The 144,179-nt window shown below is 41.6% G+C and overlaps 1 protein-coding gene, 1 long non-coding RNA gene and 1 pseudogene across 2 annotated transcripts; 1 reads left to right on the top strand and 2 right to left on the bottom strand.

Annotated features, from left to right (window-relative positions):
* Positions 1-39,447: 39,447 nt before the first annotated feature.
* On the bottom strand, positions 39,448-41,215 carry LOC145819922 (uncharacterized). The gene is made up of 3 exons (XM_082913945.1): positions 41,076-41,215; positions 40,639-40,982; positions 39,448-39,764 (listed from the first exon to the last, which is right to left on the bottom strand). Coding segments are annotated over exons 1-3 (462 nt in total). The 5' UTR covers positions 41,193-41,215; the 3' UTR covers positions 39,448-39,763.
* A 97-nt stretch (positions 41,216-41,312) lies between these two features.
* LOC114274991 (uncharacterized) lies at positions 41,313-43,422 on the bottom strand. Its single transcript, XR_014360694.1, has 3 exons — positions 43,078-43,422; positions 41,528-41,780; positions 41,313-41,373 (listed from the first exon to the last, which is right to left on the bottom strand). It is a non-coding gene; the product is annotated as an uncharacterized LOC114274991 (long non-coding RNA).
* A 25,505-nt stretch (positions 43,423-68,927) lies between these two features.
* LOC114285726 (3-ketoacyl-CoA synthase 4-like) lies at positions 68,928-138,603 on the top strand (annotated as a pseudogene).
* Positions 138,604-144,179: the final 5,576 nt, after the last annotated feature.

The following is a 144,179-nucleotide window of genomic DNA, read 5'->3' as shown; positions in this document are numbered from 1 at the left end:
ATCGTTGGATCATTACCACGGGCTCTAGGGAACAAGAAATTCTTAATTGTTGTAATAGATTGTTTTACAAAATGGGTCAAAGTAGAGGCATTAACACATATTCGAGATATCACGACCCAAACCCGCCCCTAAAAGTTTGGTCCATGACCAGCTTGTACTTAGGCCTCAAACCAAAATTCCAAAATAATATCTATTCAAATACAGGGCCTTAAACAGAAACAGAAACAAAAATAAGATCAGAACGTCCATTGAGCAGTGCTTAAATGCCAGGATCTTAAACATTACATCATATGTACAAATGTCACATACACAGTTCATGTAAATACAGTTCAAGTCAGATAGGTATAGACAAAAGTTTACAACCCCAAATTTACATATGAACCTAATGTGTCACGAAAGCCATCATAGCCTGAACAAAACTAAGCTTGGTAAATTATACTATGTCTTAACACAGAGACACTTCCTGGGTGGCTTGGCAGAGAGGCGGACCTCGCTATAACTCTAGTGTTGATTCTCGACGGCTCACCTACATATATATAAAATAAAAGGGTGAGCTAATACCCAATGAGTAATATTAAAGTAAAGAGGTTAATGAATGATGTCCTTAATATTAGGAAAACATATTACACAATTCTGAAACATATCTTAAATCATTTCAAAAGAACATTTATCGTATCATAAGCCATGCCTTTTCAAATGGAATGCATATTTGAACTATTACAAAACATTTTACGTGGTATGTGGTATGCTCACTTATACAAAAGGTTAGAAGCACATTTCGAAATAGGACATCCATTGATGCATATAAAATAACACATCATAACATGAGTTATATAGTGATGTAAAAACATTTGTATTCATATCATATCTTCTGAATGACCTCGGGTCCACGGATAACAAAATGGCCTTAGGCCCAATCATATATCAAAACGACCTTAGGTCCAAACGTATCATATCGTATCACTGTATCTGATCATGGAGTAGATGGAACATCGACATGCCTCCACCTCTCCTTGGGCCCAATTCATGTATGTATGGACCCAAGAGGTGACTCGTACGGAGTCTAGAGGTGACTCCCACTGTAGCACTTAGTTCCATACAACACTTTGTTCCATAGTAAAAGGCAATAGGTCTTAAAGGCCGAACAATCATGCCATAGCATAAACGAAATGGATAAGCGGAACGACCTTGGACCCACCATATCATATTACAAATCATTCACATTGCTTGTTCATAACTTATTTCACATTTCTTGGAAACTTGTGCATTTAGATAAAATGTAACATTTAAAGAATCATGTCATACATAAATCGAGATAGATAGTGAAAAACATATCTTTACTATATTATTACTCACAGTGATGGGCTCTTGGTAGTAGTTAGATGATGTCCTTGTCTTGACCTACAACTATAATCATATAACACAACATATGAATATAATCGATCCCTTTCTTTGCTCTTTAATCAAATAGTTGGAAGAAGAAATGGTATAAAATCGGTAGACAGGAAGTGAACAACCTTCACTAATTTGAGCATATCTATTAGTGTACTTAGAATTTAGATGTGAAACCACACCATTGGAAGCTAGACTTTCGGGGCTTGAATTTAGGCTCAAGAATCACTTAAAATGGAGTTCGAATGAGAGAAATATGCTTATCCGAAGTTGAGCTGAAACAGGGGTGCCCCGCACCTACGGGAAACAGGGCCGCACATACAGGAATTGAGCCGCACGTGTAGGAAAAGGTGCTTTTATTTCAGAATCAATTTTAGTGCTGGAAGTGGACTGCCGCACGTGCGGGAAGCCCCGCCGCACGAGCGGCTCTAGGCAAAATCTTCTGTTCGAAATTCTTGTTTGCTCTAACGCTTGTTTTTTCCATTTTCTAAGCTTGGTTTCAACTCTAATCACCCAAAAACATGTAAAATTACCCCACAACATGATAAACTAACATCATTAAAGTGTAATTTCATCTCAAACGATCAATCTTTGCCTCAAGTTCAAGATCAATGCTTCATCTTTCACAATCTTGAAAGTTTCCAAAACACAACCCACAAACACACTTGATCCTTGCATAATCTTGTTCTATGGACAATCTAGAGTTCGTTTCATATGTTATTCACAAGATTGAACTCTAATCATAAACAAAATCAAAAGGACCTAAGTTCTAATTTTTTAAATTTAGCTCAATTAAATACATAACACAAAAACCTAACCCAAATGGGTTTCAAATCTTCCAATCTCATTATGTTTTCATGAAATTGATGAATTAATCATAAGGATTCAAGATAGATTTCCATACCTTAGTTCAATCTTTTCTTTTCTCTTAACTCTCTTCAATTTTCCTAAGCTTTCATGGTTGATCTTCTTCATTTCTCTTAAATCTTTTCAATTTGTGCTCAAATCCCATGAATGTTGAGCTCTCTCTCTTAGAAAAGCTTCCTCTCTCCTTTGCTCTCTCTCTCTCTCTCTCTCTCACGGTTCTCTCCCTCTCCCTCAGATATTTTTGAACTCAAAGTGATGAGTTCAACTCATATATATATATATATATAAGCTTATCATAATTAGGGAGAGCCAAACGCACCCTTACGAATCGTACGAAATCAAATTTCAATTAAACTTCCCAGATAACTCTAAAAATCATGCTAATCATAACTATGTACTATGTTCTGGTTTGTGAAGCCTCTAAGGCCTTCAATTTCGCAGTGCAAAGTTAACCACCCAAACAAACCTTAACGAATCAGACGAAATGAATTTCCAATTAACTTTCACAAATGGCTCTAAAAATTCCCATTAACATATCCATGTACTCAATTTTGATTTTTGAACCCATAAAGGTCGGCAATTTCAATTTCAAGGTCGTAATTCAATAGATAATTCCTCAATTCAAATAGATATAATTAAATTAAAACACATTAACCCATAATTAAGTAGAGATAATTTCTGATACGCATTTTGGGGGTTATAAACACATTAACCCATAATTAAGTAGAGATAATTTATGATACGCATTTTGGGGGTTATAAACACATTAACCCATAATTAAGTAGAGATAATTTCTGATACGCATTTTGGGGTCGTTACACGAGATGTCGATGTTAAGCATTTTGTATGGAAGAATATCATAACACGATTCAGTATACCAAGAGCACTTGTCTCAGACAATGGCACCCAATTCGATTGTGGCATCTGTCGGGAATTATGTAACACGTATGGTATCCGACCCTACTTTTCCTCGCCGGCATATCCACAAAGCAACGATCAGGCAGAGGCCTCCAATAAAGTGATCTTGGACGACATCAAGAAAATGTTAGAAAACACTAAAGGCAGGTGGGTCGAAGAATTGCCCAGTGTGTTGTAGGCTCATCGCACTACTTCAAAGCGATCTACTGGGGAAACACCGTTCACTTTGTGCTTTGGAACCCAGGCAATTATCCCCGTGGAGATCGGCCTACCCACGATGAAATCCAAGGTTTTTGACATGGGTCGTAATGACATGGTGTTGGCCTTAGACCTGACTCTGATTGAAGAATGTCGAGATCGTGCTCTTACGTGCATGGCGCAGTATCAGCAACAGCTCGCTAAATCATATAACCAGTGTGTACAGCTGCGTCGTTATACACCTGGAGAATTGATCCTCAAGAAAGTGCCTCCTGCTACTAAGAATTTGGCATACAGTAAATTAGGCCCCAACTGGGACGACACTTATCAGATTGATTCAATTGCCGGAACAGGGGCGTATTTGCTTTCAGACATGCACGGCAGAAGTTTCCACGCTCCTGGAATTCCACACGCCTGCGTAAATTCTATCATTAAGCCAACTTGTACGGCTTGTTAGTTTGTTGATAATTTGTGCTACTGAGTTAACGCGTACACATCTACGAATTCGTGGGGCACTTCGTGGATATCACGATTGGCCAATAAAAAAGACTCCAAATTTGGAGCGCCCATCGTGGATATCACATATGGGCCAAAAAAGACTCTGAATTCAGAGTGCCTTTCGTGGATATCATGTATGGGCCGAATAAGCCTTCGAATTCGGAGTGCCCTTCGTGGATATCACAATTGGCAAATAAAAAAGACTCTGAATTCAGAGCACCCTTCGTGGATATGACATATGGGCCGAAAAAGATTTCGAATTCGGAGTGCCCTTTGTGGATATCACGTATGGGCCGAATAAGACTCCAAATTTGAAGCGCCCTTCGTGGATATCACATATGGGCCAAAAAAGACTCCAAATTTGGAGCACCCTTCGTGGATATCATGTATGGACCGAAAAAGACTCCAAATTCGGAGCGCTCTTCGTGGATATCACGTATGGGCCGAATAAGCCTCCGAATTCGGAGCGCCCTTTGTGATCATGATTGGCCAGTAAAAAGACTTTGAATTCAGAGTTCCCTTCGTGAACAACCATGAACTGTTGAATAATCCTTTGAATTCAGAAGGCCCTTTGTATTTGGCAATGGAATGGCATGAAACAACATACATAGCATTGTAAGCTTTTGACCACCGATACAAATGAATAAAGCAAATATTTATTTATTTGCTTTAAACAAATGAATTCGGAAATAGATACAAATGAATTCGGAAGAAAATATTTACTTATTGGAATTCGGAAGTAGATATGAACATTAAACAAATGAATAAAGCAAATATTTATTTATTTCACCACCGGTACAAATACATAGCATTGGACGAATTCAAAATTACAAATAATATATTTCTTAATATCTATATCTTTTCCGTTTCGGCATCCTTTTCGTCATCAATTTTTTCAACGTCGCAAGGTTCGAAGGAAAACTTGTAATTTTGAAACAGTGGTGACGCCAAATCAACGCCCATGGCTCGTAAGGCCCTAACCCAACTGTGCTTGAAGTCGCAGTTCTCGTATCGACAGACGTCTTCCGCTAATTTTTCCTTTTTCTTTTCAATGCCGATTTTTTGGCCATCAAAAAAGCCTTTTTCATAGGCTTGAGTTGTCACGACCCAAACTCGCCCCTATAGGTTTAGCGTTGTAACCGGCTAGTAATCCTTGGATTACCAACGGCCTCTAAATAGAATAAAGTATAATTAAGGGCTGTGGAAGCAAATATACAAAATACACAAAATACAACGCCTATCGAGCTGTGCAGACATATATGGGACACAATAATTTTAAAGTTCATGAACATACATGTGACGTCACAAAGATACAATAATTACATGTCATTCCATGTACAAATAACCAAAAACCTGATCATAAACCAAAAGAAAACAAAGTTTTAAACATTTAGAAAGAAAACAAAGTTTTAAACATTTAGAAAGACATGGCCACACGACTTGACTTGATTCGGAACCTCCTCGAGAGGTGCAAAGGGTGGCTGACAAAACGGAATTTTAGGCCATCAACTCTAGGCTTGGTCACGTGCCTGATCACCTACATACATAATATAAATAGTGAGCGCGAGCCTAGTGAATAATAACAAAGTAAAGGGTTTTAATGAATATTGTCCATAACAGTTACAGAAAACAGAATTCAGTAGTTAACAGAAATAGACTCATAATCATGTTCAGAAATTAGAGTTCATAACAGAAACAAATTCAGATTCATACTTATAGTCGGAATTTGTAGTTAATCATACATGGTACATTCATTAGCACTAGCAGAAACAGTTAACCCATAAAAGGTCAGTCATGAAGGCATACAGTTGACCCATAAAGGGACGGTCATGAAGGCATACAGTTGACCCATAAAGGGACGACCATAAAGGCATACAGTTGACTCACGTGCATGGAGACGGTACAGTTGGCTCATGAGACGTACAGTTGGCCTATAAATGGGACGTATACGTAAGGATCCATAATAGTTGGCTCATGAGACGTACAATTAACCCATAATTGGGACGTAACAGAATAGATAACAGGTGTCATCTGAAGCTAAGAATGCCACGAATACATTTTAAAAACATTGGATAACCATTCATTCATACAGAAACTAATATTTCAGAAACAGATCATCTTATATCATTCAGAAAATACTTATGATTGAACATAGCTTTACATAGTTATTACTTACAATTAACAGATGGTTCTCAAGTAATAGACAGTACAGGCAAATCAGGCGTCTTGTGGCTCGTGACCTATACAGTTACAGAACGAACATATACTGAATTACACATCCGGAAACATTAATTTAATCCCTTCTTATCTTGGTGTATTTCTACTTCTTATCCTTATTATTATGTCTTAACTATGGCCTAGGAATGCCTAGGATGTAATGAGGATGCCAAAAATGCACTTGGAAACACTTTATAAAATTTTCTAATTCCCGCTTGAGCGCGACTTCCTTCACTCGAGCGGACATGCAAAATGTGAGGGAACGCTCAAGTGCAACTTCCTCTGCTCGAGCGTTCTGCAAACTTTGAAAAAGTACTGGTTATGCAATTTTCATGCTCGACGAATGCTCAATGGTCGCTCGAGCTTGAGACTCATGCCCCTGCTTGAGTGCAACTATTGCCGCTCGAGCGGTCTGTAAAAACATGACACTTCTGGGAGCATGTATTTCACGCTTGAGTGAACTTCTGGTCGCTTGATCGGAGATGCAATAACAAAGGTGGCTGCTCAAGCGCATAATCTCACGCTCGAGCAGAAGTGCAGAATCTGGAATTTTCAGATTGCACTCACAAGCTCCAAACTCGAATTCAAAGCCATTAAACTCAACCTTTGAGCCCCAAAACTTGAGAAAACAAGTCTAAACTTGGAAAACATAAATAATTGAAGGTTATTTCATGAAATTAGGGCCTAAAAGCATGTCAATTGTGTAAAATTCAACTTGAAATGTAAAAACATGCTATGAACATGACATGCATGTATTCATTTGAACTCATAGCTTCCAAAACATGATCAAATAAGGTCCAATGGTAAGAAGTGTTATGAATTCTTCAAACCATGCTAGAATTACAACATGCATGAGAGGAAATCTTTGAAAACAACTTCAATTTGCTATGAAATATGCATGCATGCATGATTTGAGTTACAATTCTATAATCCTAGTTCCTTCTTATGTTAGTTCACCTCCTTTTACTTGAATTCTTACAAAAACTAACTCAATTACACAACTAAGGGTTGAATTTCTTACCTTAGATGCTCAACTATGGTCTCTCTAGAGTTATTGGTTGAAATTCCGAGCCAAATCTCCAAATTTTCAAGTAACTCCTATATTGAAGCCACTCTCCTCTTAGTCTCTCTCTCTACATGTTGAACTCAATCAAGAGGAAATATGAGTGCAAAAAGTGTATATGAGGTGTTGAGGTGGCCTTATATAGGCTTGGCTAACGGCCTAATTAATTTGTTGATCAACTAATCAATTGGGCATTAATTATTCTAATTTAATCGTTCCGAATCAAATTTCAATTAAACCTACCACAAAATTCTATAAATCCCAAAAACACATAAATCAAGTCAATTTCTGAATCGGATGCCGATAAGGTCTTCATTTCGCAAACCAAAACGAAAATATAAACAGATCTTTCTACGTTAAACAGATATAAACACAAATAATGCAACATATAACGTAGAATTTCACTTTAATTACTTATTAGGCATAATTAAACATGTATTAACGTTAATCATGGGTTGGGGTTATTACACGAGTCCTTATAGTCTCTTTGGCAAACATGTTTGCCGTCTCTCTATCGGCCATAGCATGGTCCTGTAGGTGCTTGTTAACTCTGTTTGTGACAACTGGATTTGCGACACATGCAAACTGCGCCTCAGTTGCCTTGGCCTTTTTTAGCTCGCGCTTGGTTTTTTCCATAGGGTGCTCCACATCTCGAATGCGCCCCTCCTTTTGCTCAAGCTCTCTTTTCGCCGTGCGCAGGCACATGCCGATTTCGTATGTGCTGTAAAGTCCTTGGAACGACCCATGTATACCTTTCCTAAAAATTTCGTAATCACCACGGCCGACGAGCGACTATTGCACCTCTAGCATAAATATTTTCCGCACAAACTCCACCGCCACATTGGGGTCACAGACGATTGAATCCGCTTCGGTCATTGGTTTGTTCCCAATAAAGATCGAAAAGCTCAACGGGCGCAGAGGTCTACTCGGCTCATTTCGTGTAGCGGTATGACCCTTTGAGCCCCCTCGTTGCTGTACCCCATCCCTGGGGGACTTCGTTACTTCACTTCTTTTGGGGGACCTGCTCCGACGTCTCTCTCTCTCCTCTGCTGTCACGTTCCCTGTTCTTTGAGCTTTGCCTCCAGCAACGCGATGCATTTCAACGTCCAGCTCAGACAAACTTCTTCATTCTCCTTTACTATTGAAGAATAATCTCTGAGACATCTATGGTTACAACCACCGTCAATAGTTAAGTTTCTGCTCGTCCTTAAATTATCGACTCCCATTTTCGTCATCTACGCTAGATCTGTTCCACAATGCTTGGGACCTCTTAAATACTAGATCCCTCATTCATCAATTACAGACGCAACATTTCCAATGCGCCCTGTAGCTAACCCCACGTCTGTAGTAGGGTTTGAAACATGTCCAAATTGGCACAAGCCATATGTTTTATTTGGCTTTGGAACGACATGTCCAAATGGGGGGCAAGGGCAAATATACCATTATACTTGGCATATGATGTTATAGCCGAATTACAATACATTACCCCACTTGGCCAATCGAGTTTAGCATTGAGCCGTATATTTTATTCAACAGAATGTTACGTTGCAAGCTGTATGTTTTATTCGGCTCTTAAATGACGTCCAAATTGGCACAAGCCATATATTTTATTCGGCTTTGGAACGACATGTCCAAATGGGGCAAGGGCAAATACATTACCCCACTTGGCTAGATGAGTTTAGCATTGGGCCGTATATTTAATTCGGAAGATTATGTTATAGCCAAATGTTGCATGGGTTGGCCATTAATTTTAATTAATTTAACGCCGAATTGTGCTACATTGCCTTACATTGTCTTGGCCATTAATTTTAATTAATTTATCGTCGAATTGCATTGCATTGCCCTACTTAGCTATTAATTAGCACGTGTAGAAAAGAGACAAAAAGGCTATTTTCATTAATAAATTGAGTACAAACAATCGTCATTTTACTCATGAAAACTACCTTATAATTGACTTGTAAACAAAATAAGCAAAAATCTACAAAAACTACATACAGAAAATACCAAACATGAAGCAAAATTACATTAACACTACTTATTCTTCAGGGTCAGACTCCAACGGCTCAACCTCTAGCTGCTCATATGGAATTGGCTGCTCTAATGTCACATTAGCAGCAGCCAGGGCATTAAGCTAGCCATGTTTGAAGCCTTGATTTTCAAACTTGGGTACTTCCTCCACATTTTTCCAAGGCCGCGTTTTCTCCAGCGTCAAATGCCTTAGAAATGTCGGAGTCGGCGATTTCTTTTGTCTTCTTCGATTCCTCCAAATCGGCCTGTAGTTTTGCAATCACCTCTTTGACCAACTTGAGCGCATCATTACTCACGTTCGCCCTCTCTTCAACGGCCATCCTAAGTAGATCGAAGCATTTGGCCTTCTCTTCCTTAGCACTGGCCCTCGCTCACTCTTTCTTGCTTTGGATTCAAGCTCTAAGAGACGCCACCGCCAATTCGGCCAACGCCTCTTTACCCTTACCCTTTTCGGTTTCGATTTCGGCTTTAAGTAAGCTGATTTGATCGATGGTGTCATAGTGACGATGGCTGATTTTTGTAATTCTGCTCGTTGCCTGAAACAAAACATTGGTAAGATAGTCGACATAAAAAAAAAACAAAATATTTTTTAAGTGTCAATTACATACCAATATCGCTGACTGAACGACTAGTGCTATCGACACCATATCCGACTTTGCACGGAACGTAGCCTTGTCAATTGACAAGGAAATCAATGAGGCCACGTTTAGGGCCACGTTGGGGTCCTTCAAAGCCGACATATCAGCAGAAACCAGCACGTTCTTTATTCTAGGTTGTATAATAAATGATGCTGCCAAATCTTGCAACTCTTCTATGTGTGGTCATTTATCAGTTAAGTTTTCAGAAGAATTGGCCTTGATCTCGGCGGGGCATTTCTCTTCCCTTTGTTTGGCCACCAGGCTGTCCGATTGTTCAATGACTGATTCTGCCACAATAATTTGCTCCATTTCCTCAACAGGAGCAAGTGGAGAAGACTCAGTCCCAACAGGAGCTGGTGGAGAAGACTCAGCCCCAACAGGAGCAGGTGGTAGGGGTTTAGATCTGGCGACTTCGGCCCGCCTTCGGTCTGCCATCTTCTCAGTGTTTTTTTTTCTGGCTATTTGTGCGAGCGATTCCTCAGCCATGTTTTCAGGATCTGTGTTGGAAAGGTCTCCTAGGTCGGTGAAAATATCATCTTCTAACGATGTGTCAACTAGACCTGAAGTGGATGGGAGGTTGAAGCCGACTTCCTCAAAGGCCAAACTAAGAGTCGCGTCAACTATCCTCCCCTAAATGACCCTCAGAACCATCCAAGTTCGACTGATTCGGCTATTCAATGACATGTTTAGCGACCTGTTCAGCGACCTGCTCTGAATTCGAAACTTCAAGACCAATGTCCTTAAGGCTCTTGAAGTTTGGGAAAATGAGTGTCATAAGCTGTTGTTCGCCCTTGGGAATCAGAATGTGATCTGCAGCCAAAAAAGTAGCGTATGCTGGTTCATATCACAATGGCACGTGGGCAGCCCGCCCTTGCTTTTGGAGGTTTGGACAGCCAAAGAATTGGAGCGCGATTTTGACTTGCTCAAGCATAGCTTCGTCGGCCGAAATAAGTACTTTCTTTAAATCGTTATCTACACAATTGAAATGGTAAGTACATAGAATCTAAGCCGAATAAACGTATAAGAAATATGCAAAGAAATGGGTTTGTACGGCCATCTGGTTCGCCTTTTTGTTTAGGCACAGGATCTAGGTGATCTTCGCCTTCGCCAAATTCCCAATTGCCTCAGACGACGACCATGACGTCGTTAACATGCTTATCAGAGCTGGCAAGCATAGTCACCAGATACTGATTAGTGTCCTTGGCCATGAGAAAGTAGCGTCCCTACCGACCAGAAGATTTCTCCAAGGCATAACAATGCCGAATAGCAGGGATTCGCAGATTAATCCTAAGTCGGTGATTTAATTCTATTATGCCCATTATGATTCGGTAAAAGTTTATGTTTGGCTGTGAAGGGAGTAGGCCCTAATAGCGAAGAACAGCCCTCAAAAATGGGTAAGGAGGAAACGGACTCCACCCTCAGCGATTGACAAGGGGGGAAAAATGGTCGTGCTCGCATCAATCCTCTCCATTTCAACTACGCTGTCCACCACGAGTGATAGATGGACGTCATCTGGAATCAAAAAATAACGTCGAAAGGCGGAGACACGGTCCGCAGAAAGAAAAGCTTTCAAATGTTTTGCCATTTGAATCAGAATAGAATATACGCTAAATTAAAAATAAACAAGAAAATGGGAGCTGAAATGAGGAAGAAATGCAAAGAAGAGAAGAACTTACACATTAGAGAGAGGACAGTGGGGAGTAGATGGAAATCGCAGAGGTCATGAAGTGAATGAGAGGTGCTATGACATAACCAAAAAGCCTTGCATATTCAAAAAATATTCAAAAGGGCAGCACGGTTTCATATCATATTAAATGAGCAACGCGTTAGTGGGGCGAGAAGTTATAATGATTCTAAATTGTGGTCATTCTGACACTTCAATATTAGAAGGAGTGCGAGCACCGTATTTTTGACTTCCCATACATAAAACTGAACGTGCCGACTAATTGGAGTTAGTTGGATGCTTGGGGGGCAATTGTGGAGGCTGAATAAAGTTAATCAAGGAAGACCAATAAATTTGATCGACATCAGGCCAAAGTCAATTCGGCCTCGACCAAGGGCACATAAAGCCGAATATATGAATCGGCCATATAAGGAGCCAAGTAGAAACCAACACACAACTAGAAGGCCGAGTAAGCAACCATGTGCGAGATTAAGAGTGGGCCCGACCCTAGGGTCCAGAGGTAGTATAAAAAGAGGGACGTCAACCAAAAAGAGGTATGTGAGAATAGATGATATAACTTGAAATAGAAGTAAACTAGAGAGGAGACTGACTTGTCTGTCGGAGTGCTAATTCCGGCACCCTTGACCGGAATGTTCATTGTTTTTTTAGGCAACGATTAAAGGATCAGGAATGTTTGACTGAATTCTGGAGTATTTCCAAATCACTTCTCCACAATTGGCGCCGTCTGTGGGAATACTCAAGTACATTCATAGCAGGTGTAATATATAATCCCTCGCTCGTTGCTGACGATGTTACACCAAGAGATGATGTTACTCCACGAAACATGCTTGGACCGGAGAATATTGCTTTGAGAAAGGCTTTGAACTTCGACTCAATAGCTCGAACCTCACCCTCAACCTCAATGTAGGAGACTATGCAAACGATCATGGATCAAGCGAAATGAAATAAACAACGCCTAGAAGATATGGCGGCTGATAACAACTGCTTACGTAAAGAATTGGCCTTGGTGGTAGCCAAATCCCAACAGGCTGCATGCCTTGACTGGGGTCAATCACTAGGAAATAAGGATGATCGACGATGTCGACTTCGGAAACATGGTAATGGCAGTGACTCTGACTCACCATCCTAAGAGCCCAGAAAGAAGAGACAAGTCGATGTATCTAGCTTATCCGAAGGGAGTCTGCAAGTAAGGCACAAGCGAGGGAAAGAAAGTGATGATTCAGATGAGGAAGATAGGCATGACTCTTTCGTATAACGCATCGCAAGAGCTGTGCTGCCTAAAAAGTTCAAAGCATCGACGTTCACCCTGTATGACGGAAAATTAGATCCCATTAACCATATTCGTCATTATAAATAAGCGATGACGTTGCATGCTGATGACGAAGCCCTCATGTGTCGAATGTTTCCAAGTAGCCAGGGACCGTTGGCCGTCAAATGATACTATAAACTGGAGCCGGCGTCAATAAAAAGCTTTCACCAAATCCAAAAATCATTTAAGGCAAGATTCATTACCAAGGAAGTTCAGCCAAAGCAAATGCAAATTAAACTAGAAGAGACCCTCTATGAGTATTCGGTGCGATATTGGGAATGTTTCAACCTAGTGGATAATGCCTGCAATGATTCCACGACCATTACCGCCTTTAAGATGGGATTACATCCTGATAGTCCTCTATGTAGTTCATTGACCAGACGGCCCCCCAAAATAGTTTGGGCGTTAATGAAAAAAGTCAAAGAATATTGTAAGGTTGAAGACGATTCCTAGTGGGTCAAAGCTGGACAGAAAGCTGTTAAGTCGGCTCCATCTAGTCTTGTTCAGCCGATAAGCGTCGTGCCATCATGGAGTCCCAAACAAAAGAATCGGGCTAAACGAGACAAAATGGGTGATGCGCGCCGTTCAAGAGATCATTGTTCACACCAATCAAATGAACAATATCAAGTGGATAGCAGGAGCACAAGATGTTTGGACAAGAAGTACACAGAATTGGCAGAGCCGATCAACAAGATCATATCGAAAGTCCAACACCTTTCGTTCTTTAAATGGCCGTCCAAAATAATGGGTCCTCCTGATACAAGACATAGAAGAAGGGTATACCGACTCTGCAGTGACATTGCTAGATCGGTTCAAAATGCCGCATATCGATAGATTTGACGGCTCCGAAGACCCCATGGTTTATCTTCGGCTATTTTCAGACATGTTGCGGCCGATGGGCCTGACCAGATTGTAGAAGCTCTCACTCTTTGGCCGGACCATGTCAGGAATAGCAGCCATATGGTATGCGAAACTGGAGGATTCTAGTAAGCAGAACTGGGATGACCGAGGCCTTTATTGTTTAGTACTCATACAACACACAAATCGAGGTCATAACTCGTGATCTTGAAGCAACGCGCCAAGAGCCGAATGAGGGCTTTTTAGAGTTTGTAACAAAGTGAAGGGCTAAAGCTTCAATGATGACTGCAAGGCCTTTCAAGAAAGATCAGATAAGGATGGTAGTTCGCAATCTGCATGGGAAGTTGTTGCAGGAGATGATCGTCCTACCCTTTTACCGAACTCCATGAGATGATGGTTCAGATTGAAGACACCAAGAAACAAGGGCAGATTACTAATGAGAAAGAGCAGGCAAAGAGGCCTTTTGTGCGTAGTTCCAATACAACCACCAGTGGTAGCACAGCTGCGTGGCCGTCGGATGTAAGCGTTGTCACCACCACAACCAAGACCGCCAATCGCTTTGCCAACACAACTCCATAAACTTTAGCCAACCTTGCCTGATCCCAGAGGACCTTTACCCAACTTTACATGCCTTTATCTCAAGCCATGAAGGTCTTGATAAAAAAAGGGGCACCTCAAACCATTAGAGCCTCGCCCATTACCTGATCCTCTTCCACTGAAACATAACCCAGCAAAGTACTGTGCATTTCACCAGCAGCACGGTCACGATACCGACCAATGCTTCAGATTATGTCATGAGATTCAAGACATCATTGACAACAAAATGATTGCACCACCCCAAAAAGAAAATGTCATTACAAACCCTCTCTTAGCCCATAATCAAGTTCCTCTACCACAGAACCTAAACCTAATCCATATACTAGCCATCCCCTACGACCCCAGCATATATATTACCACTTTTCACCCACCAACACCGATGGTGTTCATCCTTGAAAGCACAGATTTGTGCATGATAGGCGCATCCCCACTTCAACCTAAACCTGTGGTGATGACAATTGTAGTAGGAGGGAGGCTGGCAATAAAGAAGAGTATGAGTCTGTTGCCTGAGTGCTCTAAGGACTTGTCTGAGGGAGAGTATGATTCAAGCTGCTACATTGTGCCGATTGATCAAGCCAAGCCAGAAGTGGTATTGCCAACTGTAGTGGAGGTCAATGTGGTTAGGGAGGACGACACGATCCAAGGGTTAGATAATTTGGCATAACTCGAGGAGGATCTCGACAACCTGCAGTTCTTCGATAAACAAGATCAAAGGGATGTGCAGATTGATTAGTTCGATTTGAATGGATTAACCGACAACTTTGGGTGGTTAAGTGATGAACCGGACAATGAGGATGGAACTGAGACAAAATCAGAGGAAAATAAAACAGGAATTGCTATAGTGGCCAGAATAGCTGATGAAAAGGGAAAACTGCTGGTGAACCCTAACTTGGAAAATTCAGCTCGGGAACTAGGCGCTGTGTGCACTGTGGACACAGAACAGGAAGCTGCACTGAAGCAGTTTGCATAAGAGAGGGTTGAAGATAACCAGGAAGCTGTAATGGCCGAAAACCCTACGGGGAACACTTGTGATGTGAAAGAGATCCAAGCAGAGTCAGACAACTGTTTGTCGACTGCCGGAGGTGTATGGTGGGAGAATGATGATCTACGCTTGGCTCACACTGACGAAGATTGGGGTGAGTGCCTTCCAGACGACACGTGGTATGCGGAAGAGATAGATCACACGACGAGAAGTGGGAAGACCAATCCCATTTTTCAAGGCTACATTGTTACATTGTCCATTGACACTACCCATTTTTCAAGGCTCTGCTCACAACAAACCCCTGTACATATCTGTTGAGTGCAGTGAAAAATGGGTACCGGTGGTGTTGGTCGACACCAGTTCAACTATTAATGTTTGTCCTTCCCGCACAGCTTATGCCATCGGCCTGAGACCAGCTCAACAGGATGTCAAGTTTCATGTTCCCTCCAGTAAATATTGCAATACCCTCATAGGAAAGGAGTGGCGATTATTTTCGGGAATTCATCCATTCACTTGCCGCCAGAGGCAACTACACCAGTGTTGGAGATCACTTATGGTGATGAGGATGTATTGATTTCAGGGGTCACTCGGGTTGAGGCCCGAGTAGTACAGACCATCTTGGCAGCAGATGAGTGCATGTTTTCAGTGCCTAGTCTGTTTATTTCATGAACAAACTGCAACATGTGCCAAGAATGGGACTTGGAAGAAGTGACTGGAAAGGTGTTGCCGCACTGACAGACATGATGCACAATCCACATGCCTTTGGTCTGGGATATGTATCCACCAAAGAGGACTGGATCAGGAAAAGAGAAGGGACGATAGGCAGAGGCAGAGGCTGAGCTAGAGCTAAGCAGGCCGAGAAACGCTATGAGCTTATCCATAAGCCAATTTGAGGAACGCTGAATGACCGATTCGTTTGGGAGGGAGAAGATTTCCCCTTTTGCGGCTTTTCTGAGCCCTGGATAAATTCCACGAAACAACATGTTCCTGGGTTCAAAATCTTCTTCGACTTGCTGCTGCAAGATAGTGATGCCGAGGAAAAGACTAAACCAAGTGCTGAAGCTGAAAAGAGCATTGAAAGTGACTCGGACAATAGCGAGCTTGGAGTAGGGACAGCACTGTCATGCCTCCTTATAGATCCTCCAGCTAACGTAGAGAACTTGGGGGATAACCTTACCATCTCTATGATCGGGGACCAACTTGGTGTGAACCTATCCATTTTGGATGCATCTAAAGCACCATCTCTTGCCTGGCAGGTGGAGGAGGGCTACCTATCTAGTTCCCAGTCGGGTGATGAGCCAGAATCTAATTCCACAGAGTTTGTGGAGTCAGAATCAGATTTCGGTTCTTTTGAGTCCAAGTCTGGTATTCCTGGGGGTGATAACTCGGATGACAAGGTCTTGTCTAGGTCCTCTTTTCCTTTTACTTTTGAGTTGGTTGTAACCAAGGAGCTGGATCTCATGAATGAGAACGCTTTCGATCCTGATTATTTTTCTGTGCTGCTTGTTTATTGCATTGACCAAGATTTTTAGAATTTCAATGAAAATGATGAGGAAAGAATTCCTCTGGTTTTGAAAAACTTGATTAATCGATAGGAGGAGAGGTTTGCAAAACCCTGAGCTGATGAAATCATTGCTATTAATGAGGGTACTGAGAAGGATCCGTTTCTGGTCCAGATCGGATCCACGTTGTCTTCAGAGGAGTGGGAGCGCTTAGTCGCTTTATTAAAAGATTTCAAAGAAGTTTTCACATGGTCCTACAAAGACATGCCTGGAATTGATCCTGAGATTGTACAGCATAGGATCCCTCTTAACCCTGAGGCCCAACCTGTCAAGTAGAAGTTGTGAAGAATCCGTCTGGATTAGGTGTAGAAGATCAAGGAAAAGGTCACCAAGTAGATCGAGGCAGGTTTCTTGTTAGTATCTGAATATCCGACTTAGTGGGCCAACATTGTCCTAGTGTCGAAAAATGATGGTAGAATCCGGGTGTGTGTAGACTTCTGGGATTTGAACAAAGCCAGTTCAAAGGACAACTTTCCTCTGCCGCATATTGATGAGTTAGTGGACTTCACTGCGGGCCATGCATTACTATCCTTTATGACGAGTTTTCTGGGTATAACCAAATTCTGTTGGCACTCGAGGGCAGAGAGAAAACTACATTTACTATGCCGTGCGGTACCTACTGCGATCGGGTTATGCCATTTGGGCTGAAGAATGTCGGGGCTACCTATCAGAGGGCTGCGACCACTATTCTGCATGATATGATCCACAAAGAGGTCGAGGTGTACGTGGATGACATGATTGTCAAGTCCAAAGAAAGAGAGGGCCACTACACTTCCTTTAAGAAATTCTTTCAAGGATTAGAGAATGAAGATTGAGGTTGAATTCGTAGAAGTGCACCTTCGACGTAACAGCAGGGAAAATGTTGGGATTTTTTTATCAAACACAGGGGCATCGAAGTAGATCCTTCTAAAATTAAGGTCATCCTAGAAATGCCACCACCAGGGATTGAAAAGGAGGTGTGAGGCTTTCTGGGTAAAGTGCAATTCATAAGATGGTTTATTTCTAAATTAACCTTAACTTGTGAACCAATATTTGGTCTCCTGAAGAAAGAGAAGAAATTTTGATGGGATGATCGATGTCAATTCGCCTTTGAGTAGATTAAGTAGCACCTCTAGAATCCGCCGGTAAGGCTACCAGGAAGTTGAGGCACTACTTGTTAGCTCACTCCATAATCCTAGTTTCTAGATTAGATTCCATCAAATATCTCCTTGAGAAACCAACGCTTACGGGTAGGCTAGCCCGTTGGTTGCTTCTCCTCTCCGAATTTGATCTCAAGTATGTTACCCGCAAGTCGGTTAAGGGGACAGCTGTGGCAGAGTTTCTAGCAGATCACCCAGTAGAAGGGGATGAGGTGGTGGAATACTTGTTCCCAAATAAAGCCATTCTGCAAGTTGAGGAGGGGACTTGGAGAATGTACTTTGACTGAGCATCCAATCAGTAAGGTTACGGGATAGGTGTGTTACTGATAGCACCCGATGACTCCTATATACTTTTAGCCTTTAAACTCTGGTTTAAGGTGTCTAATAATAAAGCAGAATATGAAGTGTGTATCGCTGGTTTAGAAGTCTCCCTAGAACTAGGGACAAATAGATTAGATGTCAATGGGGACTCGAACTTAGTTGTTTCTCAAGCAAATGGAGACTGGAAAGTCAAAGGAGAAAATGAAGGTTTATCACCAGACCCTGGACGTTCTGATTCCTAGGTTTGAAAAGCTGACTTTCACACATCTACTGAGAGAGAACAACAGGTTTGCTGATGCTTTAGCAACTCTATCCTCTATGGTAGACATCCCACTTGGAGTCCAGATGCGTCCGATTATCATTGAGCAGAAATACACGCTGGCGTATGAAACTATCACCGCGATAGATGAAGTGCAAGACAAAAACCCTTGGTAATACGATATTTGGAATTTCTTGGAAAATGAGATTTATCTACCAGGGGCAAATGCCAAAGACAAACGAGGAATACAGCGAATAGTCGTCTAATTTATTATCTGCAGAGGTAAACTATATAAGAGAGGTCATTTGGGACTGCACAAGTTGTGTGTCAAAGAAGAGGAATCGAAGCGCCTGATGGAGGCCATCCATGGAGGAGAGTGCGAAGTGAACATGAACGGAGTGGCGTTAGCACGGAAGATTCTCAGCCAAGGTTACTACGGGTCCATTATGGAGGAGGATTGTATTGGTTTTGTTCGGCGATGCCACAAATGCAAAATTTGTGCCAATCGTATGAATATTCCGCCGTCAAAACTGTACAACATGACTTCGCCATGGCCTTTCTCGGTCTGGGGAATCGATGTCATCGGCGCAGTCACACCAAAAGGGTCGAATGGGCATGAATACATCTTGGTGGCAATATCACTTTACAAAGTGGGTGGAAGCTCAGTCCAATGCAGTGTTGAAAGCATCGCATGTGGCCAAGTTCATCAAAAACAACATCATTTGCTGATATGGAGTCCCAAACGAGATCATATCTGATAATGGCTCCCACTTTGAGAAAAAGGTGATAGACTTGTTGGAGAAATATAATGTGGCTTTCCATAAGTCATCTACATAAAAGCCGCAAACCAATGGAGCTGTTGAAGCCGCCAACAACAACATCAAGAATATCTTGTAGAAGATGGTTGAGACCTACAGGGACTGGCTAGATAAATTGCCATTCGTACTCTGGGGCTATAGAATTTCAATCCCGACGTCTACAGGGGCAACTCCGTATTCTGTTGTCTACGGGATGAAGGTTGTTTTGCCAATTGAAATAGAAGTCCCATCACTGCGAGTTATGACTGAGTGTCAGATAGCAGAGGTAGATTGGCAACAGAGCAGATTCGAAGAGTTAATGCTGTTTGACAAGAGAAAGCTGAAGGCATTGTATCATGTTCAGGGCTACCAGCGCAAAATTGCTAGGGCTTTTAACAAGAAAGTTAAGTCCAGAAATCTTGAAGAGGGGGACATGGTACTGAAAGACAACCGCGCTCCTATTCATGACCCTAGGGGCAAGTTCAAACCCAATTAGACTGGTCCTTACATCATCAAAACTATTTGGTCGGGTGAAGCTATCATTCTCATGGACTTGGATGGCTTGGAATTTTCACAACATATCAACATGGACAAGTTGAAGAAATATTATCCCTAAGAGGCTCGCTAGGCCGAAAACCTGGAAGGGTGACCTAGGTAAAAGTTAGAGCATGAAAAATTAGAAATAAAGAAAAACTAAGTTCGCAAGGTTGAAAACCCTAAAGGGTGACTTTGGTAAAAGTTAGAGCGCAAAAGGAAAGAGTAAATACTCGAGTGAACCTAAACCAAACTACATAAGGCCTGATTCCCATCTTTGGGATACGTAGGCAACTTCATTCTAAAGTTCGGCCGTAATCACCTCCAACTCAACTGTCTAGTCCATTTGTTTGATCAGGTCATCTGTGTCTGTTCATTATCCAAGAGTTCGGTTGTGATCTTTTCTCTAATAGAAGAGCTGGGTACAATGTTGAGCAGTGGTGTTCAATCAAGGGGCAATTTGTGATCTTTTGATTCGGGGTTGTACATCTTGAGGATTGATTCCGTCCGTGTCAAGTGGTGATCCTTTTCGAAAATGGTTTTGGAAAGTTTTAATTGTTCAAATTTTACCTTTACAACTTAGACCATTTTTGGACCAAAAGGAAAATTTCCAATGCTCACAACTTTAATTTCATTGATTTCAACCTAAAGTTCTCCAACTCTCTAATACAAATCAAAGTTGCTTTTATTACATCAAAAAAACTTGAAAAGAAAGGTCAAAGCAATAAAGTAGGGACATAGATGAGTTAGGTGCTCCTGCATCCTCCGCTCGTGCTTGTGGAAGCTTCTGAAGCCAAAGTGGGCCCTATTTGCGCTTCATCCTTGAGCCAAGCCAAGCATTCGCCAGAAAAGGCGCAGCTGAAACTAGGGGCAGGGGGCCAGAAGCTCTCTCATTCTCCAAGTAGTGAGGTGCCTATCCAAGTGTGAACCACGAATGGGGAATGAAATCGAGTACTCTACCCCCTCTGCTGGGCAGGTCTAGTAATGCCCAAACTGACGTCTAAACTGGAAAGGGAAATAAAACACGCAATGCGTGAGGCCGATCAATTGTATGCCAAGTTGTCGAGCCATGCTGTAACTCATCTCGGTCAAGTTAAGCCAAGGGCATCACCAACCGATGTCAGCAGCTGACCTATTGCATATCCAGTTGCACCACCATCCCTCATTCGGGAAATCCACTAGTCGGTGGTGGAAGAAATAACCTCGAGTTGAGTACTCAGGGCAATAATCCACTACCTTCAGCTTATTCATAAGCCACACCTGGAGAGGGATGAAAGAAAAGAGAGAGTAAGAGAGAGTAAAGAATAGAGAGATGTATATTGAGAGAAAAGTGAGAAAAAGGCTTTGAGAGAAAAATAGAGCATGAGTGCTGAGTGATGCAAGAAACACATACGAGCAAGGGTGGGAAACAATACCTGAAGAAGTAGTGGACTCCCCGCGAATCTGGTAGTATCTTGCCGATGAAAGTCATCTAAGCCCATCAAAGTCTCGGCCACTACCAAACAATTGCAACTCTTGCCTTCTTTCAAACCTTGGGCCACTTTGATCAACCGAATGTTGAACCTGCCAAAGCTAGGGGCAAAATGGAAATGAGCAAGCATACACAAGTAGAGGGCATGTTGCCCAAAACCCCGCCAGAGAATGTCGCTTTTGTCACCGATATCAGAAAATTGATGAATCAAACTGGGAATGTCTAGCTCTCTATTGTGGGCTAGAGATCGAGCCTCGTGCAGAGTGGGCCGACACATTCATCCCAAAGCTTGGGCGTGGCCAAAACGGGGTTGAGGCATGATTTCTTCATCGCGCTGGGTTTCCATTAATGCCTGAAATTCTTCAACTGTCGGGCATATTTCTTGTCCCTCGAAGCTAAAGACGTGTGTAACTGGGTTATGACATCAGGTCGCGGCATGAAGGAATGAAAAACAAAGCGGAGTACGGTTTAACGAAAAAAATGCATTTATGCCGAAACCCCAAAAATTTTCCTTTTCTGTGTCGTCTAAAGTCGCTATCTAATCCGAGAGCTTTTTGCCAAAAAAATGGCTCCATTTGTGGAAGAAATTAGAGCTAAAATGAAGTTCTGGAGAAGAATTCACAGAGCTGAACCTTTTGTAGAAGATAAGCCTGTGAGTGGAAGCCAGCTGTCAGCAATCTGGCGATTCTCGCATTTGTGGCCAGTAGGTGGCCGGCAGGCCACTCTCTATGGTTGGCAAGCTCTATCTCTGGCTGGTGGCCTTCATTTCAGGCCTGCTGTCCACCTTTGTGTTGAGCAGTGCTGGAAGCTTGTGTTTCATCTTAATCTTTGAGTACTTTAAGGTCACTTTTTGAGTCTTTTTGGTTTTAGCAAGTTTTTTTATTTGTATTTAAGTTGTTTTTGCTTTGTTCATCGAGTTGTATTTTGTCTTTGGTATTTCGGTTGTTGGTCGATTCATTACCCGATTAAGAACGTTGTTTCAATTAAGCATGTACTTGGCCAATTCGATTACATGTCCATTTCATGCAAATATGGTGCTCATGATGCAAAAATAACAACACTTTTTATATAAAAAAAATGCGAGGTTTTATGCCGATCATGGTTTTTACAAAAGAGGAGTACGAGTTTTAAAAGCAAAACAAAACCTATCTGAAGTTATACATGTGTTAAATGCTACTAAACAAAAAGAAACTAAGCAAAAGTACAAAACATCAACGCCAGTCGCCTCAGGCCCGAGAGGCCCTCTTCGTTCTCTTCCTCGGAGGAGAAAACTGTAGAGCACTATCTCCATCAGCTCCGCTGTTTGAATTAGCCTTTGAACCTGAGTTGGTATCATCTTCACTCTCTGCCTTAGAGTCCGCAGCGTCGTTACCTCCGCTCTCAGATCTTGAGTCAGCACCATCGTCTCCACTCTTGGATGACTTAGAATGCCAACTCAATGCCTCCTCAGAGTCACTGGTCTCAACATTGTCATCACTCAAGATAGGCTCTGGAGGACTACTTTGGCCTCGGCTACCCCTATCTCTGTCTCTCCTACCTGTTACTGGAGAAGGTGCTACCGGTGCTGCTACTGTTGCTGCCGTCGGAGCCATCGGTACAGATGGGATCTGAAAAAGACAATTGTCAACATATCAATTACATTGTGTGTATCAGATATAGGCATAATGTGAGTGGTATGTAGAAATTAGTGTGGATGCAATGTGCCAATGTAGTGTATCAGTGCAGTTTGGGAAAGATTTCAATTGAAATGCTAGTGTATCAATGTAAAGATGATAGCATAAAGTGTAAACTGATGAAATTACCTAGATACCATGGGAACTGAGCAGCGTCTCCCTCCTCTGCACCATGCCCATCAAGGAGGCTATCAACTCGAGACAGCTCCCCGTGTACTTTATAGATGCTTGCAAATGTATTTGAATGATCAGTGTTCGCAATAAACATATTTGAAATGAAATATGGGGTGCCAATCGAAAAGTATAGTCCATACCTGGGTCAAACCCCGAACTCCGACAAGCTCGTACCCAGCCTCTGTAGGCTTAATCAGGATCTGATAAACAACCCCAATATGCTGCCAGCATGTGAGTGCGATAGGAAGCTCTGGCCAACGAGTGTTCTGCCCCGCCGGGGGAGCCCCTCTAACACGGGCCTTAGTTGCCCTAGTCACCTCTCTCGCTGCAAAAGCCCTCGCCCCCTCACCTCTATGAGCACCTATCAGAGGTGGCATGAGGTGGGTCTGGATGAATGTTACATAGTCACCCTCTGCTCTGAAGTAATTAGCAACCATGCCCACCATGAAATGAGTAACTGCATCAATGGATAGACTGTCTGCTGATCTCATAGACTCCGGAGGTGGCATCAGAACGACCGAGATCCGGTAAGCCCATAGTCTGGTGAACAACCACTCACTCAGGAACCAGGCCCGGTAGAATGGGCCCTCAAGTAGGATCCGAAAACGAGAAGCGGCCCAGGCCCCTACGTACTGGTCTCGCTCTCTAGCCGACATCATGACCCAAGGCTCCCACATGATCTGCAAATGAAGAGTGTATAGATTGTTAGTTGCTGTCAGTTACTAAAATGTGAATCACAACAGTTGTAAAGCAAAAATGACTGTGTTTTGGGTTACCTCATGGGCGGCCACTATGTCAAAATAATGGCAGAAGAAGGTGAAGGACTCGCAGCTCCGACGTTGACACCTGCCATTATACCGCCTCGAGTAGAGAACTGTCAAGGGATGGGCTCTGGGGTAAGAGCTTGAAAATATGCATAAACCCATAGCTGCAAGGAAAATGCAGCGATATGTGATCATCAAAGCATGAACAGATATAGAAAGTAAAAAGCAAAAAGCACAAGGTATGAATAGATGCAGAAAGTGCAAAGCAGGAAGCATAGGTATTGAACATATATAAAGCAGAAAATGTAAAGTGCAAAGAGGAGATTGAAATGCATACCTCCTAGGCTAGCTCTCCCCTCAGGTGGGAGGTAGAGCTCATATAGCCATACAGGGTGGCGAGGCTAGCTCCGTCCCAGTCATAGAAGCATACCTGGGGAAGGGTCACCAGGGCACTCAATAGATATAAGCCCACGGTGTTCCACCTGTTTGAAAACATGGTGGTACCGAGGACAAACATCAGGAAGCCTATAGCATACCGCTTCATCTGCTCTAATGTATTGGGCTCGCTCCCTTGAAATTGCTTGGTGAACCAACTATATCTGACCATAGCTGGCCGGTACAAGGGTGGGCGTGCTCCTAACAGCTTGATCCAGGCCGCCTTCCACTCCCCCATGTCGCTGTCAAAAAGGATCAGATCACCCCCTACTTCTAAGCCTGTGATCATGGCGAAGTTATAGGGAGTCATCGTCATCTCCCCAGCAGTAGAGAAGTGGAAAGAGTTGGTGGTGTCCCACCACCTCTCCACTAGTGCTCCTAGAACAGGACGGCTCGCAATGACCCGTGTCAGGCCGTAGTAGAAAAGGCTGAAGCCGGTCTCATCCACAATGTCATGGACTCCAGCAGGGAGCTCGTCATACCAATTTCTCACTCTCGTAGGTCCGTACCCTCTGTAGGCACGAGACTCTCCCTGTGGCAAAGAACAGATGAATCAGATGAAAGGCAGTGATAAAAGTACAGTCGGATGGAAGGCAGTGCAAGAAATGAAATCAAAGAAAAGCCGGAATGCATGAGAACATAATTTATACCTCAGTGGCGCTGGCTAAAAGGTGGGAGGCCGGCTCCCTCAACAAGAGGTCCACTAGTGCACCGCGAGCAAAGTGGCTGAAGCACCTAATGCCTGCGGGTGGCAATATGTGTGTCCGAGGATGATATCTCGCTGAATCAAAAGGCCGTACCCTCAATGGCATTAGCTCTGGTTCAACCTCAGACTCAAACTGCTCCTCGAGGTCGGCCTCAATACCCTGTGTCGCCTCGCCAACTTCGGTAACGATCGGCTCCTATGCCTCGGCAATAGGTGGTAATGCAGGTGGAACCTCGAGAGGAGCTCCGTCGTGTGGAATATCATCTACCATCTGGAAAATCGGTGAAAAGTAGGTGAAAGGTGAAGAAAAATGGAGAAAATAGGGTAAACTTGGAAAAAGTCAATCCTATGAGAGAGAAACTAGGAGAAAATGTCAAGGCCCGGGAAAGTTCACGAAACCCGAGAGAAACTCGAGTAGAACAAGCCTAAAGTGGGGGAAATCCAAGAAAAAGCATCGAAAACAAATTTAGATTGGCTCAAAGTGAAGAGAATCAAGAGGGTTTTACGAAAAAAGTTAATGTGAGGCGTTAAAAAATGCATCAAAAGTGCAAATCTCTAGAGGAGGAGCATCTAGAGAGAGAGAGGGAAGATTTTCGGGCCTAGGGCTGTGTGGAAATAAAGTGTTGTGGTCTATACTTAAAGACCCGAGGCAAAAGGACCAAAATGCCCCGAATCTGCCATCAATGGTCGGCTGGTGGTCGGCAAGGCTTTTTGATGGTCGGCCGGTGGCCAGCAGCCTCCCCCTGTGGACGAGAAGTGGCCAGTGGCCTTCCTCTATGTCCTGATGCTATTTTGTGTCTTTGTTCCCAAGAAGTGTAGAGAAGGTTCATTGTTGGGTTCAGATTGTTTCTAAGAGAGCTCAAAACTGTGTTTTGGCAGACGATATTCATCACTTGTCAACATGAACGAGGTGTATCCTTTTGAACATATTGCAATTCCACCGAGAGGTAACTCGGAGGTGCCACCGAGTATTATTTTATTCGATTTATGCTTTCGTTCTTTTCCGTCGCATAGAATGTGCATCTATCGCACTTGTGCACTTTGTGCATCTATTGCACTTGTTCACTTTGTGCATCTATTGCACTTGTACACTTTGTGCATCTATCGCACTTGTTCACTTTGTGCATCTATTGCACTTGTACGTTTTGTGTATCTATCACACTTGTTCACTTTGTGCATCTATCACACTTGTACTTTTTGTGCATATATCACACTTGTTCACTTTGTGTATCTATCACACTTGTACTTTTTGTGCATCTATCGCACTTGTTCACTTTGTGCATCTATCGCATGCGTTCACTTTATGCATCTATCATACACCCCTCTGTTTTTTCTCGAGGCACGTGAAACGTGAGCCCGAGTGGTTTTTTTGTATCTCAAGACACGTGAAGCACGGCCTTGGGCGTGTTTTATCTCGGGTTGCGTGAAACGTGGGCCGAAGCAGTTTTCTTATATCTCAGGACTAGTGAAGCGTGGCCTTAGGCGTATTTTATCTTGAGACACGAGAAACGCGAGCCCGAGTGATTTCTTTTTATCTCGGGACACGTAAAACGTGACCCCGAGCGAGTTCTCTGGTTCTCGGGATGCGTGACACACAGGCCCGAGCGGTTTTTCTTGTATCTCAGGACGCGTGAAACGCGGTCTTGGGCGTGTTTCATCTTGAAACGCGTGAAATGCGAGCCCAAGTGGGTTTTATGGTTCTCGAGATGTGTGAAATGTGACCCGAGTGGTTTTAATTCTTCAGTTTCTTGGGACGTGTGAAACACGACCCCAACCAATTTTCGTTCCTCAGTTTCTCAGAACGCGCAAGGCGCAACCTTGAGCGGTCTTTTCTTTCCTTGTCTCTTGTTTTGGCATGGTTAGAGTGTGGTTTTTTTATCTTTTTGCATGAAGCCTGTTATGGTTTTAAGCTTGGAGCTGCTCATTCATATGTTGTTATCTTGCGTATCACATTTGTACTTGCTCATTGCGTTATTGCTTATTGCATCATTTCGTATGATCATGAGTTTTCAAAATAGTCAGCTATGGGTAGTGTGTGAGTCCAACTTTCAAAGTTTTCTTCATGCATATCATTTGGATCTTACCCCAGAACTACCCTGGTTTGATTCCTTGCAAGGAGATACGTAGGTAGCTTGCGGGTGCAACCATTTTTATTTTTATCTTGATTGTTTGTCTAAGTTGTACAGCCTTGTCAAAATGGGTCGTCTCCAAACTTTGGCATTCACTCATTTCATTTCATAACTCCAGGTTTTGTCAAAGAGAGACAACTGTAAACACCCCATTTTTTATGGCCATTATGACTTGGACATCATCGCTTGCACACTCGATGATGAGCCTATATGCTTGTCAAGTGCTCGAAGTCCTCAGCGGAATGCCGCAACTTTGAGCCTTTCAAGTCGTGCACCCCTGTTCCCTTTGTTTTTGGACGAAACCCTGAGCTTTTCAAGCTTGCAACCCTTGGTGCCTTGCCGGCCACCTTTTTGGGCTGTTGGCCATCACTCTTGGTTTCCGGCCATCAATGTGGCCTACCGGCCACTAGTGATGGCCGGCCTGCCACCAATGTCTTTTGCAGATATTTTGTGACAGCTGTGCCAGCTGTTTGCACAGATACATGCATCTGCTCCCACGTGTAGGGCTGGATACTCTTGAGAGAAATTCATATTTTCTATGTATAAAGGGCCTCCCTCTCATGTTTGAAGGTTAGAAAAATTTTGGAGCAAAAATTTTCCTTTCTCTCTACAATTCTCTCTCTCTCTCTCTCTCTCTCTCTCTCTCTCTTCCAAGTTTCTACACTCTTGCCTACATAATCCTTAACCTTTGCCTATATATCCTTAACCAAACCTCTCCATACTTGAGCTGAGGTATCCTAGAGCCTTGTTTGAGCTCTTGAGGGTGTGTTTGTCTTGGATTATTGCTTGAAATTAGCTTTTCCCTTCAAAAGTATAAGGCTTTGCCTCTTTACTTGCTTTAGCTACCCTTTTTCTTGTTATTGTCAAACTATTTTTGGGTTGTAAAACCTCTGTATTTTTAGGCTGAAACTTGGGTTTTAAGGCCATTAAAGGTTTAGGGGTGGTTCACTCTTCTTTATACCTTGCTTTGAAGGCCTTTTCCCTTGTGTTTCCCATCATTTTACAATCTATTTTTAATCATTTAAACACTAATTTTCAGAGTTATTTCAGTGGCCAAAATCATGTTTTGAAGTCCAAAATTGGAAAGGTTAGCCTCCCCTCTTTGTGTCTTGCTTGCTAGCCTAGCTTGTGCTACGTTTTAGCTTATTAATCTAGCTATTTTTGTTTTAATTCCAGCATGTTTTAAGACTGTTTTTAGATTGTTTTAGCGCTTTTTTTGGTTTATAGCTGCATTTGAGCTTTGTTTTGTATGCTTATAGTGTAATTGTCCTAATGAGTTTGGTGTTCTAGGCCTTTGACACCATCTTGTTTGAAATGATTGCATTTGTTTATGTCTTTCCATATTTGGGATCACTTTTAGTCATCTCTGCAATCTCCCTCCTTTCTTAGCTTTTGTTTTTCTTTGAAAGTGGTTCAAACTACTTGTTTGTTTGAGCATGAGATTGAGATGTCATGCTTAATAGTTTAATCCCTTAGGGGGTTCACTACCAACGGTATGATGTCTCTTTCATGCCCAAAACAACACTTGGTTTGAGCCTTTTTTTTATTAGAGGACTTAAACTCACCTTTTGGGCTCAATGAATTAAAGAATGGTTGGTAATTAAAATGAAGCAATAAAATTGGGACTAAAATGATGTAAGATGAAGAATTTGGTTTTGTGTTCAATCGGACGTTAATTGAACACATGGAAGCTTGAGGCATTTCATACTCATTAGTGATGAAGTGGTTCAAGTCTCCAAGGTCACCACTTCCCTTGATCAATTCATGAAAAGGAGGAGGTTTGTTTCTTGTTTTGTTGCATTTATTGAAATTGTAAACTTTGATTCATAAGCCATCATGCAATGAAATTGCTTGAATTGATGGTTTGTGGACCAAGTTTACTACTTCTTTGATTTGTTCAAGATAAGAGGGGTGAATTGTGCAAACAAACCCCTGAGAATACCCTGTGCACGCTCTGTTTGTTCCCTATTGTAGCCAGATGGACTGTGCAGCAGTGGCCGACATGCCACTTTCTATGGCCGTCAGGCCACCTTTGATGGTTGGTCGGCCATCACTGGTGGCCGGCAGGCCCTCACTCCTGGCCAATCGGCCACCAATGCAAAATTCAGTAGCGTGTTTTTTGAGCAGAGCAGAGCCATTCTAGAAGTGGACAAAGGTGTAAGTGTTCTACTATGCAACAAAGACCTTCTGGAAGCAAAACAATGGCTTTTCGGGTGGAAACCAAGCACGTGCATGAGCATTCCTCGCATATCTAGCTTATTTAGTTTAGATATTTGTTGTAATTAATTAGTTGTAGCTAGTTAATTTTGTAAAATGTTATAATTAATTAGTTAGCTAACTAGTTGTTCAGTTTCGCCTTGTAATTATTTAAGTTAGCTAGAATAGTTAATTAATTCGGTTTGTAATAATTAGTTAAGGAGTTTAGCTATTTATTCATTTGTTTTGTAATAATTACTTAATTATCTTAGCTTTAGCTAGTTAGCTACTTAGTTTATTTGGACTCTCCTTCGTGAGAGCGTAATGTTGTAATAATGTGTATGTCTTCCAACCCGATGTTTTTTTTCCTTTTATTTACTAGCTTATGATGGTTAGTTTTAGAGACATCATGTTTTGTTTAGCATACGCCATGTTTGCATCCATTTGTATTGCTTGCATCGGGGCTCAGTTCATCATTCTAACTTGCATTGTTAGTTTAATACTTCTTTGAAAACGTGCTTAGATCACATGTTATCAAATTGATTCATATGCCATATTAGTAGCCGAGTCTATTAGTTGCAATTTTGCATCCGTTGCATTAGTCATATTGCATAGTTAGGAGTCATGCATTTTTCTAACTCATTTTTCTTTTGGCTTGGATAACTAGGTGAGCCTTTACTCGCTTTATCATATAGCATGAGTGTGATAGTTGCCATGTTTAGCATGCTTGCCATAAGGCTAAGTGCTTAAATGATAATTGCTTGAATGCCTGTGGATGAAGGCTTATTGCTTGAATTGGAATAATTTGAGTAATGTTCATATGCGATCGCTTTTTCAAGTGGTACATATTTCGAAACAATTTTAAAAAACAAACATGAATCAAGTGTTCCAATTCTTGCAAGTTAGTCTATACTTGTGTGTGCGCATCACATAGTAATGCTAGCCTAAGAAACCGAAACAAGAGCAGATAATGTACATAAGATTCAAATCATGATTAGTATAGGCCGACCTTTAATCGGGTGAGCGGGGGTGCTCATTTTCTATTCCTGGACGGTTTGCCGGAGGCTTGCCTGAAAAGTTTGTCAAACGGCTTGCCAGTCATGGGCTCTGCCACGATGGGAACACAACCTTTGGATTTGGACCATCACTGCACCGTTTGATCCTCCTTTCAATTCTCAGTGTTAGGTGTAAGAGGTATATTAGGTAGTCTTGCTGAGGTACCCTTCTGACCATTTGGCCTAGTTGCATATCGAAAAGCCATAGAGACTGTTCCAAACTAGGACATAATGCTTACCTGAATACAGGATTGCGTAAAACCGCTTTGTTTGAATAGTGAACCCTAGCTCCTGACGAAACTAGGACAGGGTAACCTTACCCCCTGATAGGGGTGTTTTGGCTCTCATTTAATTGGTATGTGCTTTACAGTGAAACTGTACAGGAATGTGCGTATCAGTTGCAAGTTTTGGTATCCGTTTTGGGGGCAAAATTCATTGTTGGGTGCAGTCCTACAACTTTGGTTACATCTGTATGTTGTTAACATTTGAGTTGAGGTGCTGTATGGTCTTTTATTATTGCTTTCTTTTTACTTTATTTCTTTTGCTAGGTAGTATAACACCATAGCTTCAGAAAGATTGGATATCCCCCAAGTGCTCTGGACCCATGTCAGAAGGCTTTACAAAGCCGGAGATCTTGTTAGGGGACAGCCCGTGTTTACTTCACTTCCACTAGTTACCAGACGGAGGAGAGTCAGGCAGAATTCACAGGTTTAGTTTCTACAACAGTCACCCCTTAATTCACCTGTATCCAGTCAGGCTCAGGGACGGTCTTCTACATCTAGTCCAGCACGAGAGCACTCATCTATTCCAATGGCACAGTATCCCCCAATCAGTATGGAGGAATTGATTTATCATCTCCAGCAAGCAGTTGAAACCTTACAGCAAGACACTGCTCATCAGGTCGAGGTCACAACACGTCAGGCTGAGGTAATAAATAGGCTGCAACAACAACAACCACAGCTGGTAGCGGCTTCTGCATCTCATGCACCTCCTACAGGTATCCCAACACCCGGAGCGACTACCCATACTGCTAATGTCCAAGAGAATCAGGGGAATCCAGCAGAGTCGATCCCACAACAAGACTGCAAAGCACCTGTGTATCAAACTATGGCTCCATTTGAGTTTGAGGCTAACCCAACTATGCTTATGGTCAACAAGCTGGAGAAGCTATTCAAGGGAGCACAAGGTGTTAACTCCATTCTTGACATAGAAGACTGGTATACTAACTCAGCAAAGACATTTCAGATCGGTTCAAAATGCTACATCTCGATAGATTCAACAGCTCCGGAGACCCCATGGTTCATCTTCAACTATTTTTAGACATTTTGTGGCCGATGGGCCAGACCAGAGTGCAAAAGCTCTCAGTCTTTGGCCGGACCATGTCAGGAATAGTAGCCATATGGTATGCGAAATTGGAGGATTCTGTTAAGCAGAACTAGGAGGAAATGGCCGAGGCCTTCATTGCTCAATACTCGTACAACACGTAAATTGAGGTCACAACTCGTGATCATAAAGCAACGTACCAAGAGCCGAATGAGGGATTTTCAGAGTTTGTAATGAGATAGAGGGCTAAAGCTTCAATGATGACTACAAGGCCTTCCGAGAAAGATCAGACAAAGATGGTAAATCTGCAAGAGAAGTTGTTGCAAAAGATGATCGTCCTACCCTTGTTTACATTTACCGAACTCCATGAGATGGGGGTTCAGATTAACGACACCATGAAACAAGAATGGATTACTAATGAGAAAGAGCAGGCAAATGGGCCTTTTGTGCGCAGATCCAATACAACCACCAATGGTAGCATAGCTGTGCGGCCATCGGATGTAAGCATTATCACCACCACAACCAAGACTGCCAATCCCTTTGCCAACACAAATCCACAAACTTTAGCCAACCCTGCCCGATCCCAGAGGACCTTTACCCAACTCTACATGCCTTTATCTCAAGCCATGAAGGTGTTGATCAAAAAATGGCACCTCAAACCATTAGAGCCTCGCCCATTACCTGATCCTTTTCCACCAAAACACAACCCAGCAAAGTACTGCGCATTTCACTAGCAACACGGTCATGATACCAACCAATGCTTCAAATTACGTCATGAGATTCAAGACCTCATTGACAACAAGGTGATTGCACCACCCCAAAAAGCAAATGTCACTACAAATCCTCTCCCAGCCTACAATCAAGTTCCTCCACCTCGGAACCTAAACCTAATCCATACACTGGCCATCCTCTACGACCCCAGCGTATATATTACCCCTTCCCAGCAACCAAGACCTACAGTGTTCATCCCTGAAAGCATAGATTTATGCATGATGGACGCGTCCCAAATTCAACCTAAACCTGTAGTGATGGCAATTGCAGTAGGAGGGAGGCTAGCCTAGGAGGAGAGTACGAGTCCGTTGCTTGAGTGCTCTGAAGACTTGTCTGAGGGAGAGTATGATCCAAGCTGCTACATTAAGCTGATTGATCAAGCCAAGCCAGAAGTGATATTGCCAACTGTAGTGGAGGTCAATGTGGCTAGAGAGGATGGCCCAAGCCAAGGGTCAGATGATTTGGCGGAACTCGAGGAGGATCTCAAAAACCTACAGTTCTTCCATAAACAAGATCAAGGGGATGTGCAGATTGACTGGTTCAATTTGAATGGATCAACCCACAACTCTGGGTGGTTGAGTGATGAACCAAACAGAGGGGACGGAACTGAAACAAAATTAGAGGAAAAAAAAGCAAGAATTGCTGTAGTGGCTGGAATGGCCGCTGAAAAGGAAAAACTGCAGGAAAAACCCCGGCTTTGAAAATTCAACTCAAGAATTGGGTGCTGTGAGCACTGCGGACATAGAACAGGAAGCTGCGCTGAAGCAGTTTGCACAAGAGAGGGTTGAAGATAACCAAGAAGCTGTAATGGCCCAACACCCAGCAGGGAACACTTGTGATGTGAAAGAGATCCAAACGGAGCCGGACAACTATTTGTTGGCTGCCAGAGGTATATGGTGGAAGGATGACGTTCTACATCTGGCTCACACCGACTAAGACTGGGGTGAGTGCCTTCCAAATGACACGTGGTACGCGGAAGAGATAGATCACATGACAAGAAGTGTGCAGTATTTTAAGCCACCACACTGAGATCAAGCTGAAGTATCTGGGAAATATAGGGAGGTTGAGAAACAGAAAGAGAAGTAGCCAGAAGAAGGGGCAGTGTAGCCAACATCTCAATCTGGGGTCTTCTTATGGCCTCCTGGGTACATCGACAGGCTGTATTACTAGCAATGGACAAAGCTAAATTGTCCATTGACACTACCCCTGAACAGCTTGTGGGATTGGTCTTCCCAGGTGGTGCCGTGTGAACCTAAACTTTTTTGACAAAGAACTGCAGCTGGGAGGCTCAGCTCACAACAAACCCCTGTATATATCTGTTGAGTGCAGAGAAAAATAGGCACCAGTGGTGTTGGTCGACACCAGTTTAGCTACCAATGTCTGTCCTTTTCGCACAGCTTATGCCATCAGCCTTAGACCAGTAGACTTTGTGCCCACTACCCAAGCAATTTGGGCATATGATAATGCAAGCAGGGAGGTCATGGACACAGTGCAAATCAGAGTCTAGGTAGGCCCAGCTCAGTAGGATGTTGAGTTCCATGTCCTGAATGTGCCAGCCACTTTCAACTTACTACTAGGGAGACCCTGGTTGCATCTTGTGAAAGCAGTCTCCTCTACCCTCCACCAAATGTTGAAATACCCTCACAGAAAGGAGTGGCGATTATTTTCAGGAATTCATCCATTCACCTACCGCTAGAGGTAACTACCCCAGTGTTGGAGATCACTCATGGCAAGGAGGATGTATTCCTCTCAGGGTTCACTTTGTCTGAGGCCTGAGTGATGCAGACCATCTTGGCAGCAGATGAGGGCATGTATGTCAACGCCCAGTTTGTTTATTTCATGAACAAACTACAACATGTGCCAGGAATGGGACTTGGAAGAAATGGTCGGAAAGGCATCGCCGCACAGAAAGATATGCCACACAATCTACAGGCCTTTGGTTTAGGATATGTACCCACCAAAGAGGACTGGATCAGGAAAAGGGAAGAGATGACAAACAGAGCTTAAGCCAAAGCCAGAACCAAGTAGGCCAGGAAACGCTATGAGCTTATCCACAGGCCAATCCAGGGAAAGCTGAATGGCTGCTTCGTTCAGGAGGGAGAAGATTTCCCTTTTTGCTGCTTTCCCGAGCCCTGGATGAATTCCACGAAGTAGAGTGTTCCTGGGTTCAAAATCTTCTTTGAATTGCAACTGCAAGATAGTGATGCCGAGGAAAAGGCTGAACCAAGTGCTGAAGTTGAAAAGAGCATGGAAAGTGACTCGGACAATAGCGAGCTTCGAGTAGGGACAACACTGGCATGTCTCCTTACAGATCCTCCAGCTAACTCATAGAACATGGTGGATAACCTTACCATCTTCATGATTGGAGACTAACTAGGTGTGAACCCATCCAGCAGCATTTTGGATGCATCTGAAGCACCATCTCTTATCTGGCAGCTGAAGGAGGTCTACCAATCTAGTTCCTAATCGAGTGATGAGCCAAAATCTGATTTCACAGAGTCTATGGAGTCAAAATCAGATTTCAATTCTTCTGAGTCTAAGTCTGGTATTCCTGGAGGTGATAACCTGGATGCCAAGGTCTTGTCTAGGTCCTCTTTTTCTTTTGCTTTTGAGTCAGTTATAATCGAGGAGCTGGATCTTATGAATGAGAACGTTTCCGATTCTGTGTATTTCTCTGTGCCGCTTGTTTATTGCATTGACCAAGATTTTCAGAATTTCAATGAAAACAATAAGGAAGGAATTCAACTGGTTTTGAAAAACTTGATTAATTGATAGAAGGAGAGGTTTGCAAAACACTACGTTGATGAAATCATTGCTATTAATGTGGGTACTGAGAAGGATCCATGTCTGGTCCAAATCGGGTCCATGTTGTCTTCGAAAGAGTGTGAGCGTTTAGTCGCTTTATCAAAAGATTTCAAAGATGTTTTCACGTGGTTCTACGAAGACACGCCTGGAATCGATCATGCGATTGTATAGCATCGGATCCCTCTTCACACCGAGGCCCGACCTGTCAAGTAGAAGTCATGAAGAATCTGTCCGGATTGGGCGTTGATGATCAAGGAAGAGGTCACCAAGCAGATCAAGGCATGTTTCTTGTTAGTATCTGAATATCCAACTTGGTTGGCCAACATCGTCCCAGTGCTGAAAAAATATAGTAAAATCCGAGTGTGTGTAGACTTTTGGGATTTGAACGAAGCCAGTTTAAAGGATGACTTTCCTCTACTGCACATTAATATGTTAGTGGATTTCACTGCAGGCCATGCATTGCTATCCTTTATGGACGAATTTTCTGGGTATACGCGTGGATAGAGAGAAAACTATATTTACTATGTCGTTGGGTACCTACTGCTATCGGGTTATGCCGTTTGGGTTGAAGAATGCCAAGGCTTCCTATCAGTGGCCTGCGACCACTATTCTGCATGATATGATCCACAAAGAGGTCGAGGTGTACGTAGATGACATGATTGTCAAGTCCAAAGAAAGAGAGGGCCACTACACCGCCTTAAAGAAATTCTTTCAACGGATCAGAGAATACAGATTGAGGTTGAATCCACAGAAGTGCACCTTCGGTGTAACAGTAGGAAAATGCTGGGCTTTTATATCACATAGAGGGGCATCGAAGTAAATCCTTCCAAAATTAAGGCCATCCTTGAAATGCCACCACCAATGATTGAAAAGGAGGTGTGAGGCTTTCTAGGTAAAATGTAATTCATAAGACGGTTTATTTCCAAATTAACCTTGACTTGTGAACCATTATTTGGTCTCCTGAAGAAAGGGAAGAAATTCTGACGGGATGATTGATGTCAATTCACCTTTGAGCGGATTAAGCAGTACCTCCAGAATCCGTCGGTATTGTCACCACCAGAGCCGGGAAAGCCTTTGATTCTATACTTGTGAATGACAGACACAACTATGGGATATATTCTTGCTCAGGAATCTGAAGATAGGGTGGAGAAAGCCATCTACTACTTGAGTAAGAAAATGCTGGATTATGAAACCCGTTACACTCTGTTGGAGAGAGCTTGTCTAGCCTTGGTATGGGCTACTAGGAAGTTGAGGCACTACTTGTTAGCTCACTCCATAATCCTGGTTTTGAGATTAGATCCCATCAAATATATTTTTAAGAAACCAGCGCTTACGGGTAGGCTAGCCTATTGGTTGTTTCTCCTCTCCGAATTTGATCACAAGTATGTTACCCGAAAGTCGGTCAAAGGGAGAGCTGTAGCGGAGTTCCTGGTAGATCACCTAATAGAGTGGGATAAGTTAGGGGAATACTTGTTCCTAGATAAAGCCATTCTGCAAGTTGAGGTGGAGACTTGGACAATGTACTTTGACGGAGCGTCCAATAAGTACAGTAATGGGATAGATGTGTCGCTGATAGCACCCGACGACTCCCACATACCTTTAGCCTTCAAACTCCCATTCAATGTGTCTGATAATGAAGCAGAATATGAAGCGTGTATCGCTGGTTTAAAAGCCGCCCTGGAACTAGGGGCAAAAAGATTGGATGTCATCGAGGACTCGAACTTAGTTGTTTCTCAAGCAAATGGAGACTAGAAAGTCAAAGAAGAAAAGATGAAGGTTTATCACCAGACCCTGGACGTTCTGATTCCTAGGTTTAAAAGGTTGACTTTCACGCATCTACGGAGAGAGAACACCAGGTTTGCTGATGCTTTAGCAACTCTATCATCTATGGTAGACATCTCACTTGGAGTCCAGATGCGTCTGATTATCATTGAGCAGAAATACACACCGGCGTATGAAACTATCGCCGTAATAGATGAAGCACAAGACAAAAACCCTTGGTACTGTATAAGAGAGGTCATCTAGGACTTCTTGGAAAAGGAGATTTATCCACTATGGGCAAATGCCAAAGACAAACAAGGAATACGGTGAATAGCCGTCCAATTTATTATCTGTGGAGGTAAACTGTATAAGAGAGGTCATCTGGGATTGCACAAGTTGTGTGTCGAAGAAGAGGAATCAAAGTGTCTAATGGAGGCCATCCATGGAGGAGAGTGCGGAGCGCACATGAACGGAGTGATATTAGCCTGGAAGATTCTCCGGCAAGATTACTACTGGTCCGCTATGGAGGAGGATTGTATTGGTTTTGTTCAGCGATTCCAGAAATGCCAAATTCACGCCAATCATATGAATATCCTGCCGTCAAAATTGTACAACATGACTTCACCATGGCCTTTCTCAGTCTGGGGAATCGATGTCATCAGTGCAATCACACCAAAAGGGTCGAATGGGCATGAATAAAACTTAGTGGCAATTGATTTCTTTACAAAGCAGGTGGAAGCTCAGTCCTATGCAGTGTTGAAAGCACCGCATGTGGCCAAGTTCCTCAAAAATAACATTATTTGCCGATATGGAGTCCCAAACGAGATCATATCAGATAATGGCTCCCACTTCAAGAAAGAGGTGATAGGCTTGTTGGAGAAATATAGTGTGGCTTTCCATAAGTCATCTACATATAGGCCGTAAACAGATGGAGCTGTTCAGGCCGCCAACAAGAACATCAAGAATATCTTGTAGAATATGGTTGAGACCTACAAGGACTAGCTAGATAAATTGCCATTTGCACTCTGGGTTCAATCCGGACATCTACATGGGCAATTTTCTCTTGTCTACGGGATCGAGGCTATTTTGCCAATTGAAATAGAAGTCTCGTCGCTGCAAGTTATGACTGATTGTTAGATAGCAGATGTGGACTGGCAATAGAGCAGATTCGAAGAGTTGATGCCATTTGATGAGAGAAGGCTGAAGGCATTGTATCTTGTTCAGGGCTACCAGCGCAAAAATTGTTAGGGCTTTTAACAAGAAAGTTAAGTCCTAGAATCTCAAAGAGGGGGACATGGTACTGAAAGACAACTGAGCTTGCATTCAGGACCTTAGGGACAAGTTCATACTCAATTGGACTAGTCCTTACATCATCAAAACTATCTGGTCGAGTGGAGCTGTCAATCTCATGGACCTAGATGGCCTGGAATTTTCATAATAGATCAACAACGACAAGTTGAAGAAATACTATGCCTTAGAGGCTCACTAGGTCAAAAAAACGAAAGGGCGACCTAGGCAAAAGTTAGAGCATGAAAAATTAGAAATAAAGAAAAACTGAGCTCGCAAGGTTGAAAGCCGTAAAGGGCGACTTTGGCAAAGTTTAGAGTGCAAAAGGAGAGAGTTAATCACTACAAGAAATCAGCTTTTTAGGGACAAATTTATTTTGTCCCTAAAAGTGTAATATTTGTTGGGAAAAACTTTAGCCAACCAATTTCCTCCGTCGCGAAGTTTGTCCCAAATGGCCCGTCCAGAAAAGTCAAAAAATGACTTTTAGAGACAAAATTTTGCATTTGTCACTATAAATAGACTTTTAGAGACAAAAATAGGTGGTTGCAAAAAGTTTTGATTTTGAGACAACCAAAATTTGTCTCTAAAAGTCTATTTAGAGTCCAAGGCAACAGTGGTAGTTATGGAGACAAAGAAACTAATTTCTGCGACAACACAAATTGGTGTCTAAAAGTTTTAATGTTTGCGACAACACAAATTGGTGGCTAAAAGTTTTAATTTTTTGGAACAAATGGTAGTGGTCCGTAAAAGTTTTAGTTTTTTAGGACAAAGGGAAATGGTGGTTAAAAGTTCTAATTTTTGGGATAAATAAAAATAGTGGCTAAAAGCTTATTAAATATTTTTTGAGACAACTAAAATTGGTCTCTAAAAGTTTGATAATTGTTTTTTTTTTTTTTTGATTTTGTAACAATTATTCTAAAAATACTAATTTGAACATCAACTTATATTCCTTTCTTGATTTCTCAACAACCAAATAGAAAATATATATCACCAAACCATCCACTCATCTCCAAATTAAAATTCAACTACACACAAAAAAAAAAAAAAAAAAATGCTCATCGCATTCAATAACAAACAAATACCATGCTCTAATTCATTAGTACGTAATATCTTGATTGTATATATGACAGAGATTTCAAAAGTATCATTTCCAATTTATAAGGCTAGTGTTATAAGCATTGTTTATAGCATTCAACTGTTCGATGAACAGATTGTTATTAGAATTATATCTACCTACATAACAAAACAACTCAACTCAACTCATCGCATCTTCTTCTCAATGGTTTCGTTAAAATGGCATTCAAAATCTAGCAGAGAGCTCCCAAGCTTTAAATCGACGCAAGCTTGCAGGACCTGCATAGAATAGGCCAAACTCTCAAATAGATTACCAATTAAAAATTATCCAATAATAGATTAATTTAATAAATTACAATTTAATGTGCCGATTGTAGTATCTGAAGTTCAATTACAAACATTACTCCAGTGAAAACAATTCCTTGTAGAACAGTAAGTAAAAGGAATAACTCCTATGAAAAGTGTAATTATGCAAATATATATATAGACAAAAAGGAGAATATTGTTCTAAATCGCCTGCCACACTCCCACGTGAGATACATGTGGGCCTCACACAAATGCACCCCACTGTTTGTCTCTCATGTGATACGTTCTTCAAAAAAATTCTGTCTACTTATAAAAATTCTAAAGAGTAATGCCAGAGACCTCTAAAAAATAGTCCCTAAATTTACCCCTAAGGTGGTATAAATCAGGTCCACAGCTGGTATACATGCAGCAAGTTGTGATGAGTTCAAAACTAATCCTCAAAAATTGTCTTCGCCCACTCATTATTATGTAATCCATTTCCTTCAGAGAGAAAGAGTTCAAAACTAGTCCTCCCCCTTGCTCATAAATTAATGTAATCTTATCTTATAAAATCACTCTAGAAAGTTAATACTCACAATTTTCTAGAAAAGTGAATGTATAGTCCTTTCCTCTTATTTTCTACAAAAGATCAAAAACTCAGTTCAGATTTAACACAAACAATCAAAAGGGACCCAGATCAGGTGCTGCTGCCTTGAAGAAAACAATTCAGAAGATACTAAAAGCACAATGATGTATAACCTGTACTAGCATATACATGTAATCCAATCATATCAATATCCTAAGATTCATCAGATTTATTGAATGAAACAAATATCAATTACTCAAACATTCTGAAAAGATGACTTACTAAGAAGAAGAATCAGTAGAGGGTACTCTTCGACTGATCTGCTGCATCAAGAAGTCGACTTTGGCATTGTATTCCGTGCGATCAGACTCCAAGATTTGAATTCTTCCCACCAGCTCCTCATTGATTCTTCGTTGCTCTTCAGCCTCCCTTGTAGCAGCCTCATTATCCCTCTCGAGTTGGGCACGGGTAAGTTTTCCAGATAATGTTGTACTTGGTTTTCGACCACGCCCTAAGCCGCATATGTAGCCAACTTTTTGTCCAAATACCTCAATAGAAAGTTGCTCATCAGATATCGGGCAAGATCCTTCTTCAATAGCTTTCTCTTGCCGCTTTTCAAGCTTGTACTACAATATTCATTAGTTGAGATAAAATTAAGTATCCATCCACATTTTATTAAGGATATAAGGAATGAAAGTACATAAAGATTGATGTCTTACATGTCTAATCTCAGCATCAGCATGCACCCATGCCTCTTTTTTCTCACTAAAATGCGTCTTTTTGTACAACTCAACAAGTCCAAGTTCCTCTCCAGTGGCACGGTCTCGCTGTGCCATTTATAGCACACATTAAACCTCAATATAGATTGCGTTGTTCAATTACAATTACAAAACATAAAAAGTTTGTTCATCCACACAAAATTTGGAAAAATATATGTATATATATATAATTAAATTTAGCCGGCTATTGGCGCCAAAAACAGTGACTAGGATCACCAATGATGTTGGAAATACGTCCCTGATGATAAAAATAATGATAATAATGATAACAATGCCGTAAAGAATTGGTCATATTTTACTAGGTTTACTACTGATATGAGTGATGCTATTAATCATTTTTATGTTATCGGGTGTTAAAAGCTCATATTAGTAAGAACATGAGCAACACAGACCTTTAGGTGACAAGCTCTTCAACCTTAGTTGGGTTTTTAGCAAATTTCTTCTCAACGCATGTGGTTGTGTCAGCACGTGCAGAGGGACACAGACGGATTTTCTGAACTTCAATTTATTATGTGCCAAAGCAAGAGAGATGAATTGCAATTCTGGCAGACAACAAGAGGCTCCCCTCAATTTCAAGTCAGCCTATTAATTTTCTTGTGTAGTAGAAGCGGATTCCAAATCTTCAGCTGTCACTGGCTGATGCAGCTGCATTCATAAAAAGAGTAGTCAAAGTAAGCAGCAGATAAGAACCTAAGAATGTCTTGTATGGCATAGATGTTAGGTGATATCTCTTGATATGATCCAAAAATTAATCATCATCGAAGAAACAGGGCATTATCTCATAGGGATATGAACCATTTGCTGGCAACATGCAGTTTCGTAGCCTTGGAAAATCCAACTACACGAGGCATACCAGTGCAGCATAATTAATAATGGGAAAGTCTGGGGACCCAGACTTACCCACCCAGAATTTTCTGGGATGGATGATTGTGTGTTGGAGATTAATTTGTGTAGTGTGAGGTCCATGTGGGTGGTGGTGGAGTGTAATTTTTGGGTAATTTCTGGATTAATAAGGGTGGGTTTATAGTATTACTCATTAATAATTTCAAACCTTGTGGTCAACAACAGCCAAGGAATTATTGAACATTACAAACAATCATGCCTATATGCACCCAAGCAAATCCACGGAATGAAATTGCCAGGGTCTGACATTCAGAAAACAATGACTAGAACAAAATTGTATTCGTAAACATCCGTAAAAGACCCCGAAAAACATCGAGATTTAAAATTCTTGATAAGGGAATCATCAAGTGACACTACTGATACAAACTAGAAAAAACATTTACAAGAATGTAGTGTGGTAGCTATCCTAAAACTTAGATCCATACTATCAATAAACAGTAAAACATGTCATGAACAGACAGACTAGAAATGACCTTGAAATTGGAGATGAAATCACAACTGATGTGAATGTAACATGATTTTATTGAATTTACCATTTAAACGTATCAAATCTTTCTACACCTACGACATCAGCTTATCAAAGGATAAATACGGTATTAGCAATTCAATTGTGGGCATTCAAAAAAATATTCTGAGCTTAAACTTGCATCTCATATTAAAATATATCCCCAAACAATATACAACAAATACATACTACCAAGAAATAACCTTTAGCGAACAATCATATATCAGAACCAATTCTAAAGTTTCAGGCTACACAAAAACATGTAAATCTCGTATGTCTGAATGAATATATAAAAACAGAATCTAAATTTGCAAATAGAAACCCCAAGATACTTTCCACTCAAATCTCAGAATGTTAAAAGCATCCAAGAGGCTGCTGTTATATCAAATTGATTATACAGATACATACATGATAATCGATTATCATATTCATTTTCATTTTCTAACTCCCATTCATAAGTCGATTATAATATATATGATAGGCGATTCATAAATATGATAGTCGATTATCAAATAAGTTGATAATATATGGTACCTGATCGGAATCGCTACCGGAGATACGCCGGGAAATCGGAGAATCAAGGAGAGATGAGGCGGCAACGGAGCGATCCAGCCCTGGACAGAGATGCTTTGAGACAATGATGAACCACAGATCAGAAGCAATCAACGAGATCGTTGAGAAGAACCAGTGAATTCATATATCGAATCCGTAGAAAAGAGATGCACGAAAAGAAATTAGGGATTTGATAGAGAGAGAAAGAGGGAGAGAGAGAGAGAGAGAGAGCGATGAAACCTTTTTTTTCATTTTGTTCCCGACTATATGAGTTCAAAAATTGATATATAAAATACAATAATATATTATTTGGGTTTATTAGGGACCAATTAAAATTGTAGGAATATGATTTGGATTTATTAGAGACCAACTAAAATTGTAGAGAAAAGTGATTGATCCTTTTTCAACTAAACAAAATTGTCTAGAAAATGTGCAAATATGATTAAATATATTTTTTAAAAAATTCTTTTATTTTGTCCTTAAAAGTATAATTTTTACAAACAAATTATTTTTGTCTCTAAAAATTTGTCTTTAAAACCTTAATTTCTTGTAGTGAATACTCAAATGAATTTAAACCGAACTACATAAGGCCTGATTCCTGTCTTTGGGATACGTAAGAAACTTCATCCTGAAGTTCGGCCGTAATCACCTCCAACTCAACTGTCCTATCCATTTGTTTGATCAGGTCATCTTTGTCTGTTCGTTATACGAGAGTTCGGTTGTGATCTTTACTCTGAGAGAAGAGCTGGGTACAATGCTGAGCAATGGTGTTCAATCAAGGGGCAATTTGTGATCTTTTGATTTGGGGTTGTACACCTTGAGGATTGATTCCGTGCGTGTCAAGTGGTGACCCTTTTCGAAAATGGTTTTGAAAAGTTTTAATAAAAGCTGATTTTGTTCAAATTTTACCATTTACAACTTAGACCATTTTTGGACCAAAAGATAAGTTTTTAGTACTCATAACTTTAATTTCATTGATTTCAACATAAAGTTCCCCAACTCACTGACACAAATCAAAGTTGCTTTTATTACATTGAAAAAACTTGAAAAAAAGGTCAAAGCAATAAGCTAGCGACATAGATGAGTCAGGTGCTCTTGCGTCCTCCGCTTGTGCTTGTGGAAGCTTCTGAAACCAAAGTGGGCCCGGTTGATGCTTCATCCTTGAGCTAAGCCATGCATAGCATTCGCCAGAAAGGGCGCAACTAAAAGTAGGGGCAGGGGCCAGAAGCTCTCTCGTCCTCCAAGCAGTGAGGTACCTATCCAAGTGTGAACTACGGATGGGGAATGAAACCGGGTACTCTACCCCCTCTAGTCATGCCAAACTAACGTTTGAACCGAAAAGGGAAATAGAACACGTAATGCGTAAGGCCGATCAACTGTATGCCAAGTTGTCGAGCCATGCTGTAACTGATCTCGATCAAGTTAAGCCAAGGGCATTGTCAACCGATGTCAGAAACAGACCTGTTGCACATCCAGTTGCACCACCATCCCTCATTCGGGAAATCCACTAGTCGGTGGTGGAAGAAATAACCTCAAGCTGAGTACTCAGGGCAAGAGTCCACTACCATCAGCTTATCTATAAGCCACACCTGGGGAGGGATGAAAGAAAAGAGAGAGTAAAGAATAGAGAGATGTATGTTGAGAGAAAAGTGAGAAAAGGGCTTTGAGAGAAAAATAGAGCATGAGTGCCGAGTGATGTGAGAAACACATATGAGAAAGGGTGGAAAACAATACCTGAAGAAGTAGTGGACTCCCCGCGAATCTGGTAGTCTCCTGCCTATGAAAGGCGTCTAAGCCCATCAAAGTCTCGGCCAATGCCAAACCAATGCAACTCTTGCCTTTTTTCAAACCTTGGGCCACTTCGATCAACTGAATGTTAGACCCGCCAAAGCTGAGGGCAAGAAGGAAATGAGCAAGCATACACAAACGGAGGGCATGTTATTGAAAACCCCGCCAGCAATATCAGAGAATCGATGAATCAAATTGGGAATGTGTAGCTCTTCGTTGTGAGCCAGAGATCGAGCCTCGTGGAGAGTGAGCCCACACATTCATCCCAAAACTTGGGCGTGGCCAAAAAGAGGCTGAGGCATGATTTCCTTATCGCGCTAAGATGCCATTAATGCCTGAAATACTTCAATTGTCGGACATATTTCTTGTCCCCCGAAGCTAAAGACGTGTGTAACTCGATCCCAGCATCGGGCCGTGGCATGAAGGAACGGAAAAGAAAGTGGAGTACGAATCAATAGAAAAAGTGCTTTTATGTCAAAACCCTAGAAATTTACCTTTTCTGTGCCTTCTAAAGTCGCTATCCAATCCGAGAGCTTTTCGCCAAAAAACGGCTCCATTTGTAGAAGAAATTACGGCTGAAAAGAAATTCTGGAGAAGAATTCATGAAATTGAACCATTTGTAGAAGATAAGGCTGTGAGTGGAAGCTAGCTGTCAGCAATCTGGCGATTTTTACATTTGTGGCCGGCAAGCTACTTTGGTGGCCGACAGGCCACCCTCTATGTCCGACATGCTCTATCTCTGGCCGGCATCCTTCTTTTCAAGCCTGCTGTCCATCTTTGTGCTAAGCAGTGCTGGAAGCTTGTGTTTTGTCTTGATCTTTGAGTGCTTTAAGGTTTTGTTTTGAGTCTTTTTGGTTTTAGCAAGTTTGTTTATTTGTATTTGAGTTGTTTTTGCATTGTTTATTGAGTTGTATTTTGTATTTTGTATTCCGGTTGTTGGTCGAATCATTACCCGATTAAGAACAATGTTTTAATCAAGTGTGTACTTGGCCAATTCGATTCCATGTCCATTTCATGCAAATATGGTGCACATGATGCAAAAATAACAACATTTTTTATAAAAACTGTGAGGTTTTATTCCGATCATGGTTTTTACAAAAGAGGAGTACAAGTTTTAAAAGCAAAATAAAACCTATCTGAGGCTATACATGTGCAAAATGCTACTAAACAAAAAGAAACTAAGCAAAAGTACAAAAAATCAACGCCAGTCACCTCAGGCCCGAGGGGCCCTATTCGTCCTCTTCCTCAGAGGAGAGGACTCTGGGGCACTATTTCTATCGGCTCCGCTGTTCGACTCAGTCTCTGAACCCGAGCCGATATCGTTTTTGCTCTCTGCCTTAGAGTCCGTAGCATCGTCACCTCTGCTCTTAGATACTAAGCCAGCACCATCGTCTCCACTCTTGGACGACTCAGAATGCCGACTCACTGTCTTCTCGAAGTCATTGGTCTCAGTATCGTCATCACTCAAGATGGGCTCTAGAGGACTGCTCTGGCCTCGGCTACCCCTATCTCTACCTCTCCTCCCTACTACTGGAGTAGGTACTGCCGGCGTTGGTGTTGCTGGAGCCATCGGTACAGATGGGATCTGAAAAGGACAGTTGTCAACATATTAGTTACATTGTGTGTATCAGATACAGGCATAATATGAGTGGTATGTAGAAATCAGTATGGATACAATGTATGCTGTGTGTTAATGCAGTGTATCGGTGCAGTTTGGGAAAGATTTCAGTTAAAATGCCAGTGTATTAGTAGAAAGATGATAGCATGAAATGTAAACTGAAGAAATTACCTGGATACCGTGGAGAATGAGCAGCGTCTCCCTCTTCTGCACCATGCCCATCAAGGAAGCTATCAGCTCGAGACAGCTCCTCGTGTACTCTATAGATGTCTGCAAATGCATTTGAATGATTAGTGTTCACAATAAACATATCTGAAATGAAATATGGGGTGCCAATCATAAAGTATAGTCCATACTTGGGTCAAACCCCAAACACTGACAAGCTCATGCCCAGCCCCTGTAGGCTTAATCGGGATCTGATAAGCAGTCCCAGTATGCTACCAACATGTGAGTGGCAAACTCTGGACAACGGGTGCTCTGCCCCGCCGGGGGAGCCCCTCTAGCACGGGGCCCTAGTCGCCTCTCTCACCGCAGGAGCCCTCGCTACTTCACCTCCGTGAGCACCTATCAGAGGTGGCATGAGGTGGGTTTGGATGAATGTCACATAGTCACCCTCTGCTCTAAAGTAATCAATATCTAAGCCCACCATGAACTGAGTAACTACATCAATGGATAGATTGTCTGCTGATCTCATAAACTCTGGGGGTGGCATCGGAACAATCGGATCCGGCAAACCCACGGTCTGGGGAACGAACTGCTCACTCAGGAACTAGGCCCGGCAGACTGGGCCCTCAAGTAGGATCTAGAAACGAGAAGTGGCCCAAGCCCTGCGTACTGGTCCCGACCTCCAGCTGGCATCATGAACCAAGGTTGTCACATGATCTGCAAACGGAGAGTGTACAGATTGTTATTTGCTGTCAGTTGCTAAAATGTGAATCAGAATAGTTGTAAAGCAAAAATGACTGTGTTTTGGGTTACCTCGTGAGCAGCCACTGTGTCAAAATAATGGCGAAAGAAGGCAAAGGACTCATGGCTTTGACGCTGACACCTGCCATCATGCCACATCGAGTAGGGAATTGCTAGGGGAGCTCCTCCATGGGCTCTGGGACAAGAGCTGGAAAATATGCATAAACCCATAGTTGCAAAGAAAATGCAATGATATGTGATCGTCAAAGCATGAACAGATATAGAAAGTATAAAGTAGAAAGCACAGGGTATGAATAGATGCAGAAAGTGCAAAGCAGAAAGCACAAGTGTTGAACAGATATAAAGTAAAAAATGTAAAGCAGAAAATGTTAAGTGCAAAGAGAAAATTAAAATGCATACCTTCCAAGCTCGCCAGTAGCCTCTGACCAGCTCTCCCCTCAGGCGGGTGGTAGAGCTCATATAGCCACATAGGATGGCGAGGCCAGCTCCGTCCCAGTCATAGAAGCGTACCTGGAGAAGGGTCACTAGGGCACTCAACAGATATAAGCCCATAGTGTTCTACCTGTTCGAAAACAAGGTGGTACCGAGGACAAACATCAAGAAGCCTCTAGCATATTGCTCTATCTCCTCTAATGTCTCAGGCTCGCTCCCTCGAAACTACTCAGCGAACCAACTATATCTGACCATAGCTGGCCGGTATAAGGGTGGGCGCGCTCCTAACAGCTCGATTCAGGCCGCTTTCCACTCCCCCATGTCAGTGTCAAAAGGGATCGGATACTCCTAAGCCTGTGATCATGGCGAAGTTGTTGGGAGTCATTGTTATCTCCCCAGCAGTAGAGAAGTGGAAGGAGTTGGTGGTGTTTACCCACCTCTCCACTAGAGCGACCAAAAGAGGACGGCTCGCAATGACTCGTGTTAGGCCGTAGCAGAAAAGGCCGAAGCCGGTCTCATCCACAATGTCACGGACTCCAGTAGGGAGCTCGTCATACCAATCTCTTGCTCTTGTAAGTCTGTACCCTCTGTAGGTACGAGACTCTCCCTGTGGCAAAGAACAGATGAATCAGATGAAAAGCAGTAATGAAAGTACAGTCAGATGAAAGGCATTGCAAGAAATGCAATCAAAGAAAAGCCAAAATGCATGAGAATAGAATTTATACCTCAGTGGCCCTAGTTGAAAGGTGGGAGGCTGGTTCCGTCAACAAGAGGTCCTCTGGTGCACCGCGAGCAAAGTGGCTGAAGCGTCTAATGCCTCCAGGTGGCAATGTGTGTGTCCGGGGATGATATCTCATTGAATCAAAAGGCCGTACCCTCAATGGTATCGGCTCTAGCTCCGTCTCAGGCTCAAACTTCGCCTGGAGGTCAGCCTCAATACCTTGAGCCGCCTCGCTAACTTCGGCATTGATCAACTCCTCTGCCTCGACAACAGGTGGTAATGCAAGTGGAACCTCGAAAGGAGCTCCGTCGTGTGGAATATCATCTAACGTCTGGAAAATGGGTGAAAAGTAGGTGAAAAGTGAAGAAAAATTGAGAAAAGAGGAAAAAGTCAACCCTAGGAGAGAGAAAATGGGAGAAAAAGTCAAGGCCTGAAAAAGTTCACGAAACTCGAGAGAAACTCGAGTAGAACAAGCCTAAAGTGGTGGAAATCCAATAAAAAACGTCGAAAACAAATTTTGATCGGCTCAAAGTGAAGATAATCAAGATGGTTTTACGAAAAATGTTTACGTGAGGCGTTGGAAAACACGTAAAAAGTGCAAATCTAGAGAGAAGATTTTTAGACCTAGGGTTGTGTGGAAATGATGTGTGTGGTCTATACTTAAAGACCTGAGGAAAAAGGGCCAAAATGCCCCGAATCTGCCATCAGTGGTTGGCAGGTGGCCAGCAGGCCACATTTGTGGCCGACAAGGTTTTTGATTGCCGGCAGGTAGCCGACAGCCTCCCCTTGTGGTCGACAAGTGGCCGGTGCCCTTCCTTTGTGTCCTAATACTGTTTTGTGTCTTTGTTTCTCAAGAAGTGTAAAGAAGGTTCATTATTGGGTTCAGATTGTTTCTAAGGGAGCTCAAAACTATGTTTTGGCGCACGATGTTCATCACTTGTCAACATGAACGAGGTGTATCCTTTTGAACATATTGTAATTCCTCCAAGAGGTAATTTAGAGGTGCCACCAAGTATTGTTTTATTTGATTTACGCTTTCGTTCTTTTCCGTTGCATAGAATGTGCATCATATGTATGTTGCATGTGTGTCATTGCATGCGTGTCTCGCATCATTTATATTTCATGCGTAGAATATGCGTTTGTTTATTGCATAGAATATGCTCTGCTCTTATTTCATCCGTAGAATGTGTTGTTATTGAATTGACTTGTACACTTTGTGCATCTATCGAACTTGTTCACTTTGTGCATCTATCTCATTTGTACACTTTGTCCATTTATCTCACTTGTTCACTTTGTGCATCTATCGCACTTGTACGTTTTGTGCATCTATCGCACTTGTTCACTTTGTGCATCTATCGCACACATTTACTTTGTGCATCTATCTCACACCTCTCTGTTTTATCTCAGGACAAGTGAAAGGTGAGCCTGAGCAGTTTTCTTGTATCTCAGGATGCGTGAAGCGCGGCCCTGCGCGTGTTTTATCTCAGAACGCGTGAAACGTCGGCCCGAGCAGTTCTTCTTGTATCTCAGGACATGTGAAGCACGACCCTGGGCGTGTTTCATCACGGGATGCGTGAAATGCGAGCCCGAGTGATTTCTCCTTATCTCGAGATGCCTGAAACGTGAGCTCAAGCAGGTTTTCTGGTTCTCCGGACGCATGAAACATGACCCTGAGCAGTTTTCGTTCTTCAGTTTCTCGGGACGTGTGAAACGCAGGCCTAAGCGATTTTTCTTGTATCTCAAGACGTGTGAAGCACGGCCCTAGGCATCTTTCATCTTGGGATGCGTAAAATGCGAGCTCAACTAGTTTCTCTTATATCTCAAGGCACGTGAAACGCGACCCCAATCGGTTTTCGTTCTTCAGTTTCATGGGACGTATGAAACACGACCCCGAGCGATTTTCGTTTCTTAGGATGCGTGAGGCACAACCTTGAGCGGTGTTTTCTTTCCTTGTCTCTTGTTTTGGCAAGGTTAGAGTGTGCTTTTTTTTTTTTTATCTTTTTGCATGAAGCCTGTTTTGGTTTTAAGCTTGAAGCTACTCATTCATATGTTGTTATCTTGCTTATTGCATTTGTTCTTGCTTTCTATGTTATTGCTTATTACATCATCTCGCATGATCATAAGTTTTCAAAATAGCCGGTTTCGTGTAGCATGTGAGTCTAGCTTTCAAAGTTTTCTTCATGCATACCATTTGCATCTTGCCCCAGAACTACGCCGGTTTGATTCCTTGCAAAGGGATACGTAGACAACCTGCGGGTGTAACCATTTTTATTTCTGTCTTGATTATTTGTCCAAGTCTTCTGGCCTTGTCAAAATGGGTCATCTCTAGGCTTTGATATTCACTCACGTCATTTCATGACACCGAGTTCTGTCAAAGAGGGACAACTATAGACACCCCATTTTTGATGGCCATTACGCCTTGGACGTCATTGCTTGCACACTCGATGATGAGCCTATATGCTTGTCAAGTGCTCGAAGTCCTCAGCGAAATGCTACAACTTTTAGCCTTTCAAACCTTCCACCCCTGTTGCCTTTTTTTTGGGACCAAACCCTGAGTTTTTCAAGCCTAAAACCCTTGGTGGCCTGTCGGCCACTTTTTTGGGCTACCGGCCATCACTATTGGTTGCCGGCCATTGATGTGGCCTACCGGCCACCAACGTCTTTTACAGATATTTTGTGACAGTTGTGCCAGTAGTTTGCACAGATGCATACATCTGCTCCCACGTGTAGGGCTGGATGCTCCCATGGGAAATTTATGTTTTCTATATATAGAGGGCCTTCCTCTCATGTTTGATGGTTAGAAAAATTTTGGAGCATAATTTTTCCTCTCTCTCTACAATTCTCTCTCTTTCTCTCTCTCTTGCAAATTTCTACACTCTTGCCTACATATCTTGAACCTTTGCCAATACATCCTTAACCAAACCTTTCCATACTTGAGCTGAGCTAAGCTAGAGCCTTGTTTGAGCTCTTGAGGGTGTGTTTGTCTTGGATTATTTCTTGAAATTGGCTTTTCTCTTCAAAGGTATAAGGTTTTGCCTCTTTACTTGCTTTACCTACCCTTTTTCTTGCTATTATCAAACTGTTTTTGGGTTGTAAAACCTCTGTATTTTTAGGCTGAAACTTGGGTTTTAAGGCCATTAACGGTTGAAGGGTGGTTCGTCTTTCTTTATACCTGCTTTGAAGGCCTTTTCCCTTGTGGTTTCCATCCTTTTACTATCTATTTTTGAACTTTTAAACACTAATTTTCAGAGTTATTTCAGTAGCCAAAATCTTGTATTGAAGTCCAAAATTGGAGAGGGTAGCCTCTCCTCCTTGTGTCTTGCTTACTAGCCTAGCTTGTGCTATGTTTAGCTTATTAATCTAGCTATTTTTGTCTTAATTCCGGCATGTTTTAGGACTATTTTTAGACTATTTTAACACTATTTTTGGTTGATAGTTGCATTTGAGCTTTGTTTTGAATGCTTATAGTGTAATTGTCCTCATGAGTTTGGTGTTCTAGGCCTTAGACACCATCTTGTTTGAGTTGATTGTATTTATTTATGGCTTTTCATACTTGTGATCACTTTTAATCATCTCTGCAACCTTCCTCCTTTCTTGGCTTTTGTGTTGCTTTGAAAGTGGTTCAAACTACTTGTTTGTTTAAGCATGAGATTGAGATGTCATACTTAATGGTTTAATCCCTTAGGGAGTTCATTACCAATGGTATGATGTCTCTTTCATGCCCAAAACAACACTTGGTTTGAGCCTTCTTTCCATTAGAGAACTTAAACTCACCCTTTGGGCTCAATGAATTAAAGAATGGTTGGTAATTAAAATGAAGCAATAAAATTGGGACTAAAATAGTGCCAGAAAAAGAATTTTGTTTTGTGTTCAATCGAACGTTAATTGAACACATGGAACCTTGAGGCATTTCATACTCATTAGTGATGAAATAGTTCAAGTCTCCAAGGTCACCACTTTCCTTGATCAATTCATGAAAGGGAGGAGGTTTGTGTCTTGTTTTGTTGCATTTATTGAAATTGCACACTTTGGTTCATAAGCCATCATTCAGTGAAATTTCTTGAGTTGATGGTTTGTGGACCAAGTTTACTACTCCTTTAATTTGTTCATGTTAAGGAAGGGTGAATTGTGCAAACAAACCCTTGAGAATACCTTGTGCATGCTCTACTTGTTCTCTATAACAGCAGGATGAACTGTGCAGTAGTGGCCGGTAGGCCACTTGCTATGGTTGGCAGGCCACCTTTGATGGCCAGCAATGTAATAACCCCAACCTCTAATTTACGTTAATTCATGGTAAATAAGCTTAATCAGTAATTAAGAGAAATTCTGAATTAAATTGCTTGTTTGTGTGTGTGCAATAATGTGCTTATATCTGTTTAGCGTAGATAGATCTGTTCGTGTTTTCGTTTTAGTTTGTGAATTGAAGGCCTCATTGGCATCCGATTCAAAAATTGACTTGATTTATGTGTTAATTAGAATTTTTAGAATTTTATGGTAGGTTCAATTGAAACTCGATTCGAAACAATTAAATTAGATTAATTAATGTCACTTTGCTTAGCTTAAGCTAAATTAATTAAATATCACGAAGTGGGCCCCTATAAGGCCACTTCTATCACTCCTACACATTTTTGACACCCTTGTTTCCTCATCTATGAGCTCAACGTGAGAGAGAAAGAGAGAAAGAGAGAGAGAGAGAGAGAGAGAGAGAGAGAGTGGAGGATGGATCTCAACAAGAGGATTGAAAAATTGAGCAAGAATTTACTAGAATTGAAGGATTTGGACTTAGAAACTCAAAATTAAGCTTCTAGCTCTCATCTTGACAAGCGTAGATAAGGAATCTAACCCTTAGTTGTGTAATTGAGTTAGCTTTTGTAAGAATTCAAGTTAAAGAGGTGGACTAACATGAGAATGGGCTAGAATTAAACAATTGTAACTCAAATCATACATGCATGTCCATATTATGAAGTTTTGAAGTTGTTTTCATAAGAATCCTCACATGCATGTTCATATTTTGGTTGTGGACTAAGAGTTCACCATGTTTTTGAGTTGAATATTTCATTTGATCATGTTTTGGGAAGCTATGAACTAAAATTACACATGCATGACATGATCACATCATAGTCTTACATTTCAAGTTGAATGTTGCACAATTGACATACTTTTGGGCCTTGATTACATGAAATGATCTTTACACCTTCATATTTTACAAGTTTACACATGTTATCTTAAGTTTTGGGCCCAAAAGGATGTGAATTATAGCTTTGGATTTGAATTTGTAGCTTGAGAGTGCAATCTGGAAATTTCAGATTCTGCACTTCTACTCGAGCGTAAGATTCTATGCTCGAGCAGAAACCTTTGTTTTTGGATTTCCGCTTGAGCGACTTGAAGTACGCTCAAGCGTGAAATACATGCTTCCAGAAGTTTCATGTTTTTACAGACCACTAGAGCGGCGAGAGTTGTGCTCGAGCGGGGGCATAAGTCTCATGCTCGAGTGGCCATCGAGCGTGAAAATCACATAGCCAGTACTTTTCAAAATTTACAGAACGCTCGAGCGCGGGAAGTTGCGCTCGAGCGTCCTCTCACATATTGCATGTCCGCTCCAGCGGGGGAATATACACTCAAGCGGGGACCCTGTTTTTAGAAATTTGACCAAGTGTTTACTAATGCATTTTAGTATCTTCATTGCATCCTAGGCATTCCTAAGCCAAGATTAAGACATAGTAATGAGGGTAAAATGTAGAAGCACACTAAGAACGAAACGTAATGAGTTAAATATATTCCAACTTATGTTTCAAATGTGTATTTGTTATGTGTTAATGTAGGTCACGTGCCTCGGGTTAAGTGAATGACCTACTCTACTCGTCTACTTGGAGCCATCTGTTAATTGTGAGCAATAATTCTGTAAAGCTATGTTTAATTACAAGTATTTTCTGACTAATATGATATGATCTGTTTTCTGAAATGCTATTTTATGAATTATGAATGAATGTCCATTTTTCGGAAATGTATTTGTGGCATCCTTAGTTCACGTGGCCCTCGCCCGGGGGTAACAATACCGTGGCCAATATGCATGTGGCCCTCGCCTAGGGATAATATTACTATGGCTTATAGTCACGTGGCCCTTGCCCAAGGGTAACAATACGGAGGCCTATATTCACGGGGCCTTCACCAAGGGGTAACAATACCATGGCTACTTACGCGCAAGATATGGACCTTTATGGTTGTCGGTACCGACTATACATGTGAGCCTCAGGACCAAGTTGATATGATAGCTAATGGATGTACCACGTATGATTTTATGCAAGATCCAAATATGAATATGATTATGAGTATGAACATGTATATGATCCTATTTCTGATTTGAGAATTTGAATATGCATAAGACCCTGTTTCTAATATAAACTCTGATTTCTAACTCTGTGATGGACATCATTCGCTAAAACCCTTTACCTTGTTATTATTCACTGGGCTCTCATTTACTATTTATATTATGTATGTAGGTGACCAGGCACGTGATCAAGGCTAAAGTTGATGGCCTGAGATTTCGTTTTGTCAGCCACCCTTTGCGCCTCTCGAGGAGGTTCTGGACCAAGTCAAGTTATATGACTATGTCTTTTGAACATTCAACACTTTGGTTCTCTTGTTAATGAACAGTTGGCTTTTGATTATCTGTACATGGGGTAACGTACAATTACTGTACCTATGTGATGTCTTGGGTATGTTTATAAAGTTTAAAATTATTTTGCCTCATATATGTTTGCACAACTCAATAGACGATGGTTATTTTGTATATTTGCTTCCGCAACCCCTATCTTATGTTATCCTATTCAGAGGCCTTTGGTAATCCAAGGATTATTTGCCGGTTACGACGCTAAACCCACAGGGGTGGGTTTGGGTTGTGATAGGCAGGCCCTCACTCCTGGCCGGCCGGTCTCTAATGCAAAATTGAGCAGTGTGTTTTTTTAGCAGAGCAGAGCCATTCTGGAAGTGGACAAAGGTATAAGTGTTCTACTGTGCAATGGAGACCTTTTGAAAGCAAAAAAGTGACTTTTCGGGTGGAAACCGAGCACGTGCATGAGCATTCCTCGGATATCAAGCCTATTTAGTTTAGATATTTGTTGTAAGTAATTAGTTGTAGCTAGTTAATTTTGTAAAATGTTGTAATTAATTAGGTAGTTAACTAGTTGTTCAATTTCGCCTTATAATTATTTTAAGTTAGCTAGAATAGTTAATTAATTTAGTTTATAATAATTAGTTAAGTAGTTTGGCTATTTATACATTTGTTTTGTAATGATTACTTAATTAGCTTAGCTTTAGCTAGTTAGTTCATTCAGACTCTTCTTCATGAGAGCGTAATGTTGTAATAATGTGTATGTCTTCTCCCTTCTATTTACTAGCTTTTGATGGTTAGTTTTAGGGACATCATGTTTTGTTTAGCATACTCCATGTTTGCATCCATTTGTATTGCATGCACCGAGGCTCGGTTCATCATTCTAAATTGCATTATTAGTTTAATACTTCTTTGAATACGTGCTTAGATCGCATGTTATCAAATTGATTCATATGCCATATTAGTAGCCGAGCTTATTAGTTGCATTTTTGCATGCGTTGCATTAGTCATATTGCATAGTTAGGAATCATGCATTTTTCTAACTCAATTCAATTTTAGCTTGGAGTACTAGGTGAGCCTTTACTCGCTTTAGCATATTGCATGAGTGTGATTGTTGCCATGTTTAGCATGCTTGCCATGAGGCTAAGTGCTTAAATGATAATTGCTTGAATGCTTGTGGATGAAGGCTTATTTCTTAAATTGGAATAATTTGAGTAATGTTCATATGCCATCACTTTTTTCAAGTGGTACATATTTCGAAACAATTTTCAAAAACAAACATGAATCAAGTGTTCCAATTCTTGCAAGTTCATCTATACTTGTGTGTGCGCGCATCACATAGTAATGCTAGCCTAAGAAACTGGAACAAGAGCATATAATGTACATAAGATTCATATCATGACTAGTAGAGACTGATCTTTGATCGGGCGAGCGGGGGTGCTCAATTCATTCATGACCTTCCCCTCTCGTACCTAAGTTCCCGAGTCGAGACAATCTTGATGGTGATGGACATGTGGCCTTTGGCACGAGTCATAGGTTTCCTAAATTTTCCAAAAATATTTAGGTGCCAACTTTGTATCTGGCAAAGCAGTCCATTTTTGACAATTTGATTCAAAATTGATTTTCCAAAAGATTTGTCGGATTGGGACTCTTTAGTGATTATCTATTTCGCATTGAACTTGTGGAATCAGATTCAAAGCCACGGGAGTCCGATACTGTAGGGCTTATATGATTTTCGAAAGGGGGCACGAAAAAGTTGAGCTACAGTTTCTGGAGACTCTGCTGGGGAATTAGAGAACTTGGCTCGAAATTCATGAAATGAAATTTTATTTACACTTATATGTTTCTTTGCATTACATTTACATTGGTGCATTTAAGTCAATGTGTTTGCCATCTGCTATTCCTGAAAGGTTTGCCAGAGGCTTGCCTGAAAAGCTTTGCCAAAAGGCTGACCGGTCACGGGCTAACACAACCCTTGGATCTGGACTACCGCTGTACCGTTTGATCCTCCTTTCACTTCTTGATGTTAGGTGTGAGAGGTATATTAAGTAGTCTTGCTGAGGTACCCTTTTGACCATTTGGCCTAGTTGCATATCGAAAAGCCATAGAGATTGTTCTAAACTAGGACAGAATGCTTACCCGAATACAGGATTGCATAAAACTGCTTTGTTTGAATAGTGAACCCTAACTCCTAACAAAACTAGCACACAGGGAAACCTTACCCCCTCGTAGGGGTGTTTTGGCTCTCATTTAACTGGTATGTGCTTTATAGTGAAATTGTACAAGAATGTACGTATCAGCTGCAAGTTTTGGTATCTGTTTTCGGGGTAGAATTTAGTGTTGGGAGCACTCCTATAGTTTTGATTACATCTGTGTATTGTTAACATCTGAGCTGAGGTGTTGTACGATTTTTGATTACTGCTTTCTTTTTGTTTTATTTCTTTTGCTAGGTAGTATAACACCATAGCTTCAGAAAGTTTAGATATCCCCCAAGTGCTTTGGACCCGTATCAGAAGGCTTTGCAAAGTTGGAGATCTTGTTAGGGGATAGCCCGTGTTTACTTCACTCCTACTAGTTACTAGACGGAGGAGAGTCTAGGAGAATTCGCTGGTTCAGTTTCTACAGCAGTCACCCCTCAATTCACCTGTATCCAGTCAAGCTCAGGGACAGTCTTCTACATCTAGTCCAACGTGAGGGCACTCACCTATTCCGATGGCACAGTATCCCCCAGTCAGTATGGAAGAATTGATTCATCATCTCCAGCAAACAGTTGAAACCATACAACAAGATGCTGCTCGTCAGGCTGAGGTAATAAACAGGCTGCAACAATAACAACCACCGCCAATAGTGGCTTTTGTATCTCATGCACCTCCTACGGGTATCCCAGCACCCGGAGCCACTGCCCATACTGCTAATGTCCAAGAGAATCAGGGCAATCCAGCAAAGCCGATACCACCACAAGCCTCCAAAGCACTTATGTATCAAATTGAGGCTCTATTTGAATTTGAGGTTGACCCAACTATGCTTAAGGTCAACAAGCTGGAGAAGCTATTCAAGGTAGCGCAAGGTGTTAACTCTATTCCTGACATAGAAGATAGGTATACCGACTCTGTAGTGACATAACCAAATCGGTTCAAAATGACGTATATCGATAGATTTGACGGCTCCGAAGACCCCATGGTTCATCTTTGGCTGTTTTCAAACATTTTGCGGCTAATGGGCCTGACTAGATTGTAGAAGCTCTCACTCTTTGGCTGGACCATGTCAGGAATAGTAGTCGTATGGTATGCGAAGTTGGAGAATTCTATTAAGCAGAACTGGGAGAAAATGGCCGACGCCTTTATTGCTCAGTACTCATACAACATGCAAATCGAGGTCACAACTCATGATCTTGTAGCAACGCACCAAGAGTCGAAGGAGGGCTTTTCAAAGTTTGTAATGAGGTGGAGGGCTAAAGCTTCAATGATGACAACAAGGCCTTCTGAGAAAGGTCAAATAAGGATGGCAGATCGTAATCTGCACGGGAAGTTGTCGCAGAAGATGATCGACCTACCCTTGTTTACATTTACCGACCTCCATGAGATGGGGGTTCAGATTAAAGACACCATGAAACAAGGGCTGATTACTTGTAATAACCTGACTCTCGTACATGTTTCCTGGTATGCTTTCAGTCCCTTACTCTGTGCATTTATGTGCTTGCTGTGAAATTCCACGTGAAACTAAGTTAAATTGAGTGAATCTTAGTATTATAGATTCATATCTGTCTAATAAGAGAACTATCTGTTGCAATTGTGATGTTCGGATCAGAAATTGGAAGCCTTAAAGGCTTGATAATATGAAATTGGCCTTACAATTGAGATCAGCATGATTTCAGATTATCGTGATTTTTAGATCATAATATGATTTTCTATAAAAATTTGATTTGGAATGATTAAACTGATTGATTTTTGTCTTTATTCACCTTTTGTATATACTTCATCCCTTAAACATTTGACCTAGTAATCTTTAACTCAAAAATATCTCCTGGAAGAGAAGAGTTAAGAGAAGAGAGAACTAAGAAGGAAGAAGATCAACAAGGAAGAAGATTACAAAGAATTGAGAGGGTTTCTAGAGATTGAAGCTCAAGGTATGTATAATCCATCTTAAATAACATCTTTCTTGGACTTGAGTAAGAATTTCCTTTCATTTGTGAGATTTAGGGTTTGTGATTGAAGTTTGGTGTGTGTGGTAATTGCTTAATTGGAAAGTTGTTCTTATTCTTTGGTTGTTTTGGAAGGAATTACATTTTCTCCTTTAATTTTCCATGTTGAACTCGTATATGTATTGTTCTTGTATCAACCATAACCATAAACATAAAGGAATTGAGTTGTAATTGATTATGAATATGAATATGAATATGAATTCAAAGTGATTAAGAACTTAATTAGGGTTGTGATTCATATTTATATGATATTGAGCCATGTTCTTGCATTAAATTTACTTATTTTGGGCCTTACAATATGTTTACCAAGTTGGGAGTTTGCTTTGATTCGAAGTGCACAAAACAGAGGCAACAACCGCACGTGCGGGGCTCACAGCCGCACGTGCGGGAAGCACCACCACACGTGTGGGGCTCACAGCCACACGTGCAGAAAGCAGGGGACTGCGAAGCTTGGCTACTAAAATAAAGGCACGTGCGGGGGAGGATTACTGCACGTGCAGCCCACCTTCCCGCACGTGCGGAGAGGGACTGCCGCACGTGCGGCCCATGTGGAAAAACACTGTGTGTTTCTTTTCTCTTGTTTGATCCTCTAGGGTTACTAAAATATGTATCTGAAGCTTTTAAAATGCGTATAATTAAATGTATGTCGAACGAATCAGATAATGATTAAAGAAGGAAGATAGACTCATTTCTGAACTGCATGTGTGTGTAGGTCACATACCAGAAGGGACTATCGCTCCGCCACAGCACTATGAGTAATAGTACTGTAGTAGTACGTTTTGCTTACTGTTAATAGTTAATATTAATGTTATGTTATCTGCAAGTTAACTATATTGATTCATGATGAACAAATGGAACATATGTGCATTATGGAACAATGATATCTTTGTGTATCTGGAATCATTCTATTTTGCTAATGATGGGCCCGAGGTCGTTCAGTCATAAGCCACCGAGTGTGAACAACTTTGAAGAAAAGGGAGGTGAGGACATGTCAATGACTCACCGACCGTGTTATGACTTGAATTAAATAGATGTTATGGCCTATGGCCAAGGGAAGTGGCGTACATGTCGATGTATCACTTACCCGTTAATGTTCAGACATCTGTTGATATATGGGCCTGAGGCCAATCAATTGATATATGCGCCCAAGGCCAATCTGTTAATATATGGGCCCGAGGTCAATCTGTTGATATCTAGGCCTGAGGCCATTTTGCATGATACTGGGCTTAAGGCCTCTACGTGTAATAATTGGGGCCCAAGGCCATTCTGACAATGTTTACAGAATAAGATTAATCATATGACCTCTGCACTTATATACGTTACAAATATTATAACTTAAGTTTATTCATTGAATTCTTTAGGTACTATTATTCACTAAGCCTTGCTCACTTTGTATTATGTCTGTCTCTGTAGGTAACCGACCCGGAGGTCAGTCTTAGCTCAGCTCTGGTTGCTTCCTTTTGACAACTTCACTGTGTCCAAGCAGTTGGTGAAGTCTATGCATTTTGTGGAGTTCCTTTCACAACCCATAGCTTTGGTCACCAGTCCTTTGTCTAATGTGATTAAGCATGTATAACTTTCCCTACCAATATTTTTGCCACACCCCCACGTGTGGGGCTAGATCTGTATATATATATTTATACATGTATATGTAAATATCTATTTCTTGTGTGTCTATTTATCATTTGTTGGAACTGTTTGATGGTACATTTGCGATCCTGGCATATAGGTGTTAGCTCAATGGATGTTATTTCATGTTGTTAATTGCTTCCGTTCAGGCCCCATACGTTATACTTATCGAATTCTATGTCCGTTTCCGAATTGGTCATGTCCAAACTTTTAGGGGCGAGTTTGGGGCGTGACATTACTAATGAGAAAGAGCAGGCAAAAAGGCCTTTTGTGCGTAGTTCTAATACAACCACCAGTGATAGCACAGCTGCGTGACTGTTGGATATAAGCATTGTCACCACCACAACCAAGACCGCCAATCCCTTTGCCAACACAACTCCACAAACTTCAGCCAACCCTGTCCAATCCCAAAGGACCTTTACCTAACTCTACATGCCTTTATCTAAAGCCATGAAGGTGTTGATCAAAAAGGGACACCTCAAACCATTAGAGCCTCGCCCATTACTTGATCGTCTTCCACCAAAACATGACCCAACAAAGTACCGCACATTTCACCAGTAGCATGATCACAATACCAACCAACGCTTCAAATTACGTCATGAGATTCAAGACCTCATTGACAACAACGTGATTGCACCACCTCAAAAAGTAAATGTCACTACAAACCCTCTTCCAGCCTAAAATTAAGTTTCTTCTCCTTAGAACCTAAACCTAATCCATACACTTGCCATCCCCTACGATCCTAATGTATATATTACCCCTTCCTACCTACCAAGACCGAAGGTGTTCATCCCTGAAAGCACAAATTTGTGCATGACGGATGCGTCCCCACTTCAACCTAAACCTGTGGTGATGACAATTGCAATAGGAGGGAGGCTGGCCTTAGAGGAGAATACGAGTCCATTGCCTAAGTGCTCTATGGAATTGTCTAAGGGGGAGTATAGTCCAAGCTGCTACATTGTGTCGATTGATCAAGCCAAGCCGGAAGTGGTATTGCCAACTGTAGTTAGGGGTGTGTGCGGTGCGGTTCGGGCGGTTTGAGAGTAAATTACAAACCGAATGGCAGGTTAGCGGATTAGCAGATTGAAAAATTACAGTTTGGGTTATTTTTGGTGGATTGGCGGATTGAAGAATATTCTAACTAATTATCATACATTTGCATAATATATAACACTAATTTGTATAATATTTTTTAGATATATAACATAGTAATTTTACATAATATGTTTCATAGATATAACCACTAATTTTTAATAAATTTCATATCTTAAATATCTCTCACACTCATGTTTACATTGATATTTCATTGGAAGTTAAAAAAATATACACGTATTAATTATAGCGGAGCAGAGCGGTTCAGTTGGCGAATCAAAAATTTTAAAGTTTAAATCGTGGTTAGCGGTTAGAGCGGTGCAGATTGATGCGGATTGGTGCGATTTTAGCGGATTGGGCGGTATTTTGCACAGCCCTAACGGCAGTGGAGGTCAATGTGGTTAGGGAGGATGGCCCGAGCCATGGGTTAGATGATTTGGCAGAACTCGAGGAGGATCTCGACAACCTGCAGTTCTTCGATGAACAAGATCAAGGGGATGGCTGGGATGGCCGATGAAAAGGAAAAACTGTCAAAGAACCCCATCTTGGAAAATCCAGCTCAGGAACTAGGCGCTGTGAGCACTGTGGACACAGAACAGGAAACAGCGCTGAAGTAATTTGCACAAGAGAGGGTTGAAGATAACCAGGAAGTTGTAATGGCCCAACACCCTGCGTGGAACACTTATGATGTGAAGAGATCCAAATGGAGCCAGACAACTGTTTGTCGGCTGCCAGAGGTGTATGGTGGGAGGATGATGATCTACATCTGGCTCACGCTGACGAAGACTGGGATGCGTGCCTTCCAGATGAACGTGGTATGCGAAAGAGATAGATCACATGACGTGAAGTGGGCAGTATTTTAAGCCACCACACTTAGATAAAGTTGAAGCATTTGGGAAAGATAGGGAAATTGAGAAACAGAAAGAGAAACAGCTGGAAGAAGAGGCAGTGTTTATGCAACTGAAGAAAATCCAAGCAGACATCTCAATCTGGGGTCTTCTTATGGCCTCCTGGGTACATTGACAGAATGTATTATCAGCAATGGACAAAGCTAAATTGTCCATTGACACTACCCCTAAACAGTTTGTGGGATTGGTCTTCCCAGGTGGTGCCAAGCCAACCCTAACCTTTTCTGACAAAGAACTACTGCTGAAAGGCTCAGCTCACAACAAACCCCTGTACATATCTGTTGAGTATAGAGAAAAATGGGTACCGGTGGTGTTGGTCGACACTAGTTCAGCTATTAATGTCTATCCTTCCCGCACACCTTACGCCATCGGCCTTAGACCAGCAAACTTTGTGCCCACTACCCAAGTAATTCGGGCATATGATAATACAAGCAGACAGGTCATGGGCATGGTGCAAATCAGAGTCCAGGTAGGCCCAGCTCAGCAGGATGTCGAGTTCCATGTCGAGTTCCATGTCCTGGATATACCGGCTACTTTCAACTTATTACTAGGGAGACCCTGGTTGCATCTTGTGAAAGCAGTCTCCTCTATCCTCCACCAAATGTTGAAATACCCTCATAGGAAAGGAGTTGTGACTGTTTTCGGGAATTCATCCATTTACCCACCACCAGAGGTAACTACACCAGTGTTGGAGATCACTCTTGGGGAGGTGGATGTATTCCTCTCAAGCTTCACTCTGGCTGAAGCCTAAGTAGTGCAGACCATCTTGGCAACAGATGAGAACAAGTATGCCAGCACCCAGTCTATTTATTTCAAGAACAAACTGCAACATGTGCTAGGATTGGGACTTGAAAGAAGTGGCCGGAAAGGCGTCGCCACACTGACAGACATGCCACACAATCCACATGCCTTTGGTTTGGGATATTGTCATGACCCAAACCCGCCCCTATGGGTTAAGGACATAACCGGCCAGTAATCAAGGGATTACCTACGACCTCAAACCAATTCGGACATAACTCGTCAAAGTAAAGGGGCCAAATGGAAGCAAACTTACAAATTGTCCATAGAGCTGTGCTTACATGGCACATCATAACAGTTCATATATATACATGTTAATAACTCACGTCAAAATAAGTAATAACATAAAGTTTTGTACATACAGCATCATCAAGTCTAAGTCGGTCAAACCCAAAGTTTATATACAAAAGTAATCCGATGTTTTCGCCAATATAACAAAACTATATCGGAAGAACAAAAGAGGCGAAGACAAGTCTCGTGCGTGAGGCGTTTGGGCTGACTCTCCAAAACCTTGACTGTTTCTCACATATTTCACCGAGGCTAGGTTTGGGCGTCCCTTGGCTCACCTACATAAACATGAATAAGCGTGAGCGAAAGCCCAGTGAATAATATCAAATAATGAAGATACATGAACAATCTTTGAAACAGTTACGTCAGGCGGCCTTAGGCCCAATTCATGTTTCTATTTAATGTATCACTCGACTAAAGTTCCAGACATGTCAAATGACCTCGGGCCCAATTAACTCATACCCGACGGCCTTTGGCCCAACCGTTCCTGTCCGACGGCCTTTGGCCCAATCATTCGTGTCAAATGGCCATTGGCCCATTCATTCACGTCATACGGCCTCTGGCGCATTCATTCATGTTACACGGCCTCTGGCGCATTCATTCATGTCATACGGCCTCTGGTCCATTCATTCACATGTCATACGACCTCTAGCCCATTCATTCATATGTCATATGGCCTCTGGCCCATTCATTCATGTCATACGGCCTCTGGCCCATTCATTCGTGTTATACGGCCTCTGGCCCATTCATTCATGCTATACGGCCTCTGGCCCATTCATTCATACCACACGGCCTCTGGCCCATTCATTCATGTCATACTATCATTCGTGTCAGACTATCATTCGTATCAAATGGCCTTTGGCCCAATCATTCATGTCCAACGGCCTTCAGCCCAACCAATTGTATCCAACGGCCTTTGGCCCAACCACATGGTATAACAAATATTTGTCCCCAATTCAATGTAACAAACTTACAAGAATTATATGAAAATAAGCAGTTGGACAAATAACATACTTCAGATATCTTTGTTAAGATATTACTCACAATGTTCTGTCGGTGGATTCACCCTTGAGCTTGACCTTACACATTACATAACACATAAGGGTCACAAATGATTCATTTCGTTCTTAATTCATATATTCCTCTTAGGCTTCGTTCTCATCCTTTTAACTCATTTACAATGCTTAATGCATGCCTAAGAGTGCTTAGAGATAGAAGAGAACGAAAAATGAAACTCAATTCGACTTTACAAAATTTCAGAAACAGGGTTCCTCGCTCGAGCACAGGTTTCCCCGCTCGAGCAGACCCCTTTGGTCTGCAAAAGTACTGGTTGCCTCATTTTTACGCTCGAGCGTGAATTCAGACGCTCGAACTGAAGGTCACGCTACATGGCTCCCCGCTGGAGCGTGAATATCCCCGCTCGAGCGGACATCCATGTCAGCAAAAAGTTCTGGGAGCTCGTATTTCCCACTCGAGCAGACCCCTTTGGTCTGTAAAAGTACTGGTTGCCTCATTTTTATGCTCGAGCGTGAATTCAGACGCTCGAGCTGAAGGTCACGCTACATGGCTCCTCGCTCGAGCGTGAATATCCCCGCTCGAGCGGACATCAATGTCTGCAAAAAGTTCTGGGAGCTCGTATTTCCTACTCGAGCAGCGCCTTTCCCGCTTGAGCGGACATGCCAAATTCTGGAAAATCCAGAATTGTTCTTGAGCTTCAAACATGCATTCAAATCAACATATCTTGCATATTATGACTCAAACTTCACATATACATTTACTAACATGATCCAACACCAAATTCATTACATTATGAAGCTCAATTTCAAGAATTAATCGCATGCATGCCCCAAATTACACCAAACTTATTTCCAACATAACAATTTCATGTATTCAAAACTCATACTCTTATGAATTGTACATGCATGTGAGATATAAATGATGAAGAGATGATCAAAAGCATGAACTTCAATCAAAGATTCAACATGGATCATGTCTTTCAAGCTCAAACAAGCAAATTCATGGCAATTTCTTACATGCATGTGCATATTGACTTCCAATTTATCAAAACCAACTCATTTTCATCATAATCAATTCAATTCATGTTCTTGATCACCATTTAATCTTGAATTCACAAAATCACAAGCTCAAACCCATGAATTTACTCACCTAGGAGCTTTAATCTTCACAAATTCTAGTTAAATCTTGAGTGTATCCTCAAGATCCTCAAGCCACTTGATCAAACCTTCACTTTGAGCTCTCTCTCTCTCTCTCTCTCTCTCTAAGCCGGCCTCACTCTCTCCCTAAGGTATAAAATCTGATTTGAGCCTAAAAAATGAACATAAGTGTATAATAGCCCCCCTTTTATACAAACTCCTTTAATCACACTTGTTAATACTAATTAATTGAGCACTATAGCATCAATTTAATCTATTTAATTTGATCGGAATCAATTTTCATTTAAATTTCACCGTAGGCTCTAAAAATTACGCCAATCACAATGGCATAGTCAATTTCGGGTTCTGTGGCCGATAAGGCCTTCAATTTAAATTCTAAAGCAGATAATCAAACAGATTTTCCTACGGTGAACAGATAGAAATTCAAAACCACATATATTTATATAAATGGCACTCAAAATCATATCAAACACATAATCACAATCACAATCACAATTAAGATTAATTAGCATAAGACGGACCAGGGTTATCACAGATATGTACCCACCAAAGAGGACTGAATCAGGAAAAGAGAAGAGATGATAGGCAGAGCCAGAGCCAAGCTGGCCGAGAAACACTATGAGCTTATCCACAGGCCAATCTGAGGAATGCTTAATAGCTGCTTTGTGGAGGGAGAAGATTTCCCCTTTTGCTGCTTTCTCGAGCCCTGGATGAATTCCACGAAGTAGCATGTTCTTAGGTTCGAAATCTTCTTCGACTTGTAGCTGCAAGATAGTGATGCCGAGAAAAAGGTTGAACCAAGTGCTGAAGTTGAAAAGAGCATGGAAAGTGACTCGGACAACAGCGAGCTCAGAGTAGGGGTAGCACTGGCATGTCTCCTTACATATCCTCCGGTTAACTCAGAGAACTTGGGGGATAACCTTACCATCTCTATGATCAAGGACCAACTGGGTGTGAACCCATCCAATAGCGTTTTGGATACATCTGAAGCACCATCTCTTGTCTGGCAGCTGGAGGAGGGCTACCTATCTAGTTTTCAGTCGGGTGATGATCCAGAATCTGATTCCGCAGAGTCTGTAGAGTTGGAATCAGATTTTGGTTCTTCTGAGTTCGGGTCTAGTATTCCTGGGGTGATAACCCGGATGCCAAGGTCTTGTCCAGGTCTTCTTTTTCTTTTACTTTTGTGTCAGTTGTAACCGAGGAGCTGGATCTTATGAATGAGAACACTGCCGTTTCTGAGTATTTCTCTGTGCCACTTGTTTATTTCATTGACTAAGATTTTCAAAATTTCAATGAAAACAATAAGGAAGGAATTCCTCTAGTTTTGAAAAACTTGATTAATCGATAGGAGGAGAGGTTTGCAAAACCCTACGCTGATGAAATCATTGTTATTAATGTGGGTACTGAGAAGGATCCGCGTCTAATCCAGATCGGGTCCACATTGTCTTTGGAGGAGCTCGAGCGCTTAGTCGTTTTATCAAAAGATTTCAAAGATGCTCTCGCATGGCCCTACGAAGACATGCCTGGAATCGATCTTGAGATTGTACAGCATCAGATTCCTTTTGACCCCGAGGCCCGACCTGTCAAGCAGAAGTTGGGAAGAATCCATCCAGATTGGGCGTTGAAGATTAAGGAAGAGGTCACCAAGCAGATCGAGGTAGGTTTCTTGTTAGTATTTGAATATCCGACTTGGTTGGCCAACATCGTCCCAGTGCCGAAAAAGGATGGTAGAATTTGGGTGTGCGTAGAATTCCAAGATTTGAACAAAGCTAGTCTGAAGGACAACTTTCCTCTGTCGCACATTGATGAGTTAGTGGACTTCATTGCGGGCCATGCATTGTTATCCTTTATGGATGGGTTTTCTGGGCATAACCAGATTATGATGGCGCTCGAGGACAGAGAGAAAACTGCATTTACAATGCCGTAGGGTACCTACTGCTATTGGGTTATGCCGTTTCGGTTGAAGAATGTCGTGGCTACCTATCAGAGGGCTGCAACCACTATACTGCCTTGATGAAATTTTTTCAATCGATCAGAGAATACAGATTAAGGCAGAATCCATAGAAGTGCACCTTCAGTGTAACAACAGGGAAAATGCTGGGCTTTTTTATCACACAGAGGGGTATTGAAGTAGATCCTTCCAAAATTAAGGCCATCCTAGAAATGCCACCACCAAGGACTGAAAAGGAGGTGCGAGACTTTCTAGGTAACGTGTAATTCATAAGACAGTTTATTTCCAAATTAACTTTGACTTGTGAACCACTATTTGGTCTCCTGAAGAAATTTTAGAAATTTCGATGGGATGATCGATGTCAATTCGCCTTTGAGCAGATTAAGCAGTACCTCCCGAATTTGCCGGTATTGTCACTGCCAGAGCCGAGGAAGCCTTTGAGTCTGTACCTGGCAGTGACAGACACAACTATGGGATGCATGCTTCCTTAGGAATCTGAAGATAGGGTGGAGAAAGTCATCTACTACCTGAGCAAAAATATGCTGGATTATGAAACCCGCTACACTCCGTTGGAGAAAGCTTGCCTAGCCTTGGTATGGGCTACCAAGAAGCTGAGGCACTACTTGTTAGCTCACTCTGTAATCCTAGTTTCGAGATTAGATCCCATCAAATGTCTCTTTGAGAAACCAGCGCTTATGAGTAGGCTAGCCCGTTGGTTACTTCTCATCTCCGAATTTGATCTCAAGTATGTTACCCGCAAGTCGGTTAAGGGGAGAGCTGTAGCGGAGTTCCTGGAAAATCACCCAGTAGAGGAGGATGAGGCGGTGGAATACTTGTTCCCAGGTGAAGCCATTCTGCAAGTTGAGGAGAAGACTTGGACAATGTACTTTGACGGAGCGTCTAATCAGTATGGTTATGGGATAGTGTAGACACCCCATTTTTGACCGACCTCGAGACTCAGACGTCACCAGTTGAGCACTCGGTGATATTGCATAATGTGCTCGTTCAGAAGTTCCAGAATCGCGGCCGTGAGCCCTGCCTCTGGACTTCCGAACCCTCTTCTGTGCCTTGTCTCGGTTTGCGAACCAGACTCGGTTTTCTCTGTTTCTTTTCCTGAGGGGAGGGAGAGGTCCCGTAGACCATCTCTCAATGTCCGTAGGCTACATTTGGTGGCCGTAGGCCATTTTGCCCATTTCGGAGCCCGGTTTCCGGTTTTCGGTTTTCGGAGCCGTCAGGCCGTGTGCCTCGGTTCGGGACCGCCTAACCATCTCCGTTTGCTCTGAATTTTGGCATACATCTTATTTCATCCCTTTTGAGGGACACTGGGGGCTAAGAAACCCACTTCGAGGTCGAATACCATTTTCGGTGCTTAACAGCCCATTTTCGGGACCCCGAACTGCGTGTTTTGGCCCCGGAACGTTCGTTTTACAACGGTTTTCGTTCATTTTTGGCAGGTACCTCTGTTTTATCACAGGGAAGGTCACTGAAGGGTGGGAGGCCAGCAATTGTTGCAGCAACCAGTTATCTCTCTTCCGGAGCCTCCCGGCGCCCGTTTTTCGCACTTCCGGGCTAATGTTGAATACCTTGGAGCTAGTGTTGCCAACTTTCAACCACATATCTGTGATCTACACATCTGAGAGGCCCCTAAAAGTTCATGGCCGGCCATTAAGGTCACCTGACCCTTTTGACCCCTTCCTTCCGGGCTAATGTTGAACCCCTTGGACCTTTTTTCTTGAACTTTGAACCACATATCTGTGATGTACACACATGAGAGGCCCCTAAAAGTTCGTGGCCGGCCAGTAAGTCAACTTGACCCTTTTGACCCCCTCTTTCCGAGCCATTGTTGAACCCCTTAGACCCACTTTCTTGGAATTTTAACCACATGGTTGTGTTGTACACACATAGGACTACCTCCCCAGTAGCTTGCCGGCCAGAAAATCACATTGGCCCTTTTGACCCCTAGCCGGCCGGCTAGGGGGTGTGGCCGGCCGGCCACCTCCAGCAAAAGTGAGAGGCCGGCCGTGTTCCTCCCACTGTGCACTTTACAGCTGTGGGGCAATATCCCCCAGATATTTTCTGTATCCGGGGGATATTTTGTGGGGGAGTTTTGCTCTCCTTCTCCCCCACCTTTACACCCCCTTTTTGATCCTTATAACCAGCTGGTGGCCTCCTTTGCAAGGGTTAGAGAAACTCTCCTTCAAGCTTCCATAGCCAACTCCATCTTCTTCCTTCTCAACTCTTGAAAAAACCCTAAGTCCCTAACCATTATTCCTTCTACACCACCAAGCTCTACCACCACCATCTCATTTCCAGCAACAAGGAAGGATTCTTGAAGGCTAAAGAAGCTGCAAATCCATCCAAAAAGCAACAAAAGTTCGATTCTTCAAGGGTAAGTAATACTTTTACCCTTTTGAACCTTTTTCTTGATCCATTTCTAAGCCCCACTTCTTTTTGGTTTCAAGCTCCGGCCCTAACTGAAAAGGGCCATCTTTTGAGCTCATATTCACTTCTCATTAAGGGCTCAACCCTGTTTGAGCCCTCCGTAATACACTTGCTTCATTGATCATCTTGTATGTCATAGTTTTGCATGCTGTTTTTGACCCATGAGAAATTTATTTTCGACCATGTGGTAAACTGATATAAGGCTTATTTTGAGCCCCTCTTAAACATTGGAGAAGGGCTCAACATTGTTTAGTGCTTCCATGTGTCACTTGTAGTTATATCCCCTATTTGGCCCCATTTTTGCATAAATTGGCAACCCTCTTTGCTTCTGTTTTTGGACCTTGGTCCAAACTGAAAGTGGTCTTATTTTGGCCTATACTTCATGTTTCATTCACACTTTTTTTCTGTTTGGTGAATATTTTGTATACTTCATGTTATAGCCATTGTTGAGCCTTATTTTGCATCACATTTCTATCATGTTTGTATACTGATTTTGAGGCTGCCATATACTGTAAATATTCATATTTTTGGTCCCTCTTCAATGTTGTAGAAGGAAATTTTTAAGTTTGGGTTTTGCTTATACCACTTGCTTCATTACCCCTCTTTTGGCCCCTATTCTTGCATGCCATTTTTTCCATACCTATGCTTGCTGTTTGGCCATGTTTATAACTGTGAAAGTGCATCTTTTGGGACTGTCTAGCTTCTGTCTTTGCATTGCACGTCCATATTGTGCATGTTTGGCATAGCTATGGGCCATTTCGGGTGCCTAGATTCGCATTTCGGGACAATTCCATGCATTTCATGTCATTTCGCCTCATTTCGGGGCTGTTTTCCCCCATATTTTACTGCTGAAATTCCATTAGAATGATTGCTATCATTTTCATGCCATTTCATCGCATTTATGCATCGCCTCGGTTTGCGTGCCCGTGTGCACGCATTTCGAGGCGCCTCATTTTCTGCCATCGGCATCTTATGTGAGTGCGGCTGAGGCTCTCTCATGTTAGTATAAGTCCATATTGCATTCTGTATGTCATTTGCATTGCGTATGCATCGCCTCGGTTTGCGTGCCCGTGTGCACGCATTTCGAGGCACCTCATTTTCTGCCATCGGCATCTTATGTGAGTGCGGCTGAGGCTCTCTCATGTTAGTATAAGTCCATATTGCATTCTGTATGTCATTTGCATTGCGTATGCATCGCCTCGGTTTGCGTGCCCGTGTGCACGCATTTCGAGGCACCTCATTTTCTGCCATCGGCATCTTATGTGAGTGCGGCTGAGGCTCTCTCATGTTAGTATAAGTCCATATTACATTCTGTATGTCATTTCATTGCATTCTGTCACCGCCTCGGTTTACGTGCCCGTGTGCACGCATTTCGAGGCACTCCATTTTTATCCGCAGGCATCCTATGCGAGTGTGGCTGAGGCTCACTCATGTTGGTGTAAGCCCATTTGTCATTTCCATGTCATTTCATTGCATTCTGTCACCGCCTCGGTTTGCGTGCCCGTGTGCACGCATTTCGAGGCACTCCATTTTTATCCGCAGGCATCCTATGTGAGTGTGGCTGAGGCTCACTCATGTTGGTATAAGCCCATTTGTCATTTCCATGTCATTTCATCATATCATATCATAGCCTCGGTTTGCGTGCCCGCGTGCACGTATTTCGAGACACATATCATCGCCTCGGTTTGGGTGCCCGCATGTACGTATTTCGAGACATGTCATTTTCTCGTTTTGCGTGCCCGTGTGCACGCATTTCGAGGCATCTCATTTTTATCATATTCTGTATTTTCTCGGTTTGCGTGCCTGTGTGCACGCATTGTGAGGCATCTCGGTTTGCGTGCCCGTGTGCACGCATTTCGAGGCATCTCATTTTCATAGCATAGTGCATACTAGGTTGTATCTTAGATCGCATTCTGTCATTTTCTCGGTTTGCGCGCCCGTGTGCACGTATTTCGAGGCATGTCATTTCCATAGCATTGTGTATGTTAGGATTGTATCTTAGTTGCATTTCATGCATGTCATGCATATCGCATCGTATCCGAGATAGGAGTTAGCCCGGGCACGGGAAACGAGGTACATTTCGTACTCCGAGTGACGGAATGTGTCTCAATTCCCCAGTCACCGACACTCCGGATTATCCATGATGGAGTTAGGTTTTAGCTGTAGTTTCATGTGCATTCATCCTATATTGAGTTGTGCATTTCGACTCCTCGGCCATCATGCCTCGGTATGCGTGATTGGTGGCACGAGGATCGAGACATGCATATATCTGTGCAAATACATTGCTATGCCCCTTTCCTGCTCTCTGTTGCAGCAAAATGAAGAATCAGCAACCTTTGGGGGGGGCTTGGCACGCATTCCAAGAACAGGTGTAAACAGAGGCTAATTGGGGCATTCCGGTGGATTTCCGCGCAAGACAGTCCGGACATGCATCATCCACCAGAAGCAAGGCAGTCCCTGGCTTGCACGCCAATTTTATTTGCTTTCTTAGTTAATTTGTTAATTAATTAGGATTTTGTAATATTTTGGACTGTAATATTCTTTATTCGGGACTGTAATATTTGGACTGTATATTTATTTGGACCCTCCGAGTGAGGGCATAACTGTAATAAGTGTGCGTGAGTGTGATGTATGTCTTCCAACCCCACGTCTTTCTCCCTTTTATTTATCCGCTTATGATGGTTAGATTAGGGCATATTTAAATTAGCATACAGTATGACAGCATGTTTGCATCATCCATCTGTATTGCATGCACCGGGCTCGGCACATCATACTAACTGCATTGTACTTTTAATTCTAAATTGAATACATGATAGTTGTAGCATTTCATATACCATCTTAGAATAGCCGAGCCTGCTATAGTTGCATTTTGCATGTGTTGCATTAGGCATTTTTGTATACTTAGGATCATGCATGATTTCTAATTAACTTCCTTTTTTTGGCTTGGAGTACTCGGTAAGTTTTATGCTTTAGCATCCTTGCATGCGTGTGAGTGACTGCCATGAATAGCATGCTTACCATGAGGCTAATTGCTAATGTGATATAACTGCCTGAATGCCTGTGGGTGAAGGTTGGGTTATTTGAATTGGAATAATTCATCAAATGTGTGTTTTAAGCCCACTAGATAGTGGCAAAATCATGTTTTCTAAGCCCACCCGAGGGTGGCAAATCCACGTCTTAGCCTACTTGCGGGTAGCACCATCAAACCATTTTCAAATAAACAAGCATGAAACCGAGGGTGGCAAATCCACGTCTTAGCCTACTTGCGGGTAGCACCATCAAACCATTTTCAAATAAACAAGCATGAAATGTTTTGTTCCAATTCGGACGACCCAGTCTATATTTATATGCTGCGAGCATCACATAGTAACCTAGGCTAATAACCGGAATAAGGACACACAATGTTTTCAAAAATTGATATCATGGTTAGTAGAGGCCGGTCTATGACCGGGCGAGCGGGGGTGCTCACGAAGTGACCTTCCCCAATCGTACCCAAGTTCCCGAACCGAGGCAACTTTGGTGATGACGGACACGTGGCCTTTTGGCACCGAGTCAGGGTTTCCTAAATTTCCCAAAATAAAATATTTAGGTGGCGACTTTGTATCTGGCAAAGCAGTCCATGTTTGGCACTTCTTTCAAAAATCTGTTTTCTCAAAAATGATTTGCCGGATTTGGACTCTTTGGTTCAGACTTAGAACCGTGACTACGAAAAGTCGAGTCCGAGCTGTAGCGAGGTCCCCCCGCGGGCTTGTCTACAGTTTCTGGCGACTCTGCTGGGGATTTAGAGAACTTGACTCGAACTCTTGATATCTGTTTTTGACTACGCTTGTGTGTTTCTTTGCATTGCATTTGTATTGGTGCGCCTAGGACACCGTGTTTGCCATCTGCTATTCCTGAACGGTTTGCCGGAGGCTTGTCTTGTCAAGGCATGACCATAAGGCTGACCGGTTGTGGGCTCTGCCAGTATGGGAACACAAACCCCAGTTTTACCGGGGCACCCTCTTTGACCATTCGACCTAGTGCATATTCGGATCCATAGTGACCATTCCAAACTAGGACAGGTTGCTTACCCGTTTATAGGTTGTTTGAAACCGCTGCGTGCGTAATGAAACCCTAGCTCCTGACAAAATAGGACAGGGAAACCCTACCCTAACATAGGGGTGTTTTGGCTCTCACTCATCTGTTATGTGCTTTAGAGTGCGTCTCTACAGGAATGCATGTATCAGTGTATGAGTTTGGGCATCAGGCCTGCGGGCATCAATCAGTATCTGGGAATCAGTTTTGCCTGAGGGTATCCATTCACCGGCAGAATTTTGGGCAGAATTCAATAGAGAGCACACTCATTCAACTATGCTCATATCTGTTCAGGTGAAATCAGGCTGAGATGCTGCACGTTTTCTCTTTTGCTAGGGTAATCCTGGAACTATAGCTTCAGAAGGCTCCGATATCCCCCGGGTACATTGGATCCGTGTTGATAGACTTTGTCAGGTCGGAAATTCAGTTCAAAGGCAAATCAGTGTTCCTTCGCTGAGGTAAGATAGAGGGCCAGATAGGGTTCATTTTGTTCATCTGATCCGACAGTCACCAGTCACATCATCAGCAGACCCGTGATGGCACAGGTTTCGGAAGAATTTTTATTAACCCGTGAGCCCACGACTTCTGAGCTGAAGAGAATGATCGAAGATCTTCAGAGAACTGTGATAGGTTTGGCCTCCGGGACATCGGCTCCGTCATCAACCACATCACATGCCAGGGAGTTCATGTCAAAAGGCTCCCCAATTTCGGAACGAGCTATATTTGAGGAATGCCAATCCCTTGGCAAAGTGGAGGCGAGTGGAAAGAACGAGGTAGAGGTGGACATGGATCCTCATGAATATCTTCTGTTGGCTGTTAAGGCTTTGAAAGCCGAGGGACTGAACAAAGAGCAAGTGTTCGCGGTCATTGCAAAAACTGTGGACGACATTTTCGCCACTCAAGTTGGGGGCAGTTTGAATCAAGGGGCAAGCCAGGAGAAGGGTCGTTGTATCAGAAACGTTCCTTTCAGCTATAATCCTGCACTCGGAAAAGATCAGCAAACTAGGCCAGCACCTGCTAATCCCCCTGCTGGTGCGTCCAGCAAAAATCCACAAACCTTGAAGTACCAACCCCGAGGTCGGAGGGTTTTCCATGCCCTCTATATGCCTTTGTCAAAGGCTCTAGAGGTTTTGATCAAGAAAGGGCATTTGAAGCCCCTTGAGCCGCAGCCATTACCAAAGAACCTCCCTCTCTCGCACAACTCAGCCGACTACTGTGCCTTCCATCAGCGAGCTGGTCATGACACCGACAGTTGCTTTCGTCTGCACCATGATGTACAAGATTTGTTTGACAACGGGGTCATCCCCGCACCAAGTCCTGCAAAGCCTATCGGCACTTGATCAGTGAATTTGTGCGGGATAACGTGATGTGATCGAGGGATGAACCACCTGCGGGCGGCACTCAGTTTACTCCAGATATGACGTATGGCACGCACCGTTTTGAGCAGTTGGCGAATGCTACATTCTGACTTGGGTATTGAGTCAGTCTTGTCGTTTTGTTTTGAGTCTGTCGTTTTGTTTTGAGTCAGTCTCTTTTGTTTTGGGTCTGTCTTGTTGTATCGAGTCAGTCCTGTTGTATAGGAGTCGGGTGATTCCGGGGGGTGTTACCTCGGGCATCACCATTTTGTTTTGTGTTTGTCTTTTCGTTTTGTTTTGAGTCTGTTTCTGCCAGGGAGCCAGTTGTACCAACAGATTTTGAATGAAACAGCAGTGATTTCCACACTCTCACATTTGCTTCTGCCATGTGCTAGTTGTGCTGGGATTTGAATGAAATGGCAGTGCATTCCACCTACTCTTTTGCACCCCAAAATCATTGCATTGACCTAAGTTTTTTCAAAATTTTTTTTTAAACACTGCGGTGAAAACGAAGAGGAAGGAATTCCTCGGGATTTGCAAAACTTTGATCATTTGAGAGAAAGAGAGGCATGCTAAGCCCTTAATGATTGAGATCATGCTTGTTAGCGTAAGTACTGGGAAGGATCCTGGCTCGATCCAGATTGGTTCTACACTATCTTCAGCGCGAGCGATTTGTCGCTTTCTTAAAAATTTTCAAAAACAAAATATTTCGCGCGGTTCCGCGAAGACCTGTGTGGAATCGCTCTTGAGACTGTGCAGCTTAGGATCGCTCTCAGCCTCAAAACTCGAGCCCTTGCTTTCAAACCTTGGGCCCATTCAGAACGTTCAACGGTCAACTACAATGTGAGGCCTGTGTGGCCAGATTCAAAGCAGCCCTCGAACAAGAGGCTAGGAAAGTCAGATCAAAAGATCAGAAGATCAGAAGAAGCTTGCAAAGCTAGAACAGAAGTACCCCCCGAACTAGGGGCAAAGATATCAGACATGCTCGAAGAGCTGAAGATGAGTCCTCTTGCAAAACAGCAGCCATTCTCCTGGATTCAGATGACTTTAGGATCTCAAAACCATTTGACATGGACTTGTTACACTTTTACCCTTTGAGAGGCTCGCTGGGCCGAAAACCCGGAAGGGCGACCCAGGCAAAAGTTAGAGCAAGAGAAAAATAGAAAAGAAAAAAGAAAAGAAGCAAAAAAAAACAACAACAAAAAAGGAGAAAACAAAAAAAAAAAGAAAAATGAAGAAAAATGCAAAGAAAAGAACAAAAGAGAAAATCAAATGAAAAGAATTGAAAAGAAAAGAAAAACAAAGCTCGCAAGGTCGAAAACCTGCAACAGGCGCCTTGGCAAAAGTTAGAGCCTAAAAAGGAGAGGTTAATACCCGAGTGTACCTTAACCCCGAACTACGTGAGGCTTGATTCCCATCTTTGGGATACGTAGGCAACTTTATTCTGAAGTCCAGCCGTAAAACACTTCAAACTCAATCGTGTCCATGTAATGGTTATGATAATCTTTGCCTTCTCTATATCTGAGAGTCTGGTTGTGTTCGTCGCTCTGAGGACTGACTGCAATGGGCTGCGGTGCCATCCAAACAAGGGGCAACTTTCTGTTGCCACTCGATGCGTTGCAAGGCCATTCAGACAAGGGGCAGCTTCCCGTTGCCATTCAATGCACCGCGGTGTCATTCAAACAAGGGGCAACTTTCCGTTGCCATTCAATGCGCTGCGGTGCTATCCAAACAAGGGGCAACTTTCCGTTGCCATTCAGAACGCCGCGGTGCCATTTCAAACAAGGGGCAACATTCCGTTGCCATGCAGTGTCCTTCAGACCAGGGGCAATTTTTCATTGCCATGGATCCGAGGTTGCGCATCTCAAGAGTAGGTCCCATGCTCGTTGAGCAGTGGTCGTTTACGAAAATAGTTTTTGAGAATTTTTACTGAGGTTGACTAATCTTCTCGAAAAGTATTCCATTTTCAAAACTGGACCATTTCTTGGACCCAAAAAAGGAAAACTCTTAGTGCTCACTGCCTAACTTGCATGATTTTAAATCAGAAAATTGAACAAATATGTTAATCTAACTCTCATTTTGGTCAAAATTTTTTTTAGGAGAAAACTAAAACTAAAAAATGGTCAAAATGATGAACTACGGGCACAGTTGAGTTAGGCTTCCTGTCTTTTCCCCATTGCCAACATACTTGCCAGAAGGGCACTCTACCTGCCAGAATAGGGCACAACTGAAGTTAACAACAAAGGGCTGAAAGCCCTCTCATCCTCCAAGCAGCGAGGTATCAAGCCGAGTGCGAAGCACGAATTGGAATGGATCAAGATGCTCCATTCCCTCATCCGGCGCATCGACAGATGTCACTGAAGGAAATAGCCGCGAGCTGATTATGTTGGGCGTGAGCCCGCAACTTCCTGTCCATCCATCAACCACCCAGGGGAGGGATGAAAAACGAGAGATTGAAGAATAGAGAGATGTACGATGAGAGAAAAAGTGAGAAAGGGGCTTTTTTAGAAAAAAACAGAGCTTGAGGGCCGAGTGATGTGAGAACCACAAATAAGAAAGGGTGGGAAACACTACCCGGTGAAACAGGCTCCCTGTGCACATTTGAGTGTCGTGTCTTTTTGTTTTATCTCGATTCTTGTTTTGAGTCGTTTCGAGTGTTACTCGATGTGTCTAGGTTGCGTGCCTTTTATTTCCTTGTTGAGTTGTCTTGCTGTGTTCAGTCGTAGGCTCGATACCCGGTCAAAAGCTCATTTATCAATTCAAAAATAGAATCGCTTTGCGTTCCGAGTGCCGTGCCGTTCTCCACATCTGTGCAAAACAAGATTCGTTCTTTCATAAAACCGCAGGGTTCAACCCAGGTCATGCGAGAACAGTAGAACTAGGACCTATTTGAAGCTATATGGGTTCCAAACTACAAAGCAAAAGCAAAAGAGGAAATGTCGAGCATCTGAGTTTGTTTCAACTTCAGTAAGTTCCGAGACTACATTCCGTGATGTATACCTCTTTAAGTCTTGCCAAAGCTCCGAAGTATGAGTGTGCCTCTACCTCAAGCTCAAGATCAAGTCTGCTTCATGCCAGAATGGCAATCAAAGTGCTCTCCATGAGTACCATTCCCCGCCAGAGGCATCTTGGCTGTGTTCGCAATGAGTTCCTAGGAGACCAACTGCGACGGTGGAAACTAGAGTTCGAATGGCTGATGCCTAGAACGTAAAGGTTCAGGAATTCCGAGACTAAAGTCTGGTTTAAATACCCAGAGGCATGTCCTCGGCTTGAAATCTGTATGGAAGCCCCATAGGTTGAGATAGCATGTATGCACCTCAATTCTGGATACTGAACCAACCTAGTCTGTCACCCCGTTGGAGAATAGGGAAAGTTGTGAATGTAATCAGGAAGAAAGGCAACATCCAAAGTGTTCTACGTGAAGAACCCTTGTCAGTATTTCAGAGCCTTTGTACTGTAAGATGAAGGTAAGTGTTCGAAGAGCACAAGGGAAAATCCCTATCGGAGCAGAGCGGTTCACCGCCACTCACCTCTTGAGGCGCTTTCGAAAGTGCTGTTTTGTCCATTTATTGCTTTCCTTAAGCATCATGCATTGTAATGCATTGTACCTATCAAGTTTCTTTCTCATTTCATGCACAATATTGTATGTACGGTTCATTCAAAGAAGTTCCGTTTTAAGATCATTTATTCAGTGTATCAATCACACTTCATTCATTTAGTATATCTATCATACTTTGTTCACTTAGTGCATCTATCACACTTTGTGCTCACCTTTTTGTGTATCAATCACATGTTCGCTCTGTGTATCTATCACGCATGCACACTGTATTCGCGGTGAGAATTCCATAATTTTCTTACATCCTTTCTGCACGAGGTGTAGTTTGGCTCGAGTTTACTTGCTTGCCTAGCATTCGCTTAAAATGTTGCATCTATTTCGCATAATTGCTTCATTACAGCTCTCTTTGCATAATCATGAGTGATACCTGGCTTCGCGTAGCGTATAAGTCCACTGTTCAACTTGGCTTCGCGTAGCGTATAAGTCCACTCTTCAAATTGGCTTCGCGTAGCGTATAAGTCCACTCTTCAACTTGGCTTCGCGTAGCGTATAAGTCCACTCGTCAAATCGGCTTCGCGTAGTGTATAAGTCCAACTTTCAAAATTGGCTTCGCGTAGGGTATAAGTCCACTCTTCAACTTGGCTTCGCGTAGCGTATAAGTCCACTCGTCAAATCGGCTTCGCGTAGCGTATAAGTCCAACTTTCAAAATTGGCTTCACGTAGCGTATAAGTCCACTCTTCAACTTGGCTTCGCGTAGCGTATAAGTCCACTGTTCAACTTGGCTTCGCGTAGCGTATAAGTCCACTCTTCAAATTGGCTTCGCGTAGCGTATAAGTCCACTCTTCAACTCGGCTTCGCGTAGCGTATAAGTCCAATCTTCAAATCGGCTTCGCGTAGCGTATAAGTCCAACTTTCAAAATTGGCTTCGCGTAGCGTATAAGTCCACTCTTCAACTTGGCTTCGCGTAGCGTATAAGTCCACTCTTCAACTTGGCTTCGCGTAGCGTATAAGTCCACTCGTCAAATCGGCTTCGCGTAGCGTATAAGTCCAACTTTCAAAATTGGCTTCGCGTAGCGTATAAGTCCACTCTTCAACTTGGCTTCGCGTAGCGTATAAGTCCACTCGTCAAATCGGCTTCGCGTAGCGTATAAGTCCAATCTTCAAACCGGCTTCGCGTAGCGTATAAGTCCACTCTTCAAACCGGCTTCGCGTAGCGTATAAGTCCAATCTTCAAATCGGCTTCGCGTAGCGTATAAATCCAACTTTCAAGACCGGCTTCGCGTAGCGTATAAGTCCAATCTTCAAAATCTTCTTGCATATCATTTGCATTTTTGCCCCCTGCCTGCGGGCACGTCTCTGTTTATCTTGTATGTTTGTCTAAGTCTTCGGCCTTGTCAAAAATGGGTCGTCTCTGGCCTTTGACATTCACTCCCGTCACTTGTGACTTCCGAGTTCTGTCAAAGAGGGGCAACTGTAGACACCCCATTTTTGACCGACCTCGAGACTCAGACGTCACCAGTTGAGCACTCGGTGATATTGCATAATGTGCTCGTTCAGAAGTTCCAGAATCGCGGCCGTGAGCCCTGCCTCCGGACTTCCGAACCCTCTTCTGTGCCTTGTCTCGGTTTGTGAACCAGACTCGGTTTTCTCTGTTTCTTTTCCTGAGGGGAGGGAGAGGTCCCGTAGACCATCTCTCAATGTCCGTAGGCTACATTTGGTGGCCGTAGGCCATTTTGCCCATTTCGGAGCCCGGTTTCCGGTTTCCGATTTTCGGAGCCGTCAGGCCGTGTGCCTCGGTTCGGGACCGCCTAACCATCTCCGTTTGCTCTGACTTTTGGCATACATCTTATTTCATCCCTTTTGAGGGACACTGGGGGCTAAGAAACCCACTTCGAGGTCGAATACCATTTTCGGTGCTTAACAGCCCATTTTCGGGACCCCGAACTGCGTATTTTGGCCCCGGAACGTTCGTTTTACAACGATTTTCGTTCATTTTTGGCAGGTACCTCTGTTTTATCACAGGGAAGGTCACTGAAGGGTGGGAGGCCAGCAATTGTTGCAGCAACCAGTTATCTCTCTTCCGGAGCCTCCCGGCGCCCGTTTTTCGCACTTCCGGGCTAATGTTGAATACCTTGGAGCTAGTGTTGCCAACTTTCAACCACATATCTGTAATCTACACATCTGAGAGGCCCCTAAAAGTTCATGGCCGGCCATTAAGGTCACCTGACCCTTTTGACCCCTTCCTTCCGGGCTAATGTTGAACCCCTTGGACCTTTTTTCTTGAACTTTGAACCACATATCTGTGATGTACACACATGAGAGGCCCCTAAAAGTTCGTGGCCGGCCAGTAAGTCAACTTGACCCTTTTGACCCCCTCTTTCCGAGCCATTGTTGAACCCCTTAGACCCACTTTCTTGGAATTTTAACCACATGGTTGTGTTGTACACACATAGGACTACCTCCCCAGTAGCTTGCCGGCCAGAAAATCACATTGGCCCTTTTGACCCCTAGCCGGCCGGCTAGGGGGTGTGGCCGGCCGGCCACCTCCAGCAAAAGTGAGAGGCCGGCCGTGTTCCTCCCACTGTGCACTTTACAGCTGTGGGGCAATATCCCCCAGATATTTTCTGTATCCGGGGGATATTTTGTGGGGGAGTTTTGCTCTCCTTCTCCCCCAACTTTACACCCCCTTTTTGATCCTTATAACCAGCTGGTGGCCTCCTTTGCAAGGGTTAGAGAAACTCTCCTTCAAGCTTCCATAGCCAACTCCATCTTCTTCCTTCTCAACTCTTGAAAAAACCCTAAGTCCCTAACCATTATTCCTTCTACACCACCAAGCTCTACCACCACCATCTCATTTCCAGCAACAAGGAAGGATTCTTGAAGGCTAAAGAAGCTGCAAATCCATCCAAAAAGCAACAAAAGTTCGATTCTTCAAGGGTAAGTAATACTTTTACCCTTTTGAACCTTTTTCTTGATCCATTTCTAAGCCCCACTTCTTTTTGGTTTCAAGCTCCGGCCCTAACTGAAAAGGGCCATATTTTGAGCTCATATTCACTTCTCATTAAGGGCTCAACCCTGTTTGAGCCCTCCGTAATACACTTGCTTCATTGATCATCTTGTATGTCATAGTTTTGCATGCTGTTTTTGACCCATGAGAAATTTATTTTCGAGCATGTGGTAAACTGATATAAGGCTTATTTTGAGCCCCTCTTAAATATTGGAGAAGGGCTCAACATTGTTTGGTGCTTCCATGTGTCACTTGTAGTTATATCCCCTATTTGGCCCCATTTTTGCATGAATTGGCAACCCTCTTTGCTTCTGTTTTTGGACCTTGGTCCGAACTGAAAGTGGTCTTATTTTGGCCTATACTTCATGTTTCATTCACACTTTTTTTCCGTTTGGTGAATATTTTGTATACTTCATGTTATAGCCATTGTTGAGCCTTATTTTGCATCACATTTCTATCATGTTTGTATACTGATTTTGAGGCTGCCATATACTGTAAATATTCATATTTTTGGTCCCTCTTCAATGTTGTAGAAGGAAATTTTTAAGTTTGGGTTTTGCTTATACCACTTGCTTCATTACCCCTCTTTTGGCCCCTATTCTTGCATGCCATTTTTGCCATACCTATGCTTGCTGTTTGGCCATGTTTATAACTGTGAAAGTGCATCTTTTGGGACTGTCTAGCTTCTGTCTTTGCATTGCACGTCCATATTGTGCATGTTTGGCATAGCTATGGGCCATTTCGGGTGCCTAGATTCGCATTTCGGGACAATTCCATGCATTTCATGTCATTTCGCCTCATTTCGGGGCTGTTTTCCCCCATATTTTACTGCTGAAATTCCATTAGAATGATTGCTATCATTTTCATGCCATTTCATCGCATTTATGCATCGCCTCGGTTTGCGTGCCCGTGTGCACGCATTTCGAGGCGCCTCATTTTCTGCCATCGGCATCTTATGTGAGTGCGGCTGAGGCTCTCTCATGTTAGTATAAGTCCATATTGCATTCTGTATGTCATTTGCATTGCGTATGCATCGCCTCGGTTTGCGTGCCCGTGTGCACGCATTTCGAGGCACCTCATTTTCTGTCATCGGCATCTTATGTGAGTGCGGCTGAGGCTCTCTCATGTTAGTATAAGTCCATATTGCATTCTGTATGTCATTTGCATTGCGTATGCATCGCCTCGGTTTGCGTGCCCGTGTGCACGCATTTTGAGGCACCTCATTTTCTGCCATCGGCATCTTATGTGAGTGCGGCTGAGGCTCTCTCATGTTAGTATAAGTCCATATTACATTCTGTATGTCATTTCATTGCATTCTGTCACCGCCTCGGTTTACGTGCCCGTGTGCACGCATTTCGAGGCACTCCATTTTTATCCGCAGGCATCCTATGTGAGTGTGGCTGAGGCTCACTCATGTTGGTGTAAGCCCATTTGTCATTTCCTTGTCATTTCATTGCATTCTGTCACCGCCTCGGTTTGCGTGCCCGTGTGCACGCATTTCGAGGCACTCCATTTTTATCCGCAGGCATCCTATGTGAGTGTGGCTGAGGCTCACTCATGTTGGTATAAGTCCATTTGTCATTTCCATGTCATTTCATCATATCATATCATAGCCTCGGTTTGCGTGCCCGCGTGCACGTATTTCGAGACACATATCATCGCCTCGGTTTGCGTGCCCGCATGCACGTATTTCGAGACATGTCATTTTCTCGGTTTGTGTGCCCGTGTGCACGCATTTCGAGGCATCTCATTTTCATCATATTCTGCATTTTCTCGGTTTGCGTGCCTGTGTGCACGTATTGTGAGGCATCTCGGTTTGCGTGCCCGTGTGCACGCATTTCGAGGCATCTCATTTTCATAGCATAGTGCATACTAGGTTGTATCTTAGATCGCATTCTGTCATTTTCTCGGTTTGCACGCCCGTGTGCACGTATTTCGAGGCATGTCATTTCCATAGCATTGTGTATGTTAGGATTGTATCTTAGTTGCATTTCATGCATGTCATGCATATCGCATCGTATCCGGGATAGGAGTTAGCCCGGGCACGGGAAACGAGGTACATTTCGTACTCCGAGTGACGGAATGTGTCTCAATTCCCCAGTCACCGACACTCCGGATTATCCATGATGGAGTTAGGTTTTAGCTGTAGTTTCATGTGCATTCATCCTATATTGAGTTGTGCATTTCGACTCCTCGGCCATCATGCCTCGGTATGCGTGATTGGTGGCACGAGGATCGAGACATGCATATATCTGTGCAAATACATTGCTATGCCCCTTTCCTGCTCTCTGTTGCAGCAAAATGAAGAATCAGCAACCTTTGGGGGGGGGGCTTGGCACGCATTCCAAGAACAGGTGTAAACAGAGGCTAATTGGGGCATTCCGGTGGATTTCCGCGCAAGACAGTCCGGACATGCATCATCCACCAGAAGCAAGGCAGTCCCTGGCTTGCACGCCAATTTTATTTGCTTTCTTAGTTAATTTGTTAATTAATTAGGATTTTGTAATATTTTGGACTGTAATATTCTTTATTCGGGACTGTAATATTTGGACTGTATATTTATTTGGACCCTCCGAGTGAGGGCATAACTGTAATAAGTGTGCGTGAGTGTGATGTATGTCTTCCAACCCCACGTCTTTCTCCCTTTTATTTATCCGCTTATGATGGTTAGATTAGGGCATATTTAAATTAGCATACAGTATGACAGCATGTTTGCATCATCCATCTGTATTGCATGCACCGGGCTCGGCATATCATACTAACTGCATTGTACTTTTAATTCTAAATTGAATACATGATAGTTGTAGCATTTCATATACCATCTTAGAATAGCCGAGCCTGCTATAGTTGCATTTTGCATGTGTTGCATTAGGCATTTTTGTATACTTAGGATCATGCATGATTTCTAATTAACTTCCTTTTTTTGGCTTGGAGTACTCGGTAAGTTTTATGCTTTAGCATCCTTGCATGTGTGTGAGTGACTGCCATGAATAGCATGCTTACCATGAGGCTAATTGCTAATGTGATATAACTGCCTGAATGCCTGTGGGTGAAGGTTGGGTTATTTGAATTGGAATAATTCATCAAATGTGTGTTTTAAGCCCACTAGATAGTGGCAAAATCATGTTTTCTAAGCCCACCCGAGGGTGGCAAATCCACGTCTTAGCCTACTTGCGGGTAGCACCATCAAACCATTTTCAAATAAACAAGCATGAAATGTTTTGTTCCAATTCGGACGACCCAGTCTATATTTATATGCTGCGAGCATCACATAGTAACCTAGGCTAATAACCGGAAAAAGAACATACAATGTTTTCAAAAATTGATATCATGGTTAGTAGAGGCCGGTCTATGACCGGGCGAGCGGGGGTGCTCACGAAGTGACCTTCCCCAATCGTACCCAAGTTCCCGAACCGAGGCAACTTTGGTGATGACGGACACGTGGCCTTTTGGCACCGAGTCAGGGTTTCCTAAATTTCCCAAAATAAAATATTTAGGTGGCGACTCTGTATCTGGCAAAGCAGTCCATGTTTGGCACTTCTTTCAAAAATCTGTTTTCTCAAAAACGATTTGCCGGATTTGGACTCTTTGGTTCAGACTTAGAACCGTGACTACGAAAAGTCGAGTCCGAGCTGTAGCGAGGTCCCCCCGCGGGCTTGTCTACAGATAGGTGTGTTACTGATAGCACCTGATGACTCCCATATACCTTTAGCCTTCAAACTCTGGTTCAAGATGTCTAATAATGAAACAGAATATGAAGCGTGTATTGTTGGTTTAGAAGTCGCCCTTGAACTAGGGGTAAAAAGATTACATGTCATTGGGGACTCGAACTTAGTTGTTTCTCAAGCAAATGGACACTGGAAAGTCAAAGAAGAAAAGATAAGGGTTTATCACTAGACCCTAGACGTTCTAATTCCTATGTTTGAAAAGCTGACTTTCACGTATCTACTGAGAGCATCTCTAATGGTTCACTTTTTTTTTTTCATCAAATCTGAGTAAAAAAAGGACCATTTTCTCAATCTGATATGAGCTATTCCAATGGTTGTCATCAAAGGCAGGGGACAACCGATGGGTTGACCGGCCGGTCGACCGATAAGGCAAATTTTTTTTTGGCCTGTTTGAACCTTTTTGACCGGTTTGAATCTACCTATTTGAAAGGGAACCGGTCGACCGGTTGGTCAACCGGCTAGTTGACCAATTGGTCTCCTCCAACGGTCACACACAGTAAAGTAATGAAATCTGTATCCTGTTCTCACTTTGATGAATTTTTTGGTGAATTCTCAATTTGATACCAATTTGTTGAAACCATTGGAGCTCCAAAAAGTGACTTTTTCACCAAAATTTAAATATGATGCCAGGTTTGGTTCACCGTTAGAGATGGTCTGAGAGAGAAGAACAGGTTCGTTGATGCTTTAGTAACTCTATCATCTATGGTAGACATCCCACTTGGAGTCCGGATGCGTCCGATTATCATTGAGCTGAAATACACGCCGACGTATGAAACTATCACCATAATAGATGAAGCGCAAGACAAAAACCCTTGGTACTACAATATTTGGAACTTCTTGGAAAATAAGATTTATCCATCAGGGGCAAATGCCAAAGACAAATGAGGAATACGGCGAATAGCCATCCAATTTATTATCTGAGGAGGTAAACTGTATAAAAGAGGTCATCTAGGACTGCACAAGTTGTGTGTTGAAGAAGAGGAATCAAAGCGCCTGATGGAGGCCATCCATAGAGGAGAGTGCGGAGCGCATATGAACGGAGTGATGTTAGCCCAAAACATTCTCAGGCAAGGTTACTACTGGTCCACTATGGAGGAGGATTGTATTGGTTTTGTTCGGCGATGCCAGAAATGCCAAATTCATGCCAATCGTATGAATATCCCGCCATCAAAACTGGACAACATGACTTCGCCATGGCCTTTCTCGATCTGGGGACTCAATGTCATCGGCGCAGTCACACCAAAAGGGTCGAATGGGCATGAATACATCTTGGTGGGAATTGATTACTTTACAATGTGGATGGAAGCTCAGTCCTATACAGTGTTGAAAGCATCGCATGTGGCCACGTTCATCAAAAATAACATCATTTGCCGATATGGAGTCCCAGACGAGATCATATCAGATAATGGCTCCCACTTCAAGAAAGAGGTGATAGACTTGTTGGAGAAATACAGTGTGGCTTTCCATAAGTCATCTACATATAGGCTGCAAACCAATGGAGCTGTTGAGGCCGCCAACAACAACATCAAGAATATCTTGCAGAAAATGGTTGAGACCTACAGCGACTGGCCAGATAAATTGTCATTCGCACTCTGGGTTCAATCTGGACGTCTACAGGTGCAACTCCTTATTCTCTTGTCTACAAAATAGAGGCTATTTTGCCAATTGAAATAAAAGTCCCACTGTTACGAGTTATGGCTGAGTGTCATATAGTAGAGGCGGACTAGCAACAAAGCAGATTCGAAGAGTTGATGTTGTTTGATGAGAGAAGGCTAAAGGCATTGTATCATGTTCAGGGCTACCAACACAGAATTACTTGGGCTTTTAACAAGAAAGTTGAGTCCCGAAATCTCAAAGAGGGGGACATGGTACTGAAAGACAACTGAGCTCCTATTTATGACCCTAAGAACAAGTTCAGACTTAATTGGACTGGTTCTTACATCATCAAAACTATCTGGTCGGGTGGAGCTGTCACTCTCATGGACCTAGATGGCTTGGAATTTTCACAATAGATCAACATGGATAAGTTGAAGAAATTCTATGCCTGAGAGGCTCACTAGGCCGAAAACCCGGAAGGGTGACCTAGGCAAAAGTTAGAGCATGAAAAATTAGAAATAAAGAAAAACTGAGCTCGTAAGGTTGAAAACCCTAAAGGGCGACTTTGGCAAAAGTTAGAGCGCAAAATGAGAGAGTTAATACTCAAGTGTACCTGAACCGAACTACGTAAGGCTTGATTCTTGTCTTCGGGATACATAAGAAACTTCATCCTGAAGTTCGGCCGTAATTACCTCCAACTCAACTGTCCTATCCATTTGTTTGATTAGGTCATCTTTGTCTGTTCGTTATACAAGAGTTCGATTGTGATCTTTACCCTGAGAGAAGAGCTGGGTACAATACTGAGCAGTAGTGTTCAATCAAGGGGCAATTTGTGATCTTTTGATTTGGGGTTGTACATCTTGAGGATTGATTCCGTGTGTATCAAGTGATGATCCTTTTCGAAAATGATTTTGAAAAGTTTTAATAAAAGTTATTTTTGTTCAAATTTTACCTTTTATAACTTAGACCATTTTTGGACCAAAAAAAAAATTTCAGTGCTCGCAACTTTAATTTCATTGATTTCAACATAACGTTCTCCAATCATGTTTTGAAGTCCAAAATTGGAGGGGTTTGCCTCCCCTCCTTGTGTCTTGCTTACTAGCCTAGCTTGTGCTGTGTTTTAGCTTATTAATCTAGCTATTTTTGTCTTAATTCCAGCATGTTTTAGGACTATTTTTAGACTAGTTTAGCACTATTTTTGGTTAATAGTTTCATTTGACCTTTGTTTTGAATGCTTATAGTGTAATTGTCCTCATGAGTTTGGTGTTCTAGGCCTTAGACACCATCTTGTTTGAGTTGATTGCATTTATTTATGGCTTTCCATACTTGTGATCACTTTTAATCATCTCTGCAACCTCCCTCCTTTCTTGGCTTTTGTTTTGCTTTGAAAGTGGTTCAAACTACTTATTTATTTAAGCATGAGATTGAGATGTCATGCTTAATGGTTTAATCCCTTAGGGGTTCATTACCAACGGTATGATGTCTCTTTCATGCCCAAAACAACACTTTGTTTGAGCCTTCTTTCCATTAGAGGACTTAAACTCACCCTTTGGACTTAATAAATTAAAGAATGGTTGGTAATTAAAATGAAGCAATAAAATTTGGACTAAAATGGTGCAAGATAAAGAATTTTGTTTTGTGTTCAATCGAACGTTAATTGAACACATGGAACCTTGAGGCATTTCATACTCATTAGTGATGAAATGGTTCAAGTCTCCAAGGCCACCACTTCCCTTGATCAATACATGAAAGGGAGGAGGTTTGTGTCTTGTTTTGTTGCATTTATTGAAATTGCAAACTTTGGTTCATAAGCCATCATGCAATGAAATTGCTTGAGTCAATGGTTTGTGGAACAAGTTTACTAATCCTTTGACTTGTTCATGATAAGGAGGGGTGAATTGTGCAAACAAACCCTTGAGAATACCCTGTGCATGCTCTGTTTGTTCTCTATTGCAACAAGATAAACTGTGCAGCATTGGCCGGCATGCCCTCACTCCTGGCCGGCCGGCCGGCCACCAATGCAAAATTCAACAATGTGTTTTTTGAACAGAGCAGAGCCATTCTGGAAGTGGACAAAGGTGTAACTGTTCTACTGTGCAACAGAGACCTTCTAGAAGCAAAATAGTGGCATTTCGGGTGGAAACCGAGCACGTGCATGATCATTCCTCACACATCGAGCCTATTTAGTTTAGATATTTGTTGTAATTAATTAGTTGTAACTAGTTAATTTCATAAAATGTTGTAATTAATTAATTAGTTAACTAGTTGTTCGATTTCGCCTTGTAATTATTTTAAGTTAACTAGAATAGTTAATTAATTCGATTTGTAACAATTAGTTAATTATTTTAGCTATTTATACATTTGTTTTGTAATAATTACTTAATTAGCTTAGCTTTAGCTAGTTAGCTAGTTAGTTCATTCGGACTGTCCCTCGTGAGAGCGTAATGTTGTAATAATGTGTATGTCTTCCAACCCCACGTCTTTCTCCCTTTTATTTACTAGCTTACGATGGTTAGTTTTAGGGACATCATGTTTTGCTTAGCATGCTCCATGTTTGTATCCATTTGTATTGCATGCATCGAGGCTCGGTTCATCATTCTAACTTTCATTGTTAGTTTAATACTTCTTTGAATACGTGCTTAGATCGCATGTTATCAAATTGATTCATATGTCATATTAGTAGCCGAGCCTATTAGTTATATTTTTGCATGCGTTGCATTAGTCATATTGCATAGTTAGGAATCATGCATTTTTCTAACTCATTTCTCTTTTGGTTTGGAGTATTAGGTGAGCCTTTACTCACTTTAGCATATTGCATGAGTGTGATTCTTGTCATGTTTAACATGCTTGCCATGAGGCTAAGTGCTTAAATGATAATTGCTTGAATACCTATGGATGAAGGCTTATTACTTGAATTGGAATAATTTGAGTAATGTTCATATGCAATCACTTTTTCAAGTGGTACATATTTCAAAACAATTTTTAAAAACAAACATGAATCAAGTGTTCCAATTCTTGCAAGTTAGTCTATACTTGTGTATGTGTGCATCACATAGTAATGCTAGCCTAAGAAACTGAAACAAGAGCTTATAATGTACATAATATTCATATCATGATTAGTAGAGGCTGATCTTTGATCGGACGAGCGGGTTTTCTCAATTCATTCATGACCTTCTCCTCTCGTACCTAAGTTCCCGAGCCGAGACAATCTTGGTGATGACGGACGAGCGGGTTTTCTCAATTCATTCATGACCTTCTCCTCTCGTACCTAAGTTCCCGAGCCGAGACAATCTTGGTGATGACGGACACGTGGCCTTTGGCACGAGTCATGGGTTTCCTAATTTTCTCAAAAATATTTAGGTGGCTACTCTGTATCTAACAAAGCAGTCTATTTTTGGCAATTTGATTCAAAGTCGATTTTTCAAAAGATTTGTTGGATTGGGACTCTTTGGTGATTATCTATTTCACATTACACTTGTGGAATCAGATTCAGAACTGCCGGAGTCCGATACTATAGAGCTTATTTGACTTCCAAAAGGGGACGTGAAAAAGTCAAGCTACAACGACCACCACTGCTACTATCACCGGTTACTTCTCTTTTCATTTTGGTAGTGGACATCTATAATGACAAAATCAATCACCTCCTTGAACTGGCGTCCCTTCCTTGGTTCGATCGTATCTAGTTCCACTGCATCAACATCAAGAATGATTCCAGGCTTAAAGGCCTTATCAAGATGGCAAATGGTTTTTAGGAATCTTTTGCATGCTTCCTCTTAACACTCTGATTGGTTGTTTGAAAAACAGCAGGAGGGGAAAAAAAAACATTAAATACCCAATCTGTCAAACAATGGCATTCGCTTCAATAATGGATATGTTGTGTAGTGCCTTATATATATATATATATATTGAAATTCAAACTATTTTTTTTTTCCAAATTTTCTCGGCAACCAAACAGGGGCGGTGTGGCTTGAAAATTGAATTTGATTTGTGTTATTGTATATTTGCTTTATGTAATAGCAGATGAGAGTACCTTTGGCAGTGATAATGGTGAGGTTTTTAATTCAAAACACGTTGATCTTGATGAACTCGTCGAGATAGATGCATCCATCGTCGTTGGTGTCGACCTCCTTGATCATCATCTGGAGCTCCTCGTCTGTGGCGGTGTGGCTGTGGAGGTTGGTGGTTGCCAGAGGGTGACAATTGCCAGTGGTAGGAAAATTGCAAGAAACAAGTTGGGGGTCAAAAAGATGAAGGGTATTGTTAATATTAAGGTGGGGGTTTAAAGAGAAAATGGAAGGGATTCATTTTGCTGGGTGGAGATTCAAAGAAATGGGAAGGCCAAAGTAAAGAAATAGGTGTGAATAGTGGTCTTTTTCTAAAACTCTACCAAACGCTACCTTAAACTTAGATTTAGACCATATAATTATATTATATTTACCATGATGTGTCCTAGGTAGACACTATGGTCATATTTGGTTTGTATTTGTAAAACAATTTTGAAAGAAGTTTATAAAATTTTAAATTTTATTGGATTGTATGTTTTGAAAATAGTTTTAGTGGCCGCTTTTGGGAAAGTGACTTATAAACTAATTTATTGATTTTTTTAAACTTATTTAGGTCACATTACATCTCTACTTTTTATACATCTTTCTGTAATAAGAAAAAAGTCACTTTTGCTTGGTTTTAGTTTTTTAAAAACACTTTTAAGAAAATTCTACTTTCTTATTTTTCGTCTTTTTTTTTTGTTTTGTTTTGCTGATTTTTTAATATTTTAAACAATTTTTTTAATTTTTAGACACGCATAACTTAAATACACTTAAAAGGTATAATTTTGTGAAAAAAATAGTTAAAAAATTCACTAAATACCAAAAATATATAAAATATATAAAAATTCAGTACATTTTTTCTATTTTTGTGTATTTATTAATTTTTAAAAATATTGTTTCACAAATGTTTTACTTTTTAGATAAATCTAAGTAAGGGCATCTAAAAAATTTTTAAAAATACTTAAAATTTTAAAAATATTCACTAAAAAATACGAAAAATAAAAAACCCAATTTTCAAAAAACTTAATTTAGAAAACTAAAACTAAACACTAATTTTTCTTTTAGTTGAATAAATGAGTGCGAAAGAAAAAATGAATGACTGATATATAGAATATAAGAAAATGAGATAGGAGAAAGAAAAAATTATTGATTAATGTATAGTAAAAAGAAAAATGATTTCGAATTTTTTAACCAAACAAATTTTTGAATTTTTTTTTCAAAATTTTTGAATTTTTTCAACCAAACAAAATTTTTGATTTTTTTTTTTTTCCCTCAAACCAAGCAAGGCTTATATCTCTCACTTCTCCTTTCCTTCTATGTATGGGCATCTTTGATATTAGTACACTTTTCATTTTTAGGTCACATCATCTATATATATTTTTTGTATATTTTTTTTTATAAAAAATAAAAATATGCACTTTCTTTTTTTTTTTTTAAGAACATGAGAAATATTATATTAATAAAATAAAAATAGTACATAAACAAGACCCCAAAAGGTCATTCCAACCAAATAACAAAACAACAAAACAAACAACAAAAAATAAATCCGCCAAAAAAAAGCTACGAACCAAGAAAAATCACCGATCTACTTAAAAATGTGGTATGGAAAGCAAGATTTGCTTGAAAGCCTGTCATCCCCATTGACGTCGTTCCCGTCATTGATGTCTAACTCCGTCACCTCTACTTCCAGAGAATGAATTACACCCACAGTGGTATGAGAAAAGGTTTGACAGAGAAGGGAACAATTGTGGGTGTCAAAAATTTTAAAATCTATGTCAAAATCAGAGAAGAAAACTCTCAAAATTTTTATTTTGGACATAAAAAGTCCAGATCTACACTCTAAAATTGTAGATCTATACTCTAGGAGTGCAGATCTACACTTTAGAAGTGTAAAATAGATCGTCAAAGTACCGCCAGAGCATCACCAAAAATCACTAAGAGAGAGAGCTCTCTAGACCTTCTTCATAAAAAGTACACTTATTTGAATGATACCAAACAACCCCTATATGTGTGTAGACACCCCATTTTTGACCTCCCGCAAGACTTGGGCACTTTGTCCTGAGCACTCGATGATGAAAGTTGCGTTGTGTGTGGTTCGAATTCTCAATGAAGGAATTCAAGTTCAAGCTCTAAAACAATCCCAGACCCTTCATTTTTACACTATTCTTACCTCAAAGGTTTATTTTTTTACATTGTTCCACTCTACACTAAGCTTGAAACAAAGGAACATGGGAGCACATTGGGGCCCAACCATGCCTCATTGGGAGCCGGCTGTGGCCATTTGGGGCCCGCCGTGTCTCTTTGGCGAAAAACATTGTTCTGCGCAGGAGCCCGCTAGCTGTCTATTTTTGAAGATATTTTCAACCTATTATGCTCAAATTCTATAAATACGAGCCTAAGCCACTATATTGAGGGTTAGAAAAAATTTCAAAGAAGCTAAATCACCTTTGTGAGCTCCTTCTTCTAGTGCAAGCAAGCTTTGAGATATTTTGCCATCATTGAGCTATATCCATACACACCCTCAAACCTTAGCCTTAGACCCTTGGTTGAGACTTGTGAATCACAATTCACACTTGAGAGGGCCTTTGGATTGAGTTTGGTTTACAACAAGAGCTTGTTCTCTTCAAGAGGTCGAAGCTTACCACCTTTCTCTTTGCTTTCATTCATGTCTCTTTCCATCTATTTCTTGTGTTTTTGGTATTGTTTAAATCCATTTCAAGTGTTAGACCTTGGGGTTGAATAGTTACCAAGGGTAGAGAGGGTCAACACCCTTTCGTCTACCTAAATTCATAGCTCATACCCTTTGTTTTTACATTCCTTTCCTTGACTTTCAAACTGATTTTCAGAGGTTAGAAGGGCTGAAAAATATGGGTTAAAACTCTAAAAAATTAAGGGGTTAGCCACCCCTCCTTGCTCTAGTTTACTAACTTGATGATTCCCAATTATTTCTTACCCTTTTTTTGTGCTCTTTAACATAGTTTGAGCTATTATTTTTTACATATTAGTGTTGTTTAAATTGTGAAATTAAATAAATAGATTTATGAAGAAATCAAATTATATACCAAGAACATATGCTGATAATTAAAATTAAATTTCAACAAAAATACACAAAACAATAAAAGGGTAAAGAGACGAAACCGAAGCCTGCACGGATTTCGCCGCCTCACGGGTCGAGTGCTTGAGGAATTCCGGCGTCTGTCTCTCAGGATACGATGGTCAAAACCAGCTACGGCAGAAGCACTTTCTGTCTAGCTTAGTGAACAAGAACAGTGGCAGCACTCTCTCAATGTAGGAACTTTCTGGCAAACTGACTTGTAAAATGGAAACAAAAATTTCTATATTGAAACTTGATAGGAGGGTCTCAATTTATACATGTAAAGGGGAGAGAAGAAGAGCCTCCAGCCTTTAAGGCTGGTCATTAAAACACCAAGCATCCATAGCCCCTTTCAAAAAATATGAAAGTTTGGATGCCCAAAGGATTCACACCATTTAGCCAAGAAAAAGGATTTAAATACTCTTTAAAATCTTACGCATGAATCTAACATCATAAGGCAATTTCTTGGCAATTTTTTATTCAAAACCCAATGGTTTTTTGGCTCACTTGGACCTAACACAATAAAAGGTTGGGACCCACTTTAATATTTAATTAAAGTCACCACACTTAAATATTAAATTAAAGTCACCAAAAATCATTTTTTCCAACAATCCCCCACATGAATAAAAATTGACCGAAAGACTCAACAAATGGACATCGTTCAACAATAAAGACTCGAAGAGAGAGTACAACGAACTAACTCCGACATCAGAGAAGGTAGCTTTTGGATTTGAACCTCTCCCAGTGAAAACTTATTGAGTTTACTGGCTGATCAGTGAATAAGACATATTGAACTGCTCTGCCGTTTATGTAAACTGAGACAATAGATCTCACACGGGAATTACTCCTACCACCATTCTGTTCTCACTGGTGTGTCCTGTGTGGCCCTAGACACTAGCTTAGTTTAGCGAGTGGTTTCAAAGAATCTTAGCCTGCCCAATTCTTCTAGAAACGGCCCCATTTCACACTCACATAGGTGACTCTACTTGAGTATCCTGCAATACTCAACTCAACAGCTTAACACACTAGAGTCATTAAAAGCTCAGCTTAACCTCTACACTTGCAGGTATCACTGATAAAAGGAATGGCTGGAGGTTTAATCTCCTCAGTGACATACCACCGCTACACGCAATTAGGTTGTCCCATTGAACCTAGATCTTGGGATCTCCAGTCAACTAGGTTGAGTTTCCAATCCGGTAACTTCTAAAGGCCTCAACCCCATTCCTTTTGACGACGTTTCGACAAACACTCGACTTAACCCTTTGGTTAGCGGATCCGCAATGTTGTCCTTAGACTTTACATAGTCTAAAGAGACAATTCCATTCGAGAGTAGTTGTCATATGGAATTATGTCTACGACGGATATGTCTAGACTTTCCATTATACATATTACTATGTGCCCTACCAATTGCAGATTGACAATCACAATGAATACAAATAGCTAGCACAGGTTTAGACCAACGTGGAATATCTTCAATGAAATGGCGAAGCCATTCTGCTTCTTCCGTTGCTTTATCCAAAGCAATAAACTCTGATTCCATCGTTGATCTAGATATACACGTTTGCTTGGAAGATTTCCAAGACACGGCTGCCCCACCAAGAGTGAACACATATCCACTAGTGGACTTTGAGTCCTTTATATCTGATATCCAATTCGCGTCACTATATCCTTCAAGCACCGCTGGATATCAAGTATAATGCAGCCCATAATCCCGAGTGTAGCATAAATACCTTTACACCCGCACAATGCCCTTCCAATGAGAAGTATCGGGATTACTTGTGTATCTACTAAGCCTGTTAACCGAGTAAGCTATATCCGGCCTAGTGCAACTCATCAGATACATTAAACTTCCAATTACCCGAGAATATTCTAACTGTGAGACACTTTCATTATTATTCTTGGTAAAATGTAGACTTAAGTCTACAGGTGTCGATGACACACTCGTATCTGATCTACTAAACTTCTCAAGTATCTTATCAACATAATGAGACTGAGATAGTACAATTCCGCTAGAGATTCTGGTAATCTTAATTCCCAGAATAACATCTGCAATGCCCATATCCTTCATGTCAAACATAGAGTTTAACAACTTCTTGGTAGTTTTGATCATTTCATCGTTACTACCTATAATGAGCATATCATCAACATATAGACACAAAATTACATAACCTCTATCAATGTCTTTGACATAAATACACTTGTCACATTCGTTGATTTTAAACCCATTTGACAACATTACTTAGGCGCTTGTTTCAAACCATACAAAGATTTGACAAGTTTACAGACTTTCTTGCTTGGTCCTGGAGCTGAAAACCCTTCAGGTTGCTCCATGTAGATTTCTTCATTCAAATCCCCATTTAAGAAAGCTGTCTTTACATCCATCTGGTGTATCTCAAGATTGCGCAAAGCTGCTATTGCAATCACCATGCGAATGGATGTCATCCTAGTTACAGGTGAGTACGTATCAAAGTAATCCAGGCCTTCTCGTTGCCTGTACCCTTGGATAACGAGCCACGCCTTATACTTGTCAATTGACCCATCGGCCTTCATCTTTCTTTTAAAAATCCATTTGCAGCCTAAAGGCTTGCAACCTGGAGGTAAATCTACCAACTCCCAGGTGTGGTTCTGTAAGATGGAGTCAATCTCACTTTTGATCGCTTCTTTCCATAAAAAACTCTCAGGAGAAGTCACAGCTTTGTGGAAAGTTTGAGGTTTGTTCTCAGCCATATAAGTCAAGAAGTCTGGATCAAAAGATTTGGATATCCTAGCCCTTTTACTCCTTCTAGGCTTATCTAAAACCTCAATTTGATCATCACCTAAATCATCAACATGATCATCCTCACTAGCAAGCTCATCAAATTGCTCCAAAGACCTTAGACCCCCTTCATGGGTTCGGCAAGAAAAAATGTCTTCAAAGAAACATGCATTCCTTGACTCCATGATGGTATTCCTGCGTATGTCTGGAATTTCAGACTTATGTACAAGAAACCGATATACACTACTATTATGTGCATAACCAGTGAATATACAATCCACGGATTTCAGGCCTATCCTAACCTGTTTGGGTGTAGGAATCGCCACTTTTGCAAGACACCCCCACATTCGTAAGAATTTATACGAAGGCTTAACGCCTTTACGTAACTCATACAGCGTCTTGTCCACCTTCTTCTGGGGTACTTTATTCAGAATATAATTTGCAGAGAGAATTGCTTCCCCCCACAAGTTCTGTGGCAATCCAGAACTTATCAACATTGCATTCATCATTTCCTTTAGCGTTCTATTCTTCCGCTCAACAATCCCATTAGACTGAGGAGAATAAGGCATCGTGGTTTGGTGGATTATCCCAGATTGAGCACAAATCTCAAAAAACGGAGATTCATACTTACCACCATGATCACTTCTTAAAGCCTTAATCTTGCAGCCTACTTGATTCTCAACTTCATTCTTATAAAGAACAAACTTGTCAATCGCCTCATCTTTGCTTTTGAGCAAAAAGACATAACAATACTTAGTGCAATCATCAACAAAAGTGATGAAGTACTTATTGCCACCACGTGATTGTATAAATTTTAAGTCACACACATCACTATGCACTAAATCCAACGGTTCTGAACTTCTTTCAATAGAATGAAACGAAGATCTTGTCAACTTTGCTTCAACACAAGTTTCACACTTGTGTTTCAGATTAATCTTAAAAGATGGTATGTGATCTAGCTTGATTAATCTACGTAAAGATTCAAAGTTCACATGTCCTAGTCTGCCATGCCACAAATTGGAAGACTCAAGCATGTAAACAGAAGAAGATGCACCTTTATTCATCTTTGGGATAACAGTCATAACATTGAGTTTAAACATACCCCCCACCCTTACCCACATACATTCCGCTTTTGGTAAGAACGACCTTGTCGGACTCAAAAACCATGCGAAAACCATGTTTACTGAGAAGAGACCCTGAGACAAGATTCTTACAAATGTCCGGAACATACAGGACTTCATTCAAGGTCAGCTCCTTTCCTGACGTCAACTTCAGGACCACCTTTCCTTTCCCCTCAACAATCGAGGTAGCAGAGTTTCCCATAAACAACTTCTCACCGTTTGTAACCAGTTCGAAAGTTGTAAACAACTTCTGCTCGGAGCAGATGTGGCGTGTAGCCCCAGTATCAATCCACCATTCTCTTGGGTTTGAACCCACCAGATTCACCTTAGAGACAACAGCAGACAAGTGCATATCATCCTCCTCATGGGAGTGCTCTTGTAAGTCTGCCATATGAGCACGAGGTTTGGTCTTGTATGGTTTCTTCTACTTATGGCAGTCACTAGCCCGATGCCTCTCGTTACCACAGTTATAACACTTCCCAAAGAACCGATAACCTAGTTCCTGCGGCTTGTAAGCCGACTTCTTTGCAACACCACCCCTTGGCCCCAACTTAGAGCTCTTGTTCACAGGGGGCTTCTTCCTTATCCCAGACGATTTTCCATGCTCAACGACATTGGCCTTTACTGAGGAGGTACTCCCTCCTTTCTTTCTGTTATCCTCCTCAATCCGGAGTCGGACAACCAGCTCTTCAACTGACATTTCCTTGCGCTTGTGCTTCAAGTAATTCTTGAAATTCTTCCAACCATTGGGAAGTTTCTCAATGATCACAGCTACTTGGAATGACTAGCTCAAAGGCATTCCCTTAATATGAATTTCATGAAAGATCACTTGGAACTCCTGGACTTGGCTTATCACAGTTTTAGAATCTACCATTTCAAAATCAAGAAACCGGCCAACCACAAATTTCTTTGCCCTGCCATCCTCAGTCCTGTACTTTTTGTCCAGAGATTTCCATAATTCTTTTGCTGAGCTCTTGGAACAAAACACACTATAGAGTGAGTCTGCCAAGCTGTTGAACACATAGTTCCCGCAAAGATAGTCTGTCTGCTTCCATGTGTCAAGCGCCATGACTTTCTTCCTGTCAGGCTCCTTCTCTGCCACGGCTGGAGGATCCTCGCTCAGAACCTTGGCAAGTTTAAGCGTGGTCAAGTAAAACAGCATCTTTTGCTGCCATCTCTTAAAATTTTCCCCAGCAAATTTTTCTGGGCGCTCATGGTGACTAAGCAGTCCTCCCGGAACAGCCGGAGTAACACCAGGGTTGACCACAGAAGTCACAGCAGTAGGGGTTGGTAATCTAGTTGCCCCGGGGTTCAAATCCCCACCAACATTAGCAGTAGCAGCAGCATCAGTGATAGTTGCCATTTTCGAAAATTACACCAGAATATCACTTCTGTGTTTCCAGAAATTAAACTTAACCCCTAGAAAATCCCTTAGAAGAAAAATTAATTCAAAAATTAGTCTCACCACAAAACCTAGAATCGAACATGGTCAAGAAAGTTCCCAGGAAGACTGGAGGGGTCACATCGGTCCCACTTAAAACCCAGTTAACCTTTTGACAAAACTTTTAAGAGCATGTTGACTCCTAGTCCATGATAAATAATTTTAATAATTAAATTTTCTTAGGGATGAACTAGGTTAAAACAAACCAAGGTCCAAAATTTTTACAAGCAATGTAAAATGATTGCTACAACAATATAAGTAAATAAAACTTGCTACTACAAATTGGTAAACAAACCAACTACATCTCAAGCAAACATGCTTCAAACATTTAAATAAAATAGCCAATCCATAAGGGTTCTATTTAGTCTAAAAGCCTTTTCATGCTTAGATATTCCTATTCAACACAAAAGTTAGTAGTTCAAACATTTTTGTTTTTACATCCCAAATACTATTCATTTGGTTTTATATTTGTTTTTCGCATTGGTATCCCTACAAAGAAAGTTAGTAGCAAACCACAACAAAATACAAACAAATAATCTAAAAAATTTAATAAATTAAATGAAACCATCTAGCCAACTTTTAATTATATAAGTAACCAATGCATTAAAATGCCAATTAAATTAAAACTTTAAAATAAAGTTCTATACTCATGGGTTATGAATGAAATTAATTCATAATAAACATTTAAACTATTATCTCCAAATAAATAAGTTAAATTCAAAGTTAATGCACCCAATTAAATAATTCAGATTAATGCACCTAATTAAATAATTCACATGAATGCACCCACTTAGATAATTTAGATTAATGCTCCTAATTAAATAATTCACATTAATGCACCCAATTAGATAATTTAGATTAATGCACCCAATTAAATAATTCACATTAATCATGTACACAATTCAAAAAAAAAAAAAAAAATTCTATAACTCCAAAATACATTAAATTATGTAATCTAGTCTAGAAAATAATAAGCATGTAACAAATTAAAACTAGAATAGAATTAGCATGTCAAAATTGCAACATCCATAAATTATATTTTATAACCTTAAAATTCATGCAAATTATGATAGAGAATTCTAACTAAACTAAGCAATTAGAGAGTACCATTGCATAATTTACAATCATTGAAATAGTGAGCAATTCCGCAACAATTCCTAGTAACATTATACAAAGCTAACCTAATTGTCTATATAAATCTATTCGATCAATTTCATAGAAAATATATAAAAAGTCTATTTTAAGCTTGTTGTTCAAATTGTGAAATCAAATAAATAGATTTATGAAGAAATCAAATTACATACCAAGAGCATATGCTGATAATTACAATTAAATTTCAACAGAAATACACAAAACAATAAAAGGGTAAAAAGACGAAACCGAAGCCTGCACGGAAGCAGTTTCCTTAAAACAGATTTTGCCGCCTCACGGGTCGAGTGCTTGAGGAACCCCAACGTCTGTCTCCCAAGATACGACGGTCAAAACCAGCTACGGCAGAAGCACTTTCTGTCTAACTTAGTGAACAAGAACAGTGACAGCACTCTCTCAATGTAGGAACTTCCTGGCAAACTGACTTGTAAAATGGAAGTAAAAATTTCTATATTGAAACTTGATAGGAGGGTCTCAATTTATACATGTAAAGGGGAGAAAGAAGAGCCTCCAGCCTTTAAGGCTGGTCATTAAAACACCAAGCATCCATAGCCCCTTTCCAAAAATATGAAAGTTTGGATGTCCAAAGGATTCACACCTTTTAGCCAAGAAAAATGATTTAAATACTCTTTAAAATCATATTCATGAATCTAACATCATGAGGCAATTTCTTGGCAATTTCTTATTCAAAACCCAATAGTTTTTTGGCTCACTTGGACCTAACACAATAAAAGGTTGGGACCCACTTTAATATTTAATTAAAGTCACCAAAAATCATTTTTTCCAACAATTAGAGGCCATTTAGGGCTTGTTTTAATTCATTTAATTAGGTTCTGCTTTGAATACTTTGCCTATTATGTTGTACGTCCTTATGGCTTTGCTTGTTTAGGCCTTATACATCAAGCCATTTGAGTTGATAGCTTTTCTTTGCTTGGTTTTCCATTAAGAGTCTCATTTTAATAATCAATCTTGCATAATCATTTCTACAACCTCCCCCTTTTCTTCTTTTCTTTTGCTTGAGGGTTATTTCAAATGATTGATTGTTATTCAATGCATGAAAAAGAGACCTATGCTCAATGGCTTAACCTCTACGGAGGTTCATCGTCAAGGCGTAGTCTCCCTTTTATGCTATGAATCACTTCTTGTTTGATATTTCTTCTCATTTAGTGGACTTAAACATCACCGTAGACAAATCAATTAAGAGAATGGAAAGGATTAATAAAATTGGTTTAAAATGAATCAAACTGACATAAGGAAAATGTTTAGATGATTGGACTTGGCCGGACATTATGCCAAGTCCATCACTCCGAGAATTGTCACTTATCAATCCATGATACGTTGATGAGGTTTGGAGTGTGTCTACTTTCCTCTTTGAGCCTTCATGATAGGAGGGAGAGGTGGTGGTTTTCCATTACACTTATTCAATTTTTTCCAAACATGCTTGGGATCATCAAGTAATCAACATGCTATCGTTGATGGTTTCGGACTCGAATTTGTTCTTCTCTTGAGTTTAACATGACAGAGAAGAGCAGAAGGGACAAACAGGGCCTAGAAAGGCTCTGTCTATACTATTCTCACCTCAGAGCACAAAATCTTTTTTTGGCATAAAATTAGGGCACGACCGACTGCTCTTGGACCTGGCGGGGTCTTATTTGGGACCTGCCGGCCCCCAATGTGGTAAACAGTGAATTCTGGCAGAAACAGAAGGTAGTGGTTGAGGGTGAAACAGAGCAAGTCTGGGCAAACAAAGTAGTTTCTGGACACTGTGCATGCGATCGTTGAGCCTCATTATTGCTTATATTAGATATTGTAATTGTAAATTATTATTGTTGTAGACAATTATTGTTGTAATTTTATTGTTGTAATTAGTATTGTTATAATTCATTCAAATATGTAATAACTAGTTAGTTCATTAAGCTAAGTAGTCTCCATTTGAAGTTGTAATAGTTAGGTAATCCGGATACTCGGACACCCATTCGGACCCTCTTGCATGAGGGCAAAATTGTAATAAGTGTGTATGTCTTCCAACCCCCATTTCTTTCTCCCTTTTATTTCTCCGCTTATGATGGTAGCATAGAGCATCATATTTACTTAGCATTCTCCATGACTTGCATCCATTTTTCTTGCATGCATAAAAGTTCGGCTCATCATACTAACCAATATCAAATTCAAATTCATTATTTGAAGGCATGTGTTTATCACATGCCTGGAATTGATTCACATGTCATGCTAGTAGCCAAGCCTATTAATTGCATGATTGTATGTGTCACATTAGTCATACTGCATTATTAGGAGCATTCATGTTTTCTAATTATTTTGCTTGGCTTGGCTTGGCTTGGCTTGGAGTACTAGGTAAACACTTATTGCTTTAGCACATTGCATTGAGTGTTTATGTTGCCATATCGAGCATATTCCATGAGGTTAAGTGCTTATTTGATCTCTTGAATGCCTGTGGATGACGGCCTTCTTACTTAAATTGGAATAATTTGATTAAATGTAAATACGAGCTCGCTTTTCAAGTGACATGTATTCAAAACAATTTTTGAAAAAACAAACATGAAATCAAATTATTCCAATTTTGCGAATTGGTCTATACTTGTGTGCAACACAAAGTAAAATTAGCAATAATAAATTGGAATAAGAGCATATAATGTAAATAAAAATCACATCATGATTAATAGAGGCCGATCTTTGATCGGTTGAGTGGGGTGCTCAATTCATGACCTTCCCCTCTCATATCTAAGTCTCGAGCTAAGGTGATGACGGACTAATGGCCTTTGGCATGAGTCACAGGTTTCCTAAATTTTTCAAAAATATTTAGGTGGCGACTCTGTAATCTGGCAAAGCAGTCCGTTTTTGGCATTTTAATTCAAAATCGATTTTCCAAAAAGAAATTGTTGGATTTGGACTCTTCTGTGTTTATCTATTTCACATTGCCTTTGTGAAATCTGATTCAGAACTACGGAAGTCCGAACTGTAGGACTAATCGTATCTAAAAGGAGCACGAAAAGCAAGCTACAATATGCTAAATCAAATGCATTCCTTACCAATCCAAACTACTATGTCTTCTACCACTTGCACTGAGTCTATTCCCGCACAATAAGCACTAGAGCACTACCACATGCCCATAATCATCCACCACCACCACTAGTGGCAGTGGCGGTGTCCAAATACAACAAGTGCATAGACTGCCTCGTTTCATACCTTAAGTATGTGAAGTTAGGTTACCACCTTCTGATGACGCATCTGTTGACTCTATTTCTAGTCCCTCTCATGGCTTTTGTAGTCATCATCTAAGCTTCAGATAAGGACTATAATGACATTCAACAAATGAACGTCCACCTCCAGTTCAATTTTTTCAGCATTATCATCTTTTCTACTCTTCTCATGTTCGGCTCCATTGTCTACATCATGATAAACCAACCCAGGTCCATTTACCTCATTGACTACTCCTGCTACCACTAGCTAGAATGCCTCTGAGCCGCATCTCATAGGTTCATAGAGCATTCTCGCCTCACAGGCAACTTTGATGAGTCGTCGCTCAAGTTCCAATGCAAGATCCTTGAGCACTCCAACCTTGGCGAGGAGACCTGCTGTCATGACCCAAACCTACCCTTAAAAGTTTAAGCCATGACTGGCCTGCCCTTAGGCCTCAAAACAAAAATATCCAAAACATTTTAGGCAATAACGGGGTCTAAAGCGAAAGTAAGTAAAAATTAGAACGTCCATTGAGTGTGCTTATATGCTAGGATTCTTAAAGCATCATGCCATATCTAGAATATCCACATACATGATCCATATACACACAAGTCCACACCATGTAATTATGTACAAAGAGATAACCATCTGTAGACATCCTATTTTTGGCCACTGTAACAAGTCCGCGGGGAACCTCGCTATAGTTCGGACTCTCGATTTGTGTCGGTTCTTAATCTTGAACCAAAGAGTCCAAATCCGGCAAATCGTTTTGAGAAACAGGTTTTTTGAAAAGAAGTGCCAAACATGGACTACTTTGCCAGATACAGAGTCGCCACCTAAATATTTTTAAATGGGGAAATTTAGGAAACCCTGACTCGGTGCCGAAGGCCACGTATCCGTCATCACCAAAGTTGCCTCGGCTCGGGAACTTGGGTACGATCGGGGAAGGTCAGCTATGAGCACCCCCTCTCGCCCGGTCTGAAGACCGGCCTCTACTAACCGTGATATCCAATTTTGAAAACGTTATGTGTTCTTAAACCGGTTACTAGCCTAGAATTACTATGTTGTGCGCGCAGCAAACAAGTATAGACCAAATCGCCCAAATTGGAACAAAACATTTCATGTTTGTTTTAAAAATGGTTTGCTACTCGCAAGTAGGCTAAAATGCGGATTTTGCCACCCTCAAGTGGGCTTTTTAGAAAAGATGATTTTGCCACTATCTAGTGGGCTTAAAACTCACAATTTTAATGCTTTATTCCAATTTAGGTAATTCAACCTCCATCCACAAGCATTCAAGCAGTTATATTACATAAGCAGCTAGCCTCATGGTAATCATGCTATCATGGCAACGTTCACACGCATGCGATATGCTAAAACATAAAAGCTTACCTAGTACTCCATGCTAAAACAGTAAACTAGTTAGCAAAATGTGCATGTCCTAGTTCATGTTAAATTGCCTAATGCAACACATACAAGATGCAATTTAGATAGGCTCGGTTAACCTAAGCATGGCATATGTAATGCGATCAATTATCACATATTCGATTTGTAAATTGAAGTACAAATGCAGTTAGCGTGATGTACCGAGCCTAATACATGCAGTACAAATGCATGAATGCACGCATGCATAGCATAAGGTATGCTGAATTTAAACATGCCCTAATCTACCATCGTAAGCAGGTAAATAAAAGGGAAGGAAGACGTGAGGTTGGAAGACATACACACACTCACACACACTTATTACAGATTTGCCCTCACTCGGAGGGCCCAAATAAATATTACAGTCCCAAATAATAAACAAATAAAATTATTACAGAATTTCTAATTAATTAAAAGAAAGGATGCAAAAGAAAGAAGAGGGTGGCCACAGCCTCTGCCTCGGGGTGCGCAGATGATGCATGCTCGGAACTCGGCTCGCCCGAAAAAACCCGTACCGTACCCCTGCCACTTCTGTTTGTACTGCCTTATCTCTCTGAAAATTGCCAAAGTCCTGGAGCAGGTTCCTTACACACTGCAGAGCACCACCAGCCAGACAGAATTCCTACCGGCACTCCAGAATTTCCATCGGCTGTTGAATTGATAGTCGGCACTTAAAAAAATGCCGGCCGGCACTGAATTCTGCCGGTCGGCAGAAACTTCCTGCAGAGACAGTTTTGACAGCAAACAGAGAATAGACAGTGCATGGCATGGGGCTTTCAGGCACATGTAAGCATGGTCATACTTCCTATCATGTTTTGAACTCAAGGAAGCATGTCCCTCGATCCTCGAACCATCAATGGTGCATGGTGATTCAAAGAATCAAATTTGCCATTTGATATAAAGATGCATGCAACAAACAAAATGAAAACCGAAGCCTTATCAAGTTGGAGTCAAAGGCCCGGTGACCGGGAATCGAGGCACATTACATCACTTGAAGTATGAATGTTCCTTGATTCCCACACTTGGTTTGACACCCCAAACCAAGTAAATGCAATGCATGTTATGCAAACATGGCTCAAAATGCAACATGATACCAAGATGTAAGGCACAACAAGCATTATGCAACCAACATGACAAATGTGCAATGCCAAGCATACAAGGTGCAAATATGATGCAAACATGGACCAATTTGACAATGGGATTAATATACTACAAGGCTTAATGAAGTAACCATGCAACAAATATGAAACAAGCATGCAATGGGGCCTAGAACCATAAAGGGGCAGACCTTAAACCATTCCAAAACAGCGGCCAAAAGATGTCTAAAAGGTGGACCAATACTCATGCTAACAAGCAAACTAAAGGTCCCAAGGTTAAGGCATAAAAAAAGAGACATTTTTTCCCCACCAACATGACTACTCATGGCATGACTAAAACAAGTAAGGACAGACCTTTTACATGCAGAATGGGACTCCAAAGCCTCCTAACATGGTAGCTAAAATGACTCCAAAAGAGTGTATGCACCAAGGCTCAAATGTAGGCATAAGAGGGTACACCCTCAAGGCATAAAAGAGGTCATGTATGCACACATACAAACATGATTCTTGGACTAAAATGTGGTCCTAAATGATGTTAAATCATGAGGGTGATCACAACCATGCATGCTAGAGGTCAACATGCTCAAAGCTTTCAAGCCAAAATACATAGCACCTATAACAAACATGTCAAGCATGACCAAATGGATAACCAACAGACTTTAAGCATGGAAAAACAATACTAAAAGCTTCATGGAACTAAGCCAACACACACAAGAATCATGGCCTAATCATGAGATGCACTTCTAAGCAAAATGGAGCAATACAAAGCAAGTACTACAAGCATACAAGGAGGCACAAATCCGGCCAAAAATAGAGGTTACATATGACCTAAAACACCTAAAAAAATTCTGAAATGAGGCCAAGAATGATCAAGCACACATGCTACCCTTTTAAGCCCAAAAAGCAAGGAAACAAAACAATGAAGGGAGAGGGGTGTCCCTCCCCTATGCAAGACTTCAAACCACCTTTTTTAACACTGAAAATCAACTGGTTTTTAGTGGTGAAAGGACCAAAACACAGAAGTGAACAAAGCCTTACCAAAGAGGCACCAAAATGGACCAAACAAGGCCTAGAAGGGTGAGTTTGCACTCAAACCACAAAACAACCTTAATGAAAGTTCTAAAGCATGAAAATACAAGCCCTTTTTATGTTATACACAAGAGCTAAAACAGCAAGCAAGATAGGTAAAAAACTATTGCAAGTTTGGGGAATATAAAACAAGATGCTCACCCTTGAAGAACCCTTGAAGAACAAATGGTCTAGCCCTCTTCTTTTGATCAAAACCAGTCCAAAAACTCAAGAATCAACCCCCCAAGTTCCTCAATCTTGGAGTAAGGTGTAATAGTGTGTGTAATGGTGCAAAAGTAAGGTAAAAACCACCTTTAGGCCAAGGAAACACACACAAAGGAGGAGAGAAAGGGAGATATAGAGATAGAGTGTATCTATATCTCAAAGCTCTGGTTTTTGGTTCCAAAATTCTATCCTAGATCAAAGAGGAAGACCCTTCCTCTTATAAGACTCCCTCTTGCAAAGCTTATACAACAAGCTTGCTTAGAGAGAGATCCCTCCATACACGTGTATGGAGGGAGGCAGAGTTGGTGCCAGCTATCACAGCTGGCACAAAATATCTCCATAAAGTGGATGAACAGTGGTCGGCTACCCAAAAAAGTTGTTTCGACAAAAAAAGGTGCCGACCGGCAACAAACTATGCCGACCGGCAATAAAATGTGCCGACCGGCAACAAATAGTGCCGATGGAAGCAAAAGACCAGCCGGTGACCTCTAGCCACTGCCGGTGGTGTGTGGGGATGCCTTACAAGGCCTACCCTGCCTCTCCAAGGCAAAACACAAGTGTTTGGTGTGAAACCAGACACTAAACAGTCAAGTTCGGAGATCCTGAGGCAAGGCGCGCGAGCCGAGACTTCCGGGAACTCCAAACGAACACAAACACGGATAATCACCGAGTGTTCCAAGCGGTGACATCCAAGTCTTGAGGACGGTCAAAAATGGGGTGTCTACAGCCACCCTTAAGACTTAGGCGCTTTATTCCAAACACCCGATAATGAAAGTTATACTGTGCAATCTTTTGAATTCACAGCAAAGAAATTTGAATTCAAGCTCTAATCCCAAACCTTGCACCCCATTTTGGCCAAATTATTTTAGACCTTAAAACCCTCATTTCAAAATATTTTTCCAAATGCTTCTACGATGTTCCCAGGTTCGCATTTCATGTAAAACATTGCACTTTCAGTAAACCGAGTAAGGACAAAGTGGAGATACATGGAATGGAGGTGAACTCTTTGGAAAATATTTAAAACATCTTATTTATAAGTTTGGAGTTGAAGAAAATAAGAAGGGAGGGAAGAAAACTAGTTGGGGAAGAAGTTGGGCATCAATTCGTTAGAATAAAAATGAGGAGTCTTGACTAAAATAGGCATATCTCTTTGTACACTTAGAATTTAGATATGAGGCTACCACCATTGGAAAGTAGACTTCTGGGGCTTCAATTTAGACTCAAGAGTCACTAACACCGAGTCCAGATAAGGGAGATATGCCTATTTGAAGTAAGGCCTGAAGTGCAGCTTTTTAGACCCGGCCGGGTCCATTTAGAACCGGCCGTGCCTCATTGAGGCCCGGCCAGGCATCAATGAAAAATTTTCTAGACTTTCTTTTTAGGCCGGGCCATGCATCTTTGGGCCCGGCCGTGGGTTTTGGGGCTCGGCCGGGTCTAAATGGCGGTTGTGGGAGCCGAATAAATAGAAGAGTCGAAAGGTGCATATCCCAGAAATCAGGTATTATTCGGCTCCATATTGCGTGACTAGGATGCCGAATACGTTAGGAAGGCCGAATAGCCGGAGATCAGTAGCTCCGAATAAATAAAAGGGGAATGGGATAAAAGTAGGCTCAGGCCCCGAGGCCCAAAAAGCAAGTATAAATACAAGAACCACAGATTTAGAAAGGTATGTAAGAATCACTTCACTTAACTTAGTAAAGAAGCTATCCTGAGTGTTTGAACTAACTTGTCCTTCGGAGAGCTAATTCTGGCACCCCCGACCGGAGTGTTTGTATCTTTTCAAGTGACTAGCCGAGGATCACTAGTGTCTCCCAGGATTTGAAGAGTATTTCCAAACCACTTCCCCACAATTGGCGCCGTCTGTGGGAATACTCAAATACATCCACGGCAGGCGTGACTGAAGACCCTCCGATAGCCACTGACGAGACCACACAGGAAGATGACCTCACTCTAGCAAACTCGCTTGGACCAAAAACCATCGCAGCAAGACTTACCTTGGACCTCTGCTCATCTTTAAACCCAACGCAAAAGACAATACAAGCGACCGTAGCACAAGCTGGGCAAACCAAACAGAGGTTGGACAACATCATCGCTGAGAACGAACGCCTTCGTCGTGATCTGGCCTCGGAAATAGCAAAATCCAAACAACTAGTGCGCCAGGTTTCTGAGCGACCCCCGAGGGCAGATGATCGACGATCTTGAGCCTGACAGCACGAAACTGACGGCCGCTATGCCTCAACTAATCATCTTGAGGAGTTGGCAAAGGACGAACGTCTCCAACAATGCATCCGGAGGAGTGCGATGAAAACACCTGCCCTTTCGAAGGATGCATTTCCGCTTGACACCGTCCACATGATATACAGCCTGCCAGCAGCCCGGCCGTGCATGCGATCCAATCATATCCAGGCCCCCAACAGCAACTCACGCCAGCAAAGCGGGTCTGAGAAACGCCAAGTATCACCTTTGACAACTGTGATTTGATTGGCTTAACACTCCCTCACATCGATCCATTGGTTGTTGAGCTACGCGTAAACCGCTTCACCGTCGAACACGTTCTTATTGACCAGGGCAGTACTTCGGAGGTTATGTATTACAAAACCTTCATCAAGCTCGGATTCAACGAGTCAGACCTGACTCCGGCTCCTTATCCACTATTCGGCTTCAATGCCAATCTAGAGTACCCATTAGGAAAGATCATCTTACCCGTTCGAGCAGGTTCCAGAATGGTGGATGTGGAATTCTTGGTCGTCAAGCTGCCATCGCCGTACAATCTCATCATGGGGTGACTGTGGTTGCATACCTTACAGATCGTCCCAAGCACCTATCATCAACTGCTATGTTTCCCAACAAAACACGACATTGAGCAAAATCCGCGGCTCCTAGAAATCGGCACAAGCATGTTATCTCCTTCCCGCCAAAACGCCAAAGGAACTGCAAGTAAACTCCATTGAGGTGGCGAATAGGGAGATCCTTGATGATGTTGGGTGGCACCCAAATGAGAAGGCCACGGAAGGTTTAGACCGAGTTGACATCGATGGAAGCCCAGACAAGTTCTTCATGATCGCTGCCTCTCTGAATCAGGCCGACAGGCAGCAGATGACCTCTTTTTTGCTCAACAACCTCGACGTCTTTGCGTGGACTCCGTACGAAATGTCGGGAATAGATCCGTCAGTTACACAGCATCATCTGAATGTCGATCCCAAATGTAAGCCGATCATTCAGAAAGGCCGGCGATCAGCCGCAGAGCACGCTGCCGCCGTTGTTGAGGAGGTAGACAAACTGCTTGATGCCGGGGCAATTAGAGAAGTCACTTACCCTACGTGGCTCTCTAATACAATGGTAGCGAAGAAGAAAAATGGGACTTGACGAGTGTGCGTCGATTTCATAGATCTGAACAAAGCTTGCCCCAAAGACTGTTTTCCTCTACCTAGAATCGACCAGCTTGTCGATACGACGGCACGCCATCAACGCATGAGCTTCCTCGATGCCTACAAAGGCTACCATCAAATCTCCATGCATCCAGATGACCAGGAAAAAATTGCATTCCTCACCCCAAGAGGATCCTACTGCTACAAAGTTATGCCTTTTGGGCTGAAGAATGCAGGGGCAACCTACCAAAGACTGGTCACCGCCATGTTCAAAGAGCAACTCGGCCACACTATGGAAGTATACATCGATGATATGGTGGTCAAGTCCGAAGAAGAACAGAATCATATATCCGATCTAGAAAAGACATTCAGCATCTTACGCAAATATAGAATGAAACTGAACGCTTCCAAGTGTGCATTCGGAATCAGCTCTGGCAAATTCTTGGGTTACATCGTCAGTCACCGAGGAATCAAAGCCAACCTGAGGCAAGTCACAGCAATCTTGGAACTCGGCTCCCCCCGTTCAGTAAAAGAAGTCCAAAAGTTGATGGGGATGGCCGGTGCACTCAACAGGTTCATTAGTCGGTTTACAGATCGCTGCCGACAATTCTTTCAGACACTGCGGCAGGGTAAGGCTTTTGAATGGTCTGCCGAATGCGAAACAGCTTTCAACGGACTCAAGACCTACCTCTGCTCAGTACCTCTCTTGACAACACTTGCCGCTGGTGACCCGCTCATTCTATATCTGGCAGTTTCCGATAGGGCCGTCAGCACCGTACTGCTAAAAGAGGAAGAGGGGGAGCAACATCCAGTGTATTATGTGAGCAAGGCAATGGTTGATGCCGAAACATGCTACCTTCCACTGGAAAAACTAATCTTAGTCCTAGTCATGGCAGCAAGAAAACTGATACATTACTTCCAGGGACATAGCATTGGGGTGCTAACAGATTATCCCCTCCGATCAGTACTACGGAGTGCAGAAGCATCAGGACGTGTTTCAAAATGGGCTCTTGAACTCGGCCAATACGACATTCAATTTTTACCTAAAACCGCAATCAAGGGGCAGGTGTTGGCCGACTTTGTTGCCGAATTCACCGGCGAGCATGCCAACCTCAAACCTGACGATGTTCGACCAAAGCCGAACTGGAGAATTTATGTCAGGGATATTTGGAAATTATGCTGTGATGGATCGTCTAACCAAAGGGGCAGCGGTGCCAGAGTTGTAATCATGCCTCCAAACGGCGCAGTAATTGAGCAGGCCGTCAAGCTTGGCTTCGAAGCATCAAATAACGAAGCCGAATACGAAGCCCTTCTAGCCGGTCTGCGGAATGCGCACCTTCTCAGCGCTTAGCGTCTGCTTGTGTTTTATGATTCAAAATTGGTAATCAGTCAGCTAAAGGGGGAGTACGCGGCAAGAAACGATCGTATGGCGGCCTATATGAAAACGGCCAATTCTTTGCTGGAAAAATTTGACCATCACGAACTGAACCAAATAACACGCGACTAGAACACACACGCGAATGCCTTGGCGTGTCTAGCCTCTGCCATCAATTCTGAGATCAAACGAACCATCGAAGTAGGTTTCATCCTGGAGCCGAGTATTGGCCCTTCAGAGGAAATCCATGTCAACGTTATAGAATCCACACCAAGCTGGATGGACCCCATTGCTGCATTCCTCTCTTCTGAACGACTCCCAGAGGACAAAAAAGAAGCACACAAGCTGCGAAATAAAGCCCTGCGATACTTCTGGATCCGCAAGGAGGGCTTCATAAAAAGTCCCTCTCTGGTCCATATTTGGAATGCGTGCACCCCGACAAAATGGAGGAGCTTCTGACAGAGATACATGAGGGCAGTTGTGGTGCCCATTCTGGCGAACGCTCCCTGGCCCATCGAGCTATAACACAGGGGTATTATTGGCCGACAATGAGAGCTGACGCAGAGAGTTATGTAAAAAAATACGAACAGTGCCAAAAGTTCTCCCCATTAACCCATCTGCCTGTCGAAGGGTTGAACTCTATCACCAGCCCCTGGCCGTTTGCTCAGTGGGGACTTGATATCATAGGACCATTGCCGAGGGCCCCAGGGAACAAGCGATTCTTAATCATCGTGACAGATTATTTCACAAAATGGGTCGAAGCGGAGGCTTTAACAAATATACGAGATGCCGACATTAAACGCTTTGTATGGAGAAACATCACAACATGATTCGGCATTCTGAGAGCTCTCATCTCAGACAATGGCACCCAGTTCGATTGTGGCGTATATCGAGAGTTATGCAGCAAATATGGCATTCGGCCTTACTTTTCTACACCGGCCAACCCCCAAAGCAATGGTCAAGCCGAAGCCTTTAACAAATCCATCTTGGACGGCATCAAAAAGAGGCTGGAAAAAGCTAAAGGCAAATGGGTCGAAGAATTATCGAGTGTATTGTGGGCTCACCGTACTACGCCAAGGAGATCCACTGGAGAAATGCCGTTTGCTCTATGCTTTGGAACCCAGGCAATCTTACCCCTGGAAATCGGCCTCCCAACTCTGAAAACGCAAGTTTTTGATACGGGCCGAAACAACATGATGCTTGCCCTGGATCTGATTCTAATCGAAGAACGAATAGACCGCGCCCTGGCATCCATGGCACGGTATCAGTAGCAGCTCACCAAGTCGTATAATCAGCGAGTTTAGTTGCGCTGATACACGCCAGGAGAGTTGGTCCTAAGGAAGGTACTTCCAGCCGATCGGAGACTGGCCGATGGAAAATTGGGTCCAAACTAGGATGGCCCCTATCAAATAGAATCCATCGCAGGAACAGAGGCATACCGGCTCTCAGACATGTCAGGAAGAAGCCTGCCACGACCTTGGAATTCAACACATTTACGTAAATTCTATCATTGACCCAACTTGTGGGCTTGATACTTGTACATATTCCACCGTTGCAATACAAAGCTTCTCGTTTTCTCAAGCTAGCTTCCAAGCCTTTATGGACTGATTGAGCCTTCTAAGGCCAAAATAAAGTCTCCGGATTCGGAGCGCCTTTCATGGATATCACGATTGGCCAAAATAAAGTCTCCGGATTCGGAGCCCCTTTTGGTGCATGACACCTTAGGGCCAATTAAGTCTCCAGATTCGGAGCGCCTTTCGTAGATATCTCGATTGGCCAAAATAAAGTCTCCGGATTCGGAGTCCCTTTTGGTGCATGACACCTTAGGGCCGATTAAGTCTCCGGATTCGGAGCACCTTTCGTGGATATCACGATTGACCAAATTAAAGTCTCTGGATTCGGAGGCCCTTTTGGTGCATGACACCTTAGGGCCGATTAAGTCTCCGGATTCGGAGCGCCTTTCGTGGATATCACGATTGGCCAAAATAAAGTCTCCGGATTCAGAGCCCCTTTTGGTGCATGACACCTTAGAGCCGATTAAGTCTCCGGATTCGGAGCGCCCTTCATGGATATCACGATTGGCCAAATTAAACTCTCCGGATTCGGAGCCCCTTTTGGTACATAACATCTTAGGGCCGATTAAGCCTCTTAAGGCTGATTAAGACACCGGATTCGGAGCGCCTTTTGGTGCATGACACTTTAGGGCCGATTAAGTCTCCGAATTCGGAGCGCCCTTCGTGGATATCACAATTGGCCAAATTAAAGTCTCCGGATTCGAAGCCCCTTTTGGTGCATAACATCTTAGGGCCGATTAAGCCTCCTAAGGCCGACTAAGACTCCAGATTCGGATTGCCTTTTGGCGCATGACATCTTATGGCTGATTAAGCCTCTTAAGGCCGATTAAGACTTCGAATTTGGAGCGCCCTTCGTAGGTATCACGATTGGCCAAAATAGTCTCCGAATTCGGAGCCTTTGTGAGAGATGCATTCGGACCACTTCACTGGCCGAATAAATATTCACTGAGAATTGTTCTTAATTCGAGTCGGTCAATGCATGTTTAAACATTTGCACCATGCAACACAAAACTTGCCAGTAAGTTGAAATAATACGTTTAATTAAGCACATAACATTTCAAGACCAAATACGAACGTTGAAAATAAAAGAAAGTCTATTTATTCGGCACCCTCATCGTCGCTCCTCTCAATTTCGAAATCGGAATAGGGTAAGTAGTGACGATGATACAGGGGTGAAGCCGAATCAATGCCCACGGCTTCGAGAGCTTTCTCAGTTTGAAGGGCCTTGTTCCAGCCATGCTTGAATCCACGATTTTCACATCGGCAGACCTCCTCGGCAAGGTCTCGTTTGGTCTTCTCTATCCCAACCTTCAGGCCATCCTGAAACCCCTTTTCATAACCCGAGGTCCGTTGGGTCACTCTCTCCTCAACGACCAATTTAGATTGACCGGCCGCCACCGACGCGCTCGTTTGAACATTCTTCAGCTCCTGAAGCTCACGCTCAGCATTTTCTGTGCGACTCTCCAGACTGCAATTCCTTTCGTCCTTTTTCTCACTCTCAAGTCGCGCTTCCCGCAGGCACATGCCGACTTCGTAAGTAGTATATAGTCCTTTCACGGCCCCATGTATGCCGTCTCGAAATACTTCAAAATCTTGATGTCCGACCATCGATTGCTGGACTTCCGGCAAGAAGATCTGTCGAGCGAACTCGACTGCCACACCTAGGTCTTTAATGATAGAATATGCCTCCGTCATTGGTCTATTCCTCAAAAAAACCACAAAACTCAACGGTCGTGGCATCGCATTGGGCTTGATTCTCGGCCGCGGGCGCGAAGACTTTCCCCATTGTTGCCTGTCCTTTCAGGGTGATCTGCTTCAACGACTAAGGGGCTGCTGTGTTTCCCGATCCTTGGACGTTCTTCTTCCCGTACGCATAGGCTCGCTATTGTGGCTCATTGCGGCGTCTAATTCAGCCAATCTTCGTCCCTCCCAAGTTGCCTGAATGGAAATAAGTAGGGCCTCTGGCGTGCACCCGCCCATTTATCCTTCAATATATGCAGCTCTCCCGAGGCAACGTCAGTAATCCCAAACGTCAAAAGACGGATAACAATTGTCCAGCCCACAAGTTAGGCCCATTCGGCTTCGCAAGCTCGCGCCCTGGCCAAGAAAAGTGCAGATTTACTAATCTGGTCGGCCATGTTTTCAAGCGCAAGCGTCGATAAATCTGTGCCTTAGCCAGCCCACGAGTTAGGCCCATTCGGCTTCCCAAGCTCACGCCCTAGCTAAGGCAAGGGCAGATTTACTAACCATGTTTTCAAGCGCAAGCGCTGATCAATCTGTGCCTCAGACGGCTCACGAATCAATTCTTAAAAGTTCTTAAGGTCGTCTCATCCGGCGCCCGAATGATCATGCACCGCCTGGGGCAAGGGCAGATTCATCAATCTATTCGGCTCAACTACCCCAGCCGGCTCATGAATCGATTCGGCCATGTTTTCAAGCGCAAGCGCCGATCAATCTGTGCCTCAGCCAACCCACGAGTTAGTCCAATTCAGCTTCCCAAGCTCGCGCCCTGACCAAGGCAAGGGCAGATTTACTAATCTGATCGGCCATGCTTTCAAACGCAAGCGCCGATCAATCTGTGCCTCAGACAGCCCACAAGTTAGGCCTATTCGGCTTCCCAAGCTCGCGCCCTGGCTACGGTAAAGGCAGATTTACTAATCTGGTCGGCCATGTTTTCAAGCGCAAGCGCCAATCAATCTGTGCCTCAGACGGCTCACAAATCGATTCTTCAAAGTTCTTAAGGTCGTCTCATCCAGCGCCCGAATGATCCTGCACCGCCTGGGGCAAGGGCAGATTCATCAATCTATTCAGCTCGACTACCCCAGCCAGCTCATGAATCTATTATTCAAAATTCTTAAGATTCATCAATATATTTGGCTCAAGTGCCCCAGACGGCTCACGAATCGATTCTTCAAAGTTCTTAAGGTTGTCTCATCCAGCGCCCGAATGATCATGCACTGCCTGGGGCAAGGGCAGATTCATCAATCTACTTGGCTCAACTGCCCCAGCCGGCTCATGAATCGATTAGACCATGTTTTCAAAAGCAAGCGCCGATCAATCTGTGCCTCAGCCAGCCCACGAGTTAGGCCCATTCGGCTTCGCAAGCTCGCGCCCTGGCTAAGACAAGGGTAGATTTACTAATCTGGTCGACCAAATACCTAAGCTAAGCAGCCGATCTAACCATAACCGAAAGCAATATCATTCATTAACAACATTTTCCTTAGCAAGTTAAGCACAACTCATGAAATTTTATATACGCAAATTACTAAACAAAAAGCTACAAGGCCGCATGAAAATGCCTAGCAAAAAACTATGACTGTAGCAACACATGAAAAATACCAAATTAAAAACTGTAAAAATACATTCGACATCCTAAAAACTATGTCAGTCGCCCAGATCAGTCATCGGAATCAGGCTCCAATGGCTCAACATCCACTTGCTCATATGGTATTGGCATAATCAATGAAACTTTAGCAGCAGCAAGGGCTTTGTGCCAGCCATGTTTGAATCCCCGATTTTCAAACTTAGGGACTTGGTCCAAATACTCGGCGAGTCCAGCATTTTTCCCAGCCTCGAATACTTTGGAAGCCTCCGAGTCGGCAGTTTCCTTCGCCGCCTTCATTTCAGCCAACTCAGCCTCCAGTTTGGAGACCGCCTTCTGGGCCAATTTGAGCGCATCTTCGCTGGTGTCTGCCGCCTTCTCGGCATCCGATCTCCATTGATCCGCGCTACGAGCCCCCTCCACCTTAGCCTCGGCAGTTGAGGCTTCCCTGTTCGCCCTCAAAGTTTCGACCTCGGCCCTTCTCCTCTTGTCCTCAACTTTTTTTCGTAAACGACTCAATCTGTTTGACGGCGTCGCGATGGCAACGGCCAATATCGGCTATCCTTCCGACGGTCTGCAAAACAAGAATTTAAAACCATAACTTCAACAGTATTTGGATTAAGTGAAGCAAAGTCCGAATATGTACCACAAGTGCCGATTGGGCAGCTAGTGTTGTCGCATTCAGATCTGGTTCCACCCGGAAAGCCTCCCTGTCAGACAGTAACGACACGGACGTAGCCAAGCTAAATGCGACTTCTGAATCTTTAAGCGCCGAAGCATCAGAAGAAATCGGCATGTTTTTTATGATCGACTGAATGACAAAAGGAACGATCACATTCGATCCCTCTAATCGAGGACGTTTGCCACCTTGTTCTTCTGAACCGGCCTCAAATTCGACAGGGCGTTTCTCTGCCTCTTCCTCAACTTCTTGGCTGTCTTGCACGATCGAAGTAGATTCGGCATTCTGATTTTTTGCCGTCTCCAACTCAATAACGCGCAAGGACTCTGATTCGCTAACAGGCAGGGAGAGTTAAGATTCAGTGGCGGGTGGTACTTCAGACGGAAGGGCCTCCGCTCTTCGCTGCGTGGCCAACCTTTCCGCATTCGCCTTCCTGGCAAGTTTTGTCAGGCTTAACCCAGCCATGTCTTCGGGGCCTGTGGCGGGAAGATCCTCTAAGCCATGAAAAACGTCGTCAAGTGAAAGATCCCCTCGGCCCGAAGTGGATGGAGGGTCGGCCGAATTCAATACCTCGTTAGACTCGGTTTCGTACTGATCTGATTCGGTAACATTAGCTACACCCCGCTCCGAATCAAACCCTTCAAAACCAACCTGCCTCAAGTTTTTGAAATTGGACAAAATAAGAGCGATAAGAGAATCTTCGCCCTTCGGAACCGGGATATTTTCCGCCGCCGAGAAGGTCGTATATGTCGGCTCGTAACGAAGCAGAACGTGGGCCGCCCTCCCTTGTTTTTGAAGACTTCGATGGTCGAAATACTTGAGCGCGGCTTTGATATCTGAAAGAACGGCGTCGTCAGTCGAAGACAGGACTTTCTTCAAATCGTTCCCTGCACAAGCCAAGCTATAACATTTCAAAGAAGAGGCTTTACAACAAAAATGAACAAATAATAAAAGCGAAAAAGCAATCGGCCACCTGGCTCGCCCCTCCGTCTAGGAATAGGGTTGACGTGATCCTCCCCTTCGCCAAATTCCCAGTTACCCTGGACAACGACCATAACATCATCAACTCGTTTCCCAGAACTGGAAAGCATAGTAATTAGCTGATGGTCAATATCCTTAGCCCTAAGGAAGAAATGCCCGTGCCGACCAGAAGACTTAGCCAAGGCATAGCAATGCTGGATGGCTGGGATGCCAAGGTTAATTCTAAGGCGACGGTTGAGCATTGTAACCCCCATTATAATTCTAAAGAAATTCACATTGAATTGGGAAGGGATTAAACCCCAATGGCGAAGCACAGCCCTAAGAAATGGGTGAAGGGGAAAATGGACTCCACCCTCTGCGATTGACAAAAGAGAAAAGACAATCGAGGTTTTGTCCTCCCTCTCCATATCAAGAGTGTCGTCTGCCACAAACGACAGACGAACATCATCAGGAATGGAGAAATGGCGTTTAAAGCCAGCAATTCGATTTGACGAGAGGACGTCTTTTAAATGTTTCACCATACCCTACAGTTTATAAGAATATGCCAAGGAAGGAATAAACCAGAAAGAGTCTTCGAAGCAAGGAATGAGAGAACTTACAAAGGACGGAGAGGATATCGGGGAAGAGAGTTGCAGGGACGATTCAAAAGGCAATCCAGCGACGAGCGTCATAAAATACATACTCGAAAGCACGTCAAAATCTTAAATCGCAATAAATAGACACGTACGAGAGGGCAGGAAGTCGACACGACAACCGAAAGGGGTGCGCTTAGATATTTGCATAAGGATGAGGCCAACTGCCAAATTTTGGCTCTGGCTTTTCGAAATTCAGAACCAAGCACTCCAGCCAACTGTCGTTGGTAAAGTTCTTGGGGGGCAATTGTGGGAGCTGAATAAATAAAAGAGTTGGAAGGTGCGTATCCCAGAAATCAGATATTATTCGGCTCCATATTGCGTGACTAGGATGTCGAATACGTTAGGAAGGCCGAATAGCCGGAGATCAGTAGCTCCAAATAAATAAAAGGGGAATGGGATAAAAGTAGGCTCAGGCCCCGAGGCCCAAAAAGCAAGTATAAATACAAGAACCACAGATTTAGAAAGGTATGTAAGAATCACTTCACTTAACTTAGTAAATAAGCTATCCTAAGTGTCTGAACTGACTTGTCTGTCAGAGTGCTAATTCCGGCACCCCCGACCGGGGTGTTTGTATCTTTTCAGGTGACTAGCCGAGGATCACTAGTGTCTCCCAAGATCTAAAGAGTATTTCCAAACCACTTCCCCACAGTGCCAGACAGACAGCTTGCGGGAATTGAACAAATATCTTTGTTTGAAGATATTTTTGACCATTTTGGCTCAAATTCTATAAATAGGACCTCTTCCTTCAGAATTCAAGGTTAGCAAATTTTTCAAAAGCTTTGAAGAGCTAAAAAGACCTCCTTCCGTCTTCCTTCCTCCTCTGATCTTCAAACCTTCTTTAGCTATACATACAAAATTAAAGCTTGTTCTTGAAACTTTTTTCTCGAGTTTCAAATCATATTTCCTAAACTTGAAGGTGTTTGGAATCAAGTTTGATCAACAACCAAAGCTTGCTCTCTTCAAGAGGTATAAGCTTGTCACCTTTTTCCTTGCTTTTGTTTCAATCTTTTTTTATCTTTTCCTTGTGTTTTCCTACTGTTTTGGATCCATTCCAAGTGTTGAAACTTGGGGTTGAAGAGCTACCAAAGGAAGAGAGGCTTAACATTCTTTCTTGCACCTTATCCCATAGCTCATACCCTTTTGTTTTTGCACTCTTTTCTTTGGTTTTTACACAGATTTTCAGAATTTAAAAAGGTTAAAAAACATGGTTTAAAAGTCTCAAAAGTGGAGGGATAGCCACCTCTCCTTGATTTTCCTTACTAGCTTTATATCTCTTGCTTTTGTCTATCTTTTTGTGCTATTTAAACACACTTGTAGCCACTGTTTTAGGGTTGTTTTGGACTGTTCTTAGACTGTCTTGGGGCTGAAAAATGTGATTTAAAATTTCAAAAAGTGAAGGGGTTAGCCACCCCTCCTTAGGCTTTGTTCCATAGCTTTTTCTCTACTTCTTTTACTTACTTTCTCTTGCTTTTAGCTACTATTTTTTTTACACTTTAGGGGTTGTTTTAGGGTTGTTTTAATTTATTTAAATAGTTTATGCTTTGAATATTTTGATTGATGTGTTGTAAGTCCTCATGACTTTGGTTGTTTAGTCCTTAAACACCGAGTCATTTGAGTTGATAGCTCTTTCTTACTTAATTCCATGTAAAGAGTCTCACTTGTGTAGTAAATCAACCTTGCATAATTATTTCTGCAACCTTCTTTCTTTCTTGGTTTTTCTTTTCTTTGTGTCAGTTATTTTAACCGAATGTTGTTTAAACATGAGAAAGATACATACAATGCTAAATGGTTTAATCTCTTCGGAGGTTCATTATTAGGGCATTACGTCTCTCTAATGTCAAAAACAACTCATTTAACACTGCTCTCCTTTTAGTGGACGTAACTCTCATTATTAGACAAATTGATTAAGTAATGGAAAGGTAAATAAAAAAAATTAATAAAATTGGCTTAAAAGCAAGTCAACCGACATAAGGAAGATGAATAAAATTGGTTGGATTTAGCTAGACGTTATGTCGAGTCTATCGTGTCAAGAATCGTCACATATCAATTCATGATGTTTTGACGGATCTTGGAGCGTGTCTACTTCCCTCTTTGAGCTTACTCTATGATAGGAGGGATGGCTGGTTATTGATTTGTTACATTCATTAATTTTTGTCCAAAATCATGCCCTAACTCATCAAGCAATCAATTTGCTCAATGATGGTTTTGGAAATGTTTTCATTCTTCTCTTGAGGCTTACCATGAGAGAGAAGAGTAGAAGGGATAGCTCTGTTTGCACTGTTTTCACTTCAGAACACAAAAACAGGATTTTGCATAAAATTAAGGCAAGGCGGGCCTTATTTGGGCCCAGCCAGGCTTCATTGGGGGTCGGCCGACCATCAATGTTTGGTAAGGCAGTGTGTTTTGCAGAAAAACAGAGAGCAGTGGCTGAAAATGAAATAGAGCATGCTTAGGCAAACAAGGCAGTTTCTGGACGCTGTGTAGGGATGGCAATTTAAACCCGGCCCGATGGGGACCCGATCCCCCAACCCCGATTAGAATGGTTTTTTCTTGAAAATTATCCCCATAGGGCCGGGGATGGTATTGAAAATTAAATCCCCGACGAGTTTCGGGCCGGGGACGGGGATAGGTTTCCCCCGCCCCAGATAATCCCCGAAAATTTCCCCTAAGATTCCCCGAATATTCCATATATAAATATATATGTTTAGGGCTGAGTTAAGCTGCCTCTATCTTTTCCACTCGCTCACACTCACCTCTTAGGAGTCTATCTCCTCTCTGCCTCTCCCCCCCCTCTCTCTTTCTCTCTGCTGTAGGTGTTTGTCTTCCTCACGGCGTCAGCGGCTCCGGCTCCTCCACTGTCCTCTCCGTCCTCCCATATCGCCGATCTCGCTGAACTCACCGATCTCCCTCCTCAAGAACATCACGGCGACGCCTTTCCCTTTGCTGCTGTCAACGTCGCTGCCTCGCCACCGACACCATCTCTCTGATTTTTCTCTTTTTTAATCTATTATGCATGATGATGTTGATGATTTTGTTGTTGATCTATTGTTGATGAGTTGATCTGTTTGATGATTTTGTGATCTGCCATTTTTTTTTTTTTTTGGACTGGGGAGTTTTCGGGGTCGGGGAAACCCGATCCCCGTTGGGGGTGGGGATAGGGATGGTGATAGGTTCCCCGTCGGGGATCGGGACCAGGGATGGAGAAATTATCACCATCGGGGATCAGAGACGGGGAGGGTGATCGCCGGCCCCGCCCCGCCCCGTTGCCATTCCTAACACTGTGCATGCAAGCATTGTGCATCCTTGTGCATCCTTGTTTGATGATTAATTATTAATTATTATTTTTGTAATTAATTATTGATTGTCGTAATTAATATTTTTGTAGCAATGTTTCGTTAGATGGTTAGTTTATTTGGTTGTAATAAATTAGCTAGTTAGTTGATTATAGCTTAATAGTTAGTTACTTATTCAATCATTCGGTTTTGTAATAATTAGTTTAATTCGGACTTTCGGACACTCATTCGAACCCTCTTGCACGAGGGCCAATATGTAATAACGTGTATGTCTTCCAATCCTACGTCTTTCTCCCTTTTACTTATTTGCTTACAATGGTTAGTTTAGAACATCATGTTTCTCTTAGCATTTTCCATGTTTGCATACACTTGTCTTACATGCATCAAGGCTCGGTTCATCATTCTAACAAGCATTGTCATTTATTACTTCATTAAATACGTGCGTTACAGCATGCTATCAAATTGATTCACACGCCATGTTAATAGCCAAGCCTATTTAAAATGGCATATTGCATGTGTTGCATTAGTCATTTTGCATCTGTAGGATCATGCATTTTTTCTAACTCTTTTATTTCTTTTAGCTTGCCCTGGAGTGCCAAGTGAATGCTTATTGCTTTAGCATAACCACATGCGTGTGATTGTTTCCATGATAAGCATGAATACCATGAGGCTAAGTGCTTAAATGATATATCTACTTGAATGCTTGTGGATGAAGGCTAATTGTTTAAATTGGGATGATTTTAGTAAATGTGCATATGATATCACTTGTTCAAGTGATACATATTCAAAACAATTTTCAAAAACAAACATGAAATCAAATTGTTCCAATTTTTGCAAATTAGTCTATACTTGTGTGCGTCACATAGTAATGCTAGTCTAAATAATCAGAACAAGAGTATATAATGTAAATAAGAATCACATCATGATTAGTAGAGGTCGATCTTTGATTGGATGAGTGGGGTGCTCAATTCATGACCTTCCCCTCTCGTACCTAAGTTCCCGAGCCAAGACACTTTGGTGATGATAGATAAATGGCCTTTGGCATGAGTCTCAGGTTTCCTAAATTTTTCAAAAATATTTAGGTGGTGACTCTGTAATCTGGAAAAGCAGTCTATTTTTGGCATTTGATTCAAACATCGATTTTCCAAAAGAGTTGCCAGATTTGGACTCTTTTTGTGTTTTCACTATTTCACATTGCACTTGTGAAATCAGATTTAGAACCACAGGAGTCCGAACTGTAGGGATAGTCGAATTCGAAAGGAGCACGAAAAGTCAAGCTACACCATCCACCATTACTATATTAACAAGGTGTTTACCCAAAAGGCACTAAAAGCTTAACAAAAAGGTGGCATTAAAGAAGCTTCTAAAAAAGACAAATGGCTCCAACGTTGGAGACTTAACGCCATAGGTCCAAAATAAAAGGGTCCTGGTGCTGACCTAGGGCTGGCCTCCTAACTGACCACCTACAAAACATATATAAATATAGGGTGAGCAAGGCTCAGTGAGTAATAATGTAAAGAGGCATGTAAATGAGCATGTATCTTGAAGAATATTTATATAACATTCACAGGATAGAATGGCCTCGGGCCCACATAAGACGAAATGGCCTTGGGTCGAATATAATAACAGAACGGCCTCTGGCCCAACATAATAGCAGAACGGCCTCAGGCCCATCATATTAACAGAATGACCTTAGGCCCATCATAATAACAGAACGGCCTTAGGCCCATCATATTAACAGAATGGTCTTAGGCCTATCATAATGACAAATAGCCTTAGGCCCAACAGATTTCACAACGGCCTCGGGCCCAATCATAGCATAAACAATTTCATATCCATATTACACGTTACAATTCTTGGAACTCATTCAATCGAATAAATCATAATTCTAGATAATCACATCATTTATGTATCAGAATAAATATAAGTGAACATATCTTGACAATACTATTACTCACAGTGATCCAGTCATGCAATGGTCCCTTCCGGCGAATGACCTACACATGGCATACATACAACTTGTAAGCAATTCCCTTTTTTTCCTTAGCTTTTTCTCTTTAGTCATTTGTCCGATTCGTTCAATTTCTATTCACTTTTAAGCATTTCAGAGGGCTTAAACTTACATATTAATAGATTTAGAGGGTCAAAAAGATTAAAAGAAGTTGACAAAATTTTTCCCCACTGGCCGCACGTGTAGAGAGGTGTGACGCACATACGGCTCCGAACATGCCTTTATTTTAGAATGCCTATCCAGCCTCCCTGTTTTCCGCACGTGCGGCCATGAGCCTCGCACGCGCGGTCCTAGCCCCTATTAGTGCAGTCCAAAAATCCATCAAAGGCAAACTTCTGAACTTATTTCTAAGGCTCAATTCAAGCAAATTTACTTCCAAAACATGATATAGGAACATATTAAACATGAAACACAAGCTCAATGGGATCAAAACTTCTTTTAATTTGACATATAACTTTCTAATTTCCATATTCTCTTTATTTCCTTCATCTTTTTATGATATATATAGTATACATGCTTACATGAGTTCAAGGCCCAAGATCACTAGGCCAATTCTCACAATCAAACCCAAATCAAACTAAAATGAGGAATACAACTCTTAATCCAAACAAAGGTGAGGAATCCATGTTAATTTCAAGAGAAATTGTAGCTCGACTTTTTTGCGCCCCCTTTCGGAAGTTTGAAAGAAGCCCTACAGTTTGGACTCCAGCGGTTCTGAATCTAATCTCACAAGTGCAATATGAAATTGATAATCGCCAAAGAGTCCAAATCCAGCAAATCTTTTGAAAAATTGATTTTGAATAAAAAAAATGTCAAAATTGGACTGCTTTGTCAGATACAGAGTCACCACCCAAATATTTTTGTTTTGGGGAAATTTAAGAAACCCATGACTCGTGCCAAAGGCCACGTGTCTGTCATCACCAAAGTTGCCTCAGCTCGGGAACTTAGGTACGAGAGGGGGAGGTCATGAATTGAGCACCCCACTCGCCTGATCAAAGATCGGCTTGTACTAATCATGATATGATTTTTATGTACATTATATGCTCTTGTTCCGGTTTATTAGGCTAGCATTACTATGTGATGCGCACAAGTAAGTATAGACTAGAATTACAAGAATTGGAACAATTCAATTTCATATTTATTTTTTGAAAAGGGTTTGAATTTGCCACCTCAAGTGGGCTTAAAGTTTGCGAATTTTCCACTCAACAAAGTGGGCTTAAAATGTACATCGTTGAATTGTTTCAATTCAAGCAACGGGCCTTCATCCACAGGCATTCAAGCAGTTATAGCAATTAAGCACTTAGCCTCATGGCAAGCATGCTAGACATGGCAATCACTTACACTCATGCAAGTATGATAAAGCACTAAAAAAAACTCACCTAGTACTCCAAGCTAAGATAAAATAAAAGAGTTAGAAAAATGCATGATTCCTAACTATACGAGATAACTAATGAAACACATGCGATATGCAATTAATAGGCTCAACTACTAATATGAGGCAATTTGATAACATGCGGTTAAACACGTATTCAAAGAAAGTATTGAAATGACAATGCAGTTTGAATGATGCACCGAGCTTCGGTGTATGCAAGACAAGATGAATGTATGCAAGCATAAGATATGCTAATTGAAATGTAATGCTCCTAATCTAACCATCGTAAGCGAATAAATAAAAGGGAGAAAAACGTGAGATTGGAAGACATGCACATTATTACATTACGCTCTCACGAAGGAGAATCTGAATGAATAAACTAAGATAACTAGCAACTAAGCTAATTAAGCTAACTATTAAAAACCAAATGAAATAACTAGCTAAACTAATTAACTAATTATGACAACACTTAACTAGCTAGTAAGCTAATTAAATTAAATTACAACACAAATGCAAGTAAGCTACGTAATTAAAGTATTTAACTACTTTGTCATTACTCCGCCTCGGGGAATGGAAAATGCTCACGCATGCTCGGATATCGCTCGAAAAGACCTCCATTTTGCTCCCAAAAGCCTGTGTTTTCACAGTTAAACACTTCTAGAACCATTTTACTCAAACTTACCAACTCTCTACTAAGATTTGCATCAGTGGCCAGCCAGCCACTAGTTAAGACTGCCAGCCACCTACCGACCATGGTTGAAGGTTGCTGACCATAGATGGTGATCTGCCGGCCACTGATGCACATATTTATCCTGCTACAACATAGGACAAACATAGCATGTACAGGGTATTTTCAAGGACTGTTTGCACAACTCACCCCTCATTTTCATGAACAAATCCAAGGAGTGGTGAACTTAAACCATAAACCACCAACTCAAGAAATTTCATTGTATGATGGCTTGTGACTCAAGATGTGCAAGCTCAATAAATTCAAAACAAGACACAAACCTCCTCCCTTTCATAAAAGATCAAGGGAAGAAGTTGACCTTGGAGACTTGGATCATTTTATCACTAACAAGTATGAAATGGTCCAAGCTTCCATGTGTTCAATTAACATCTGATTAAACACAACCAAATTATTATCTTGCACCTTTTTAGTCCCAAGTTTTAATTACTCCATTTCAACTTTACCAACCATCCTTTAATTCATTAAGTCTAAATGGTGAATTTAAGTCCTCTAATGGAGTGAAGTACCAAACCAAGAGTTAACTCAAGACATAAAAGAGATGTCATGCCATGACAACCTCAATCTTATCCTTAAAAGTACAACAGGCTTGAAACAAGTCTCAAAGAAAAACAAAAGGTAAGAAATGAGGGAGGTTGTAGAGATTATTAGTGTTGGAAATAAGTGATAAAAGCATAAAACAAATGCTATCAACTCAAATAAGTGATGTCTAAGATCTAAAACACCAAGTTTATGAGGGCAATTACACTACAAGCATGCAAAACAAGACTCAAATGCAACTAACAGCTAAGAACAGTCCTAAAATAGGTCTAAAACAATCCTAAAACATGCTGGAATTGAGTTAGCAAAAGCTAGAATAATAGGCTAAAGCATGCTAGGCTAATAAACCAAACATGAAAGGAGGCTACCCCCTCCATTTTTAGACTTCAAGACATGCTTTTAGCCACTGAAATAACTCTGAAAAACAATATTTAAAAGCTTAGAAAAAGATAGTAAAAGGGTGGGAAATACAAGGGCAAAGGCCTCCAAAAACAAGGTACAAAGAAGGGTAAACCACCCCTCAACCTTTATTGGCCTTAAACCACAAGTTTCAGCCCAAAAATATAGATTTTATATAGCCCAAAAATAGTACACCAAGTTCTGAAATGCAGACAAAAAGTAGCTAAAACAATAAGCTAAAACATGGCAATTTAAGCTAGTAAACAAGCTAAAGGAGGGGTGGCTAACCCCTCCATTTTTGGGACTTCAAAACCACTTTTTTAGCCTCTGAAAACATCTGCAAATCAATGGTAAAAAGCTCAAAAAAAGTTGATGAAGAGATGGGAAACACAAGTGGAAAGGCTTAGATAACTAGGTTCAAAGAATAGTGATTAACCCCTCTACCTTTAATAGCCTTAAACCACAAGCTTCAGCTCATAAAACAAGTTTTAAAGAGCTTAAAAATAGAAAGAAAATATGGAAAACAAGTAGTGTAAAGATGGTACAAAGGCAAGAGAAAGTATACCTCTTGAAGAAGAATGAGCCCTTAAGTCAAAAAAACACCAATTTCACACTCTCAAGTGCTTCAAGAGCTCAAATTCAAACTCAAATCATCTCAGCAACAAGCTCTCTACGTTTGGTTTGGAGTGTTTGGGCATAGGCTATGCAAGTTGCAAAAGAGAAAGAGAATTGTAAAAAGAGAGAAATTGTAGAGAGAGAAAGAATTTTAACTCCCAAACTTTTCTAACCTTGAAATATGAGAGATAGGTCATGTATATATAGAAAACATGAGCTTTGGTCAAAAATATTTATTCAGAAATAGCTGGAGCAGTGTGGAAACAGCTAGAGGAAAATATTTGCAAAAAATTTATTTTTGGTCACCAGTGGCTGGCTTGTGGCCGGCATATCAGAAATGGTGGCCGGAAAGTTAGAAGTGGTGGCTAGCCATCCACAAATGGTGATTGCCTGCCGGCCACAAGAAAAATCTACTTCCAGGTCCGACTTCAAATGGCCATATCTCCTTCATCCGGACTTCTCTTCAGGTCATTATTGAGTCTAAATTGAAACCCAGAAGTCTAGTTTCCAATGGTGGCAGCCTCAAATCTAAATTCTAAGTTTGGAAAGAGATATGCCTATTTTAGTGAAGGTTGCTCAGTTTTGTCTTAATCGGATTGATGCCTAACTTCAAACAGCCATATCTCCTTCATTCAGACTCAGTTTTAGGAGATTATTAGGTCTAAATTGAAGCCCCAGAAGTCCACTTTCCAATGGTGGTAGCCTTACAACAAAATTTCAAGTGTACAAAAGGATAGACATGATTTAGTAAAGGCTGCCAGTTCTCTCTTAATGATTGGATGCCTAACTTCTCCCCAACTAGTTTTCTTCCCTCTCCTCCTATTTTCTTCAAATCCAAACCTATAAATAAGAGGTTTAAAATGATTTTTCAAAGAGTTCACCTCTCTTCCATTTATTTTCACTTTGTCCTTGCTCGTTTTACCAGAAAGGGCAACATTTAATGAAATGCGAGCCTTGGAACATCGTAGAAACATTTGGGAAAAGTGTTTTGAAAAAGAGGGCTTTAAGGTCTAAAAAAAGTTTCGGTCCAAAAATGGGGTGTATGGTTGGGATTTAGAGTTCTTCTTGCTGAAGAAATTGAACATTTGCACAGCACAACTTTCATCATCGAGTGATCAATTAGTGGCGCCCAAGTCTTAAAGGAAGTCAAAAATGGGATGTCTATAGAAGTATATGCTCAAAATCACAAGCCATAAACCCTAACTTATATACACATAAGTATAGCCTGGCTTTTTCGCGCCCCCTTTCGAAAGGTTTGAAAGAAAGCCCTAAAATTCGTACCCCCGTGGTTCTGAATCTAATCTCACAAGTGCAATGTGAAACAGATAATCACCAAAGAGTCTAAATCTGGAAAATCGTTTTGAAAAATTGATTTTGAATCAAAAAGTGCCAAAATTGGACTGCTTTGCCAGATACAGAGTCGCCACCTAAATATTTTATTTTGGGAAGATTTAGGAAACCCATGATTCATGCCAAAGGCCACGTGTCCGTCATCAGCAAAGTTGCCTCGGCTCGGGAACTTAGGTACGAGAGGGGAAGGTCATAAATTGAGCACCCCCGCTCGCCCGATCAAAGATCGTCCTCTACTAATCATGATATGATTTTTTATAAACGTTATAAGTTCTTGTTCCGGCTATTAGGCTAGCATTACTATGTGATGTGCACAAATAAGTATAGACTAGTTTGCTCAATTTGGAACAACTCAACTCATGTTTGTTTGCAAAAAATGATTTGAATTTGCCACCTCAAGTGGGCTTAAAGTTTGTGGATTTTGCCACCAAATATAGTGGGCTTAAAACATGATTTGCCACTCAACAAAATGGGCTTAAAACGCACATTTGTTGAATCGTTCCAATTCAAACAACATGCCTTCATTCACAGGCATTCAAGCAGTTTAGCATTTAAGCACATAGCCTCATGGCAAGCATGCTAATCATGGCAACATTCACACTTATGCAAGTATACTAAAGCATTAAAAACTCACCTAGTACTCCAAACTAAGAGAATATAAGTTAGTAAAATGTGCATAATTCCTAACTATATTAAGTGCCCAATGCAACACATACAAAGAATGCAGTTAATAGGCTCGGCTACTAATGTGGTATATGGATCGATTTGATAACATACGATTAAACACGTATTCAAATAGGTATTTAAATGGCAATGCAGTTTGAATGATGCGCCGAACATCGGTGCATGCAATACGAATGAATAGATGCAAGCATAAAGCATAAGGTATGCTAATTGAAATATGACCCTAATCAAACCATCAAAAGCAATTAAATAAAAAAGAGAAAGACGTGGGGTTGGAAAACATACACATACGCACACTTATTACAACATTACGCCCTCGCGAATGAGGGTCCGAATGAATAAAAGCTAACTAGCTAGCTAAGCTAAACTAATTAAGCTGATTATTACAAAACTCAAATTAATTAACTAGCTATACTAGCTAACTAATTATTACAAACCAAATTAATTAACTATTCTAGTTAACTAATTATAAAACGAAATTGAATAACTAGTTAAATTAGCTAATTATTTACAACACTTAATTAGCTACAACAAATTAATTACATCACATATTTGATCTATTGCTGAAATTAGCTAATCCTGGGAGGCAAGGGAGGCCCATGCATGCTTGGTTTCCACCCAAAAAGCTACTGCCTTGCTGCTAAATGCCTCTGTTTGCACATTGAACACCAACAATTCTGCCCACTTCCAGAATACCTTTGCTCTACCTTACCAACACACTATGCAAATTTCATATGATAGCCGATAAAGGGCCAATCGGCTACCACTGGTGGCCGGTCGGCTATTGGTGGTGGCTGTCGGCCATTGATAACCTGGATTTCCTTGCTGCATCTGAGAGCAAACAAAGCAAAACAGTGTATGTCATGACCCGAACCCGCCCCTATAGATTAAGGTCATAACCGACCAGTAATCATGAGATTACTTACGGCCTCAAACCAAAACAAACATATAGCAACAGAGTGAAGTGGCCAAAACAGAAGCAAACTTAAAAATTTTGTCCAATGAGCTATGCTTCATGGCATGTCAAAACATTTCACATATACTTAATAATAACTTACACCACATATCAATAGTTAACATCTTGTATACCTAGGATCATTCAAACACATAGTCAGCCATGCCAAAAGCTTATACACATAAATGGTCTATCATGACCAATAGAAGCAGCAAAAGAAATACAAAAGATTATAAACAAAGCCTCTTGGTTGAGGCACCTGGGCTAACTTCATAAAACTCGGGTTCCTTTCTTAAATTCCACTAAGGCTAGGGTTGAACGTCCCTTTGCTCACCTACATACATATAAATAAGAGTGAGCTAACGCCCAGTGAATAATATCAAAATAAAGAGGTTAATGAATGAGGTTCGTTCATAAATGAATCATACTTATAATGTACACATTTGAACCACTATTCTCATTCACACCAGATTTACAAATCTCAACAAAGCAAAATGACCTTGGGTCCAATACATCATATCCACATACAAAACGACCTCAGGTCCAATTCTTATATAAAACAATACGACCTCGGGTCCATCTATACGAAACGACCTTTGGTCCAGCCAACTCTTTATTCAAAACGACCTTTGGTCCAATTCAAACATATCAAACGACCTCGGGCCCATTCTCTTTATATTCATATCCATGCGTATTTCATATTCATGATCATGATCCCTTTCATTCAAATGGCCTTTGGCCCATCACGGCATTCAAACATATCAAATGACATATTCAAACAGCCTTTGGCCCATCTTTGCATTCATATCTAACAGCCTTTGGCCTAATCGTTCATATCCGACGGCCTTTGGCCCAATCATTCATGTCAAACGGCCTTTGGCCCAATCATTCATGTCAAACGACCTTTGGTCCAATCATTCATGTCCAACGGCCTTTGGCCCAATCATTCATGTCCAACGGCCTTAGGCCCAATTCAGATATATCAAACATATCAATGGCAAACGACAAATGGCCTTATACAAAATTAGACATATAGAATACTCATTCATATTTCAAATCAACAAATCCATGAAGCTTATACAGAAGTAACATTCGGAAAGTAACATACTTGAAAATATCTTTACTAAGATATTACTCACAGTGTTCTGCCGGTGGATTTACCCTTGAGCTCGACCCTACACATTACATAACACATATGGGTCACAAACGATTCAATCCGTTCTTAATTTATACATTCCTCTTAGGCTCCTTTCTTATCATTTTAACTCCTTTACAATGCTCGATGCATGCCTAAGAGTGCTTAGAAATGAAACAGAACGGATAACAAATCATAAAATCGCTTTTCAAAATATCCGAAACAAGGATCCCCACTCAAGCGCAGCTTGCGCCGTTCGAGCGGACCCCTTTGGTCCGCAAAAGTACTGGTTACTTCATTTTCACGCTCAAGCGTGACTTAGGACGCTTTAGCTGAGAGTCAAACTACATGGCTCCCCGCTCGAGCGTGAATCTCCCCGCTAGAGCGGACGCCCATTTATGCAAAAGTTCTGGGAACTAACATTCCACGCTCGAGCGGCCCTTTCCCCGCTCGAACGGACATGCCAAATTCTAGAATTTCCAAAACTGGTTTTGAAGTTCAAATTCGACATTCAAAGGCCCAAAACTCATGTTCTTGGTTCAAAAATGTGGAAACACATTATATATCATAAGGATGTAAGCAATATGAGGCCAATTATTCAAAATCCATAATCATACTCTCAAATTAATCAACATTTCTCTTGTGTGGTTGAAACCCATGCATTCAAACTTCATATAATCTTCATATCTCCATTAATCAAACATGCATGTCAATTTTGACTCCAATTCTAGTACAAATGGCACTTATAATCATGAAACTCATGTAGATTATGCATGCATGAGAGATTTTGTGGCCAATTCTCCTTGTTTAACATGATTCATGCTCAAATATGCAAATTCATAGCAATTCTTTGCATGCATGTACATAAAAGCTTCCAATTCTTCAATTTCATCTCAATTTATGTTCTTGACCACCATCAAACCTTGAATTCACAATATTACAAACTTAATTCATAAATCTTTGTTCAAATACTCACCTATGAGCTTCAATTCTTCCAAATTATAGCAAATTCTTGAGCCTAGCCTGTCAAAGCTTGAGCTCCTTAGCAAGATCTTCAAGATTGGCTCTTCCCTCTCTCTAAACTCGGTTCTCTCTCTCTCTCTCTAAGGTGTGATTTCAGCCAAATGAGTTCATAGAGAGGAACTAAGTGTATATAAGCCTATTTATAGGCTCTCTTAATCACACTTCATTAACACTAATTAATTGAGCACCATTACATCAGCTTAATCTAATTAATCTGATCCAAATCAATTTTCAATTAAATTTCACCGTATGCTCTAAAAATTACGCTAATCACAATGGCGTAATCAATTTTGATTTTTGTGGCCGATAAGGCCTTCAATTTAAATTCTAAAGCAGATAATCAAACAGATTTTCCTACAGTGAACAGATAAAAATTCAAAACCACATATATTCATATAAATGGCACTCAAAATTATATCAAACACATAATCACAATCATAATCAAGATTAATTAGCATAACACGGACCAGGGTCATCACAATGTATTTCTCAAGGGTTGTTTGCACACTTTGTCTCTCTTTTTTATGGGGAAATCAAAGGAGGAACAAAATTTGGTTCATAAACCATTAATCAAGCAAATTCATTGCATGATGGCTTGTGAAACCAATTTTACAAGTTTAATAAAATGCAAAAACAAGACTCAAATAACCATCACCCTATCATGCATGATCAAGGGCAATGGAGACCTAGGAAAATGGCATATTTCATTACTTTTGAGTAGAAAATGTCTCATTTTCCTTATGTTCAAATTAACGTCCGATTTGAACACATGCAATGCAACACAAAAGAATGCTTATCTTGCCTCTTTTACTTGTCAATTTTGTTTACACATTTTAGTTACCAAACCATTCATTAATTAATTTGTCCATTGGTGAGTGTCTTCTAAGATAAAAGAAGTGTCAACCAAGGGATAGTTTAAGGCATAAGAGAAGCTCCATGCCATTGGTAATGAACCCTCAAAGGAGGATTAAACCATTAAGCATGAGCCTCAATCTCAAGCTTAAACAACCCTAAGGTTGAAACAACCCTCAAAGCAAATGAAAAAGTGAAGAAATGAGAGAGATTGCAGAGATTATAAGTGCTGAAATTAGGTGAGAAAAAGCACTAAAACATGTAATCCACTCAAACCAGTGGTGGTTAAAGCCTTAAAACACCAAGCTAGTGAAAGGACTTACACTACAACTATGCAATACAAGACTCAAAAGTACCAAACAGCCAAAACAGTGGCAAAACAGCTCAAAACAGAGTTCAAAACATGTTGGACTCGAGCCACAAAAAGCTAAAACATTAAGCTAATACATGGGGCTAACTAGGCATGCAAACAAGACACAAGGAGAGGAGGCTAACCCCTCCAATTTTGGACTTCAAAATGAGTTTGTTACCACTGAAAAACATCTAAAATTCAGTAGTTAAAAGGCCTAAAAAAGTTGGTTTGAAAGTGGTGAACAAAGGTACAAAAGCTTCACAAACTAAGAAGTAAGAAAGGTGAACCACCCCTTAATTGAAAATGGCCTCAAACCACCACCTTTAGACCACAAAAATAGAGTTTTTGACAGTTCAAAACCAGCCCCAAAATAGTTGAAAAAGGTGGCAAAGCAAGTGTGCAAAACAAGTATAAAAGGAGAGTGTTACACCTTTTGAAGAGAAGACACAATTTGGCCAACAATCCAAGCCAAAACCTCCTCCTAGAGCTCAAAACAAGTCCCAAGCTACCTCAGCCCAAAGACTAGCAACTCTTGTTAAGGATTGATAGACAAAAGTGGTGTGTATCCAAGAAACTATGCACAAAATTACTAGAGAGAGAAAGAGAAATGTAGAGAGAGAGAGAATTTTGTTCCGAAATTTCCAACCCTCAAAAATAAGGAAGGAATCCCCCTATATATAGAAAAACAAGCCTTGAGCTTAGGAACATCCTACCATACACGTATAGGAAGATGTAGCTCAGTGTGCTAACAGCTGGCACAGCTGTCAACAAATATCTGAAAAAAGACATTGGTGGCCAACAACCATGAGCCATGGCCGACAGCCTATGGTGGTGGCTGACAAGTCACCAAAAGTTTCAGGCTTGAAACGGCAGGGTTTTGGTCCAAAACAAAGCATAAAATGGACAAGCTTAAGGCTCAAAGACAGGGCGTTCCACCGAGGACTTCGGGCACTCAAAGCAAACAAATACAATCGTAATCATCGAGTGCACACGCGATGACGTCTAAGTCTTGAAGTCGGTCAAAAATGGAGTGTCTACAATAAGAAACTTCATCTCAAGACTTGATTTCAAACAATTGGAGGAGGATTTAGAGTAGTTTAGTTGATTCCCACTTACCTTGAGCTAAATCTTTGAATTAATCTTTCAATTTCTTCAATTCGCAAGCTCTTAGTTGAATTCTCTTTCCTCTCTCTCTTTTCTCTTCTTTCTTCTCTCTTTTCTCTTCTCATGAGTTATGTTTGATGTTTTGATGAGTCTAAATATCATAAGGCTCATATATGTATAATATCCAACAAAGCTTAGCTCACTAAGTCTAAGTTCAAGCTTAACTAAGGATTAAGCCCAATAAATCAATTTAATTCATTCTAAATCAAATTTTTACAAAACTTCATATTATGCCCTAAAAATCATGCTAATCCTAACTATAAAGGCAAATTCTGGTTATCGCGCCTTTAAAGCTTTCAATTTTCAGTCCAAATGTCATTATTTCAACAGATTTTCTCACAAACGACAGATACTATGCCGTAAACATGTAATTCACAATGTTAAACATACCATGTACATCAAGCACATAAACACACATATAATGAGGAAATTAAAGTATATAAGAGGGTCGGGTTGTTACACCTACGTCTCGGAGGCTATGCATTTCCTCTCACTGCGCCCTTCCATGGCCATAGCTAGGGAAGAGGCCAAAATGGTCATGTTCGTTGCAATTGAAAACTTTTTCAATTCCACCAATACCAAGCCTAAGTATATAGACACACTAGTTGTCAATTGCAGCTTGTTCAACTCGACGGCTTCTCTGTCAGCTATGATTGTCAACAAGTACGAGTTGAAGTTGAGAGGCAATATTAGAACCTTCAATTTGGGTGGTATGGGGTGTAGTGGGGGAGTGATCGCTATCGATCTCACCAAGGACATGCTGCAAGTGCATCGAAACACTTACGTTGTCGTTGTTACCAAGGAGAACATTACTCAAAATTGGTATTTCGGGAACAAAAAGTCCATGTTGACACCGAATTGCTTGTTCCGTCGTAGAGGCGCCACTGCAATTCTATTATCGAACAAAAAAAAAGGACCGTCGGAAGTCCAATTACAAGCTTATCCATGTCGTGAGGACGCACTGTGGTGCCGATGACCAGGCTTTCCGATGCTTGTATCAAGAGCAGAGCAAGACAACAAGGGTAAAACTAGTTTTTCATTATCTAAAGGTCTAACGACCACTATCGGGCAAGCACTTAAGACTAATATCAAAACATTGGGACCTCTTGTGTTGCCAATTACAGAGTAATTTCTTTTTTTTTTTATCTCCTTCATCAAGTCAAAGTTGCTAAATGAGAAAACTAAGCCCTACATTCCCGATTTCAAGCTTCAAGCATTTTTGCATACACGCCGGTGGGAAGGCAGTGATTGACGAGCTTGAGAAGAAGTTGCCACTTTTGCCAATACATATGGAGGCTTCTCGTATGACTCTGCATCGGTTTGGGAACACTTCGTCAAGTTCAATCTGGTATGAGTTGGCTTACATAGAGAGGCTAAGAGAAGGATGAAAAGGGGCATCGAGTGTGGCGAATAGCATTCGAAAGTGGGTTCAAATGTAACAGTGCAATGTGGGAAACGCTCTGGAATGTGAAGCCATCTCATCGTAGTCCTTGGGCAGATTGCATTCACAGTATGCAATCGCATAAACTCACCATGGGAACTGTTTGGTGTAGTTTTTCTCAAGTTAAAAATTGATAATTAAAAAGTAAAACCAAACAGCATTGCAAAAGTTACATTACTTTGTCACAAATTTTTTTAATATATATATATGTTAGTATATGTATTATATGTTAGTGCATATATATATTAGCTGTAAAATACCAACTAGCTTTAATAATGTTGTCTCCTTAGTGTACCCTTTCCCCTTTCGGTGACCACTTTCCCTTTAGGCCATGATGTTGTTTTGTATAGTGTGTATACCACTTAGGCCATTTTCTCCTATATAAAGGAGACCGTGTACAACATTCAATACATCAATCTTAATACATACAATTTATTCTCTCTGTAATTCTCTCTCTATCAATTTATCTTACATGGTATCAGAGCTAGGTTAAGAACCTAGTAATTCTGCTTCACCGGCGGGCGGCAGCCTCGCCTTGGCCGCCCGCCAGACCTCTACACATGCCTTCTTTATACCTTCGTTAGCATCATCCCTTCCGACCCTCTGCATCTTTGGTGAGGAGCACTCATGCTCCAACCATGACCCATCATTCCGGCCTTTCTCCAGCAGCTTCTTTTGGACTTTCCGCCGCCTTCTTACCATCTTCTTCTCTGCCGATGCTTACTCAGCCACTCCAGCCATCATGCTGGCAGATCTAGTTCTTCACCGTCGCCTTCTCCTCTGGCCAACGCCGACCACGCCACCTGTCACCAATGCTGCAGACGCCGTGACACAGGTTCCTGCTAGCTTACCACCAACGCAGCCGCAACCGATGAGCTCGCTGGCTGGAGTGGCGCCGAGGACCAACTTTTCCATGAAGTACAACTCCGAGGTTCTGAAGAGGAGATAGTCACACGGGTTTAGAGAGAGAGAGGGCACCCATACACTACACAGGCACACGGCATACAGAGACTCAACACATACGGTCACAGACACCACACATACAACACACACACGGTTTTGAGATCAAAAGACACCACAACACCATTCACAACAGACACACACCATCCCTTCTCCTCCTTATTTGCTGATGTTGTGCCAACCTGGGCTATTTCTTCAGATGTGCTAATCATCCGTGCTCGGCTCTTCAAGTTTGTCACCACTGCATTAACAGCCCATTGTGATCCCACGTCTCAGGTCCATGGCATTCATTCCAGCTAAAACTGACTTGCATCCCTCAGAATATATGGCCCATCAACGACCTTAATCTCAGCTGCCATAGCCTTTGTTTCCTCCTCTGTATATGCCACACCCACCAAGTCACCTACACCGAAGCTCTCTCTCTCTCTCATACAACTCCTGATTCCTGAACCAGCAACCCCGAGAGAGAGAGAGAGAGAGAGAGAGAGAGAGAGAGAGAGAGAGATATGGCATACCGTTTCTTTCCCAACGAAATGCCTGATTTTATCCCAGAAACACCCGAATCATCAGCCTCCGAAAGATCCGAAGATTCGCTCACCAAGCTTCTCTCTCTTCCTTACAAGACACTCGCTGAGAGACTCAATCGAGCAGCTCTGGACCTAAACCAAACTGTTGTGAAGGAGACATGGGGGAGCAGTGGGAGACGCGTACATGACGACTGTACTCTCTCTCTAGCCCGAGACCAATATATATCTCTCTCTCCATCACATGCGAGCCATCACATGCAAGCAAATACACTTCGTGGTGAACAATTTCCCATGAAACTCTGCCCTCAGCAAAGGCTCCTGCCCACATGGTCTTGTTCCCTTTTCTTATCTTCCAAAAAAAAAAAAGAAATATCATTCACCATTCACAATATCCGGTCAACATGGTTCCACTCTTTTCAACTTTATTTTCTTTTTTATATATATACATATTTTTTTATTATTATCATATATTCTCTCAATATACCAGTCCACATATTCAAATCCCCTTCATCATATCTTCATATTTGTTTAATCTATCAACATCCACCCACCTCCATTTTATTTTTGTTTAACATATCTTTGTTTCATCTGTCATTACCCACTTTCAGTATAATGGCTGGCACCATCATGTGTTGGTTTGAACAAAACCGTGAGTCCCATTACCACTTTATTTATTTTATTTTCTCTTCTTTTTTTTTCCATTAAAACCAAAAAAAAAAAAACCATCCAGTTACAAAACCATCCAGTTACAACCACCTCGGTTTTCATTCCACAAACTTGTCCTTTTTTTCATCTCAAGGATCAACCCTGATCACAATTACAAACAAAAACAAAACAAAAAAAAAAAAAACAAAAACAAAAAAACAAAAACAAAAACAAAAAAAAAACAAAAAAAAAAAAAAACAAACCAACAAACCAAATACACAAACAACCACATCCACAGGCAGAATTTTTCTTCTCTACTCTGCAGCCGTTCTCTTCTTCTTGCCTCCGTCCTGAGCGGCCCTTAACGGTGTTGCCTCCGTGTTTTCCACGCCGCCGAGCACGTTCACTCCCCCATACTCCTCCACTGCAGCATATGGCGGACCTCCAAATCGGAACATCACGGTGGCCTTCCGCTTCAGCTCCTTATTTTCCGCCTTTAGCACACTTATCTCTGCTCGCGCATCCTTATACATGCGTTGGAGCAGAGCCAGTTGGGCGTTTAACTGCTGCACCTCATTTGTCCTACTCTGAAGCCGGTGCGACAAGTTTGTGACCGCAGTCATGGTCTCCATGCATGACTTCAAAGTATACTGATTGGCCTCAATATCCGTTTGCACCGCCATTTTTTGCTCCACCGACCGCATCGGAAAGTTCAACGGAGCAAAACCAGAGGTGTTTGGTTGAGGTTCACTGGCCACCGCACCAGTTATTTCTCTTGTGGACTCGTTCAGTTCTGGAAAGAGCGTGAGCAGACCACGGGAAGAGGAGGCCATGTTCTGGGTAGCTGGACAAGAAGAAGAGGAGGCCATGTTATGGGTTGTTGAGTGTTTCAGAGAAGGGTTGGTTACAGAATGTTTACAGAGTGTTTCAGAATGCCAATGTTCAGAGGTTTCAGACTGGTTTGCACAGCCTCCGCCTCAACCTTGGTTTAAATAGCCAGGGCCGATACGCGCATCGCGCACCACTTGACGCCAGACGACAAAACGGGCGCACAAGCCAAGGTAGTCACGCGCCTCGCCATCATGTCCGGCACACCTTTTTATGGATTGGGCACGCCTTTTGATGGCACACCTTTTGATAGATTGGGCACGACTTTTGAGGGTGCGATATATATATCTATATATCTCTATCTTTTGGGCTCCCACGGTCTGACACGACCACACAGTGTTTTTTACATCGGTCCGGCATGACCCCGTAAACTGTCACAACATTGGCTCCTACAACGGTCTGACACGACCACACAGTGTCTGCTACATCGGTCCGACATAACCCCGTAAACTGTCTTGATCCCCTTTATCACTCACTTTATTTCAACCTCAAATAGTTTTCTATCTTCACACCTATTTGAGTTTGAGGGGGGGTTATACATATATCATGGTGAGCATGGTTACACACCATGGGAACCACTCAAGCCATCCCATGGCGCACTCCCTAAGTCGCCTCCTTGGTGCACCACCACAAGATCTACAAGGTCCGGCATGACCCCATAAACTGTCCCGACATTGATTTCGATCAGCTTCTACAACGGTCCGGCATGACCCCGTAAACTGTCCCGACATTGATTCCGGTCAGCTTCTACAACGGTCCGGCATGACCCTGTAAACTGTCCCGACATTGATTCCGGTCAGCTTCTACATCGGTCCGGCATGACCCCGTAAACTGTCCCGACATTGATTCCGGTCAGCTTCTACAACGGTCCGGCATGACCCCGTAAACTGTCCCGACATTGATTCCGGTTAGCTTCTACATCGGTCCGGTATGACCTCGTAAACTATCCAGACCTTATCTTCTCCAACGGTCTGACACGACCACACAGTGTCTTCAATAACGATTTGACACAACCATACAGTGTCTCCTATCTTATTTTATTTTATTTATCAGTTTACTTTCCTGTTTTGTTACTCTCTCCAAACTCAAGTTGGTTAGTACCTATCCTCCTTGAGTTTGAGGGGGGCTGTTAGTATATGTATTATATGTTAGTGCATATATATATTAGCTGTAAAATACCAACTAGCTTTAATAATGTTGTCTCCTTAGTGTATCCTTTCTCCTTTCGGTGACCACTTTCCCTTTAGGCCATGATGTTGTTTTGTATAGTGTGTATACCACTTAGGCCATTTTCTCCTATATAAAGGAGACCGTGTACAACATTCAATACATCAATCTTAATACATACAATTTATTCTCTCTGTAATTCTCTCTCTATCAATTTATCTTACAATATATATATATATATATATAAATTGCACCAAACAATGCCATTATACTATAAAATTATAATGGATTAAAAACATGAACTTTAAATTTATGCAGTGTTATGAATGAATGTGTCATCACTTTTCATGTAGTATTATCAGCTCATATATATCAAATTGCATAAGTTTCAATCTGGTACAAGCTCGTGACATCGCATCAGTTTGGATAATATGTAATGGAGGATTTCCATTACAACCATATAATGTTAATGACAACTCTATAGCCTGTTGATAAATATTAAAGTTTTCAAAAATGATTCATCCCACTAAAAATATCACCACTAATAGCACTAATGCATTAAAAAGGTAAAAAAAAAAAATACAATTCTAAGACCAAAACATCACATCATTAATGGCAGGACCCACTGCCACCTAATTAGTGGGAGCACTAATTAGTGCTCCCAAGCATTTTTCTAAAGTTTTATTTTGGCATGTTAGCTTTTTTGGTTTTTTTTGATTATTTTAATCAAAAAATAATAAAATAGACTTTTTAATCCAGTAAGACAAAGCATCACATCTAACTCATAATTATTTTATTTTTTCTCTCACAAAAGTCAAAAAATCTATCCCAAACAAGATTTTTTAGCCCCAGATTAAAATAATCAAAAAATTAAAAAACCAACCCACATCCCAAACAAATCCTAAAATATATAAAAAGTAAATATATATATATATATTTTAAAAAGTTTTGATATGCTTAAAAGTTGTGTTGGGATTCTATTGTTTCCCACATTTTTCTATGCTTGTTGACAGCCCATCATTATTAGCATAACCATTTTAAATTTTATTTTTATCTCTATTATTTTAATTTAAATGGTTTTAATCCTAAACTTTAAGTATAGTTTTAACTTAATTCTTCCACTCAAGTAACTATCAAAATCTTTTTTATTCCTCATTTATTGTCAAATTTGGAATGAATGATCAAATAAATAGGACATAACGGGAGTATTTGGGAAGTGGTTATTTTTTTAGTTTTTTTTTTCTGTATTTTGACTATTTTAGTAGACTATTTTAGGATTCCAAAGATAAAATTTTCAATTCAAAATTCATAACCAAACACACAATTCAAAATTACGCAAAACTAAATTTGAAAATTAATTTCAAAACTCATAACCAAACATAACTCAAAACTCAATTCAAAACTTTTTTCAAAACTCAAAACCAAACTCTTTTCAAAACTCTATTTTAAAAGAAAAAATTCAAGAAATATTTTTTATTTTTTTAAGAAAAAATTATTTTTAGAATCATAATTTGTGTGTAGAG

Source organism: Camellia sinensis, chromosome 2 (genome assembly GCF_055761805.1).
Source record: "Camellia sinensis isolate YWXY chromosome 2, ASM5576180v1, whole genome shotgun sequence".
Taxonomy (NCBI): domain Eukaryota; kingdom Viridiplantae; phylum Streptophyta; class Magnoliopsida; order Ericales; family Theaceae; genus Camellia; species Camellia sinensis.
Note: the sequence above shows the minus strand (reverse complement) of the source record. Positions and strands in the feature narration are given on the sequence as shown.

Coding starts and splice junctions, on each gene's coding strand:
- LOC145819922 (XM_082913945.1), bottom strand. CDS start 41,192: ATGGCACAGCGAGACCGTGCCACTGGAGAGGAACTTGGACTTGTTGAG. Junction 40,983..41,075: donor CTGATGCTGAGATTAGACAT/GTAAGACATCAA, acceptor TGAATATTGTAG/TACAAGCTTGAAAAGCGGCA.